Genomic DNA, 141,827 nt, shown 5'->3' on the forward strand with positions numbered 1-141,827 from the left:
GCATCCATTCTTCGGTGCTCAGCTTTCTTTATAGTCCAACTCTCACATCCATTCATGACTACTGGAAAAACCATAGCTTTGACTAGACGGACCTTTGTTGGTCAAGTAATGTCTCTGCTTTTTAATATACTGTCTAGGCTGGTCAATAGCTTTTCTTCCAAGGAGCAAGCATCTTTTAATTTCATGGCTGCAGTCACCATCTGCAGTGAGTTTGGCTTGACACATTTGTTTCTGATAAAATTAAATCACTTTTTCAAGCTGTCTTGGTGGGAGGAGCAAGGAAATCTGAATGTGGACTGGTCACTGATATTAAGGAATTATTCATTTCATTGTGTGGTAATGATATTTTGGTTGTATAGAAGATATTTTATTTTTCCTTCTGTTTAGTATATGTTCTGCCAAAGTGAGCACAAATTGTTTTTTCCTTAGAGATGCAAGCTAAGGAAGTGAGATCATGTCTGTAATTTACTTTAAAACTGACTTGGAAAATAGACATATAGACAGATTTTCACAACCTATTTTAAAAGCAAATATATATTATAAAATATGGTGCATTTCCTTATTTTAAAAGTACAGGTATTATACGTTCATGTTACCAAAGTTATTTTTTAAAAATATTGAGTATGGGCATGTACTATACTTTACACCTTTCTATATGATTGAAAATCTCATAACAATTTTTTTTCATGTGGACATTCTCTTTTGTGCAGAGAGTTCCCAGTTGCCCTATAACACAGCCAATTCATTGGTCAAATTTGGAAAAAAGGCTTCACTCACAACTGAAAAGTATTTTTCAGCAATATTTTTTTTCTGGAGCTAAACTAATCACAATGAGGTTTAAAATAATCATAAGGGATTCTTTATAATAAATCTTATGCCCCCCCCCCAAATAAATACAATTTTTAAAAAACCAAAACAATTTAGAGAAAAAAAGATAAAAAATAGTGTATGCACAAACTGTGTGAAATGATAACATCCACCTGCCCTGTCTAAGCATACAAAGGGTCTCAGATGACAACGAATAAAAGCAAGCTGGAAAACCAGGCCTTGTGGTACCATTTGTGTAGAAAGAAGCATTATATAACTTTTTAGAATATTTATGCATATAAACAAATATCCACATAAAAATTTGCTTATACATGCATAGAATATTCTGGAAAGGTAGCAGGCGACTGCTCAAAGTGGTTGCCTCCAGGGGGGAGGAGCTTGCTGACTGGTGGGAAGGAGAATATAGAGGTAAGATTATTACTTTTCTTCTTTTTACGTGATGTGTGTGCGTGCGCACTCAGTTGCTCTCTTTGCGACCCCGTGGACCGTAGCCCTCGAGGCCCCTGTGGCCATGGGGTTCTCCGAGCAGGACCGCTGGAGTGGGTTGCCATTTCATCCTCCAGGGGATCTTCCCGGGCCAGGAATGGAATCTGAGTCTCTTGTGTCTCCTGCAGTGGCAGGCGGGTTCTTTACCAGCTGAGCCACCGGGGAAGCCCTTATAAATCACAGACCGTATGAATTACTTAGAATAACTTTGTGGAGATCTTGACGTCTGATTAGACCTTGTGTGTGTGTTCGTCTCTGTCGAGTCGGACTCTTTGTGACCCCATAGACTGTAGCCCGCCAGGCTCCTCTGTCCGCGGAATTCTCCAGGCAAGAACACTGGAGCGGGTTGCCATTCTCTTCTCCAGGGGTCTTCCCAACCCAGGGATCGAACCCTGGTCTCCTAAACTAGACCGTGTACTCCTCCGTAATTCCTGGTAATGCAGGTGGTCTGCACTAGTGATTGGCATGTTTCACCCTTCCCTGTAGCCACACCATCGAGTCAGCCCTTCCGACACCGCCCCGGGCTCGGCTGTGGGGCCTGCTTTGACCGGTGGAACCAGAAGCAAGCTTGGTGCTATGCCCACGTCTCCCTACTCTCCTGAGTCCCAGCTCTGGCCTTGAGGGCTCACGCGGCAAGATGTGTCCGCTGAGCCGGTCTGGAGCACCAGCCCACAGCCGGCCACGGGAGCATAGCTGAGCCCTTCGCGGGTTACAGTGGGGCTGGAGTACGCCAAGAGTGGGGGTGCTGTGACTTACCCGCCTTCTCCCTTCACGGGCCGTGAACGGCCCTCTGTCCCCACGGCGCTCGGGCTTCTCCCCACACAGGCTTGGCGGCCTCTTGCTGGGAAGTGCAGTGACGGCGCTGACCGGCGCAGGCCTCTCGGTTCTGCCTGCGGCTGCGTCCGCCTCCCGGTCTCTGAAGCCTCCTGGCTCTCCTACTGATCAGTGCCGGCGCTCCCGGAGGTGTGAGCGCCTTTCCTCTTCACACCTCCCTCCCGGGGGCGCACACATCCTGTCCTGCTTCCTGCTTTTGTTTGGTTTTTGCCTGGGGTGTTGCAGTCCATGGGGTCAGTGTCAGACCTGACTTACTGACTGAACAATAAAAGCTACAAGTCTTGCAGTTATGTTACCTGAATGACCTGTGTTCCACTCCATGCCTTAAAGCAAAAAGAATTATTAAGTAATAAGTCCTTTTACCCTCCTGCTTCCTGTTACCCAGTTCCACTCTGAACAGGCATCATACATGCTCCGTGGACTAGCACCTTCTGTCCTCCTCCCAGGAAAAACCCATCCAGGCCTCGGCCGACGAGCTGTCCTTCTGTTGCCGTGAAGGCCTGTTCCTTTCACAGCACAAAACAGGATTAGGTGCCTTATGCTGCTTTGCTCCATTTCACCCAATAACCACACTTTAATTATAATTCCACACTTTCTAAGGATCTTTGGCCTGAAACCCACTCAGTGCTAACCAGTTTCTATACTGGTTTGTTTTCCCTGGTAGACAGCAAGAGAACTTAATCTTACTTTAAAATGAGAACACGATGCTGGTGGGGAACAACCGGGAACAAACATGAAACATTTTAGCTCCAGGAAGCAGAGCAGCGGGGACTCGGGAAGCATCTTAAGTCGTGGCCAAGAGATGATTCATATTCAGCTCCCTCCTGAGTCCCGAGGAGAGTGTCTGACTGGACTAACGTGAACTGTGTACCAGCTGGTGATGCAAAGAAAACCTCAGGGAATGACATCAGAACAGCTCAACCAACACGGCTCGGGGAAGGAGTCTGTGCTTGCGTGGTTTCTGTTTGCATTGCAGACAAACAGATTTCATGTTAGAGTTTGTGGACTTGTAACTCTGCCATCATGTTACAAAGTTACGAAAATTATTCTCAGTAAACTACAAGGCATGGTTTTGTGAGTATAGAGATGCACCTCATTGTGTTCAGTGAGTTTGTAATAACCTACCGAACTGATTTTCCAAAATTAACTAATCAATTTACTACTGCTGGATATTTAAGCTGTTCCAAGTTTTTAAAACTTTTGTGGTAAATGTACATCTGTATTTTTGTGCCTGTGTGTCTTGAGAAGATAAATCCCTAGAACTGCAGCAGTGATTAATTAATTACACTTTATATGTTGATATATAACACCATGATAGTGTTAGTGCGCCACTCACTCACTCATGTCTGACTTTGTGACCCCACAGACTGTAGCCCACCAGGCTCCTCTATCCATGGGATTCTCCAGGCAAGAACACTGGAGTGGGAGCCATTCCCATATTGCCTTCTAAAATGGCTTTCCACCTATTTACCCTCCCAACGTATAAAGATATGTCCCATCTGTAACAGTACTGCATGTTATCCATAATGTGTGTGCTGGTTTGTGCTGGTGGTGAGAACTTAAAAAATTTCCATTTATCTGATCATTAGTGCAATTAGGATTTTCCTTGACTTTTAATTTCTTCCTTTAGAGTTGCTGTCATACTGTGTATCTTATCTGACTTTGTCAGACTGTGTCTCTTACTTGCTGCTTTACAACAGCATTTTTTTAACTTTTTGTTTTGTGTTGGGGTTTAGCCGATTAACAATCTTATGATAGTTTTAGGCGGACAGCAGAGGGACTCAGCCATCCATATGCATGTATCCATTCTCCCCTGAACTCCCCTCCCATCCAGGCTGCCACATAAAGCAACAGCACTTTTTATAAGGACTATATCCTTTGTAACATATGTATAAAATATCTGTCATGTCTTTTCACTTTGCACACAGTGTCTTACACCACGGGAAAGTTAAAATTTTTCACATGGTCCCACCTAACACTGTCCCTCTTCATAACTTCTGGACTCTGTGTCCTGCTTATTAAAGCCTATCTGAACTCAAGGGGATAGAAATATTCTCCATTCTCTTCTAAGAAATTTAATATTGTGTTTCCTATTATATCTTTAATCTATATGGAATGAACTTCTCTGTAAGGGGTGAAATGTGGGTCTGACTTTATTTCCAGCTGGATAATTGTCAAGCACCATTTAAGTAATCTCTCCCACTGACACATGAAAAATAACTGCTTTTGCAATTAACTAAACTCATGGTAATACAGTCATTTTTCAGAAATTTCCTTGTGATGCTTCCCTATTTGCCATACTACACTGATTTTCAGAACAAAACTGTCAGCGGAAAATTATCCTAAAAGAACTGTGACTGGAGTTGACTCAATGTACAGACCTGTTTACAGTGCTAAAAGTTCCGTCTAGAAACATGCATCTCCATTTATGCATAACCTCTGTTCTCCTTAACAGAGGTCAGGAGTACTCCAAAATAATCCATTTCAATTATTTTTTTCTGACTCTAGAACAGCTTAATTATGATTCCTTGAAGGTTCAGCATTAATCCGTGAAACCAGGTGTCTTAAAAAAGGGTTAGACTATTCAAGTTCTCTGCTTCTTCCATTTTAAATATTAGGAATTTTTACTTTTTGCCTTTACTAAATATAGTCTTGCATTATTCCCAGTTATTTTCTAATTCTTTTGCTCCAGTCTTACCCAGAGTTCTAGATACTTCCTAAAACATACTCTATGTATTACATCATGTTGAATTTTCTCACCAACAAAGGAATACAGTCATATATGTGGTGGTATCAAGCTTTAAATGTGTTAATGTTTAAACTTTAACACATGCTAATCCTCATCATTGTTTCAGTTTCAAAAACTGTTATGATCTCCAAGTACATATACTGTCTTCCAGAGTTCACTGCTTAAAAACAGCTTTCAAGCAGACTCTGAAGGATACTAAGCTATCACTATAGAGCATTTAGTCTGGGTCAGGCACTATGCTAAGCACTTGGTATGCATCAAGAAGTTTAAATTTTCACACCAAAGGTTTTAAGAGAGTCATATAATTACATTTACATTTGAACAGACCACTGTGGAAGTAGTGTGAAGAATGAACTTGGAGGGGACAGAAGAGGATGCAGAGAGACTAGTGCTTAGACAATTGGAGTAGTCCAGGTGAGATGACTATGTTTTGGATTAGGGCAATGAGGATGGAAAGATGTGGATGAATTCCAAAAATACTCAGCAGACATACCCCCAGGACTTGGTGATGCAGGGGATGGGGAAGAGCTGAGGGCCTGAGATGACTCTGTAGCATGAATTTTATGATGATGAGCAAGGTGCGCACTTTGTCTGAAGACTTCTCCGCATTCTTTACATTTGTAAGATCTCTCTCCAGTGTGGATTCTTCTATGTAGATTAAGGTGTCCAATCTGGCAGAAGGCTTTCCTACATTCCTTACACTGATATGGTTTTTCTCCAGAATGAATTCTCTGATGAACAGTGAGTGACTGTCGATGGCTAAAGGCTTTACCGCACGCACTACATTCGTACGGTTTCTCCCCTGTATGACACCTTTGATGACAAGTAAGTGATGATTTTGTTCTGAATGCCTTCTCACATTCAACACATGCATAGGGCTTTTGGCCTGTGTGAAGTCTCAGATGCTGAGCACGGGATGAGCTGTCACTAAAAGCCTTCCCACATTCAGTACACTTGTAGGGTTTCTCTCCCGTGTGAACTCTCTGATGTTGGATAAGGCGGGTAACCTGGCTGAAGGCTTTACCACATTCAGAACAATCATAAGGTTTCTCTCCAGTATGAATTTTATGGTGCTGCGCGAGGTGTGCCCTCTGGTTGAAGGCTTTCCCACATTCCTTACATTCATAAGGTTTCTCTCCAGTATGAATTCTCTGATGAGTAGCCAGCTGTGAACCGATGCTAAAAGCTTTCCCACATTCCTTACATTCATAGGGTTTTTCTCCAGTATGGATCCTCAGATGGCTAGCAAGGTGTATGCTCTGCCTGAAGGCTTTTCCACATTCCCTGCATTGGTAAGGCTTCTCTCCAGAATGCACTCTTTGGTGCTGGGTGAGTGAGGCATGATGGCTAAAGGCTTTCCCACAGATGTCACATTCATATGGTTTCTCTCCTGTGTGAATTCTCTGATGGACAGTCAGGGATGAGCCGTAGCTGAAGGTTTTCCCACACACATTACATTTGTAGGGTTTCTCTCCAGTATGAATTCTCCTGTGCTGAATAAGTCCTATGTGATCGCTGAAGGCCTTCCCACAGTCGATGCAGTCAAAGGGTTTCTCCCCAGTGTGATAATATCTCCAGTGACGGATAAGCGATGTGTTCTGCCTGAAAGCTTTCCCACATTCAATACATTCATAGGGTCTCTTGCCGGTGTGACACCTCTGATGTCGGGCAAAGGACGAGCCGTCACTGAAGGCCTTGCCACATTCCTTACCTTTATAAGGCTTCTCCCCGGTATGAATTCTCTGATGCTGAGCAAGGTGTGCAGGCTGGCTGAAGGCTTTTCTACACTCCTTACATTTATATGGTTTTTCTCCAGTATGAATTCTTTGATGTTGAACAAGATGTACATTTTGGCTGAAGGCCTTCCTACATTCCTTACATTCAAAGAGTTTCTCTCCGGTGTGTATTCTGTGGTGCTGGACAAGGTGTTGACTCTGGTTGAAGGCCTTCCCACAGTCCTTACACTCATATGGTTTCTCTCCAGTATGGATTCTCTGATGAACAGTAAGAGATGAGCTCTGGGTGAAGGTTTTCTCACATTCATTACATTTAAAAAGTTTCTTTCCTGCATAGACTTTCTTGTGTTTTAATACCATGGAATTTTTGAAAAAGTTTTTTTTATCTGACTTGTCATTATTATAAATATTCTCTTCTATACTGTGTAGAGGAACAAATTTCTCAGGTTTGTTATATCTGTGGTCTGTTTCCACAGTGAGGGCTTCTTTAGGAGTGCTTCTTTCTTGCCTGATAAATGTCTCTTGGCTTAACAACTGCCTCTCAAAAAGATCTTCACATTTCCAATTTTCTCCAAAAGTAGGACACTCAAGTTCATAACTTGCAATTCTCTCCATTAACGTATCATCACACACAAACTGCTTCAGAGGTAATTCTTGTGTCTCATGTATAGATTCCCAATCTGAAAGATTCAGAAAACCAAATGTTTCCTTTATCATGGGCTATAACAAAGGAAACATTTAACACAGAAAAGGTGATTTGAAAATAATGAACTCCACAAAATATATTATGCACAGGCATTTCAACTTAAAAACATACGTAAGCAGACCCCAGAGAATGAGAGCTCATAGAAGAACATGGAAACAGTGATTTAGCAAATTAAATGTAGGATAACAGAGTCCTGAAGGTGTAGGTTGCAATGGTAGTAATATTTTATGCCTGTATTAACGTAACAGGCTATACATGAAATTCTCTTCCTCTGTTCTCTCCCTCTTCTAGGAGACTTGCATATACAGCCAGGCTAACTTTCTTAAAAAACCAATACTACCACATAACTCTGCCACTCAAAAATCTCTGTAGATTACCTGAAACCACAAACACCTTATGCTTTGTGACTTCTCTTGGAGTTTAGGCAAAATCCTAGAGTCATCTCTTCATAATCAGAAAATAGCATTCCCATAAGCCATTTCCATGTATTTTAATAAAGTAAATGCTCTTCATTTCTCCTAGATCCCTGAACTTAAGAGTGCATATTAAGGGTTTTTTGCATTCATCATCTTTCTTTCACCAGCCTAGGAAAACTATCCCATCTTAATAGGGTTCTGCCATGTATCTTTTTGTATAAACTAGTCTTACAGAGATATGTGGGTTGGTATCAGTATCATTAACTGAATGTTTATTTACTACCACATCACTACCTTTCTCACCCTGTGAGATAGAACATAAGCTTTCGGGAAGAAATAAATGAGCCTTATATACTACTACTAAGTCACCTAACGTATATCACAGGAACTCAGGCATAAGTAGGAAATTCTTGATAAATCTATAAAGAAGAAATGTGTATAGAAGAGGTGACACTAAGAGAAAACTTTAGGGAAGAAGTGATATCAAGAAATATAATGACAAATTATTGACTGATCCAATGCTCCCTAAAAAGTTTTCCACTACATGTCAAGCATGAGGAACACTGAAGTAAAGACAGCTGTTCTAGAGAAGTACAGAAACTTATGAGGAAGACAAGACCAACAAAGCAAGTAACTTGAGAAGAAAATATATCAAAAATGAATCCATGTGGTAAAAAAGTAAAACTAGTATAAAAGTTCAGAGATGGGAGGGATCAAATCTACCAAAGCAATTAAGAAACACTGAGGTATTAACATGCTTTCTCCCCAGGTCATTCATGGTATCAGGAACACCCAAACTTCAATAATTCTAGAACTGGGTCCATGAGAGCTCAAGAAACCAGTTCCGTATGGTTTTTCTTACGCAGATGGACTGAGGGGGGCAATCCTAGAAAGAGAAAAGCAGAAAGAGGACAGCGTCATCTGCTCCTCCCTCAGATTTACTTTGTTGTGTGAAGGCTGTCTTCACGTCCAGCCTCCCATGGAGAGCCGTGGTTGTCCCTTACCTTTTAGGCTTTTCTCAACATGGATGCTGAGCTACCTTAATCGCTAAATAACACTTAAAGCCACACTGTGACTCAATGTCCTATCAGATTCACAACAGGCTTCTTTATCCCCTTTCCCTCTTCCTGTATCTGTTCTTCACATGGACAGTTATTACCTCTTATCAGGAAAGTTCCTCTTTCTGTTTTCCTCTTTAAGGCAGATAGTAGCTTCCTACATAACCAAACTATAAAGCGTGTCTAAACCGAGCTTATTTCCCTCCTAATATTTGGAGGATCCTGGAAGTATAGGGTCCACATCATCCCCAAATGTAAAGATCAAGCACTGTTACAGAAGTGAAAGAATTTCATAAAGGCATAATTACCATGTGTGATTCCAACATTCCCTTGTCTTTGTAAAATTCAGGTTCAGCGCGGGGAGGCAAAAAATAAGCACACACCCCCAAAACAAGTTAATTACGGGCTCTCCTGAGTGTTACAAAGAAAATAAACAGTGGCTTCACAGACCGTACTTGGGCTGGAATAGGGAAATGTTCATTATATGAGGTGGTTAGGAAGGTCTCCAATGACATTATTTTTGAGCTCTGGCCTGAGCTCTGGCATAGACAGAAAGCCAAGAGAAGAGCATTCTAGGCAGAGAAAACAAGAAAAACAAAAGCCTGAGTGGGAAAGAGCTTGCGAGCTCAGAAAAGGCAACCTATGGGCTAGAGCAATGCTTTTCAACTGTACATCAGGCACTTGTTGAAAATGACAGTCCTAAGACACTGCCTATGATCCAGAGGGAATCAGACTTGGAACTCAGACTGCCTCTAACCTCATCTGGTCTCTCACAGCTTAGAGACTCAGGATGTGGGAACCTGTAACACATATGGAACATACCTTGATACCCTGCATCATGAAGAAAACTCTAGGCTAAAGTACAGTGAAAAAGCTAAAACATAATGGAGGATAAGGCTGGAAAATTAAGAAGGAGATGGTAGGATTTGGATTTTTCCTATTTGCAACAGGAAAGCAAAAAATGATTTAAAGTAACAGGGTATGTTATGATTTGCATGCAGCATCTAATTTTGGAGTTAAGATTTAAAAAACAGAGAAGCTTATGTTAAGTCAGTATGTCGAAAGGAAAGAGGGGATGGGAAGGAGCTGGATAAAGATTTTTGCAAAATGAGTTTTTAGAAGAGAGTGAAGATTGCTGGGAGAAATAATAATCTCAGGTATGCCACTGATACCACTGTAATGGCAGAAAACGAAAAGAAACTAAAGAGCCTCTTGATGAGGGTGAAAGAGGAGAGTGAAAAAGCTGGCTTGAAACTCAACTTTCAAAAAAGTATGATCATGACATCCAGTCCCATAATTTCATGGCAAATAGAAGGGGAAAAGGTGGAAACATGACAGATTTTATTTTCCTGGGCTCCAAAATCACTGCAGACTGTGACTGCAGCCATGAAATTAAAAGACACTTGCTCCTGGAAGGAAAGCTATGCTAAACCTAGACAGCATATTAAAAGACAGAGACATCACTTTGCTGATAAAGGTCCGTATAGTCCAAGCTATTGTTTTTCCAGTAGTCACGCATGGATGTGAGAGTTGGACCATAAAGAAAGCTGAGGGCGAAAGAATCGATGCTTTTGAACTGTGGTGTTGGAGAAGACTCTTGAGAGTCCGTTGGACTGCAAGATCCAACCAGTCCATCCTAAAGGAAATCAGTCCTGAATATTCATTGGAAGGACTGCTGCTGAAGCTGAAACTCCAATACTTTGGCCACCTGATGCAAAGAGCTGACTCATTGGAAAAGACCCTGATGCTGGGAAAGATTGAGGGCAGGAGGAGAATGGGGCAGGAGAGGATGAGATGGTTAGGTAACATCACCAACTCAATGGACATGAATGGGGCCAACTCTAGGAGACAGTGAAGGACAGGGGACCTGGCATGCTATAGTCCAGGGGTCAGAGTCAGAAAAGACTAAGCAACTGAAAAACAACAAGCAGAAGAGAAGATATCTGGGGAGCTCATGCTAAGAAGTCAACTTTCAGTTTTCTCCCAGGTTTGGAAGGCTTGACAAGAGTTTCTTTTTTCTTAATTAATTTAATTGGAGGATAATTACTTTACAATATTGTGATAGTTTTTTGCCATACATCAACATGAACTGGCCACAGGTATACATGTGTCCCCTCCTTCTACCCCCCTCCCACCTCCCTCCCCACCCTAGCCCTCTGGGTTGTCCCAGAGCACCAGCTTTGGGTGCCCTTCTTTGAGAAGAGTTTCTAAGAAGCGTAAGAGAGGAGGAAAGATGACCTGTACAAATGGCTGAGCCATTGCCTAGAAAGGATTCCCCTCTCTGGTTCTCCCACACTCACCTGGGAATGGGCTTCTCATCTCATTCTCCATCATCATCCAGGGCTCCTTCCCTTGCCCCAATAAGGAGATGACATATGGCTTAGAGATACAAAGTCCTGCACACAGAAAAGGATATGAAAACAGGCCATGGTTTGGACATTTCAGCTGGTCCCTTAATTCTGATGGAATGACATGATAGTAATGAATAGCTCAAGGAGTGACAGACTATATAAAGCTTCTGGGGTAGCTTAGTGGGGCTGCCAACAGTCAATCCTATAAAAGTGGAATCATTTTCTAAGAGACTGGAGGCAGAAATTCAGCCCAGCATTTTTAGAAGATCATTGGACAGCAGTAAGCGAGGTAATATAAAAGACCCCTAGAGACAGTTGGGAGTTTGAGTTAACTGTCTGATTAAAAAACAAAGTCAGGGGAACGTATAACAGAATCCTGAAACTCTATAATATATTATAGTGTCCAAGAAAAAAATCTAATTACTCCCTAAAAAGTGGAAAAAGTGAATCATACTCAGAAAAAAAGGCAATTAATGGAGACCCAACCTGTGATAACACAGATGCTGGAATCAGTAGACTAGGATTTTAAAACAGCTATTATATCTATATTTAAGAATATAAAGGAAAATATGCTTGTAATACTCTTGGCAGCAAAATAGAAATTATAAAAAAGAACCAAGTAAAAAGTCTAGAATTGAAAAATACAGTATCTGAAATTTAAAAATTCACTAGATAGGCTTAACAAGACATTGAAGAGGACAAAGAAAGCAGCAGTGAACTTGAAAATGAATCAAAAGAAATTATCTAAGCTGACAGAGAAAAAAGATTTTCTAAAGTGAACACATCCTTAGTTACCTAAGGCACAATATCCAAGGTTCTAATATGTGTGCAACTGGAATCCCAGAAGGAGAAGAGAGAGTAGAAAAAAATTAAATAATGATCAAACATTTCTCAAATTTGGTGAAAGACATACATTTAGTCTCACAACATTTAGTGAACCACAAGCAAGCAGGATAAAAGGGGCCTCTGGACAAGGGGGAGCTAAACTAGCCGATGAGGTGGCCCTAGGGCTGAGAAGGTTGTTCGTTTCCCGAAGAACATCTACAGCAATTTTCAGTGTGTGCCTCACTAGTTCACTTTCCGCAAGTTCATAAAAACATACAGATTTTAAAGCAATATTCTGAATTCATAACGATCCGGCTATATTCCTGGTGAACGCTGTTAGGCCGGTAACAATACTGTAGGACAGAGAAGAAGCCAGCACAGGAGACCAGGGAGGCTCACAGCACGCCCTGTGCTCAAACTGACTAACGGGCACGCTCACGAGTATCTGATACACACCAAAATCACTGACTCAGCCTGAAATGTTCATCAGTTCCTGAACATCCTCTTCATTTTCCAGATTCCATTCTGATCGACACACAGTAAATTAAAAAAAAAAGTAAAGAGTCCCTAAGGGTAATTCTGAATTATGCAGAGGGGGAAAAAATCCTCACCCAGTGACACCAGGCTCTGATAGTTCTCCAACATCATACTCCTGTATAAACCTCTCTGAGCAGGGCTCAGCCATTCCCATTCCTCCTGGGAGAAGTCCACTGCCACATCCTTGAATGTCAGCAGGTCCTGAAATGACACAAAGACCTTCTGGATCAAGCGATGCTCATGTCCACACGTGACTTCAAGCTTAAGCATTAAGTTGGCCCTGCATTATGTGAGAAATAGCCCTTAGAGGAGAAAAACCTTAAACATATAATATTAAATAGTTCTTACTGAAGTTGCTAAATTGCATTGTATACAATGGTGCTAATCCATTTCTCTTGTGTGTGCGAGTGTGTGTGCTCAGCTGTGTCTGACTCTTTGCCACTCCAGGGACTAGAGCCCGCCAGGCTCATCTGTGCATGGGATTTTTCAGGCCTGGGGAAAAACGGACAGATGGCCACAGGGCAGTAAACAAGGGCTTCAAGGAAGGATGTGTATCTGTGGTTGAACCTTCAAAAACAACAAAAAAGAATATTTAAGTTGATATTATGGAAATGATACTCTATGGGATCCTAGTGTTTTAAGGAGAAGAGGCATTGAACTGACATGGCTGGGGTTTTTTTGTTGACACAATAAAAAATAAAAAATTTAGAGTGCAGTTTTTTTTGGCAGCGGCAGGGGGACAGGCTTGCTGAGCCTCATGGCTTGTGGGATCTTAGTTTCCTAACCAGGGATCGAACCCAGTCCCAGTTCTGAAAGCACAGAGTCCTAACCACTGGAACGCCAGGGAATTCCGCTAGAATGCAACTGTTTTTTAATGCTGTACCATTAAAATTGATTAGCATGTCATGCCACGCCTCAACATGAGACATCACCCAGTGGAGGACCACAACACGTTCAACTTGGGTACTAAATGTGAGTACAACAAACCAGTATGTATTTAGACAATGTCGAAATGAAACCAAAAATAGTTATTTTCAGTTTCTTAAAGACAGTGCCCAGTTATAATCAACAGCAGATTGAGACAATTTTCTCTCTTTTTTTTTTTTGGTAAATTTTGAGAGGTTCGCAGGTTTTTTTTTGAATTGAGATATAGTTGACAAACAATATTATATAAGTTTCAGGTATAAAATATAGTGTTCACAATTTTTAAAGGTTATACTTCATTTACAGTTATAAAATATTGGCTATATTTACCTGTGTTCTATAACATATCCTTGTAGCTTATTTTACACATAATAGTTTATACCTCTCAATTCCCTAACCCTATCTTGTCTCCTCCTCCCCCCCAGTAACCACTACTTTGATTTCTATATCTGTGAGAGTTGTGAGAAATTTTTAAAAGTGTTACGGGCATTTTCATCTTCACATTTATTTCCAATGAAAATACTAAAAATCTTTGTAATGCTCAGTGTTGTCATTTACCACAACATGGATGGAACTAGAGGGTATTATCTAAGTGAAATAAGTCGTACAAAGACAGACAAGTACTGTATGATCTCACTTAACTGCACAATCTGAAAAAACAAAACAGAAACTGACTTTGGATAGATAGAGAGCTAAAACTGGTAGTTGCCAATGGAGAGGGGAGAACAGCATGGAAAAGTGGAACAAAAAGGAGTAATCTTACAGTGCAGAAACCTGATAATACTACCTCAACTAGGCACTCAAAGTATAATAAGTCACGTTGATAGTATGAACCCTTGATGTATAATACATGATGAAAATGGAACTCTGTGATCTTCCTTCTAAGTCTGATCAGAGAAAAAAACATCAGATTTGAGAGACGTTCTACAAAATACCTGAGAACCTCTCAAAACTGACAAGGTCTTCAAAAAGAAGGAAAGTATGAGAAACTGTCACGTACAAGGAGACAGAACTACTAAACATAATGTGGTACCCTGGATAGGACCCTGGAACAGAAAAAGGACATTAAGTGAAAACTAAGGAAATATGAACAAAGCATGGACTTAATAATAATCTATCAATGTTGGCTCATTAAGGGCTTCCCTGGTAGCTCTGCTGGTAAAGAATCCGCCTGCAGTGCAGGAGACCCCGGTTCGATTCCTGGGTTGGGAAGATTCCCCTGGAGAAGGGACAGGCTACCCACTCCAGTATTCTTGGGCTTCCCTGGTGGCTCAGCTGGTAAAGAATCCACCTGCAATGTGGGAGACCTGGGTTTGATCCCTGGGATGGAAAGATCTCCTGGAGGAGGGCATGGCAACCCACTCCAGTATTCTTGCCTGGAGAATCCCCATGGACAGAGAAGCCTGGTCGGCTACAGTCCACGGGGTCAAAAAGAGTCAGACATGACTGAGCGACTAAGCATAGCACACATGAAACTAATTTAAGATGTTAGAAACTGGGGAAGCAGAGTGTGATGCATATGCATACTCCCTGCTATCTGCAAATTTTCCATTATAAAAAAAAAGTTTATTTGTAAAAAATAAGTTAAGGGGAGTGCTCTCTGGGAGAGGTGGGAGCCAGGCCCTTAGATAAGACTGCTGTTGTTCAGTCGCTGTCATGTCCAACTCTTTGCGACTCCATGGACTGCAGCACACCAGGCTTCCCTGTCTTCACCGCCTCCTGGAGTTTTGCTCAAACTCATATCCGTTGAGTAGATGATGCTATTAACCCACTCATTCTCTGCTGCCCCCTTCTCCTTTTGCCTTCAATCTTTCCCAGCTTCAGGGTCTTTTCCAAAGACTATTAATCAGGGGATTTTCATAAGGAAACAGCTTTACTAAGTCCTAAACAGTAAGACTGTCTTTTGAGGAAGAGAAATGAAATAACTAACCTGGGGTATGGCTTTCACTAGTTCAACTGTCATTTTCACGTTTTCCTGGCTTCTCTCTTGGAAAACAGCACTGTCCTGGGAGGGTAAGGCTGGAGAAGAAAAAGGAGAGTGAGAAGATGAGGCCTTCTCTGCACTCCCAGGATCACCAGTGTAAAAATTCTGTCTTCCCCTTCCTCCTCCCAGCCTTCTTTGGTTTCACTGCCCACAGAAGCGGGAGATTACAGGCAACCAATGGTGATGAGGGGTCTAATTTTTAACTCTTTCTCTTAAGCTCGAGGTCCTAAATTTGATCTTTTCTAAAAGTTGCATTCCCGTTCTTTGGTCTTATTATGAATAAAACTAATGAGATATGCTAGATACTCTGCGTACATTATCTCCTCTCACTTTATTTTAAAAACTAATCCCATGAAATTGTTGTTTTCTCTATTTTATAGGTAAAGGTGGACTCTTTCCTTCCCACATCTCCGCTTCATGCTTTGATACAGTCTACAGTTTGAAAATCTGACTCCTGAATGCCATCAGAGGACAGGGTTATCCTCCTCCTCCTGCCAAACCTTTGCTTTCCTCCATGACAATGGATCCTTTAGCACCCAATTCTGCCACCTTCCCTCTCATCTTTATCCTCAACTCCTTGGTTTCCCCTCCTTTCTGTCACCCAGAACTGAGGGTGTCTCCTGCTCCAATCGGGAGCTCTAGGTACCCCACCTCTTGCTTCTCAGTGGAACTCTTGGGACTGGGAGCAGGGAATTCTACCCCAGGATTCTTATCCTGGCAATACACAATTCCATAAATCAACATGCACAAGGCGGCCAAAGTTGTCAACCTTTCAAGCAGTCTCCCCCCAAACACCAGTCACACAGGCGCTGTTACAATCACACAGGGTGATACACAGACACTGACAGAAGGTCTCACACACCCCTGATCACACGAAGGACAGAGTCACAAGCATCCAGTGGAAGGCACATCACTGCAGTCACACCACCGCCTCAGAGAGGTCGTGTACACGCACACATGGTGATCACAAACATGACACACACAAGCCCAGTCTCAATCTCTCTCACACCCACGGCTCACTGTCCCTTCACAGAGGCTGCATTTGCAAACCTCGGGGTGGCTCCTACTCACTCTGGTCTCACACGTTAGTTTTCCCCTCTCTCTCTCTCTCACACAGTCTCAGCGGTCTCTGTTTCTGAGACACGTGGATTCCTCGCGCACAGATACACAAACACTGCAACTGCTACCTCTAACGCGCGCACACACAATACACACCGGTCTCCCTCACACGCGGACACAGGCACTGTCACACAAGCTCACGCGCCGGACACACGCACTGCAGCCTCGCACGCTCACACCCACATGCTCTCGGTCTCACACACACACACACATCACCCCCCACGATCTCTCAGCCCCTCCCGGGGCCCCACGCGCTGGCTGACCTCTCTCACACACCCGTCTCGGACACTCACACCAGCACACCCCGGTCGCACGCTCTGGGCATTCACAGCCCAGTCCTGCCTCTCGCACCCACACACTCCGATCCAGCCGCCCCAAACGCCGATCCCGGTCCGAGCCGCAGCCTCGGCGCACCCGCACGGGCCCCTGGGAAATGTAGTCCGCCCGGCAGCGACGGCCCAGCGGCGCCCAGGCCGGGGCTCCACGGCCGGGCTCAGAGCGGCCCGCCTCGGCGGCCCTGCCTGGCCCTCGGGCTCAGACACTCGACCACCCTGACCAACCCACGAGCCTCCCCCCGGAAGCCAGCCGCCCTCACCCGAAGGACTTCGGCAGCTGACGCCCGGGAGACCAGTGCCCAGGCGCCGAACCTCCCCAGGTGGGCGAGCAGTCAGGCGCAAGGGGCGGAGATAGGGCGTGGCTTAGTTGAGGGGGCGTGTTCTTAGGCTGTTGAGAAGAAGAGGCGGAACCTTAGCGTCCGAGCATGAGGGCCTGCGCACGTACGTGACACCGCCTGAGGGGCGGGGCCCAGGATATCAGAGGCGGGACTACGCTCGAGGGGGCGGGACCCGAGGGTTCAGGGGCGTGGCGCGGCGGGGAGAGAGTGTACGCAGGCACCTAGAATGCGAACTCCCTCTCCCCTCTCCTGGAAACCAGAAGCGTCCGTAGTTACGGGAACGGACAGTCCTCTGTGAGCGCTGGTGTGCACCTGTGATGTCCCGCTGTCTGTGTCCGAATGACCGCGGTGTCGTTGTAAAGTGGTCCTCTGAGCCTGCTCGTGGGAGCGTGATTTTCTTTCTGTGTTAAGTTTTGGGACCGTAAGATCAGCGAGGGAACCCCTGCTGGGCTCTATCACTTGTTATTACACCAAATTAGTACATTTCTCACTTGCAGAATGGAAATGTCGTTATTATCACTCTTCAGAAAGTATCTTCTTTGGAACCTGCACTGGTGTTGAACCCCATTCTGCCCCTGATCAGAGTGGAAATGGCCCGTGGTATGAGATATTAAGAAAATAGTAGAATTAGTAGCTGATTTGGAAATTGTAGCAAATAAGGAAAAGCCTAAAGGAAACCAATTCTCAATATTCATTAGAAGGACTGATGTTGAAGCTCCAGTACTGTGGCCACTTGATGCAAAGAGCCAACTCATTAGAAAGGGCCCTGATGCTGGGAAAGATTGACAGCAGGAGGAGAAGGGGATGACAGCGGACGAGATGGTTGGATGTCATCACTGACTCAATGGACATGAGTTTGAGCAAGCTCCTGGAGATGGTGAAGGACAGAGAAGCATGGTGTGCTGCAGTCCATTGGGTCACAAAGAGTTGGACATGACTAAGCGACTGAACAACAACAAAGGAAAAGCCATTCAGGGGGATACAGCAGAGAAAAAACCCACAAAACTCCCCGCCCTCTAAGATCTTACTTTCAAGTGAATGGAAACAAGAGAATGAGTAAAATAGTGTACTGAATGGTGAGAAAGGCTGTGGAGAAATAGAAAACAGGGAAGAAAAATAGAGTAGAGAAAATGAGAATATTTACTGTTGAAAAATGAATAGTCAAGGCACCGAAGTCTTTAATCTTCATGCAGCTTTTCATCCTGAATTTCAACATTGGCTCATTTAGGAGTAATTCCTTACATGGACTCTACTGTTATATTCTCAGTGGTAAAGAATCCGCCTGCCTAAGGAGACGTTGGTTTGATCCCTGGGTTGGGAAGATCCCCTGGAGGAGGAAATGGCAACCCACTCCAGTATTCTTGCCTGGGAAATCCCACGGAAGGAGGAAGCTGGCGGGCTACCATCTGTGGGGTTGAAAAAGAATCGGACATGACTTAAGAGACTAAATGAGTATGCATTTTTCTTCTCTACACTGGTGCATGCATTTTATAAATGCTTTTATATATGCACTGAACAGAAAAAAGTGAGAAAAAAATCCTGTGTGCTCAGTTTAGGAATATCCCCTAACTTCTATTAATATGATAACCCTTATATCTGTCCTCGTGCTGTTCCTTTGTGTCAGCCTCTTGATTCTTGTTCAAAGGTGATAGGTGCAGTGATGAGATCACTAAAATACAGCAGCTGTAGGAGGAAGTGTGGGAGAAAATTCAGGAAAGCCCGCTGGTTGGGAAATTTGAAGCTAAACCTGTGACCAAATCCGGGCACCATTTTTCAGATGTAAAGTATTAAGTCATGGCTGTTTGTTTTTTCACACTTTGCAACATCCAAGCCCCTGCCCGCCCCTTGCTAATGCTGTGAACTTGGTGGCATATGTGTCTCTCCCATCAGGACAGAAGCAAAAGCCAGGAGGTGATCTCTTGGCCTCATCTTTGGCTGTCAGGACACCTGCATTGTAAACTTGGTTTCAGGGCATTAAATGTGAGGGCACCCAGACTCAGGGCCAGTAAAGTCACTTGTGCAGTGTTGCTGTTTATTAGCGATGGCAGCAGAGCAGGATGCAGGGAGGAGGAGGCCAGAGTTCTCCAGATGGCAGGACAATGGTTTCATGTTCTGCTTTTAACTTGCTTTGCTTCCTCCCTGTCTTCAGTTATTCCACCCAAAGAGCGCGTTAACAAATCGTTTTCATTGGAGCACAGCTGATCTACAATATCGTATTGGTGTCAGGTGTGCGGCAAGGTGATTCAGTTATGCACACACAAACATCCGCTCTTTTCCAGATTCAGTTCCCATTGTTGTTGTTCAGTCACCAAGTTGTGCTCCATTTTTTGAGACCCCATGGACTGCAGCACACCAGGCTCCTCTGCCCTTCACTGTCTCCAGGAGTCTGCTCAAATTCATGTCCCTATTTGCTCAAATAGTCAGTGATACTATTCAACCATCTCATCCTCTGCTGCCCCCTTCTCCTCCTGCCCTCAATCTTTCCAGGTATCAGGGTCTTTTCCAACGTATCAGCTTTTTGCATCAGGTGGCCAAAGTACTGGAGCTTCAGCATCAGTCCTTCCAGTGAATATCTGAGATTGATTTCCTGTAGGATTGACTGGTTTGATCTCCTTGCAGCCCTCTCGAGAGTCTTCTCCAACACCAGAATTAGAAAGCATCAATTCGTCAATGCTCAGGCTTCCCCGGTGGTTCAGACAGTAAAGAATCTGTGTGCAATGCAGGAAACCCAGGTTTGATCCCTGGGTTGGGAAGATCCCCTGGAGAAGGGAATAGCTACCCAATCCAGTATTCTTGCCTGGGGAAGACTACAGATCGAGGACAGAATTCCATGGGCAGCCTTCTTTGTGGTCCAAGTCTCACATCTGTACACAACTACTGGAAAAACCAGAGCTGTATTTCCTTTGTAGCTTATTACAAAACCTTGAGTATAGTTCCCTATGCTATACAGTAGGTCCTGGTTCATTATCTATTTTTCAGTGAGCTCCTGAGACCTTGAGAATAAGCTGCTTTTCTAAGAGTCAGAGTCAACTGAGGCTGCTTGTTTTCAAGATCTTGACTGACAGTTAGGTAACTGGAATAGTAACATTTTCAAGTCTGGTTGGCTTTGGTCAGTATTCTCCCGTATGAATTTGCTGATGTCGACTAAGGTGTGACCTGCACCTGAAGGACTTCCCACATTTGTGGCAACTGTAGGGCTTTTCCCCAGTATGAATCCTCTTATGTTGACAGAGCGAGGAGGATGTGCTGAAGGCCTTCCCACACGCATCGCATCTGAAGGGCTTCACTCCACTGTGAGTCCTGTCGTGCGTCACCAGGGAGGAGTGATTGTTGAAGGTTTTCCCGCACACCTGACATTCATAGGGTCTCTCTCCTGTGTGACTCCGCCTGTGGACAATGAAATGGGACCTGCAGGTGAAGGCCCGGCCACATTCCTGACACGTGTAGGGCTTCTCACCAGTGTGGGTTCTCTGGTGCTGAGTGAGCTGCACGAGGCGGCAGAAGGCCTTCGGGCAGTCCTCACACTGATAGGGCTTCTCTCCGGTGTGAGTCCTCTGGTGCTCCGTCAGGGAGGAGAGCCGGATGAAGGACTTGGTGCACTTGCTGCATCTGTAGGGCTTGTCTTCAGAGTGGATCTTCTGGTGTCTGAGGAGCTGGGCGCTCTGGGTGAAGGCTCTGCCACAGGCCTTGCACTTGAAGGGTTTTTCTCCGCTGTGGATTCTCTGGTGGTCTGCGAGGGCGGAGGGGCGGCTGAAGGCCTTCCCACACTCGCTGCAGCCATGGAACTTCTCTCCGGTGTGGACGATCTGGTGCTGGGTGAGGTGTGTCACCTGGCTGAAGGCCCGTGTGCACTGCCCGCAGGCATAGGGCTTCTCACCCGTGTGGGTGCGCTGGTGTTGGGCGAGGTGGGCCTTCTGGTTGAAGGCTTTGCCGCACTTGCTGCACTGATAGGGTCTCTCTCCTGTGTGGATCCTCTGATGCTGGATGAGAGTTGATCGACGACGGAAGGATTTCCCACACTCGAAGCACTGGTAGCATTTCTCTTCCTCCTTCATCTTCTGATGGATGATGAGGTATGCCCGGGTGCTGGAGGCTTTTTCATATTCTCTACCCATGCTGCTAGTTTTTTTCATCCCTCTTTCATAATGGTATGTTTCTCCTTTTATTCTCTTCCTTAAAGACAATTCCTTGCTTTTCTGTGTTGATTCACTCTCTGAAAAACGAACATATAAACACATTAATATAAATAAATGTACATATCCCCACTGCTGAGAATCTATCCTTTAAAAAAAGGTTCTAGTATTTAAGGATATATGTACAAGGACATTTATTGTCATACTCTACTAACAGAAAAAGCTAGGAACAAATACCCATTTATTCTTATTTTTAATTAAAAACATTTTTTTACTGTGGAAAAATACACAAAACGTAAAATTTACCATTTCAATCAATTTTAAGGATGCAATTCAGTGGCATTGAATACATTCCAATGTTGTGCAACCATCAACACCATATATTATCCTTATTTTTAATTTGAAATGCATTTTAAGTTTTAAATTTAAAAAATTGAAGTATAGTTGATTAACAAATATTCATTGAAATAAATTATTTAATCTAATATCTCATGAATGAATTAGTGCCCTTCTAAAAGGGACCCCTTCCACCACATGAGGGCACAGTGAGAAGATGGTCATCTGTGAACCAGGAACCGGCCCTGCCAGATACTGAATCTGCAGGCATCTTCATCTCCAGAACTGTGAGACATGAAGATCTGTTGTTTAAGCCACTTGGTCTGTGGTGTTTCTGTTATAGCAGCTCAGACAGACAAAGACACACATCAAGGGCTCACATGGCCCAGACTGCCCACAAGGTGGGGTACTGTCCACCCCACCAGTTCTCAGCTGGGGCATTTCCAGTGGCAATCCATTAGATGCAAGAGTTGCACCCAGGACTTGGCTTGAAAAGGTCTAGACGCTACAGGTGAGCTGCACACACTAGTGGCCAGATCCCTGCACCATCCCCCACAGATGTGTTTATCTCTGGCCACTCTGCTGTGTGTGCAGTAACCACTGTGTTTGAAATTATCCAATCTTGGTTCCTACTTTGCCAAGGTATCTAAGAACATCTCTTTTTTAAAAATGGAGCATAGTTGATTTACAATATTGTGTTAGTTTCAGGTGTATAGCAAAGTGACTAGATTATACATACATATGTATACATCTATATTCTTTGTAAATTTCCTTTTATATCCATTATAGGTTATTATAAGGTATTGAATACATATAGTTCCCCATGCTATGCAGTAAATCCTTGTTGCTTATTTTACACAGTCATTTGTATCTGATTTCCATACTCATTTATCCCTGCCCCCACCTTCCCCTTTGGTAACCATATGTTTGTTTATGTCTGTTAGTCCATTTCTGTTTTGTAAATAAGTTCTTTGTATCATTTTTTTTTTAGATTCCACATATAAGTGATATCATATAATATGTCTTTCTTTGTCTGATTTATTCCACTTAGTATGATCATCTTAGTATGATACTCTCAACCATCCATGTTGCTGTAAATGGCATTGTTTCATTCTTTTTAGGTCTGAGTGATATTCTGCTATATATGTGTACCACATCTTCTTTATCCATTCATCTGTCCATGGACATTAAGGCTGTTTCTATGTCTTCAATATTATAAATAGTGCTGCAGTGAACACTGAGGTGCATGTGCCTTTTCAAATTAGAAATCTCTCCAGCTATATGCCCAAGAATAGGATCACTGGATGATACAGCAACTTTATTTTTAGTTTTTTAAGGAATTTCTATACTGTTATCCATAGTGGCTAATCAGTTTACATTCCCACCAACAGTGTAGGAGGGTTCCCTTTTCTCCACATGCTCTCCAGCACGTTATTTGTAGGCTTTTTGATGATGGTCATTCTAACTGGTGTGAAGTAATATGTCATTGTAGTTTTGATTTACATTTCTCTAATAATTAGCAATGCTGAGCAGCTTTTCATGTGCCTGTTCTAAGAACATCTCTTACTTCCTCTTGTTAAATAGTAAATTCCGTGATGGGTTCTAGTCTGTAACAAAATCCCCTTTCATGGCCAGAACTAGAGATTGAATATGTTTGTTAACAGTTCTTGGATGGATATATTTATTCAATTTATCAGAGGTGAGAGTGAGAATTTTTTGGATACATAAAGAAAACAGAAGTTTTGAGATATCTTTCTGAGGAAAGTCTTACGAAATGAATGAAGGATAAAGTGGTAAAAAAACAATCCAGAGAGTAAAGGTTTAGGACAGCTGATCACAAACTTACATTTGGAGGCAATTATTTAAAAAGGTGGCTGAGTAGAATAGTGAATGAGGATGAGAGTTGGTGGGGACCTCAGACCAGAGGCCCCCTGAAGGAAGATGCCCAAACACCTTAAAACTGTGGTCATCTCAGAAGGCAGCTGGCTTTCTGCACATACATCCTTCCCTCAACTTGGTCCCAGACTCACCTGCCCCTGGAGCTTCTGCATCCTCCTCCCTCATCACCCAGGGCTGTGGGCCTCGCTCCAACAGGAAGGCTATGTTGGGATCAGCAACAGATATGCCTTTGGAAAGAGAAAGAAATGGCAGTTGATCATGCCATTATTACCCAAGAATTCAGCCTCTACCACAGGAATCAGGATCAAAGCCATTATAAGAATGGCCAGGGGGAAAAAAAATGGCCAGACGAAATTTGAAGGTTTTTGGAAGGACAGTAAAGAGAAAGTTGTCCATTTCTAACTATGCTCTTTATGGGACATAGAGCAAAAAGTAAAGGCCACTGTAGGTCCCCAGAGATTTCCAATAGGAGGAGGAAGATAAAGCGGAAGACAGATGTGAACTAAGGGCTGGGCGCACTTACCCAGCCAGACCAGGTTCTGGTAAGTCTCTGACATCACAGCTGTGTACAGCTCTCTCTGAGCAGGGTCCAGGAATCCCCACTCTTCTTGGGAGAAGTCGATGGCCACATCTCGGAATGTCAGTGACCGCTGAAAGGGCAAACACTTTCTTACCCACAAAGCCCAAGGGAAAAGGGCCTTGGCTGAAAAATAGCAGGTGCTGCATAGCACTGTGGTGTGCACTGGAGGATGCAGCGTTTCTGTTTTTCTTTTTTTGCCAAATACAGATACGTATTATAGATAGTGAAGATGAACTCTTTGGGTAAGAAAAATTATCCTGTATTATCAACCAAATTGTTAAAACTGGTCGTGGACCCTGTTTGAGGAAAGCATTCCGGGAACTTGTTTGGAAAACAAGGATTTCTGAGGAAAGCATGAACCACTGCACCTCCACACTGAGTCTGGAGCGTATGGTTCTAATCAACAGATCCTGACCTCAAGCTGCAACAGCTAACTGGATCTCCAGTCTCTAGCCAGCTGTGCTCATGTCAGACAGGCCACCACGTCCTCGGTGGTAGAAGACAATTCTTTAATCTGCTGCTTCTCCTGCTAAATAGGGATTTTGCACAAGTTGGTGGTGTTTGTGCACTGACAAACACTCCTGAGTTTGTCTAAAGTCTGAAGACAAGGGAAGACTGTCAGCAACCCAGGACCTCAGTTCAGTCCTGAATGGGTTTTTCCTCCAACTGTAGCCCAAAGCTTTACATATGTCTTCCTGTCCCTAGAGAGTTTACTAAATGTGTAAATGTACATAGATGGAATTTTATTTACCTCCTTCTAGATTCTCTAATTGTTTAATATATTCTATAATGTCTAATACATCACATCCTTAAAGCCAATTGTCCATTTTTTTCATTTGTCCATTTATCTTAACATTTTTTTAAAAATCTGAATACAGGGTCAGCATATACTTATGCTCAGTATTTAATGGTGAAATTTAAATGTAAGTACAATGAAATGTAAAACTGTATACTTAAGTTAAAAAAACTGGATTATAGAGTTCTCTTTTGATAAGTACATTTCATAATTTACTACAATCCTGGAAAACATACTTGTTTAAACGCGTGTTTGTGTGAAATGGAAATTGTTCTGCAACTAGGAAGGAAAAAAATCTCACTTCTTTAAAAATTTGTCCTTGGATGTGGGATTAAAGCTCAGGGCACTTGATAATTGCAGTATTTATGACAATTTCTGTTTTACTAGATGACTTTATTCTTTAAGGTTAGGGTTAATCTTTATTCTTTAGGGTCTCATTGCAAGAAAAAACAAAAACCAAAAAACCATAACTCACCTGTGATGTGCCTTCCAGAGGTCCAGTGGCCATGCTCCCCTTCATGAGGCCTCTCTCTTGAAGAACAGAGTCCTGTGAATGTGGAGCTGAGGAGATGGAAGGAAGTATCAAAAAAAACATCAAATTTGTGTTATTCTCTCTTATCTACCCCCCTGTAAAACATCAAAACAGAGCAGTGCCCAATCACAACACCTTTTTTTGGGATTTACTGGTTCTCCAAGTTGTGAGAGAGTCTAGTGCAATGTCTCCACATCTGTTCCTCAAAATGGTCATTGATTGAAAATGACTGTAACCATAGTTACTGTGCTGAGGGCTTTACGTGTATTTCCTTCACACTCCTTCATGGTTGAGGCAGCCATTTCTGCCTAATGTCCCTGGAAGTGCATGAGTGGGAAAACTGGTCAAATTAGAAAAAGTCCAACAGATGACTTCACAGTATCTTGATTTCTTAAAATGAAAGTATACTTGATTTACAACATTGTGTGAATTTCAAGTGTATAACACTGATTCAGTTTTAGTTTTATGTATTCGTTTTCTTTAGGTTTTCCCCCTTACTGTTGTTTAGTTGCTATAAAAATTGAAACGAATAGTTACACAGCCTTTCTAGAGCTCAGAAGAGTCCTCAACAAACACCACGGAAACCGTGAGCCAAATCCCATAATCACACGGAGAAACAACCGTGCAGGGGGACAGGACGCCAGACAAACCAAAGCGGACACCCCAGGTACACGCATCCGCAGGGACCACTCCCACCCCACCCTCTCACAAAGCCCCTCCCACTCGCCCTCCAAGGACGCCTTACCAACTCACCCACAGCGCTTCCGCCCCTCCAGAAATCGGCCGCGACCCTACGCGCCTGCGCAGCCTCCCCTCATCCGGCCCCCTCGGGCACGAAACCACGCCCCCACGGGCGACCGCGCAGCGGCGTGTCCGTTACTCTGGGGTACCTGGCCCCGCCTCCATGGGCGTCAGTACGCGTGCGCGCTGCGTTCCCAAAGCGCCTCCCAGTCCCATCCGTGGGTCAAGCCTTGGGAAGAGGGCACCCCCCTGCCAGATAAAAGCAGTGCAGCTCGTTGAGAAACCCAGACACTCCCAGTCCTGCACTCGGCCGTCGCTACCAAAATCCTACCCTCTAGCGGGCCAGGATCCCACTGCATTCTGCTCTCCGGGACTACGTCGGTGAGACCGCGCATGCGCACACTGGGGCTGCGCGAACTCCCAGGGGCCACCGCAGCGCGCGGGCGTTGTTTTGAGGCGGGCACTTCCGGTAGGGCCGGCACGTGGGGAACCTGGTTCGCGTTCGTGGATGTTTCTGAGTTCTCGGGACGTTTCCTCTTGCCGCAGCGGCTTGTGGTGCGTTCTGAGGTTAGGGTTCCGTGTTGGCAGGGGGGGCGGCGGCCGCTGTTCGCAACTGCTCGGGGGAGGGTGGCCCGGGCACTGGGCGCTGTGCTGGCCGGTCGTCTGGGTCTTTGGCTTGGGTTGCCGCCCGATTGGGCGAGTAGAGTGTAGTGCGGGCGTTATCAATATAGGTGTTTATGAAAGAAACTCGTGTGTGTGTGTGTGTACACATGCGTACGGGTTTGTATTATTAAAGTTATATTACTTGTATTTTTGTTGTTCAGTCGCTAAGTCATGTCCGACTCTTTGCGACCCCATGGACTGCAGCACGCCAGGCTCCCCTGTCCTTCACAGTCCCCCGGAGTTTGCTCAGGTTCATGTCCATTGAGTCGGCGATGCCATCCGACCATCTCATCCTCTGTTGCCCCCTTCTTCTCATGCCTTCAGTCTTTCCCAGCATCAGGATCTTGTTCAGTGAGTTCAGTTTCAATGAAACTGATTAATTTCATCCCCGAATAGGTGATTGAGGCATTGAGAAAAGCCCCGTTACATGCATTCCTCACTAAACAAAGTTGTATTTATTCATTTTGCCCACCCGGCACTGCTGCTTTGGGGATGGGATCTTAGTTCTCCAATCAGGGATTGAGCCCGTGCCTTCCACAGTGAAAGCCAGGAGTCCTAACCACTGGATCGCCAGGAAATTCCCACAAAGTTGTGTTTTGACAGTGAGATCTTTCCTGGCGTTTCTTCTGGCACATAGTCGAATGTGGGCGGCATTAGGTTCAAGATTATGGTCTCTTTAAGTATACTTTCTCCTCAGCTCTGCATTCATGGTGTAATGGGAGAGGGAAGTGTCCCATTCTCGGACCGTCAAGAATTCTTAGGCTTGAGTGCCAAATGAGGGTCCTTGGCTTCCTGCAGGAAAGAATTCAGAGCGAGCCAAAGACAAGCGAAAGCTTATAAGGATAAGGACATTTACTAGGGCACTAGCAAAAGATGAAGTGTATGATCGTGGGATGTAGTTTTGAGTTTTGATAGCTTAAGCAGGAGACAGGTTTCATCTGTGGAAATACCTCATCAGCTTTGTTTAAATGAGGAGCAAAACACTAATCTCCAAAGATTGGTGAGCAGGCTCTTTCCTGGAGGAGAGGCGTATGCAAGGTGGTTTCATGGGTCTGAATTTCTGTGTGGTGCAAACAGATTTGATTCTTTCCCCTCTGAATGTTGATAGCAAGTCATTTTCATTTTGCATAACAGACTTTTTTCTTGTCAAAGAGAAAACTCCTGTTTTCTTTTTTTTAGGGAAAGAAGCAGTATTTTCTCTACGTGTGCTATTAAGATGACTGATTTATTCATGAAGTTGCTAAAGTGTATATAAAAAGAAAAGTATAAAATATTTCAAGTCTTATACAGATGTATATATACATGCATACATACACACATACACAAAAAATTTTTTTAACCATTTTATTGTTTTCTGTGTTTTAACCACGTGAGGTATTTATGCCTAAGGCTCTTTTGACCACAGCACTTTATTCCATTCATTCTATGCAACTCTTACTCTCTTGATACTCTTGTATGTTATCATTGTAATTGAAATACAACTTACAAATAATAAAATACAGATTATTAACTATGCAGTTTTGCTGTTGATTACAGCCCAATAACCACCACTAAAATCAAGATAGATTTGTCACTCCTGAAACTTCCTTCACGCCTGATTTCCTACCCTCACTCAGAGGAAACCACTTTGTTTTTGTGACAGTAGATTTGTGTTGCCTGCTTTTTAAATTTTTCTTTCATTTGACTTCATATGAATGGAACCAAGCAGTGTGTAAATTTTAGTGTCTCCAGCTTTAGTCATTCAGCATGTTTTTTTGAGACTCACTGATGATGTCTATTAGTAATTTATTTTCTACTGAGTAGTGTTCTGTTGTGTTAATATAGTACAATCAGTTTATCCATGTTCTTCTTGATAACATTTGGGATGTTTCTGGATTTGGGGGCTATTATGAATAAAACTATGAATACTTTTATACATGTGTATTTGTAACACCTTGGAAGAGAAAATAGTTATGAAAAAATACTGGGGTTTAAAGAGTTTCATGAAAAGTCATTCATTAAAATAGTACAGTTTATTTAATCTATGGTGAGATGTTTTCTGTTGGAAAACATTAAGACTCAGTGCCTCTGGATTTTATTGGAGGCTAGTTGCGAGGTACCTTCTGCCTAGTGTATGCAGTGGTGGTGGTGGCTTAGTTGCCAAGTCGTATCCGACTCTTAAGACCCCAGGGACTGTAGCCTGCCAGGCTCCTTTGTCCGTGAGATTTCCCAGACAAGAACACTGGAGTTGCCATGTCCTTCTCCAGGGGATTTTCCCGACCCAGGGATGGAACCCATGTCTCTTCCATCTCATGTAGAAAAATGCCTGGCTTTTATAGGAACTTGAGTGGTTAGGACTTTGAGCTGTCCCTGCTGAGGGCCTTGGTTTAATCACTCGTCAGGGAACTAAGATCCCATGGGTGTGGTAAAATAAAACTTAGGCGGAAACCCTGTAAAATCTGTCCTCTGCTAGCATGTGGTCGACTCTGGAAACTTTCATTTTTCCTTTTTAGGAAGTGAAGTTCATCTAAAATTGGAAATTTTTATAAAAAATGTGAAGTGTTGAACTTTATTTTGAATGCCTTTTATGTGTGTTAATACATCCTCATTTTTAGTACTGTAGAATGCTTTTACAAAATTTTTAAGTGCTTATATTCTCTTTTGAAAGAAAAGGCTTCAAGGTTAATAAAACCTTCTGTTTAAATTTCAGTGAATTGTTTTCTTCTGTGTATTGGTGTGTTATCTTCATTTTCTAGCTTCTCAATAGGTCTCTGGTTCACTTACAGTTTTCTTGTCTATAAATGCATTTAAAGTAGTGACTTTTTGAGTGTGTTTATGGCCACACCCCACAGGTTTTGTTTCATACTGCTCTCATTCACTTCCCGTGCTCTTGTTTCACTGAAGGAGGAAATATTAGGTAGTAAGTGACATAAATATTATTTTGTGAATGTCTAATTTATTACATTTTATCTGAGCCACAGCCCTATATGACTTGTTTGAAACTTCTCCATACCTTCCTCAACTTGATAAATGTTTAACTGTTGTTTAAAATGCGTGGTGTTTTATTCAGCGTGCATTTTCTGATACCTAATAAATGACGAATGGGGATTTTAAATGTACAATACGTTCTTCAAATAAGAATTTTCTGATTAAGAGACTTACGACTAAAGAACTTCCCACACACCTAACAGTCACAGGATTATTTTCTTTTATGCTTTCTTTTATTTAAGTTAGGATTAGCTTAGGCTAAAGGGTTTCCAAGATTTCTCCACTTCTTTGGTTGCTAGCCAGCATGAATTTTCCAGTTGCTAATGATTGATAAGTAGTGTCCAGAAGCTTTTCTACATTATCATATTAATAGGGTCTTTAATGATGAATGTGATGGTGATGAATCTGCTGATAAATCTAACATGAGTTGAACCAAAAAGCATTTCCACATTTGACAAGGTTAGGAATGAGACAGGAGAAGTCTTTTCTTCTCTTATTCATAGGGGTTTTCTATGGTGTGAATTCCTTAAAGTTGAGAAGATGAGTGCCCGAAGTCCTTCCCATGTTTCTTTCATATATTGGGAATGAATTTTCTTGTGTTGAGTAGGCTGTGAGCACTGACTCAGTGCTTTCCCACATCCCTTGCATTCATAAGGCTTCTCACCAGTGTGATTTATCTGATGTAGTTTAAGCTGTGAGCCCTGCCTAAAGGCCGTCCCACATTCATTACATTTTTAGGGTTTCTCACCAGTATGGATCCTCTGATGTTGAGGAAGATGTGAACAACGGCCAAAGGCCTTTACATATTCATTACATTTATATGACTTCTCACCAGTGTGGATTCTTTGGTATTCATTAAGTTGTGTGGTACCGCTAAAGGCCTTTCCACATTCCTTACAGACATAGGGCTTTTCTCCAGTATGAATTCTCTGATGTTTAATAATCAACGATAAGTAACTAAAAGCCTTTCTGTGTTCAGTACATTGATAGTGTTTTTCACCAATATGAGTACTATATGTACATTGAGTTGTGAGAGCCAAACAGAAGTTTTTCCACATCCTCATATTCATAGTGTTTCTCACCAGTATGAATTCTCTGATGTCTTGTAAAGAGTGAAACTGAACCAAAGGCCTTTCCACATTCTTCACATTCATAGGATCTTTCCCCACTATGAGTTCTCTGATGTTGAGAAGGATTGGGACCGTGATGGAAAGCCTTCCCACACTGCTGACATTCATAAGATTTCTCACCAGTATGAATTTTCTGATGACTAAGAAGAGATTTCTTCTACCCAGAACCTTTTCTACATTCATTACACACGTAGGGTCTACTTCCAGGTGGAATTTTATGAAGCAGGTTATGGGATGTTTGCTCCCTCAAAGTGTGTATTTCTTCATGGGTGATTGTGGGGAGCGGCCTGAATCAAAAGGCTGGCTCTGGGAGCTGCCTTGATCCTCAAGGTTCTGTTCGCAGACATAGCTCTCTGTCCCGCCACCCCTCTGTGAATTATTATCCAAGTTAATCTTAAAGGAACATTTGTGAGCCTTGAATGCACACATGACGCAGACAGATGGCCTTTTTACGACTACCCCTAGGATAAACAGAATGCCATTCCTGTGCTCTGGCGCCTTGTGAGAGTTCTGGTGATTGTTATCTCAAAGTGATGTATATGGGAAAATGTTTTTTCTTCTGAAGATTTCCGTCTTAAGTTCAGTATATAGCCCTGAGAAATAAAGAATCATCGCTGACTACAGCGATCCTCTCAACCGCATCTGTTTTGTGTCTTTAATTCTTAGCTTACAGGAACGTGTCGTGCTTCTCGTTCGAAATCTTCCGGCTGGCCCGGCAGGTGATTATGACTTGATTGGAACTTCCTTTCTCATTCCCGTGATATATCTCAAATGTGCCTTTAAATTCCCAGTCATCTTGGAAACTGGAATTCTCAGGATCTTTGTAGTTTTCTGTTTTCTCCCATTCGGACACCTAATCTGAAAGATAATGAAAAAACGGAGATTCTTGTTTTAGTCCGAGGTCAGTTAGAGCTTCTTCAGTAGAAAGTTTGAAACTGAAAATAATGCTTATGAAGAAAGCACTCTTCCAAACAGGAATCCAGGAATTCCTGTTCTCCAGAATCCCCGGAGTACCTGCTTCGGCAGGAAGGATCCAGCCAGTCAGCGCTTCATGTCTGAAATATTGATGGGGACAGTAGGTGGGCTACTATCAAAAGGTGGTGGTAGTGATGGTGAGCCGGCCTTTTCTCTGGAATTCAGTGTCCAGGCATTTCTGGCAGCAGTGGTGGTGGTTTCCTCGTCTTAGTCTCTGAGCCCAGATCACGGCCGAGGCAGTGTGTACTTGGAGGCATGTCTCTGCCTTAGTGGAGCTGAGGAGGCACCGCTTCTGGTGACTTGCTGTTGCCACATTAGAGGAGGCATTTCTGGAGACCTGCCTTAAAGCCAGCTCCCGTAACCCTTCTAACAGTTTTATAAGAACCCATTTCCCATATATTTTTTAGTTTATTTTAATTGGAGGCTAATTACTTTACAATATTGTATTGCTTTTGCCATTCATTGACATGAATCCGCCATGGGTGTACATGTGTTCCCCATCTCGAACCGCCCCCCCACCTCCCTCCCCATCCTGTCCCTCTGGATCATCCTAGTGCACAAGCCCCGATCACCCTGTATCATGCATCAAACCTAGACTGGCAATTCATTTCACCTATGATAATCATTTCCCATATTTTGAGTCTTTAAATATAATCTTAATACTGACCTTAAGAAATTGGGGGGAAAAAAAAAACGCAACAACCCAGGATTTCAGGAGAAGATAAGCCAGGTTATTAGGAGCAACCTTTCCACTGAAAATGTGATTTAAAAAGAAAACTTACACCAAAAAGTCTTTGTCAAAGGTTTGGGGAAAAAAAAAATAGCCCAGAATTAACAGGCAAAAGTCTAAGGAAACTTGAGCTCCAAGGCTCAAAGAGTACTGAAGCTAGTTTGCCCTGAGTACCAGCCCTAATTTTGTTCAGATTATCTCCTGTGTATATGTGTGTATCTTTTTTTTCCCCAAACACGTCACCTGGTGTCTTGGTGCATTTGGGCTGCAAGAACAAAATATTAATACCACAGACTGGGTCGCTTATAAACAACAAATTTCTCACAGTTCTGGAAGATGGGAAGAATTCTGAGATCTGACACTCAAGTGTGCTGACACTCAAGTGTCCAGGAAATAAATTCTTACATTGAGCCACCATATTTTGGGGTCTGATAACAGCAGCTTAGCTTAAGCCCTAAGACAAAGTCAGTCTAAAGTCACATGTGAAAGGAGCCTCATTTTCTCTGTAAACGTTTTGAGAAAAAAGTTTAGAAGGAAAAACTCTGGAAGCCAACCAGGTGAGCTTCCCCCCGCCCCCCACAATGACTCAGCTCTTAGGGCTGCTGTCTCTTCACCACCAACAGTTAATTCCTTTTTTGCAACAACCAGTCACACTTGACTTAGAATTGTGAAACTTTCCATGTGAAAAATAAATGGAACCTAGTTGTGCAATTGCTAGCCAAATGCCCAGTCCCTTAAGGGGACACTGATAGAGGAAGGTAAAGAGCATGGCTAGACAAATCAGGAAGGTGCTGTTTCAGAAGTAACTCAGACCTGTTTCCAGCTTTACAAGGCTCAAACTTTGCTTCTGAAATCCAGTCAAACTCTTTAGTGGTTCCCTGGAAAGTCAAGTTGGTGGAATCATGATGCTTAGATGATAGGTAATGAGTTTTGAGAGTAAGATCTTAACCAACAGCTGAGACGCCTGTCCTCCAATTTGTACACACATCCCTCCCGGTGGATATGTGTGGGAGGAGAAGGAGGGAATTAGCCACCCGTACATACTCGGCTCCAGTGGACTTGATGGCTGCATCTTTGGGGCTATCCTGGTATGAAAAACTACGGTGTTTAGGCTTTGAGAGCTGAGTGACCACATGACCCTGAGGACAAGGGTAAATTTGCTACATAAAGGGAAAGGGCACTATAAAGAAAATTGCTCAGTGTTAACTGAGTTAAATTATGTAAAGTGCTTATTATGTTATGGTGCCTATATATATATAACATACACTCTTATGTTACAGTGCTATACACACACACATCTTCCTCAATTTACTATGGGGTTATATAGCCTGATAAACCCACTGTAAGTTAAAAATATTTAGTTGAAAAAGCATTTAATAATACACTTAACCTACTGAACGTCATAGCTTAGCTTCACCTTAAACATGCACAGACCACCTACATTAGCCTACAGTCAAGCACAGTCATTTAACACAAAGCCTATTTTATACTAAAGAATATCTCATGTAACTTACTGACTACTGTACTGAAAGTGGAGATCAGAATGGTTCTAAGTGTATCTGTTGCTTACCTTTCTGATCTCCTGGATGTCTGAGATAGCTTGCTGAAGCTGGAGCTTCTTGCTGTTGCCCAGCATCATGAGAGCCTCATACAGTATATCACTAGCTCAGAAAAGGGTCAAAATTTAAAACTTAAGAACAGTTACTACTGAATGAATATCACGTTCAGTTCCGTCGCTCAGTCGAGTCTGACTCAGGCCTCCGTGTCCATCACCAACTCCCAGAGTTTGCTCAAACTCATGTCCATTGAGTTGGTGATGCCATCCAAACATCTCATCCTCTGTTGTCCCCTTTTCCTCCTGCCTTCAATCTTTCCCAACATCAGAGTCTTTGGGTTTGCATCAGGTGGCCAAAGTATTAGAGTTTCAGCTTCAGCACCAGTCCTTCCAATGAATACTTAGGACTGATTTCCTTTAGGATGGACTGGTTGGATCTCCTTGCAGTCCAAGGGATGCTCAAGTCTTCTCCAACACCACAGTTCAAAAGCATCAATACTAAGGCGCTCAGCTTTCTTCGTAGTCCAACTCTCACATCCATACATGACTACTGGAAAAACCATAGCTTTGACTCGATGGACCTTTGTTGGCAAAGTAATGTCTCTACTTTTTAATATGCTGTCTAGGTTGGTCATAACTTTTTCAAGGAGCAAGCGTCTTTTAATTTCATGGCTGCAGTCACCATCTGCAGTGATTTTGGAGCCCCCCCCAAAATAAAGTCTGTCACTATTTACACTATTGCCCCATCTATTTGCCATGAAGTGTTGGGACCAGATGCCTTGAGGTACTCCTTTCCCAATTTGGAACCAGTCTGTTGTTCCATGTCAGGTTCTAACTGTTGCTTCCTGACCTGCATATAGATTTCTCAGGAGGCAGGTAAGGTGGTCTGGTATTCCCATCTCTTGAAGAGTATCACATTCAAGCCACTGTAAAGTGAAAAAATCCTAAATTGGACCACCCTAAGTTGGGGGCTATCTATACATACAGAGAGATAGAGATATCTGTATTGACATATAGCTCTATCAGATCTGTTTATCTTAATGTCAGTCAGTGACAGCCTTTCTCTAAACACACAGAGACTTTCTCCTTGAACTAACTAGATAAGGCTTCTCCAAGACCTCAAGGCTCCAATCTCGGGCTCTGTTCCTAACCCATTGAGTCCAGTTTTACAAGAATTCTGCTGGGTCAGTTTATCAAGACTCCCCACTCCTACCCCAATCCTTAACATCTTTTCAGCAAGAATCCTATTAAGTCCATTTAGCCAGATTCTCCTTTATCTTCGATGATTTGTCTTTGTTAACTGCACATCCAGTGATTCCCCACCTTGCTCCTTGACTATAAATCCCCACTTGTTATATTTGGAATGGAGCCCAGTTTGGGACAAAGACCTCTAGCCCTGTGGCAATAATTCCTGAGTAAAATTTGCCTTGAGAAGCTTTAGATTCTATCCAGTTCTGGTTTTCTTTGACAATGTTTTGGGGAAGGCTCAGATACCGTGGAGAATCCATACAATTAGAATCTTCCTAGGGAAAACGCAAATTTAAAAAAAAAAAGACAAAATTGCCCACAGCCGTAAGTGGTTTCTGGGGTTAAGAAATCTTCAAGAAGGCTGGGATCCGTTTGGGTCTGGACACGGCCCCGCTGCCACGGTTGCTGAGAAATGTAGTCGCGAGGCAGAAGAGCCAAGACTTGGTCACCCCTCACCTCCCCCGAACCGCCAAAGACGCTCCCCGCAACCCACAGAGAGCTCTGATACAGCCCCGGGCTGAGCAGGCACGTTGACTCGCACGCGCGGAAACAATCGCTCTGAGACAAAACCAAGCGAGGGTTCCTACTAAGTTACAACCCCCTTCGAAACTCCAAGGCATTCGGTCTTCTCTGGCTGGCAACACCGAGATTCCCGAAGAGCTGTCCAACCGCAGGGCCTTCTGGGAAATGTAGTCCGGGGCCGGGGGGAGGGGGGCGGTCGCCCGAAGAATGCTGGGAAGACGAAGCCGGACGATGATTGGGCCCCGGCCGCAGCGGCTTCTGGGAGTGCAGTTCGGGGTCTCGCTCTAGTTAGGCCGGAACACGGCTTAGCAGCTCCTCAACCTTGGCTTTGTCTGACAGCCCAGAACCAAACCTTCCTCGGTGAGTTGTGCCTGTGGGCCATGACCTGTTCGTGCGACCTGCTTTGCATGTGAGGTGTGGGGCGGTCTGTGTGACGTGACGCGGTCACCCCAGTGACTGGGTGGGAAGAGGCAGGTGACCTGCAGCTGTGTGAATGGACGGGTGGGATTCTGCGACGCGGTGCGTGACTGTGCGAGGAGGGTGTTGTATGTGAGGTGTTTTTGTGGGTGACCACAGGTCTTAGAATGTGTAGCCTTGGGTTATGTATGACTCAACCTTCAGTCTTACTGTATCAGTGTGACCGGAGTTGTTCAGAAACAGTGTTAGATTTAAGATAATGACATGAATGGGGGTTTCTATTTGGTTGCCTGTGGGATTGTGATAGTAAAGCCTTCCTTGGTGGCTCAGACGTTAAAGAATCTGCCTGCAGTGCAGGAGACCAGGGTTCGACCCTGGGTCGGGAAGATCCCCTGGAGAAGGGAATAGCTGTCCATTCCAGGATTGATAGCTGTTTTCCAGTTTTCTTTCCCCATTTATAAATAGGGTACTAATTTTACATCTCTTATTACCCTGAAATTCTGCAGCAAAGCACAAACAACATAAAACATGATAGAGACATGACTCTTACAGAAACTCAGAATTATTACAGAGAAAAATTCAAAATCAGCGTACAGTGTTCAAACATGAAGATGGGATTCAAAACAGTTCCTTATTATGGTGCAGCCCGTCTTGGCTTTGTCCCAAACATTACAGTTCGTCATTCATTTCCTTTTGCTGATTGGAATGTGGCTGCAGAAATTCAGGAGGCCTTGGGCTGCAGATTTAGTTTTACCATCCTGAAGCACGGATCTAAGGTATGCCTGACCTGCTCTGCCCACCCTCTGAGGAAGGACGCTTTCCCTCAGAAGGTCTCAAAGCTTGTCCAAGGCATCAGTTTTGCCCTGAACCAGACCCAGAACCCAGAGTTTCTATCCCTTAATATAGTATTGTTTTCATCTGGCCTCGTGGTTTCTGCATATCTTTTTACATCTTCAAGCTTTTCAATCATGAGGAAAATAATCCTTATTTGAAATAGTACACTTTAAAATAGAAATAAAAAATTGGGAGGTACTAATTTAGAAGAAAATTATCTTGGGCTTAAAAAAAAAACAAAAGACATGAGGTTATCTAAACACATCCCATTAAGTTCCTGAATTCTGCATATAGAAACTCTTGCCAAATACTGGGACGGAAGCAGTTACTGTGGTAGGCAGAATATGACCCTGCAAAGATGTCCGAAGTCCCACGAATCTGTGGGTATGTTGTTACATGGCAAGAGGGAATTGAGTTGCAGATAGAACGAACGTTACTCAGCTAACCTTAAGACAAGTTTTTGCTTCCCAGGTGGCTCAGTGGTCAAGAATCCGCCTGCAATGCAGGAGACACAGGTTTGATCCCTGGATGGAGATCCCCTGGAGAAGGAAATGGCAACCCACTCCAGTATTCTTGCCTGGGAAATCCCACGGACAGACGAGTCTGGCAGGCTATAGTCCATGGGGTTGCAAAAGAGTTGGACACAACTTAACGACCAAACAAGACAAGTTTATTCTGGGTTGTCCAGATAAGCTCAATATAATCAGAAAGCTCCTTTAAAGGTGAAAGAGGGAGGCAGAAGAGACAGTGTCAGAATGATGCATCGTGAGAAAGACTCCCTAGGCTGCTGCTAGCTATGAAGATGGTAAGAGGCCACACCAAGGAAGGTGGGCAGCCACCAGAATCTGAAAAGGCTAGGAAGTCGATTCGTCTAATGAGCCTCCAGAAGAGAACACAGCCCTGTCAGGACCTTGAATTTGGTCTGGGGAGACCTATTTCAGACTTTTGACTTTCAGGTAATAAATATGTGTTGTTTTAGGCCACCAAGTTTTGATCATTTGTTACAGCAGCAAAAGGAAATAAATACGTCCCCATAAGCTAAGAAAAACAGGCCAGAATTTGGGTTCCCCTTCTGGAAGATCAGAAGCCAGAATTAAGTGACATCTCTGTATTACTGAGAAAAAAAAAAAAAAACTGTAAGAACATTTCACCAAACAAAAATATAATTTGTGCAGGACATAGAAGGATTCAGAGAATACCAGCTATATAACATTTATTGAGATAAATACAATACTCAGTAAAATAGTCTAACCAAATTGCATCTGAAATAAAACCGTTACCTCAAGGCAGGAGAAAACAGTAATTAAAAAAGAAAACAAACAGTGGCTAGCAATGAATGTTACTTTGAATACTCTAAGTTTGAATGGAAATCATGAATGGCTCTGGTAATATAAGCATATAAGCATCAAATAAGAGTAAAACCAAAAGCTTTGGACTGTGGGTCTTCATTAGGTTAGTGCAATGCAGAGAATGTTAAAACAATAGGCTGTGAAGGAGGGGAAAGAGAAAGGATGGCCTCTTCTTGGAGGAAAGTAGCAAAGAAAACTAATAGTGGGTTAGAAAGTATAACAGTGCTCTCATTCTGCCCAACAATGATGAAGAATGGGGAAATAATTACTATGCTAAGCATAGTGGGAAGTTTCAATTTAGCAAGAGAAATAAGGAAAGGAAAAGACCAAGAAAACATAAATAGTACACACTGAGTAGAATGAAAGGAATATGATGGTTATTACACTAAATAAAAATATGAATTTCCTTATGGAAAAAGAAGAAATTTGTAAGTTTGAGTTATTTTTTAAATCCTTTTATTTTTTAATAACTAAAATGACAGAAGTTGAAAATAAATGGATGGACAAAAACATACCAGGTAAACAAGGTTATTAGTAGTATTACACAGAATGGAAACAAAATACCAAAAGGATTATACTAGGCCAAGGTTAGCAAACTTCTTATCTAGAGGGCCAAACACAAAATAAAAAGATATTGTGGCCATAGATCTTCTTGCAGCCACTATCACTGTTGTAGATAGCATATAAATGAGCATGTCTGTGTTCCAATAAAACTTTATGTATAAAACAGGCAGCAGGCTAGATTTGGTCTGTTGATCCCTATACTTGGCAGAGTAGGACAGTGATGAAAGTGTGATTCTTAAATAGGAATTAAGTTATATGTCTTTATAGGTCAAACAATTAAAAAGTAAAAAATCTCTGGAAATTCAAGACTGGCTAAAAAATTCAATTTTAGAAAATTCTAAACCAGAAAAATCTAATCTATACCAAATTATATTAGAATGTGGAGAACTTTTATCATTATAATCTACTGGCTTAAATAGAATCTTATATCTATAAAAGAATATATATTCTTTTTCAGTATAATGGAACATATACAAAAATCAGTCCTGTACTTAGCCACAAAGAAAAATGTCTAACTCAAAAAAGTAGATACTTGCAGGCCACCTTTACCAATCATAATAAAGTAAAATTTGAAGTTGATCATTTAGAATGCTTTCAGCTGCAAGTTTACAAAATATTCGACTAAAAGTAACTTAAGCAATAAAGATTTATTTTTCTTATATAACAAAGCATCAAAGAGACAGTTCCAAATTGGCCCTGTAACTCTGTGTTGTTAGGGGTTCTGGGTCAGCTTCTTTGAGGTCCTCTCTTTTCTGCTCTTGGTTCCAAGATGACTGCAGCAGCTCCAGGCATCAGATTCTCAGAAAAAAATGTTTAAAAGCAAGAAATGAAAGAAGAGGGAGTCTCCCTAATATATGTCTCTTCTGAATAAGGAAGATCTTTCTCTGAAGACCCTATAGATCCTTAGAATATACTGGCCATACACTGGAACGGATGGGCCATCTTGAGCTGCAGAGGAGGCTGAAAGTTGGCATCTGACATCTTCAGATTCTAAGACAAGACACATGCTGCCAATAGAATGGGAATTGAATATGGCTGCTAGGTAGGCAACCAACCTGTCCTGTCTGTGACAAGTTATACAAACAACCAACCTGAAAATTAAGGAACAGTCTCCTAAACTTAATTACCCTTGGATCAGAGAGAAATAAAAAATGAGATTATTGTAGGATGTGTGCTTAGTTGCTCAGTCGTGTCCGACTCTTTGTGACCCTATGGACTGTTAGCACATCAGGCTCCTCTGTCCATGGGATTATCCCGACAAGAATACTGGAGCCAGTTGCCATTTCTTCTTCCAGGGGATCTTCCCGACTCAGGGATGGAACCTGAGTCTCCTGCAGCTCCTGCATTGGCAGGTGGATTCTTTACCACTGAGCCACCTAGGAAGCCTTAGGAGAGAAAGTAGGATAGCTACTTTCTGTATCATCATTTTCTGCCTTTGTTTTCTATTTATCATCAGGGTGTTTGGTATTCTCTTTTCTGGCTTCTTAAGTAGTACATTTAATATGTTTGAGTTCTGTCTTTCAGGTTTTCATGTTTGCATGCACTTAAAGGCATAAAAAACTCCCAAGTAGCTTCAGCCGCAGCCCACATTTCTTGGCATGTCAAACTCTCCTCCTCATTGTCTTCATTACTATCAGTGGTAACTGCATGATTTAGTTTCTTGTTAACCCAGGAGTAATTTGGCATGTTTTGTTTTTGAATTTTCAAGAAAATTCACTTTTGGCTGTTGTTAAAATTATTACACTGTGGTGAGAAAATGTAACTTTGAAGTGTGTTAGAGACAAAATTTTCTCCAACCTTATATAATTTTTCTTCAATATGAATTTTATTCCTCAGGATAAAAGAAAGCTCTGAATAAAGGAATTCTCACTTACATGACATCCTTCAAGTCTTTCTTCAAGATATAAAGAGTAAGTTGTGATTAGCCTAAGCTAATGGACTCTTCCCATTATTTCCATTCATATGATTGCTTGCTAACATAAATTCTCTGATGATTAATAAAGGATAAGTGCTGATGGAAGGCTTTTCTACATTTATTAAATTCACTTGTGTTTGTCTGTTTTGCATTCTCTGATGTTGAATGGTAGCTGAATCATGATTTAAAGTCCTCCGATGTTCCTTATATTCATAGGGCTTTTCCTCAGTATGAATTACCTGATGTTGAATCAGTTGTGAGCAGTGGCTGAAGGCTTTCCCACATTCCCTACATGCATATGGCTTTTCACCTGTATGAATTCTGTAATGTACAGTAAGATGAGAGACCCGTTTGAAAGCCCTACCACATACCTTACATTGGTAGGGTTTCTCTCCTGTGTGAATCCTCTGATGTTGCTTAAGTTGTGAGCTCACCCTAAAGGCCTTCCCACATGCCTTACATTCATAGGGTTTCTCACCAGTGTGAATTCTCTGATGTCGAATAAGAGTTGAGCCTTGATTAAAGGCCTTCCCACATTCTTTACATTCATAGAGTTTCTTGCCGGTATGAATAGTCTGATGTTGAATCAGCTGAGAACGATGACTAAAGGTTTTCCCACATTCCTTGCATGCATAGGGTTTTTCACCAGTATGAATTCTATAATGCACTTTAAGATGTGAGATCCGATTGAAAGCCTTGCCACAGTCCTTACACTGATAGGGTTTCTCACCAGTATGAATTCGTTGATGTTCAATCAGCTGTGAGCTTCGACTAAAGGCCTTTGCACAGTCCTTACATTCATAAGGTTTCTCACCAGTATGAACACGCTGATGTTGTATGAAATTTGAACCAGAATTGAAGGCCTTTCCACATTCCTTACATTCATACGGTTTTTTGCCAGAATGAATATTCTCATGTTGAATTAGTCGTGAACCATATTTAAAGGCCTTCCCACATTCCTTGCATTTATAGGGTTTCTCATTAGTCTGAATCCCTTGATGATTAATAAAGAAGTCCTCTTGCCAGAAGTCTTTTGTACATTCATTATATCCATAGGGTTTTTCTCTGGTATGAATTTTCTGATAAAAAGTAAGGGGTGCTGGCTGGCCCAAAGTGGATATTTCTTCATTATCGATTATCATTTGACTCAGATGTCCATGTGGATTTTCCTTTTCCCTGTCAGAATGACTTCTGCATTCCCAATCATCTTGGAAACTTGAGCACTCAAGACCGTAACTTGTAAGGCTTTTCATTATCTTCCATGGGGGTGATTGTACTTCATAACTGTGCTGCTTTGGAGAGAATACTGTAGTATCATACCTGGACTTCAGTACTGAAAAAGAACAAAACAAGTAGGTGTTTGTTTTTTCCTTTTCCAGAAAAAGGAGCTTCTGTAGTAAACACTGCAAAGTTGAGACTCAAGATAATATCTGTATGCTCTTGAATGTGACTAAGAAATTTAAAAATGGACAAGTAGAACAGAGAAAGAGGAAATACCATAAATTGAGGTGAATGAGGTAATCAGAGAAATCATTAAGAGTCATTCTAAAATGTTAACGTGGAGCAGAATCACTGCTGAATGAACCATGGTTTTAAAAAATGAATGTTTCTGTGAAAGCCTAGAAAAGACAAATATGAGAGTAACAAAGCAAATCATTTGTTGCTTGTGGCTAGGGGGTATGAACAATTGTGTGGGAAGGAGCACAAGGGAACTTTTCAGGGTGATGAAAATTTATCTTGTCTGTGGTAGTGGTCATGTAAGTGTACACCTTTGTCAACAGTTATTAAAATATGCTTAAGATGCAGGCATTTAATTTACTATAAATTGTACCTCAATAAAGTGGATTTTTAAAAACGATAAAGAGGGTTGACTGGATACCTCTCTGGCCGGAGCAATGAGACGGTGCCTCTGCTTGAGGGGGTGTGGTGGTACAGCAGGGCTGTTTTCACGCGCCCACTGGAAGCTGTGATGACACGGCTGAGGCCTTCTGCTGTGGCGCTGTCTGTCTCTGATGTTTAGCTGAACACAATGGCTAGAGCTAATGTCAACTGGACCAGTCTCTCCTGGACTTCCCTGTTGCCTAAAAGTGACCTGGGAAAAAGGAGGGCCTTGTTCCTTGTTTGGAAGATTAGGCCCAAATTGAATGGAGGTGGCCTCTTCCAGAGCATATTCTTTGCTGGTTATTCAAACTGCAAGGAAGGGCTGAATGGTGTTGCTGAACTTGACTCATGTACCTGGTACATGATTTCTACCACAGTGGCCTGTTTTACTGCAGTCATGGAAATCAGTCCCGTTTGGCTAATAAAGAATTGGTTGCTGCTTCATGCAGGGAACTATGGGGAAAGTAAATGGGTGCTTTTGAACGTGTTCATAAAGTATATGAGAAGGCCAAAGAGGACTTTATAGGGGGCATGTCTACTTCTTATGGTAGCATATCAGAGACCACTATTCATTTGTTTTTTGTGTGAAATTATTAGGCAAAAACTACTGGAGTAACAAATTACTTTGACAATACAGATGAAAAGTCTGTAAAAGAAGTATCAATTTTGTGGGAATGATGCTGCTGTCACCTCAAAAACTTGTACCACAACCACAGGGTATGCATACACATGAAGTTGTAATCACAAGACTATGCGAAAAGATCATACACCGTGTTTCGTTGTTCAAGAGGGAAGCGCTCTTTATGGGTCTCTGTACTGTGGTCTCACAGCTGTGGGAAGGCAGATTCCAAACACTGCCATCGTAATGACCACCTGTGCATCCGTGGTCAGCAACATCTGGCTGCCATCGTATAAAGAAGGGCAACCAAAAGATTGCGGTGGGCCATGGAATATTAAAGCCAGCCAGGTGGACAGAAGAAAATGAGTTTGGGATCATGTAATATGCCCAAGTGGAAGTCTGGTTTTAGGAATTAAGGTGGTCACACATTATTGGTGTTTTGGGCAATGTGGGAAAAAACAAAAACAGACCAGCTGCCTCCAAGGATATGCCATTAAAAGCACGCCTCTCTCCAAACCGCTGCATATTCTGTCAAGACATCCGACAGTTTAGTTCTGTTGACTGATGACAGTCAGAGTACAGTGTTTATTCCATGAGCACTTTTGCACTCATCTGAATTAAGCCACCTCTAGTCATATATTGTGAAATAACTTTACAAAGGTAGTACTGATTTTCTAACTTTTAGCTTCTCTTCTCCTTGTAAAGTTGGAAAATAGCAAAAATAATAGTGAGCTCCTCTGTATTATTTTTACATTTTCCTGACAAGATCTGATAGAGTTTTTTAATTTAGCATTAGTAGATGCTGTTTTTGACAACCAATGAGGTAATGTCTAAAAATCTTATGGACAGTCGTAGCAGGTTTTGTTTTGGTTGGTTTTCTCATATGGAATCTTAAAGGATCCCAACTGGCCAAAACAATCTTGAAAAGGAAGAACAATGGAGGCCTCTCTCACTTGCGATTTCAAAACCTGTTAAAAGAGCTACAGTAATCAAAACTGTGGAACTACCATAAAGAAAAATATTTATCCAGTGGAACACAATAGGGACAGCAGAAATAAACTCTTATACATATGGTCAAATGATCTTCAACAAGGGTGCCAAGACCACACAGTGAGGAAAAGACAGGCTCTTCAACAAATGGGGCTGAGGAAGTTGGATATCCCCATGCAAAAGAAAGAAGGAGAACCCCAACCTTACATTAAATATAATAACTCAAATTGGATTAAAGACCTAAACCTAAGATATGAAGCCTGTAGAAGAAAACAAGGGAAAAGCTTCATGACACTGCATCTGACAGTGAGTTTTTGGATATGGTACCAAAAGTGCAGGCGCCAGAAGTAAAACTGGACAGATGGGATTACGTCAAACCTAAAAGCTTCTGTGCGTCAGAGGGAAAATCAACAGGGCGAAAAGACAACGCACGGAACGGGACAAAACATCTACAAATAAGTATCTGCTAAAGGGTTACTATACAGACAATAAAAAGAACTAAAACTCAACAAAAAAATAACCGGATTTCAAAATGGGCAAAGGACTTGAATAGACATTTTTCCAAAGAACACATACAGATGGCCAACAGGCATGAGATTCAGTATTCAGAGTTTGGTATTAGGAAATCTATTCATGTAATCCATATTTTATAGATTGAAAGAAAAAAACTTAATAAAATATGAAAAAGTAGATGCTTCTTTAAGTGAAGAAAACATCCCTATGTCATTCCTATGGCTGATATTATGCTTGATAAAAGTTACTAAAAATATTCCTGTTAAGGTCAAGAACAAGATTAGTATGTAAAACCCCTCTTAATACTGTTCTGGGGGTACTACATAATTAGCATCCTAGTCAGGCAAGACAAAAAACCTGTAAGATAGAAAAATGTAAAAACATCACCATTTGCAGATATATATATAATACGTATTATATATATATAATCAAACACTTGGAAAGCTCAAGAGAGTTACATAAAAAAACTGTCATAAACAATGAGAAAATTCAATAAATTGGGTCAGCTACAAAATTCATCTGAAGATGAGACTAGCTTTTGTCATATTAGAAAATAGCCAGTTGGAGTATAATATGGATGAATGCCGTATTAGTCCATATTATAGATTATGCCATTTCCAATAGCAATAAATATAAACTACCTAGGAATAAATGTAATAAGACATACAGAATCTTTATAAAGAAAATGTTAAAATCTTCATCAGGTATGATCATAAAGGAAGGGAAAAGCCTGCTGTGTTTTCAATAGGAGACTCCATGTGATAAAATCAGTTTTCTCTTAATCTATAAATTCATAGTGATTACAGTAAGAAAAAAAATGCATGATTTTTTTTTTTTTTTGAAAGCAAATATTCTAAGGTTTAGAAAGAAATGTAAATGAGAATAGCCAGAAAAATTCTGAAAAGAATGAAGAGGGACTAATACCAGATATATAAAACATTTAAACGCTTAATAAACAGTAATGCTATAGACACATGGTTGGAGATTAATGGGCTACAACAAAAAGTCCAAAAATAGATTCAGATACACAGATGATAAAGCAGATGACGAAGGTGGCTTTTATACATTAGTGATGAAGAGATAAACTGATAAATGCTGTTTGAATAACTGGATAATCTGGAAGGTAACATGAAATCACATCTTACACTAGGAAAAATTCCACATGGATCATAAATATCATCGTAAATAAGCTAGAAAAAAATCACAGGAGACTGACTCCTAACCTGAAAGGGTGAAGTTCTCTTGAAATATGACACAAACCCATAGGACAAAGGAGTAAAGAAACAGGACCTCAGACACACACTCTGTCAAATGACAAAAGCAAAGATCTGTCCTCTGATGTTCTTGGTGTGGTAGGTAGAATAACAGCCTCCCCGAGACGTCCGTGTCCTCATTCCCAGACCCGAACATGTTAGGTTACAGGGCCGCACACGCCGCCCCTCCCTGTGCTCACCCCACAGCTGACCTCACTCAGGCCCAGGGGTCATGCTTGCGTCTTAGTTTCCCATTTAAAACTCTCTCATGGTACACTGTATGTTGCAGAAACCGTCTATGGACATGATTTGGTCCTGTGCTACACTGTGGCCTTGAGTCTCATCAGGGAAGATTTTGCATGCACACACATGTGTACACACACACCCACACACACACATACACCCCCTCGGGAACATCTGGCAATGTCTGGAGACATTTTTGGCTTCACAACTGAGGGGAGGCCAGGGAGGCTGCTAAACATCCTGCCATGCATAGAATGACATCCCCACTTCCCGCCCCCACTAGCTCCTCGACAATGAATTATCCCACCCAAAATGTCAACACCACTGAGGTTGAGAAACCCCCATCCAGAGCAGGAGCACCCCAGGCAAAGGACAGCCTCAAAACGGGACAAAGCCTCAAAACAGGAATACACTTGATGTGCTGAAGCCGGCATGTGTGGACTCGCATTGTCTGCTCGCGTGCCCCTACAGCAGAGCTGAGGTAGCTGGCAAAGCCTGAAATACGTCCTGTCTGGACCTTGAAAGAAGACATCTGCCAAACTCTACGTGAATGGAGCAGCAAGAGAGGCTGGTGTGGCTGTAACCGAGCAAGCAACATGGGGTGGTGCGAGATGAAATCAGAGTGGAGGCAGGCGACAGATTACAGAGGCACCTCAGGCCAACAGAAGTTGCTGGGATACTGAAAGCGTTCTATTCTGCACTGCCCGCAAGGGCAGCCCCTGGCTACTCATGGCTACTCAGCATCTGAAGTGTGGCGTGGGCAGCTGTGACATGGGATTTTACTTTTACTTTTAGTTAAAAGTTTCAGTTAAAAGCCACAGCACGTGTGGCTGATGGCTACAGTACAGACATAGAGCCTTCTAGGCCATGGGATAGATTCGGGCTTTTCTCTTGAGTGAGACAGGAAGCTGTGGGCAAGTTGTGAGCAGAGATGTAATACACCCCCGCTGAAGACTGAGAAGGGCTTCCCAGGTGGCACAGCGGTAAAGAATCCGCACAAGAGTGGATGCAGAGTGGGGGGAGGCGGCCACTGCACTTCCGAGTGGTGGGGGGAATGTGGGAGGTCGCAGTGTTGCTTGTTAGTGAGAAGTGGTTAAATTCTGGATATATTTTGAGGTAGAGCTAACAGGATCTGCTGACAGACTGAATACGTGTGTGAGACGGAAAAGTCAGGGATGCTTCAGCAGTTTTTGACTTAAGCAAGTCAGGTAGAGTCGCCTCGTACTGATGTGCAGAAGAAGCGGGGCGGGAGTATACTTGTCAGGGACGTCCCTTTGGGACGTAAGTTCAAGGTGTCTGGTGAACATCCAAGTGGAGCTGATAGGATACAGGTATCAAGTTCAAGGGAGAAGCTGAAGCTGAAGGCGGTAATTGGTGATAAAGAACTCGATCCGGTGGTGGGAACATTCTCTATCTGCACTGTCCAGGACAGTAGCCACTAGCCACAAAATAGCTACTGAACATCTGGAATGGGTCAGGTGCAACTGAGGTACTGAGTTTTGAAATGGATATAATTGTAGGGAATTCCCTGGTGGCCCAGAGGTTAGGACTTCCGTGCTTTTACTGCCGAGGGCCTGGGTGCAATATCTAGTCGGGGCACGAAGATCCCACCAGCCTGGAGGCACAGCCCAAAAAAAGAAAAACGTATTTACTTATAGTGAGTTTAAATTTCCATGGCCACGTGTGGCCAGTAGTGGCTCCTCCTCAGCCAGCAAGGTGGGAAGGGCGTGTATCGCGCGGCCCTGGAGGAGGTCGCGGGGAGCAGACGTGCAGAGCAGAGGCCCAGGGCTGAGCCCGGGTCCTCCAGCTTGTGCTGAAGGTGAGCTCCGCCTCAAAGTGCCCGCCGCCTCCTCAGCCCGCTGGGCAGTCAGCCACACTGCGTTCCCTCTCCCCACGCACGCCTCACTCACCTGGGCACGGGCCTCCCGTCGCCACTTCCCCCACCGTCCAGGGCTCTTTGCCTTGCTCCAAGAAGGATATCACATCAGGTTTGGAAACGGCAAGACCTGGACGTAAGGAAAAAACATGCCACCCGGTTATGCTGCGGGGCCTCAGAGTTCAGATCCAGGGTTAACAAGCAGGACAGGCACGAAGGGCCAAGGGAACAGGAGAGTCACATGAGGGTTGGGGCAGACGCAGCTTCAGGCCAAAGAGCTGCCCTTTAACCACCCAAAAGACCCTCGACATTGACAAGGAACCCATGCGGCCCGGGGTAACCTCCAAAGTAACAGCCCGCACCGCCTTACCCAGTGAGACCAGGTTGCTATAGGTCTCCAACATCACGTCTCTGTACAGATCCCTCTGAGTGGGCGCCAGCTGTTCCCATTCTTCTTGGGAGAAGACTATGGCCACATCCCTGAATAAGTCTGACCCCTGGAACAACAGGCAGGTATGCTATAAGCATATTTCACGGAAACATTTTCCCATGGGATGAGAGGCGATGGAGGAGGTCTCTGCAGGAATGGGGTGTCCTGGTGGAGAAGGCTGGGGCTGGAGGCGCCTGACGTGACAGGTGAAGGAGAAGATGAGCACAGGTAAAAGAGCGGTTCGGGTATTCTCGCACAAACCACAGCTCGTGTGCTCGGGTCCAGGAGGAAGATTAAACCCGGACAAATCGAGTTTTCCCGGTTAGGACAGTGTCATCGAGCATACTGCCTCCCCTGTGCTTGGTACATGATAAATTCTCCGTGTGAGGCCTGTCATCTGGACTTCTAGGAGTAACAGCAACAAAACCCAACAGTTTTTGGGTAGTCTTTCCTCAAAATATTAAAAGATATACCTAATATCTTGTGCATGCTCAGTCGTGTCTGACTCTCTGTGACCCCGTGGACTGTAGCCCCCCAGGTTCCTCTGTCCGCGACTTTTTCAGGCATGGTTTGCCATTTCCTCCTCCAGGGGAATCTTCCTGACCCAGGGATGGAACCCGCGTCTCCTGCACTGGCAGGTGGATTCTTTACCACTGAGCACCTGGGGAGCCAGATGTTTTACCTTAGAGAATAGAATTTTCGTTTGTCAAGAACTGCTTGAAGACATAGGCTCATCATTATATGAAAACATATCACACAAATTTTTCCTATGGGGAAAATCTTGAATGATGATTACTTTTATTAGCTGCATAGTAGATTATCAAGTGAAATAACTGACTCAACCATTCTTTTATTTTGGATGCAGAGGTCTCCAAGGTCTTTCTGCTCTTTCAAAACTATGACTATCCAGATTTGGAACAATGCATCCATCTAACTGGTGGTCTTACAGTCCCAGCTCTGCACTGTGCTTGCTCTTAAGCTGAAGAAGCTGGTGGAGAATGACCAAGATTCCAATGCTCTGTTCAGCCTCAAACTGGACCTTAATGCAGGCATTTAATCTCCTAGATGCCCTGATAAACTTCAGTTACACACCCAACTGTCAATATAGGAGATGGTGACCCCACACTGAAATTGAGCCCAACCAATACCAACTCCCCTGATTTTGTGTGTGTGATCTCTCATCAGTATTCATCTCCATTTCATCAAATCTCAGTTCTTGTAAGGGATGTTCTCATTTTATATAAGGAAATGGATTTCTTCTCCCTCTGGCCTCCCAGAAGAATACCAAGCCATCAGAAGACACAGAATGCTATACAGAATGAATCCACATGGGCACTAGTCAGCGTGGATGGGGCCCAGGGGGAGGGAACCTCTGAGAAGCAGATTCTTGGATGGAACCCAGGGGGGAAACTTCAGGATAAGGAAAACAAATATTTACATGATTTGAAAACTCACGAGGGACATGACTGTCAGGATCTCATGGGCTGCTGCGTCCTCCTCTTGGTTTGTCTCTTGGGGAAGGGCAAAGTCCTGAGATGACAGACCTGAGTGGGGAAAGAGCAATCACATGAGAGGCCAGGCTTGCCTCACAGCTCCCAGAAAGTGCGCAGTGACAGTGCCCACTCTGCTCCCCACCACCCAGTTACAGGGCGCCTTCCCCAGTTCCACCTTGTTGCTGATGCAATCTGAGGGGGGGACGCATGGACCTGGGCCAGCGACTGAGAATTGGGTCCCTGGGACAAGGAAGGCTGTCCTCAGGCCAGGGAGCACAGCCTGCCTGATCTGCTCAGTGAAGCCTTCCCAGAACCAAACCGTCTAATACTCGCGTGCCCATACTGTAACACCCTCAGAGGTCTCCCTGGCTCTGAACCTAACTTTCTAATTCATAAAGAACCCTACAGCCCTACCTAAGGTCTGGCAGGCACCATTTTGCAGACCCTGCCTTGAGTCAACACGTTTGCAGTGGGCAAATTAGATGGGGCAGGCCCAGTACTCCATAAATAAGCCTCTGCACAGAGATGTAAGTGAGCGAAGCTTTGGGCACAGTATTTGATGAAAAACGGAATCAAGATTGGTACATAACAGTTCACAAGTAGGCGAGTGATTGAATTATATGGATGTCAAGCAACTATCAAAAGTCATGTGGGACAACATCAACCGACAAATACGTTCGCAACTGGATCCCTTCTACAACAAGGTAACATTCAGCAACAGAAGTCAAACCCACCCACCTACTGACAGGCAGGCTAACACTGTCCAAAAAAAACTAAGCTAAACTGTAATGGAAAACATCCAAGTATTAAGAATGATGCCATTTAACCACTTCCTGAGTTCAGTAAAACAGTATTTTATAAAAGAGCTTAGGACATTGCCCAACATGTAACAAATACTTAATTCTTAATGTGTAAACGGAATAATGATTTTGTTTAGTCGCTAAGTAGTGTACGACTCTTGCGACCCATGGACTGTAACCCACCAGGCCTCTCTGTCCATGGGATTCTCCAGGCAAGAATACTGGAGTGGGTTGCCATTTCCTTCTCCAGGGGAATCTTCCCCAACCAGGATCAAACCTGTGTCTCCCGCATTGCAGGTGAATTCTTTACCACTGAGCTATCGGGGAAGCCCACTGTTCCTTAATATCACGTAGAAGGCCGTATGCCTTACAACAACTTTCTTTAAAGCATTATTTGTATTCGCTGTAACTATTTCATTACAGGGGTGGCCCGTGACTTACTCAGCCATCTTCCCATGAATGTATCATGATAGTGAAAGTCGCTCAGTTGTGTCCAACTCTTTGGGACCTAGTCCATGGGATTCTCCAGGCCAGAATACTGGAAGGGGTTGCCTTTCCCTCCTCTGGGGATCTTCCCAACCCAGAGATCGAACCCAGGTCTCCCGCAGTGCAGGCGGATTCTTTACCAGCTGAGCCACAAGGGAAGCCCCAATGGTTGGACAAATTTTGAACAAGAACATAATATGTTTCTAAGTCGCTGCTTGTAAACTAGAGGTTCCAAATTTTCAGGGGTCTTCCAACTCTGAGAGTCTTATGAGACAAGACTTCACCCCAGATTTTTAAAAGGATGCATAAGAAAAATGCAAAACATCCATAAGCAAGCAGTTTCTGGGGGCCGCGACCCCCAACAGGCACACCCACCTAAGGGGTCCATGGACCCGGGCCAGGAGCCCTGGCGGCAACAGGCGGCGACAGCAGGGCGCGCCGCGGGGGCCGATGGGGAGTGTAGTCCGGAGCCCGGAAAGCCGCAGACGGACGGCGAAACGAGACGTTCCGGTTCTTTCCAGGCCCGTGACCCGCCCGGCCGCGGCGCCCAGTCCGGCGCAGACCCCGGGGCTCCTGGTAAGCTCCGGAGCCCCTCACCTGCCAACTCCTCTGGTCCAGGTGCCCCGCGGCCGCGCCCCCAGCAGCCCCGGGTGCGCTTCCTCGTCCGTACCAGTGGACTCAGGAGCCGGAAGATGGCGCAGACGCACAAAGCACTGCCGATGCTGCGTCGCGGTTGGACAGGCGCCGCAGTGTCTTCTGGGAAACGTAGTCTCCGGTCCTCAAGGCTGGACCCAAGGAGCAAGACTGCGTCTCGCGATGCTTCGAGTGGGCGGGGCTCCTGCGTAAATCGGTGCGTGGGAAACCGTCTGGGATACGAATGTACCTTGTGGGTTTCGTGGGTCGCCGGGTGAGTGCCTTGGCGTCGGGCGCGCTCTCCTCGCGTGGCTGTCTCCCTGATGCAGGTGAGTGTGGGCGTGGCCGTACCCAGGTGAGCTGTGTTCGGTTCTGACCCGGTCGTTAAGTGTGTGACTGGGACCGTTAAACGCCGGGTATATGTTTGTGTGTGTAAAATCGGTATGTGGAAAAAATCCCATTATTAAATCACCGTCGCCGTGGAACAGCCGTTTTACTGGAAGACTTGGAGGGAGGAAAAAGTCCGAGAGTTCGTTTGGTAACTAATTTTATTTATTTATTTTTTTGGTAACTAATTTTATTTTATTTATTTTTTTTTTAATTTTTTATTAGTTGGAGGCTAATTACTTCACAACATTTCAGTGGGTTTTGTCATACATTGATATGAATCAGCCATAGATTTACACGTATTCCCCATCCCGATCCCCCCTCCCACCTCCCTCTCCACCCGATTCCTCTGGGTCTTCCCAGTGCACCAGGCCCGAGCACTTGTCTCATGCATCCCACCTGGGCTGGTGATCTGTTTCACCATAGATAGTATACATGCTGTTCTTTTGAAATATCCCACCCTCACATTCTCCCACAGAGTTCAAAGTCTGTTCTGTATTTCTGTGTCTCTTTTTCTGTTTTGCATATAGGGTTATCGTTACCATCTTTCTAAATTCCATATATATGCGTTAGTATGCTGTAATGTCTTTATCTTTCTGGCTTACTTCACTCTGTATAATGGGCTCCAGTTTCATCCATCTCATTAGGACTGATTCAAATGAATTCTTTTTAACGGCTGAGTAATATTCCATGGTGTATATGTACCACAGCTTCCTTATCCATTCATCTGCTGATGGGCATCTAGGTTGCTTCCATGTCCTGGCTATTATAAACAGTGCTGCGATGAACATTGGGGTGCACGTGTCTCTTTCAGATCTGGTTTCCTCAGTGTGTATGCCCAGAAGTGGGATTGCTGGGTCATATGGCAGTTCTATTTCCAGTTTTTTAAGGAATCTCCACACTGTTTTCCATAGTGGCTGTACTAGTTTGCATTCCCACCAACAGTGTAAGAGGGTTCCCTTTTCTCCACACCCTCTCCAGCATTTATTGCTTGTAGACTTTTGGATAGCAGCCATCCTGACTGGCGTGTAATGGTACCTCATTGTGGTTTTGATTTGCATTTCTCTATAATGAGTGATGTTGAGCATCTTTTCATGTGTTTGTTAGCCATCTGTATGTCTTCTTTGGAGAAATGTCTGTTTAGTTCTTTGGCCCATTTTTTGATTGGGTCATTTATTTTTCTGGAATTGAGCTGCAGGAGTTGCTTGTATATTTTTGAGATTAATCCTTTGTCTGTTTCTTCATTTGCTATTATTTTCTCCCAATCTGAGGGCTGTCTTTTCACCTTACTTATAGTTTCCTTTGTAGTGCAAAAGCTTTTAAGTTTCATTAGGTCCCATTTGTTTAGTTTTGCTTTTATTTCCAGTATTCTGGGAGGTGGGTCATAGAGGATCTTGCTGTGATTTATGTCGGAGAGTGTTTTGCCTATGTTCTCCTCTAGGATTTTATAGTTTCTGGTCTTACATTTAGATCTTTAATCCATTTTGAACTAATTTTAAAACGTTGTTGCGTCGCTTAGTCGTGTTCGACTCTTTGCGACCCCAAACACTCCAGGCTTCCCTGTCCTTCAATATCTCTCGGACTTTGCTCAAATCCTGTCCATCGAGTCAATGATGCCATCCGACCATCTTGTCCAGTGTCGTCGCCTGTCCTGTCCTCAATCTTTCCCAGCATCCGGGTCTATTCCAGTGAATCGGCTCTTCACATCAGGTGGCCAAAGTATCGGCCAGGAGGCTCAGTGGTAAAGAATGGGCCTGCCGTACAGGAGACACAGATTCGATCCCTGTGTCGAGGAGATCCCCTGGAGAAGGAAATGGCAACCCGCTCAAGTATTCTTGCCTGGAGAATCCCATGGATGGAGAAACTTGGTGGGCTATACTCCATGTGGTCGCAGAGAGTCCGACACGACTTAGGGACTAAACAATTTTAAAACATTATGTCAAAAAAATGCTGAAATACTTGCAGATTATGAAGGAAAATACAGAATCAGCAAAAAGGTTTTGAAGGAGATGTCAAAGAGTTTTCTGTTATGAGATGATATTTCTCGGCTAAGACCTCTAGCTACAGGTAGTTCAACTTTGGTTTGTGAAAGCGTGAGAAGCCCTGAACTTTGCCCATCCCCGGACAGCGTGTTCTGATATGGTGGGAAGTCCAATGTTCTGGATCTGCTCAGACCCTGTTAAACCTGGCCTGTGAATGAGGAAAACATTTCGGTCCAGGGTGATACAATTGTCCGTGAGCCAGACCCAGTCCAGCGCCCTTGCCTCTTGAGTTGTCTTACAACACGTTCTCTTGCATCTGCCTTCTTGAAACGTTTTTTCTAAGATCTGTGCATATTCACGTTGCACATCTGAAGAATGCTTTTCTCTAGGTTAATTTCAAAATGTAATTTAAACCCAATAAAAATACCAGTACTGTTTCTCCATTGGAAATAGACAAGTTGATACTAAAGCTCAAAGTAAAAAGTAAACTTGCAAGAATGGCTAAGAATATTCTGAGAAAGGAAAGCTATAATGTATGCTAAAATGACCAGATATTAAACATTCTAAAAAGGGTCTATAATTGTAACTACTGCGTGGTATCAGCTCATGAATTGTTAGGTGGGAGAGACTAGATGGTCCAAAAATATCAAGTGCAGAGGGAAGTCTACTGTGTGTAAATGTGGCAAATCATTGGGATAAAAATGGATTTTTTTAATAAAAAAGCTTGTGGAATAACTGGATAGTCAGTTGGGAAAAAATAAAATTATATTAATAGCTCACATAATGCAAAAGAATAAACTCCAAATTGACTTGAGTTCTAATTTAAACCATACAAATAGCAGACATGTACAGAGGTGAATTCCATTATGACCTGAATGTGTGGAAAGACTTTCTGACTTAAAAATCCAGATGTAATAAAAGACCGCTGCACTTGAGAACATAAAACTAAAGCACTTATGTAAAGCAAAATACACCATAAGCAAAGGCGAAACACAAATGACAAAATTTTTACAACTTTATGAATCTCAGATAAGGAGCTAACATTCCTGATAAGTAAAAACCAAAAGCCAAAAAATGCAGCCTCTGCATTCAATTTAGTAGATTGTTTTTCATAATAGCTTTGGTATCGTGATTTGGAAACTATTTTATGTGCATTATTGTTGTTCCTCAGTTGCCAAGTCATGTCTGACTTTGTGACCCTGTGGACCGCAGCACGCCAGGCTTCCCTGTCCTTCACTGTCTCCCGGAGCTTGCTCAAACTCATGTCCGTGAGTCGGTGATGCCATCCAGCCATCTCATCCTCTGTCGTCCCCTTCTCCTCCTGCCCTCCATAGTTCCCAGCATTGGCGTTTTTAGAACTGAGCAACTGAATAAAGGTATTGATTTGTTGGTGGCCAGTGTTTACTGTGGGAAAAGAGAGATATAAATAAAGGATAATAGAAGATAAAGAACCACCCCATGATGTGGAGTTGGTGTGAACTCATGATTAAAAATATGTTTGTGCAGCTCACTGAGATGAGTGTTAACACCCATAGTGATGGCATGCTAAGATCAGGTACTAGTGATAAGATGTGGTGGAAATGGCACTTGACCTTTATGATCTCCCCGCCCAAAACACAGAGCCTCATTTTAATGACAGCATGGCAGACAAATGGCAGTCCTTGGACATTCGACAAAATATCTGCCCTGAACTCCACAAAAGTGGAGTGATGGTCATTGTAAACAAGGAAAGTCTTTGAGAAACCATCACAACTAAAAGGAGCCTATTGAAACACAGCTACTAAAAATAACGTATCCTGAGTGAGATCCTGGAAAAACCAAAGGACATTAGATAAAAAGTGGGAAAGATAAAGTGTGGACTTTAACAATAATGCATCAGTGTTGGTTCATTAATTGTTAAATTAACCAAAACTGGGTGCAGAGTGTGTGGGAACCTTCTGTATTCTCTTTGCAGTTTTTTCTGTAAACTAAAAACTTCTAAAATAAAAGTTCATTTGAATTAGTCTTTCTTTTTTAAAGTGTGTGTTTGTATAATTTTCTTTATTTGGTGAAGGAGTGTGGAAGCAATGATGCCTCAGTAGCAACAAGCAGACCTTGGTCTCTAAGTACCATTCTCTAATGAAAAGGAACCAAAGCTTACTGGGGTGATGTCTGATTCCAGGATGATGGCAGGGAAAATACAAAATGAGAATGTAGTATATACTTAGGCCCAAAAGTAAGGGGTGTGCACAAATATCCCAGAGGAGCCCCTGCCCACAGTGCAGTGGTATAAGAGCACAAAACTTGCATCCCACTTTATATGCAAATAGAAAACTAGATAATATGTAGGAAACAAGTCTTTTCAGATATTGGACACCTGGTAGTGTGAGACTTTGGTCCCTGAGAGAGGGGAGAATAAATGACTCCCTCCTGCAGCAACGGCTCTCTCTCTGGAGGCATATTGCAGACAACACAGGAAGGAGGGACGCAAGCAGAGCACACCAGATTTCCTAAAGTGAGACAGCAGAGCTGGGGAAACTCAAGTGACTGGAATTAGCTGAGTGGAGTGTGGAAGAGGAAGGAAGGGATGGGAGGGAGGTACTCAGAGAAAGAGCTCCAGAAATATGCACAGGAGTCTCTGTGCATGTATCTATTTAAAGGGAAATTCTAGAATGTGCAAAACTGTAGGGACAGAAAGATCAGTGGTTGCTCTGGCCCACAGGTTCAGGGAAAGTTGGAAAAGGAATGGAAGGGGAGTTTGGGGGATGATGGAAATCTTGCATATCTTGATTGAGGTGATGATCACATGGATGTAGATATTTGTCAAAGCTCTTTGAAGCGTATCCTCCAGGATTCAGTTTGAGGAGGGCTTTTGTGGGCATAACTGGGACAATCTGAGCATCAGTATAATTAGAGTAACAGTATACATCAACATATCTCATATATTCATTCTAAAATAAATGATGACTGAATGAGAAGAGAAAGAACTTACAGAATTCTGACTAGTAAATATAGAAGGAATGATAGAGGTATCTTTCAGCCATCATGGACGTAATTGATTCCAGCAGAAATACTGATTCTAAAGCTGTTGCTGAAGATTGATAATGAACAGGATGTCTTTGTAGTCTCAAATGTATCTGCTCACAGATAACTGGCTACAAAAGCAAAAATGGCCACTTCAGAGTGATCACCACTAATCAGATGCTTCGAATTTGCAACTGTCTTCGGGACTATAGGTTCTCAAGGTGGGAAATTCAGTCTTGCTGTGCTCAGTCACTTGTTGGTTTAATAAGTAGCCAGATCTTGTCTCTAAGATTTTAATGTTTTGTTCATAATGAACTTTTTTTTTTTTTTTCATAATGAACTTTTTACATTGATCTTTATTTTTAGAAACATTTCGTTGATGTACCATGTGTTTTGGTTTCTGGTTTGGTTTTGTTTTTTGGTGCCCCCTTAAATGTTGTGTATGAAGGAGTGCTTCACTCCGGGAGCTCTAGTTCCCACGTTTAAATGAGGAGGGGGCGGAGCAGAGGAGGAATGAGAGCAGATGCACTGCTGGAGCTGATGAAATTCTACCTTGCTCTCGGGGTCTGCTCCCTTCGGTTCTTCAGTGGTTAAGGTGTTCCCATGGATTGTAGCCCCCCAGTCTCTCTCCATGGGATTCTCCAGGCAAGAACACTGGAGCGGATCAGCATTTCCTTCTCCGGGGAATATTCCTGACGCGGGGATCGAACCTGAGTCTCCCACAGTGCGGACAGGTTCTGTAGTGTCTGAGCCGCCAGGGAAGCTCTTCTTCTTTGGAGGTATTTGAGCGTATTCCCAGGGTTGTATAGTTGTCAGCACAATCTAAACTTGAAACATTTTCATCACCACAGGAAGAAAGCCTGATGTCAGTGCTCATTCTTCATTTCCTCCCCTCAGCCCAAACAACCACTGAGTTACTTTCTCTGAAGTTTTTGCCTATTCCGGATATTTCATGTCAAATGGGCTCATACAATACGTAGTCTTTTGTGACTGGCTTTCCACATAGTGTAATGTTTTCAAGGCCCATCCTTGGAGCTTGGTATCAGCATGTCATTCCTTTTATTAGTTGATGACTGAATGATTGGGCATTTGGGTGGTTTCCACTCTGGCCATCGTGAATAATGCTGTTATGGACCATTTGTGTACTAGTTTTTGCATGGATGTGTGTTTTCATTTTTCTTGGTATATATACATCCATGACTGCAATTGCTGGGTCATGTAGTAACTCTAGCTGTTTAAGAAATGTGTGGAATGTTTCTCCAAGGCAGCGACTTCATTTTAAATTCCCACTGGCAACGTATGCGGGTTCAGTGTCTCCACATCCTCACCAACACTTTGTTGTCTGACTTTTTGATTCTAGCCATTTTTGTGGGTGTGAAATGGCAAGTCATTATGGTTTTGATTTACATTTCCCTAAGGACTGATGATTTGAGCATCTTTTCAACTGCTTTTGGACTTGCCGTTCATATTCTTTGGAGAGAGGTCTCCCGTATCCTTTGCCCGTTTTAGAATTGTGTTTGGGAGCAAAAGCAGTTTATTGGAGGAAGAGGAGCATCTTCAGCAAATGACGCTGGCACCATCGGACATGCACCGCAACAAAAGAACTTCAGCCTCACACCTGTTATAAAATTTAACTCAAAATAGAGTACAGACTTAAATTTGCTCCAGTATCAATCCATGGAAAAAATAAATATATCTTCATTGTGACAATGAGAGCAAAGTAAATGGGTCCTTTTGTCTCGGATTCTGTACTCTTAATACTCAAGATCATGTACTTAGATTACTCCATTAAATTTAATATGCTAGGCAGACATCTGTTTGCTGATTATTGATTTGAAAATGATAAATTTGTCTTTTATGCAGGTCACAGTAAATTTTGATGCAAGCTTTGTAGAGGGTTCTGCCAACAGAAGCTTAAAAGGTAATGGTTGAAAACAAAAAATGTTATCACCTATCTTCTTCAGGGTAAAGATGCTCATACATCTTTATGGGCATTCAAGATTCTTCATACATCTGTGAAATGTGGAAAAGGCTGCAAAAACCTGCACATTTACTGATACGTCTTAACTTGCATGTTTGCACTGTTTCAGAAAGTCAGAGGTTAGGTACAGTTGGAATTTCAACATTAAAACACAAAACCAACCAGTTTTTGTGGATTGTGTTCCTTTTACTTTTTTATATATAGGAACAGTTTTCCAATAGTGCAATCTTAATGTAGTTGTAACAGATCAATTCCGCCTTTAACAAAAACAAAACCCCAGAAATACAGGTTGCTTCAGTATCACACAAGTAGTTTTATAAGTTGTATAATATCAAACGTATTTATTTCTCTACTTTTAACCATGTTGTTTATATTCAACATGTTATTACTATATACAGTGTTTCAATATCTTTGTAAATATAACATTTGCATTTTTTACATTTCCTCCATATAAACATTTCCAGCTTTTTGTCATTGGTTCCTTTAATGAGAAGTTAATCTGAAGCTCCACATCCTATAAGGCAATTTCAGAAAAGGTGAGGCATGAATGTGAGGACTAGAGGTAGGAGATTATTAAACATTTTCAGACACATACTGAATAGGAACAAGAGGGTGTAAAATGAACGAAGTGCCGAAAGAACAGCCTTATGCTCTGCTTTTCTTTATAACGTGTATCAATCCCCAGTATTTATCAGTATCTTTTTTTTTTTTCCTACTAAATTTCTCCCACACTGGAACCTCAGCTCCGCAGATGGGGATTTTGGCACGTTCCTAGTTGCGTCCCCAGCGCCTACAACAGTGCTTGGCGAACTGTGCTTTCCTTGGTCGCTCAGTCCTGTCAGACTCTAGCCTGCTAGGCTCCTCTGTCCATGGGATTCTCCAGGCAACAACACTGGAGTGGGTTGCCACGTCCTCCTCCAGGGAACCTTCCGGACCCAGGGATGGAACCCAGGTCTCCCGCGTTGGCAGGCGGATTCTTTACCACTGAGCCATGTGGGAAGCCCTGCTTGGCACACGGTAGGCCCTCAGTAAGTGGCAAATGAAAGGATCGGGAGGATAGAGGGGATACAGGAGAAGCCCCGAGCCCCGGCGCTCTCCGTGGCCCGCACACCCAGCCCCACCGTCTGCGTTCCCCCAGCGCCGGCCCGGAGCGCCACCTGCGGCGCCCGCGCGGCCGCGGCCACTGCGCGTGCGCCCCGCAGCCCGGCCGCCACGCGAGGCCAGCGGTTCTGGACACCTGGACGACGCGAGCGCGGTGCGCCTGCGCAGCTCACGCCGCCCATCCAGGTCTCGGCGGACTCGGCAGCCGGGCGATGGGTACGCCGGCCTGAGGGCTGGGCCGGGCCGGCTCTGGGTCGGAAGGCCGGGGCTGCGGGAGCGCGGTAGAGCGACGCGAGGGGACGAGGCCGGAAGCCGCCGGCTGCCGCGGCCGGCAGTCCCGGCATGCTCCGCGCCGCCCCGGGCCAGGCGCCGGACTCCAGCTCCCGGCGGCCCCCGCGGCCGGCGCCGGCTGCCCGCCCGGGCGCCGCGGCCCCTTTGTGAGGCCGCCGCTCGCGGCGAGATCGAGTCCCCGCCCCGGCCGCGGGCCGCTCGGCCGCCGAGCGAGGAGAGGTGAGGCGTCCCGCGCGGCGCGTGGGCGGGCAGGCCTGCCGGCGGGCGGGCGGGTGAGGGCGTCCGGGATGGTGGGAGCCGGGGTCAGGGTGTGCATGACTGTGTGAGCCGAGTCTGGCCGTGACAACGCGTGACAGCGCCACTGTGTGCGTGACCTTGCGCGTGGGAGCGCGCGCGGCCGTGTGTGAGGAGAGTTTGAGGACGCGGGTGACAGCGTCGTGACCATGCGCCCGCGGCTGTGCCCGTGCGTCCCCGCAGGCTGCGTCCGGGGAGCCGCCAGCCCGGGGGGAGGTGGGGCGGGGGTGTGTGAGTGTGTGTGTGTGCGCGCCGCGGGGGTGGAGGCCGTGCGCCCCAGGCCTGGGGGCTCTGTGTAGTGGGGGAGACGCGAGATGGAGGAGACGGAGTTCACAGAGGGAAGGGACGGAGGGAAGAGAGCTGGGGAGGACACGGCCTCGGCCCGGCGGGCAGAGCCCTGAGCGCCGGCCTTGACCGCCTCCGGCACCGAAGGTCCTTCCCCCGCCGCTGTACTGGCCAAGGCAGGGAGTTCCGTGGACAGTAACTCGTCACTTAGGGAGTTCCGGTGACAGTTTCTGCATGTCCCTGCACCTGCACACCCTCCCCACCCCCGTCGAGGAAATTTGTTAGAAAAGTTGAGCGAATGGTTTTCTGGTGTGCTTTATAATAAGCCAGGGCTAGAAGCAGGAAGTCCTCTTTGGTCCAGGGTCCTCCAGACCACACGACCCCTGTGCGGGCTGCCCTGTGTAAAGATGCTTTCTCTGAGGCATTCACTTTGTAGCTTTTTAATCTCATCTTTGTAGAAACGGTGGGGACACGTTTCCTTTCAATGTCATCCTCTAGTGAAGAGACTAAGGAGGCAGATACGGATCCCAGTTGGGCTCAGCTGCTTAATTACCATGAAGCCTTGGATAATTTCACTGATGTGAATTTCACGTGTGAAGGGGGACACACCCCTTACCTAGCAGTGCCACTCTGAAGGGTACTGTTATTCTTATAAACGAGGAGCTATTTTATGCACAGAGAGTTTATGTCGCATATTGAGATCTAAAGCACGTGGGAGATTTAAATGGAGTATGAGCGTGCTAAATCGCTTCAGTCGTGTCCGACTCTTTGGGACCCCATGGACTGTAGCCCACCAGGCTCCTCTGTCCGTGGGATTCTCCAGGCAAGAATGGGTTGCCATTTCCTTCTCCAGGGATCTTCCTGACCCAGGGATCAAAGTGTCTCCTATGTCTCCTGCATTGTTACCCGAGTTCTTTACCACTCAAACCACCTGGGAAGCCCTTAAGTGAAGTATGACCTCTAAAGATACTGAGTCACTGTGTTGAACACTTGAAACTAATATAACACTATAAATCAACTGTACTTAAAGCAGGTAGGTGAAAGAACTTAGATAGCAAACACCAATTGAGTGTCAGCTCTTATGTTCTGTGGTGGGGAGAAGGGCAGCGAGAAGGAAAGGAGACTTTCTTAGCTGACGGTGCTGAGAGCTGAGGGCAGTCCTGGCATTTTATGTTTTCTTCTTCCCTCTCCAGCTGTGTTTTCTCTGAACGCTGCTCAGAGAGGAGCGGGAAGGAGGAGGGCAGAAGAGCTGTCGTAATTTCTTAAAGCCATGTCCGAGGTAAGGAAATATTTCTTCTCTTCTCTGAAATGCCTTGTGTTTTCAGATTTAACATGGACATTTTGCTTTTCTTCTGAAATTCCCCACTCTACTGAAGTTCCATTCATTCAGTGATCTGGTCCTTATGTTCTCCAATCTAGTGAAAGATTTCCCCACCACCACCACCCTCAAAGCGCAGTGAGCTTCTTTTTTTTTTTTTCCCTCAGCCAGAATTTTCATCTTCTATTCAAGAAACAGTTTAGCACTTGCTGTGGGTGAGGTGTTCAGTTGAGAGGTCTTAAGAGGCCAAAATACACTCCTTGGTGGAAGATGAAAATCTTCGCCGGAGGGACTTGATTCACTGAGGTCAAAGTGGCTGTTGAGATGCGAGCAGCAGTCTCGAGCTTTCCCACAGACCTGAGCTCGAGAGCCGACAGGGACTGCGGGGGGAGGCTTAGCTGTGGCACAGGGCAGGGGCTCTTGCTCAGGGAGGTTTTGAGGAGTGGGGTTTGCTGGTCTTGAGTATTAAAGGGTGGGTCAGCTAGGAGAGGAGTTTTCTTCAGGCACTGGGTGAGCAGGAGGAGTGGGAGTGGCTGAACCCCACGCAGAGGAGTCTGTACAGGAAGGTGATGCATTAATGAGAAGGACTCCACGGGAGTAATGAGATACCCTGAGTTAGCATCAGGCCACAGACCGAATATTCTGCATCATTCACTGAAGATGAATGATGAGTTAATATGGAAAACTGCAGGACATTTTTTGAAAAAGAGACTGATAGGACGGAATATTGAATATACATTAAAAAGTGGCTGCTTACCTCTGTAATAACAAAACCAGTAAATAATATAGAATGGGAACCAGAGAAAGAAAAAGATCAGCATATAACATCCAGAAACAAATACAAGTAAGAACGGAAAATACTTATTCACTCACCGAACATATAGTTATTAAAGACTTCAGTTCAGTTCAGTTCAGTCGCTCAGTCGTGTCGGACTCATTGCGACCCCATGAACCGCAGCACACCAGGCCCCCCGTCCATCACCAACTCCCAGAGTTTACTCAGACTTATGCCCGTCGAGTTGGTGATGCCATCCAGCCATCTCATCCTCTGTCGTCCCCTTCTCCTCCTGCCCTCAATCCCTCCCAGCATCAGGGTCTTTTCCAATTAGTCAACTCTTCACATGAGGTGGCCAAAGTACTGGAGTTGCAGTTTTAGCATCAGTCCTTCCAATGAACACCCAGAACCAATCTCCTTTAGGATGGACTGGTTGGATCTCCTTGCAGTCCAAGGGACTCTCAAGAGTCTTCTCCAACACCACAGTTCAAAAGCATCAATTTTTTGGCACTCAGCTTTCTTCACAGTCCAACTCTCACATCCATACATGACCACTGGAAAAACCATAGCCTTGACTAGACGGACCTTTGTTGGCAAAGTAATGTCTCTGCTTTTTAATATGCTGTCTAGGTTGGTCATAACTTTCCTTCCAAGGAGTAAGCGTCTTTTAATTTCATGGCTGCAATCACCATCTGCAGTGATTTTGGAGCCCAGAAAAATAAAGTCTGACACTGTTTCCACTGTTTCCCCATCTATTTCCCATGAAGTGATGGGACCAGATGCCATGATCTTACTTTTCTGAATCCTGAGCTTTAAGACAACTTTTTCACTCTCCTCTTTCACTTTCATCAAGAGGCTTTTTAGTTCCTCTTCACTTTCTGCCATAAGGGTGATGTCATCTGCATATCCGAGGTTATTGATATTTCTCCCGGCAATCTTGATTCCAGCTTGTGCTTCTTCCAGCCCAGCGTTTCTCATGATGTACTCTGCATATAAGTTAAATAAGCAGGGTGACAATATACAGCCTTGACATACTCCTTTTCCTATTTGGAACCAGTCTGTTGTTCCATGTCCAGTTCTAACTGTTGCTTCCTGACCTGCATACAGGTTTCTCAAGAGGCAGGTCAGGTGGTCTGGTATGCCCATCTCTTTCAGGATTTTCCACAGTTTATTGTGATCCACACAGTCAAAGGCTTTGGCATAGTCAACAAAGCAGAAATATATGGGCTGCTGTCCGTGGGGTCGCACAGAGTTGGACACGGCTGAAGCGACTTAGCAGCAGCAGCAGGACTGTAGCCCACCAGGCTCCTCTGTCCATGGGGTTCTCCAGGCAAGAACACTGGAGCAGGCTGCCATTTCCTTCTCCAGGGGTCTTTCTGACACAGGGATGGAACCAGAGTCTCCTGCACTCCAGGCGGATTCTTTACCGTCAGAGCCACCAGGGAAGCCCATTTTTACTTCTATGAACGCCCCTGTGACTCTAAGTTACCTTACCTTGTTTCTGTCATAGTATTTAATATTACCGGACGTTGTGTGACCTTACATTGAATGTCTTTCTCCTCTGTCAGAATTTTAATTCCACAAGGGGAGGGACTATATTCTGTCCACCTTTGTATTCCCAGTATAGGTAGTAGGGAATTACAACAATGTAGGTAGTAAGCATCCACTAAATATTTGCCAAATTAATATATAAATCAACAAAAGAATGAATTTTTGAGACCAGGGCAGCAAGAGCCAGCAAGCAGCCTCTCTTCTGCTGTCCGTGAGCTGGTGACGGAAGGCGGCAGAGGGTATGTTATGTGGGGGACACATAGCCCATCGACCCAAAGGCCCTGAGTGCGTCACAGTCTCTTGTGATGGGGCCCAGGAAACTGCATTTTTACTGAGTCCACTGATGATTTTAATGCACAGTTTTTGAGAACCTCTGCCTCTAAAGATTATTTAAAGTATGCCTCTTGTTATTGTGCTCAGTCACTACGTCATATCCGACTCTGTGACCCCATGGACTATATGTAGCCCACCAGGCTCCTCTGTCCATGAGATTTCCCAGGCAAGGATACTGGAGTGGGTTGCCTTTTCCTTCTCCAGGGGATCTTCCCAGACCAGGGATCAAACCCATGTCTCCTGTATTGGCCAACTGGGAAGGCTCTTATAAAACAGTATATGTTTTATATTTTCTCTATTCTCACAGCAGGCTATTATTCTTTTAGTGGCCACTTTGGGATAATATGTATCCGTTACTTCTTACTGTAACAATCATCTTTCTTCCCTCTGTAATCTTCCGTCTATAGTTAGTACTTTTGTTACTTTCTCAACAAGGTAACTCCCCTATGTTATTATTTGTAGATGTTATATTTAGTTATTGTTTCGGGGCTCTGAATTTCTTCCTGTGCTTCAATGCTTCCATTTTCCTTTTATTTTTCATTTCATTCCATTTTCCTTCTACCTGAAAACTTTTATTAGTATTTCTTTGACTACAGGTCAAAACTTCAGTCCCAACCTGATTTTTTTTTTTCATTATGTCCTTATCTGACTAGGCCAGAATAGTGTAAATTAAACTTTTTTCTGATGTTAAGTAAGTTGGGAAATCCTAATCTTAATGGAGAGAAGAACTTTTAGGAGTATATTTTAAGACAATAACTAGAGACCTTTGTAACATCATAGTGAAAAATTAAGACTGACATAATTGAAAATAAGCAAGGGGTTAATAAATCAGATATGGCTGATTTACATTATGTATTGATAATAATATGCATCTAACAAGAGTGATGTTATCAGTAAATGAATACGTAATCATAGACATGTCTGTGTAAGGAAATGTGAACAAATACATACTAACTGTGCATTTTGACTGCTTATAGGAGGTAGGTAGATGTTGGGGGTTAGGACTTCCGAGTTTTTAACTTAGAAAGGGAAAAAAAAAAATCACTGTGGGTAGAAATACCAGGCACTATTTTCTTTCTTTTAAAACATTTTCTTTCTTCTATTCTAAATAATCTTGCGGTAAGAGTAGCCTAGGCTGCAGGTTTTCCCCTTTCAAGTCTTTGACTATATCTTGTCAGTCCCTTCTGTCCTGCAGTGTTTCTGTAGAGGCTCACCTGACAGCTGCTGGAGGGGGGGGCCTTGTAATTAACGCTCTGTTCTTCTCTTGCTGCTGTGAGAATCCTGTCTTTCACTTTTCTGTTTGTGGGAGAAGGTAGGCTTCATATCTTGCTGCTCTGCCATCATGATGGCTCTCTCCAGACATTTCCTAAGCTTCTTTAATAAGGTGACAAAATGGTATAAGATTCCTGTCTTATAAAATCAAAATAAATATAAAAACATTTGAAAGGTATTCAGATCTCATTGGCTAAGAGGAAAATGTCAATCAGACCATCAAAACCCAGAATACCTTTGTTTGTGCGTGCAAGTAAAAAAAACATCTTGTAAGAACTTTACCTGGCAACACCTGCCTGGCCTCTACTACAGAAAACATGATGTGTGTGGAACACTCTTTTTGCACACAGTTTTAAAGAGTGTATTGAAGTGATTGAGTTTTAATAGAATTTATGATTGATGGTGCCCAGCCCTATCTTGCACAAGTTTCATCTTTTAAACCCAACTGGTGTTCCCTTCCTTGAAGCCTTCACCTCACTTCCCAGATTTCCTTTATTAAGTTGTTTTTGAGATGGAAGCACGTAAGATAGAAGCTGATGTTCCGTGGTGTCTTTTCACTTCACTTGTGGTTTCCTTAACGTTTTTGTCCATTACTCAGTTATTCATATACTGACTCATTTTTTTTTTCCCATTGAAAATGTTTCTGTGTAGCATCACTGATAGGCTTAAATGCATCTTCAGTAAGGGTATTACTCTGTCAGGAGGCACGTTAATAGGAGTGATGTTCATATTTGACAACCCCTCCGGCCAGGACACATCCAGAACTTGCCCCGATGGGATCCTGGATGCTGATGCGGGGCGGGCGGTCCCCTCCTTATCGGACTGTGGTGAGGATGGCCGCCAGCGGGGCTCCCTGCCGCCACTGCTCACCAGGCAGCGTGGGAGCATTTCAGGATCTGACAGGTCAGCTCGGCTGTTTGGGTGTGTGCCATTGAGGGCAGCTGCGTGTCAGCTCAGCTTAAGGGTAGGTTTTGCTCTGTGATGTGCCAAACCCGAAAAGCACATACCAGATCATACAGCCAGAAAAAAAATCTGGAGCAGACTTACCACATGAGGAAGAATGCCCATGTTTTTAATTTTCGGGAAGCAGACTAGGTCTCATTTCATGTTACAGAGATCCTTAATTTAACATACCGTGGTGTTTGAGAGCTCTGTGGTAACATTTCAGAAACTCTTGTTCACTAGGTGTTCACAACTGGGTGTGTTTCTCTCGTGAGAGCTGTAGGTGTTTTGTGATTTCACTGCATTATCACATTTGAGATGTTCCCTATCTAACTTAATGGTGGTTAAAATTACTATTACTTTGTCTTTTAGGGGGTATGATAAGTTAACAACTGTCTTTCAAACTTAGTGACACTATCAAGGGCTGTCATGTAATCTTTTGTTGTTCCTGATTGTTCTCTGTAATCGCATACACTTAAGTTATATTTTTGCAAAATCACCATAAAACTTCTGTACTGCTTTTATTACCTTTGTATGTAATTTTAGAGTACCAATACAGTGAGCATCAAATATATGTTTATATATACCTAATTGATATAGCTGGAACACTGATCATTCAATTGCATAATTTGGAAAAAATGCATATAAAAATTGAGCATGTTTCTGCCTCCTCCTTGAGGCCTTTTTTTTACTGCTCCCATCTGTCCTGATTTTCCACGCTGAGAAATGCTCCAGCATGTAGTGTGAGTACTGAATTATCTCACATTTGATTGTTTACATGTTCTGTTCTTGGCAGTTTTCACTTGCACCTTTTCCTCATCAGTGGAGACCTTCTGAAATGGTGTGCTCTCCGTGACAGAACGTCAAGACCAAGCACAGCGAGGGCGCGTTGCCCGGACCGAGATGCTGACCGCAAACTGCACCGCACGCAGGGTTTCTAATAAACCGTGCTCATGTGAGGGTAGGAACGCCGGCTGAGCAGGAGCGGGTCTGTGTCGTTTCAGGGTCTGGTGACGTTTGGGGACGTGGCCGTGGACTTCTCGCAGGAGGAGTGGGAGTGGCTGAACCCCGCGCAGAGGAGTCTGTACAGGAAGGTGATGCTGGACAACTACCGGAGCCTGGTGTCGCTGGGTGAGGAGGTCTCCCTGCAGGCGGCATCCGAGGAGGCTGCTCCCCAGTGCCGCGCCTCACGGGTCTCCCCAGATGAGTGTAGCTCTGCAGTCGCAGCTGGGTTGGGTGTTGGTGCAGCTCCCTTCCCGCCCCCAGACACGTCACCTCTCCCCTGCTCCCTCCCCTTCCCAGTGCCCAAGCAGCTCCATCTGACTGACGGGCCTGGCTAACTCCCCTTTTTATTTCTTGGGAGCAGGAGTTTCGGTTTCTAAGCCAGATGTGATCTCATTACTGGAGCAAGGAAAGGAGCCCTGGCTGGTGAAGGAGGAGGGGCCAAGGGGAGCACGCTCTGGTGAGTGAGCGAGACCCAGGGCTGGAGGGGCCCCTGCCAGGAAAAGCTCAGCTAGCCTGAAAAGTTCAGCTCCTAACTGATGCTTCCTGGGTAGCGTCAAAGGGCTCCAGGCCTGGGAGGAGACAGAGGTGTCTCTGGCCTGAGCTCCCCAACTAAACTCTCCCCGATTCACTCTCACACAGTACTGCCCTCTCAGATAACCTTTTTCTGTTCTCTGGATCCAAATGTCACAGCGTCTTCTTGTCTTTGCCTTTCCGTTTGACACAAGTTGCTCCAATCCTGTGTTTAAACATCTAGATGCAGCAATGCATTTTTTTTTCCCTTTTCACTCATTCATTCCTTTTAGACTGAAGGACTGATTCATTTATTCACTTAATCTCTTACCAAGATTCAGGTTTCTACTTTGAGAAAATCATCCTATTAAATTTTTAGGATTATTCTGACGTTTATAAACCACCAAAGGAAAAATACTTCTGATGGTATTTTCTTCAAATCTGGGTAACTGGAAGGTGATAGCATTTAACAGAAACAAGTCAAAAGGAAGAATAGGTTTGTAGAAGAAAACATGAATTTGACTTAGGACAGTAAGACTTATCTGATGGGAAGATTTCCTAGTAAAGAAATGCAGCATACCACTGGAGGGAAGTGAAGGCTAGGAAAAAAGTCTGATTACATGTTAGTGTGAAGGAATGAGGTCAGGAGTCTTAGAGTTTGAAAGAAAAACTCTGGTACCAGGGCTTCTGTGGGGAAGTAGACCTTTGATAGCTTTCTCAGTGTCCTCTGGTAAGTGGCCTCCCGATAACTTCCTCCTTGAGTTAAATTATATAAATTTTAATTTTTCTAGATAGTTATCAGGTTTATTTCCATGAACCTGAGCATAGTAATCGCTTACAATTCTTTTTGTTTTGTACTGTAGTATAAAATATCCCATTTTATTTTATATAGCTAGTTGTTTTAGTTAGGTTGCTAGTGATTCATCAATTTTGCTTATTTATTTTTAAATTCCAGCTTTTGGCTATATCTGTTAAATATAAAATATAGCTTCATCATTCTCCCCTTTTCTAATTCTCTATTTTCTGTTTTTCTCTTTACTAATTATTTATTTCCTTAGATTTACTTTGTTTCCATTTTTTGGAAACATGCTAAAAAACTGAAAACTTAAACTATTATTTCATTGTTTCTTAATTCACTAATGAAATTATTAGAGGTTTTATAGTTTCAGGTGTATTTGATATTTAGTGGTTTTATTTCCATTTCCTAGACAAGTTTTAATTCCCTACACAACAGTTGTTTAACAGAAAGTTTTCTGGTTTTACTGTATTTTGATCAAATTGCTTTATTATATTTGATCAGGATAGCAATTACTACTAATTCTATTTTCTAATGAATTGAGGATTTTATGTGACCTAATACATAGCTTTTTTTTTAAACTATTCTATAGGTTCCAAGTTAAGAGTATTTTCAGTGTAAAGAGCTTGTTACATGAGTTTTACTTCATGTTACTAAAGTCAGTCTTTGCTTAGCCTTTGTTTCCATCTGTAATTTTTCTTAACTTTACATACAGTAAATTGCATTAATGTAAATTACAGTGGGATGAGTTCTGACAGCTGTATACATCCCTGAAACCATCACTACAATGAAGACCATCACCCCAGAAGATTGCTTGTGCCTTTTTGCAGTCCATTCTTCTCCACTCTGGCTCCAAACTAACCTTTGTCGTTTTAGATTAGTTTGCATTTAAACTAAATGGAATCATACTATTATGTTTGGTTTACTTCACCATCAAAATTTACTTTGAAAATCACACTGTTGCATATGTGAGTAATTTACTGCTTTTGTTGCTGAGTGTCAGTCTGCTGTGCAGACATTCCACATTTTCGTTTTTCCACTTACCTACTGATGCACCTTTGGGTCGTTTCCAGCGTGGGCAGTATGAAGTGGGCACGTACAGGACTTTGTATGGACGTACATTTTCATTTCTCTTAGGTAAATACCTAAAAGTGGAAAAACAGGGGTGGGGGTTGTGGGAGGAAGGCTCAAGAGGGAGGGGATATGCGAACACACGTAGTTGTACTTTGCTGCGCAGAGAAGCTGACACACATGGTAAGGCAATTATATGTCGATAAAAAATGCTTTTAATACCAGCTTAAAAAAAGTGGAAAAATGGAGTCATATGACAGGAATGTGTGTAACTTTAGTTTTCCAAGGGGATGGTATTTTCATTCCCATCAGCACTGTAGCAGAGTTCCAGGTGTGCTCCATATCCTCACCATACCTTTTGAGGGTTTTTTATTTAGAATGGTTTTATTGAAGTAAAGCTGACATACAGTGCTCTGTTAATTTCTGCTGTAGAGAACGGCTCAGGTACACGCGTCTACAGCAGAACAGCTCAGGTACACGCGTCTACAGCAGAACGGCTCAGGTACACGCGTATATAGCTCCCCGTGCTCTACAGTGGGGCCTGCCATGTGTCCATCCTATACGACAGTTTGCAGCCGCTAGTCCCAAACTCCTGATCCCTCCCTCCCCCACTGCTCCTCCCCCTCGGCAGCCACAGGGTGTTCTCTGTATGAGCCTGTTGCTGTTTTTCAGATACACAGTTGCTCTAGTACCCTTTTTTAAAAGACTTTCCCTTACCCATTATGTTGTCTTTTTGGTATCTTTATTAAAAATCAGTTGACCATATATGTATGGGCTAAGTTCTGAACTGTTCTTTTCCAGTGATCTATATATGTCTGTCCCTTCACCAGTACCACACTGTCCTGATTACTGTAGCTTTATAGTAAACTTTGACATCAGTTGAATTTGTAAAATCACTTTGACTATTTTAATAGATCATTTGCATTTCCATATAAATTCTAGAATGAAGTTGAGCATGTCTACCTAAAAATCCTTCTGGGGTTTTGTTTGGGACTGCGTTGAATCTATGTATCAATTAAGAGAGAACTGACATCCTAGTATTGTTTTCCAATTCATGAAATTTAGCCATTTTTTACAGTCTTAATTTCTATAAGCAGTGTTTTGTCATATCCAGTGTAGTGGCTTCTTATAAGTATTATATTTATATATCTATATAGAAAGTCATATAGTTTTATGGATATAAGATACATAATTTTTCAGATATAAGTTTTTTCCAATAATGTGTGCATGTGTGATCAGTTGTGTCCGACTCTTTGTGACCCCATGGACTATACAGTCCATGGAATTCTCCAGGCCAGAATACTGGAGTGGGTAGGTGTTCACTTCTCCAGGGGATCTTCCCAACCCAGGGATCGAATCCAGGTCTCCTGCATTGCAGGCAGATTCTTTACCAGCTGAGCCACCAGGGAAGCCCAGGAATATTGGAGTGGGAGCCTATCCCTTCTCCAACAGATCTTCCCAACCCAGGAATCGATCCAGGGTCTCCTGCATTGCAGGCAGATTCTTTACCAACTGAGCTACCAGGGAAGCCATGAAAAGTAATGTTATCTGCAAATACAACTTTCTTTCTTATTGACATAGCTAGGATCTCTTGTAATGTTGAATAGCATTGCTTAAAAGCAAATATACTTGCATTGTTCTCAATCTTAAGGGGAAATGTATTCACTCTTTCACTATTAAGTTGTTACAGATATTTCTTAGATGCCCTTTATCAGCTTGAGGAAGTTCCTTTCTGTTCTTGCTTTGCTGAGGATTTTTATAACAAACAGATGTTAAATTTAGTAAAATACTTTTACACTGATTGAAACAATGTGATTTGCATCTTTAATCTGTTCATGTGGTGAGTTACACTGATTTTCATATATGAAACTAACCTTGCATTCGTGGGATGAACTCCACTTGATCAGGATTATGCTTTCATATTTTCCTGGATTTTATTTGCTATAATTTTGTATAATTTTACATTTATGTTTCTGTGCTACATTGCTTTTGTAAATCATAATAGAAAGTCTGGTTTTACTATAAACAAGGTGAGAAACCATTGGAAAGTCTTGAACAGAGTAATAGGTGATTTGATTTAGGAATGGAAAAGATAAGGTAAATAAAGGCCTATGGCAGATTAATAAAACCAACAATTTGATACAAACTTACTTCAATATGAAGGCATCTTAGCTTGAGTATCAGCTGAAAATTTACATTTGGTTGGAACATATCACACAGAAAATGATACTCAGGAAGACTATTTTCAGACTGCTAAAGTTTAACCATAGTTTTATATATAGCCTATAGCAATTAATAGGGTTCCCTGGTGGCTCAAGACAGTAAAGAATCCTCCTGCAATGCAGGAGACGCAGGTTCAGTCCCTGGGTCAGGAAGATCACCTGGAAAAGTAAATGGCAACCCACTCCAGTATTCTTGCCTGGAGAACCTCATGGACAGAGGAGCCTGGCGGCCTGCAAGTCCATGGGGTAGCGAAGAGTCAGACACAACTGAGTGACTAACACTTTCATGGCAATTAATGACACCTGGTGTGTTTTAGTATGTGGGGATCTAATAGATTTTTTTTAGCCACATTGACATGAAGGTTTTTTTCTTTTTTTTTTTAAAGCTGACGAACTTACCTTGAATGCAGGCTAACCTGAGGCAAGAAAGGAAGGTGTTTGCAGACTTAATATAGATATATATATATAAAATGATTGTGTATATATAATGATTGTGATATTCTGATGGTTACCTTAATAGTTATGCATGAGGTATTTTCTTAATAAATTTTCCACATTTTCATTCTTTATAATCTCATCGTTAGACTGCATTTAACAGCTATTACATTCTTGAACTTACATATGTAGTTCATTCACCAGTTTGTGTTTTAGAAGTTTTTTCTAATGTATAAATACAAAAGATGTTTGTTTTCTTGATATCTTTTAGATTGGGAGTATGCATTTAGAAACAAGGAATTTCCATCAAAGCAAGTTATTTATGAAGAATCATCCAAAATAATGATGATGGGAAGAAGCCATCTTAGTTATAACCTCAACTGCTCCAGTTGGAGAGGAGACCCTAAAAGTAAGGACTGGTTTAAGAACCAGTTGGGAACTCAGGAGGTACATGCTAGTCAGCTGATCGTCACTCACAGAGAAATCCTAACTGAGGATCACAGTAATGAATATACTAAGTCCTGGCAAACTTTCCATCAGGATACAATCTTTGATATAAAGCAGAAACGTAATAAGCATGAGCCACAAAAGAGAAGTTACCGGAAAAAACCTGTGGAAATGAAACGTAAGAAAGTCTATGTAGAAAAGAAACTTTTGAAATGTAATGAATGTGAGAAGGTGTTCAACCAGAGCTCATCTCTCACTCTTCATCAGAGAATTCATACTGGAGAGAAGCCCTACGCGTGTGTCGAGTGTGGGAAAACCTTCAGTCAGAGTGCAAACCTAGCTCAACATAAGAGAATCCACACTGGAGAGAAACCCTATGAATGTAAGGAATGCAGGAAAGCCTTCAGCCAGAATGCCCACCTTGCTCAACACCAGAGAGTTCATACTGGAGAGAAACCTTATCAGTGTAAAGAGTGCAAAAAAGCCTTCAGCCAGATTGCACACCTGACTCAACACCAGAGAGTTCATACTGGAGAGAGACCTTTTGAATGTATCGAGTGTGGAAAGGCCTTTAGTAATGGTTCATTTCTTGCTCAGCATCAGAGAATTCACACTGGAGAGAAACCTTATGTATGTCATGTGTGTGCGAAAGCCTTTAGCCATCGTGGATACCTAATTGTACATCAGAGAATACATACAGGAGAGAGACCCTATGAATGTAAGGAGTGTAGGAAAACCTTCAGCCAGTATGCACACCTTGCTCAGCACCAGAGGGTTCATACTGGAGAGAAACCGTATGAATGTAAAGTATGTAGGAAAGCCTTCAGCCAGATCGCGTACCTTGATCAACATCAGAGGGTTCACACTGGGGAGAAACCCTATGAATGTATCGAATGTGGGAAGGCCTTTAGCAACAGTTCGTCACTTGCACAACATCAGAGAAGTCATACCGGAGAGAAGCCTTACATGTGTAAGGAATGTAGGAAAACGTTCAGCCAGAATGCAGGCCTTGCTCAGCATCAGCGAATTCATACTGGAGAGAAACCTTATGAATGTAACATTTGTGGGAAAGCCTTTAGCTACAGTGGGTCTCTAACTCTACATCAGAGAATTCATACTGGAGAAAGACCCTATGAGTGTAAGGACTGCAGGAAATCTTTCAGGCAGCGAGCACACCTCGCTCATCATGAGAGAATCCACACTATGGAGTCATTCTTGACTCTTTCCTCTCCCTCAGCCTCTGTGTCCAGTCCGCTGCCAAGACCTGTAGGCTTTATCTCCTAAATATGCCTTGAATCTGACTCCGTTAATCCATTTCCATTCTATCAATGTTTGTCCAATACATGATAATCTATTTGACACAGACTATGGGAATAGCTTTTTAATCCATCCCCCTGTATTTACCATTTCCTGTTAGTAATCCATATTGCAGTCAAACTTGTATTTAAAAAGTCTGACCATATCACTTCTCCCTCGTTAAAACCCTTCACTGGCATCCCAGGTGCACATTGCTCAAAATAGCCTAAAAGACCCCTGCCCCCCAATACCTTGTTCCCGTTTACATTTCAGAGTCCCATTTCATGTGACCATCTCATTCCTGGGCTACTTATCAAAATTCAGAATTTCATATTGCAGCAACAACTAGATTGGGGTTCCAGTTCTTACTGTTCCATTTTCTAGCCCTCTAGTTCTGGAGGAACATTTTGTCCCTTGTAAGCATCTTGTCTTTTTATTTCTATTATAGAAATAATAATGGTACTACCTCAAAAGTTAATGGGAGGATTAAATGAGATAATGCATGTAAATTGCTCAGCACAGTGCCTAGCATAATCAATAAACATTAATGTAAAATAAAAGGATAACTATGTATACAAAGAAGATCTGATCATCTTAGCAGTGATTATCGGTGAAATAACAAAACAGCTCAAGACCCAGGAGACTAAAGATTTTTTAGTAGAAAGAGCTTCCTTGTTCTGAAGCTGAGTGAAAAGGGTATCCAACACAGTAGAGTTAATGTTGGAGTTCATGATGATAGAGTTAAGATGGTGGCTTCTGTTTCAGTACAAACATGGAAATACGATTTTGTTGATAAGAAAAACTAACTTCATTATATATTCAACAGTTTTAAGAAACCAGGTGTTAAACATCAATTGTAATAAGTAAAATTTACTGAGATGTATTCATCATTTACATTTAAACAAAGGCAATATAGTCCTCAAAAGACAGGAAACTTTAAAAGATCAATAACCAAAAAAAAAAAAAGATCAATAACCAAAGATGATTAGAAAACAAAATTTAACCCACCGCTCCTAATTCCACGTTGATGAATCGTGTTAAATCCATGTCATTTAAATAGAAAAAGTGTTAGGTTGTAATCTGTAATTCCAAGACCAGAGGGAAAAGAAATCAAAACTATAGGTCAAAACTCATAAACATGTTTGTGTGAAATTTAAAATGAATACCTTTAGATGGGCATTTGTTTTCCACTTTTCCACAGTTCAAACCACTACCTGTTGACTTACATCTGACTTGTTTTACACTTTATTATTTCCTGACTCCTGAAGACTTTGTGCAATCAGTGCTGGAACCAATTCTCATGTGACTATTAAGTACAAAGAAAATGACTAAAGTTTAATGGAGGATGAGAAGAACAGACATTTTATCCTTCTGTAAGGGAAGATTCAGTATTACACAGATGTTAGTAAGCCCCAAATTAATCTATTGATTCTTTGTACCTAACAAAATCCTAAGAATTTAAGGCCTGAAACACCGTGTTTGTCAACACACACACATAAACATTCACAATAGATATACACATAAAGGAAATATATAATAAAGGTGATAGTTCACTGTCAGTAGCTTAACAGTATTGGTATTTGAGATTCTGCTCAAAATTATTTCTGTACAAAACAACTGTCCCATTCTTTTATCCAAATGCAAAACAGAGTCATTAGAGGATACCATACATAATCATGGAAAACAATCTCCCTAAATACAACATGAGATCCAGAAACCACACACATGTATTCTAGGTTTGACTATATAAAAACTTTAATGAGCTTTTTATAGTCAAAGATAGTACAAAAGGTTTTTAAACAGAATTTTTAAAAATTAGTAAAATATGTTTAAGCTATGAGATTCATATCCTTAACAAAGTACTCTTACAAATCATTTAGAAAATGACACCTCCTTCCCTTATGGGTAAGGGGTATAAAGAGGTAACTGATAAAAATGATAAGTACTGACTCTTACAAGGATCGTTAAGTGAACTACCATCTTTCAATATCAGATTGATAAAATGTGCACTCAAAAAGCATAGGAGAGGAGGTACTTCTGTGTACTGATGTAAAGGTGACGTCAATATCAGAATTTTCCCTGAAATTTCACTGTCAATATCAGAATTTTCAAGGCTTGCTTTTGCAATTAAATATACAAGTTTATCCTTCCATATCCTACAACAGATAAAACAATTTAAAAGGTATCAGAAAATAATCAAATTTTGTTAAAGACAAAAGGGAAAAAATTGCTTATTCGTGAAATGTAGCAGAAACAGCTGTGACCTGAAGCGTCTGCCTGACAGGGATTTCAGTAATGGGAAGTCAGTCTGTCCAAAGGTCCCAAGAGAGACTCATGCTGTAAGCTGGCTTGTGTAGAGGCTGGGGGGAACAGTGACAAGCCAGCTCATGATTTTTCATGTGAAAGTTATGTTAGTATCCTTACCAAAGCTTTCCCATTATACTCTTCTGTAAGTAAAGTAAATTGGATCCTTTTTTCACACCATTCAGAAAGATCAGTTCTAGTTGAATAAAATCCTAAATGTTAAATAGTAAAGTATTGGAAGAAAACATAATAGGATATGCTTACGACTTTGCTGTTGGACATATCTTCCTAAACTAGACAAAAACGAAAGCCACAAAGTAAAGATTAATGAAGTTGATTTTATCTAAAGTAGTTGTTCTGTCACTAAGTCTTGTCCAACTGCAATCCCATGGACTGCAGCCTGCTTCTAAAAAGACAAACAGAATGGGAAAAGGCTGTAATAAAATACAAAAGGAAAGATGTAAATAAGAATACCTATAAATAGGTAAAGGACAACCAATTGAGAATAAAGATGAACAAAGGATAATAATGGACAAATCAGAAGAAATGCAGAATGCCAACACTGAGTCCCCACTTAACCTTGCTAGTAGTAAGAGATGCAAATTTAAATAATCTAATTTTAAAAACCTGGCAGTTGTATAGAGAAATAACTACTCATCAGTGCCGCTCTGGAGGCACTGAAGTTGTTAAAAACATTAACTAACCTCTTCAGAGGGCAGTATGGTTAGTACATGAAACTGAGAACTATCTAAATTTTCATCAGTAGAGAAATAGACCAGTTTAAAAGAATGGACTGGTAATATTGATAAGGATTTGACAAAAGGGCACTGATTAAAAACTTGCAGAGTAATAGAGGTTATATGTTTAAAATACATTTCTAATACATTTCTATAACTATGCAAATACACAGAAATAGTAAGTCCTGAACAGACACGTCAAATTTATAAGTGTTTTGCAGAGGGACCTGGAATTGGACATTCCAGTCAAGAGGGTAGATTTATCATTATCTGTAATGTTTTAAATAAGAATGTTATCATTAAAACAAATTGAAAAAATTCAATGAACTTATGGGGAACTAGAGCAACTAGAATGAGAGTTGGTAGCCTAAGTTGAAACCTTTCCTGGAATTTGGAGAATCTCATCATCTCTCCAGCCCTTCCCAGGCACACCGAAATCCCAGTAAATCGCTTCATTCAGCGAAACAGATCTATAGTGAGAATAACCAAAGACCTGCTGTCTACCTAGGAGAATCAAACAGTATCATTCTCAAATGTGAACAGACAGCTGAGGATCATCACAGATGATGAAGAGTTATCAGCATGATGAGGATCAAGTGACAGACTAAACCTGGAGTAGGTGAAGTTATATAATGAGAATAAAGCTAAAAATGTACATTTGAGATTGGAATAGATGTTACACTTTTAAAGCAAATATGAGAAGCTACCAAAAAGAAATAACTCCTAAGAATAAAAAAAATTACTGTTATAATAGAAGATTTCAAAGAAAGTTGTGGAAATTCTTCAATTTCATAAATGTGGAAGAAAATGAGAAAAGAAACTTGGAAGTCTAATAGAAGGCCTGTCTAGTTAATATGAGTTCCACAACACATACACACACACAAAAATAATAATAATAGAGAAAATAAAATAGGACTGTGTCAAAGGATTAAGAATCTTTCTAAACTGAAGAAAGTTATGAATGCTCAGCTAGGAATAGCTCACTTGAATGTTGGGCAGGCTGAACTGGCAAAAACCATATTAGAAAAAATTTTAAAAAGACACCCAGAAATATGCTTGTGGAATTCTGTAACACTAAAGAGGACACTATCCTAAAAGCTTTCAAAAAACATGAATTTCTCCTAATAAAAATGATCGAGAGAATTAGCCTTCCCTCCAATGAGCAATGTTAGATTGTAGAATACAGGACAGCAGCTCCCAACTTGGGGCTTGGAACTGCTTTGAACCTAGAAGTTTATACCAGACGGTAGTGAGACATGCGGCCAAATACTGATATTCTGTGTGTACACTTTGCTTCAGTTTACTCCCACTTGTCTTTCAGTAGGGGAGTGAATGATTCACTTTAGCAAAATCTGGATGGAAAAGGAAAAAAACAGAAAAGGCTTTAAACAGTGGATCTAACCTAGTAAAGTGGTGTTGAGGGTGACTAGGATAATCACTGTAAAAATCAGACCAAATTACTGGTAGGCTAGATATCCAGGGAGTCAGTGAAGAGAAACCAGGGAGAAAGGAAGGAATGGGTTACATTAAATAGTATTAACACAGAATTTGAGGATTTCTGTAATATGGTGAAAACAAACATTCATCAGAAGGAAAGACAGACAATTATTGGCTTGGGAAAAAACAAAGGAGAAGCCATACCAGATATCATGGTCCTAACATAAACCAAGCCCCAGAAAATGTGACATGACTTTGGAAACAGAATATGGGGGGAAAAAATTTTAAGTGAGTACTGGGATCATAACACTGGACTTATAGAGGAGGAAATGTAATCCTCACCAATGCTTGGCTCTGCCTCTTAAGAGAATAATATTTATACAGTGATAATGATCTAATGCTGTTTTACTTCCAACTTTAAAATAGACAAATCCCTGAAGTCTCTGTATGTATGTATATGTATGTGTATAACAGACCCCATGGACTGTACTGTATAGTCCACAGAAATCTCCAGGCCAGAATACTGGGGTGGGTAGCCTTTACCTTCTCCAGGGCATCTTCCCAACCCAGGGATCAAACCCAGGTCTCCTGCATTGCAGTGGATTCTTTACCAGCCTAGCCACAAGGGAAGCCCCTTATTTCCAGCTTTAAGATAGACAAATCACTGAAGTCTCTGTCTGTGTGTATATGTATACACACATACATACACACAGTGTCTAATATCTATTTAATAACATAAAGGCAAAATACAGCTGATAGACTGGATGGTGGGAGGCTGACAGGGAAATAACAGCTTGAAGCAAGGACAAGGGGCAATATGGTCATGGTACGTGGAGAGGATTCAGGAGATCTGTCTAAAGTCGATAGAAGAAATGTAGGTCAGTTGTATTTGAAGTTAAAACACATCAGAGGAGCTATTATAACCCACTTGGTGGGATGAATTAAATCCTTTCATGAAGACTCAGGGAGCATATAAAGTTAGTAAATTTACAAATAAAACTAAAGCAACTGTAATCAGGACTCTGATAGAAACCCAATTCAAATCAGCTTAGGAAAAATGTATTTATTAGCTCTTAGAAGTGAAAGATGCAGAGCATGTACGTCACAGCCTCAGGTACGCTGGACTTGGTGCTCAGGCTCATCAGATTAGCAGCTCACAGCTGTGCTTTCACTCGTTTCATCTCTGGCGGGCAGAAATCAGTAAGATAGTTGGAGAACTCTTAAATATTTGAATCTTAATAGCGCAAGTTTTAGTAACCCATGGGTTAAAAGGCAAAATAGAAAGCATTTTGGATTGAAACTTGTAACACAACAATCAAAACGCATGGAAAGCAGCTGACAGATTACTTAGAAGGAAACATCACTAAATTGTAAAATAAAGCTCTCAATGGCTTCAGTCTCGCCTTTATCAGACTAGAAGATGAAGCACAATGAAACCCAGAGGTAGCATAATAATGGAAATGAAGAATAGAAATCAACAGGAAACAAATATAAAAGCAGGTCAGTAAACCCAATATATCTTCACTCAGACAACATGAAAGAAAATATTCCAGTTACAAATACCTGGAATGACAGAGATGACATCACTACAGTTATTAAGCAGAATACTGTGAGCCTCAGGCCAAAAAGTTTGACCACTTAGATAAAATGGAAAAACTTTCCTGACAGATTCAAACTGCCAATCTTACTCAGCCTCTTTAAACTTACTGTTTTATCCCTTGTCAGGTGCTTTTTATAAAGGAATAAATGTTTGATTTCTTGATCTATCTGCCACAGCAGTAGATCCAGTTTCCTACAGCAAATTTTATAACTTTCATGAAATAAATCCAAGGTTAAACTCACCTTTTAGGATCTTATTATAAATAATGAAGCATGCAAGGTACATGAGCTTTTGTCTATTAGCAAAGATCACTAAAATCACAGTCAAAACGTGTCAACAGAAGAATTAACTGTTTTGGAAAATTAACTTGTAATCCTGGTATCTTGCAAACACATTTGAAGAAATATAGGATTGGGGGCTTCCCTGGTGGCTCAGTAGTAAAGAACCCACCTTCAAATGCAGGAGACACGGGTCTGGTCCCTGATCCAGGGAGATCCCACATGATGTGGAACAACTGAACCCATGCGCCACAACTGAGCCCGGGCTCGAAAGCCTGGGAGCCGCAGCTATCAACTCACGCCCTAGAGCCCTTGCTCCACAGCGAGAGAAGCCGCCCCAGTGAGAGACCCCACGCCCCACGAGAGACTAACCCCGCTCGCCGCATCAGAGGGAAGTCCTGCAGCAGCAAAGACTCAGCACAGTCACAGATAAAATTATATGAAAATATAAGATTATTTTTTAAAGTGCAGGACTCATCTTATTTGAGAGTCCCTTAGACTGAAAGGAGATCAAACTAGTCAACCCTAAAGGAAATCAGTCCTGAAATTCATTGGAAGGACGGATGCTGAAGCTGAAGCTCCACTACTTTGGCCACCTGATGTGAAGAGCTGACTCACTGGGAAAGACCCTGATGCTGGGAAAGACTGAAGGCAGGAGCAGAAGGGGACGACAGAGGATGAGATGGCTGGATGGCATCACCGACTCGATGGACAGGAGTTTGAACAAACTCTGGGAGCTGGTGATGGACAGGGAGGCCTGGCGTGCTGCAGTCCATGGATTGGCAAAGAGTCAGAGAGGACTGAGTGACAGAACCGAACTGATAGGAAACAATTAAAAATGAGTGCACAATCTGCTTTGACGTTTCCCAAAGAGCTCCTCAGTTTCTTCTAAATGATTTAAAATTCATTCCATTTTTTGGCAATGTGGCAGAAGTACTGAGAATCAAACATAATGGGGCAGCAAGAGGTCAACTTGGCACAAGATGTCAAGCCAATGTCAAAGGAAGTAGGTTCTGCTTCGTGTGGAGTCGGCAGCTGAGGGGAAGGTGGCTTGGTCCTCGAGGTGGGGTGGCCTGAGGTTGGGGGGAGACTGAGATGCAGGATCAGTGGAGGCATCTGCACTTTAAGAAGTTAAATGACACAAAATTCCTGAATTTAAAATCAGTTGGTGAATTTGGGGACATTCTCATTTCTGATCTGTTACCTCTGGCCCAGATTGCCTGAATTTTTTTACATATGAGCCTGAGAAAGGAAAAACTGCCTATTCTTTGGTTTTTGTTCTTTTTCTGCCTTCTATTGGGTTAACTAAGGATTTTTTATTATTCCATTTTATTTGATTAATTGCTTACATCTCTTTAAAAAATGTCTTAGTGGTTACTCTTATGGTTACAATGTACATCTCTAATTAACCGGAATATATCCCCAAGTAACATTAACAAGATATTACACGATGTTTCCTAATCTCTCCCATCCTTTGTGTTTGTCATCTATTTACACTTATACTGCTATAGCATACTGCTGTTGACAGCTATCTTCCAGACGGTTAGATAAGTCTACAGTTAAGAAAAATTATCTTACCTTCATTTATTCCATTTGTAGATCTTCATGCATATCCGAGTATATGCTATGTTTCACATCCCTTCTGCTTAAAGAACTTCATATAACATTTCTTTTAAAGTAGGGTCTTCTGGCAAGGTGTTTTGTTTTTCTTTCTTTGAGAAAGTCTTCATTTCTCTAACAATTCTGAAAGACATTTTCATGAAAAATTTCATAGAGACAGTCCCCCCTCCCCATTTTGTTCCTGTATAATGTCTTAACAAAATCTTTCCTGATATTAAGCTTTATAGATTTATGCTCTGTTGTCATTATCCATTATTTATTCAGATATTTCTTTTTCATTTTTTTTCAGATATTTCTCATCAGTCATTTTCTCTGTTTCTTCTGGGATTCCATTATGTTATGTGTTGGGACAACAGATCTTTCCCCGCAGCTCTTGGGTGATCTATTCTTTGCTGTCACCTCTACCCTCCTCAGTGTTCCAGTTTGGCTACTTTTTATTGACTTACCTTCAAGTTCAATTATTCTTTCCTTGGCTGCATCAAGTATACCTATGAGCCTGTTGAAGGTTTTGTTCATCTCTACTGTGTTCATTTCTTATTATTTCCATGTGATTCTCACAGTTCCATCTCTCTGATCAAATGACCCATCTAATTTGCCTGTTAAATACCTTTTTCATTAGAGCCTTTAACGTATTACTCACAGTTATTTAAAATTCTGTGTCAGGGAGTCTGGTTCCAGTTCTTGATTGCTTTTGTCTCTTGGTGGTGGGTATTGATTTTTCTTGTAGCTTTGTAAAAATTACTTTTGACCAAATTCCATGTATCTTGTGTTGGGCAGTAGAAACAGAAGTAAATAGATTTTAATTCTTAGAAATGGTCATGCCATTTCTTCTGTTAAGCCTTTCATGTTTTCATTAATATAGTTAAAAACTGGATGAGGTTTAAGGTTGCTTGTTGCTATGATTACCCTAAGTTCATCACAGCCTTCAAAATTCACTAGTGATTCCTTAAAGTGAGGGCTTGTCTTTCACAGATTTATCTCAGTGTCTGGGTAACCTTCAAAATTAGGTGTTCCCTTTTGACTATGCCTTAAGAGAAAATTTGGCTAAACTGAGGTTATTTTCATTCATTCAATATTACTGTTTACCACTTCCTTTGCGCCAGTCACTGTACTAAATGCCAGAGCTTGTAACTCCCCTAATACCTCACAACCCTCTGCCATTAGTCTGTACATCTGTGCTTTCTCTGTTGCCTTCAATAGCCTCCCAACATTTGTGTGCCTAGTAAATACCTATTCTGCTGTTAATACGATCAGTCTCCAAAAGTGATCCATCACCATGGAGTTCACTATCCTCGACATTTGTTGTGTACCTTACATGCTTCCATATTTAAGTAGTCTGTATTTCCTAAACTGCAAGTGCCTGCAGGCAGGAACAGTGTCTTATTAGTACACATGACGTGTTTCAGGTGTGTGACCACTGCTTTGGAACCAGCGTCTAGGGCAGATTGGCAGAGGACTTAACGAAGCAGGGGGCTGTGTGTACAGAACGGCTGGGAGGAAAGACGCGGCCCCCCACGAGCTTTCTGTGTCGTCTGCTCATCCGTTTGCCTGAAGTGCTGATTTTTATGCTGATCTTGCAGACTGATGTGACAAGTTTAAATGGAAAATTAATTGTTCTATTATACTGCATGCATGCTCCCTTCATAAATCCAGTTGTTATTTTTCAGCTGTGGTCAAAGTTAGAGTGACCCAACCATGTGGTCAAACAATCCACATAGTTGTCTTAACAAGATATGGGTATTTTCAAAAATAGCTTTTGCAATAGGAAAACACACAGAAGAGTCCAACTGTATATAACTCAGTTCCAAAAAAGAACTCTGATTTTATTTCTCACATATTTTGCACAAACCGGAAAGAGGGACTGAACACTATTGTATACATGGTGAACAGCTGACAAGAAAAGAGCCTGGCACAGAAATGCAGGGTTTTTCTCATGTATTAAGTTTAGTTTGCCATAACGAAACACCATAAACTGAGTGACGTAAATTCATTTCTCATGGTTTTGGAGGCTGGAAGTCTGAGGTCCGGATGACACAGGCTGGAAACTGGTGAGGGCTAGTTTGTCTCCTTGTGTCCTCGCACGGCAGAGGTCTCTGGCGTCTCTTCTTTTAAAAACACCATTCCTATTATGAGGACCACATCCTCGAGACCTCATCTAACCCTTACTGTATCCCAAAAGGCCTCAACTCAAGTACAGTCACATTGGGGGTTAGTTTTTTAACATGAATTCAGTCCACGACATCCCATTCTCCACCAATCACTTGCACACCAGTGTTCTTACATAAAAATACCAATGTTTATTCATATAAATATAAATTCATATACAAAGAAAATAAGTTCTCCCCATTCTGAAGTTCCTCATTCTTCAGTACATCCTGTTTTTTTCCCCATTAGCTTGTCCCAGGCTTGTTAGATTTTTCATACCATGAAGATCATATATCTTCATATCGATAGAGACAGTATGGTAATGATTCTATTGCTCCACACAATTATGAGTGCTATTATCTCTTTACTCAGTCTTCTTTATTGTCACCCACAAGTTGCTGTTAGCTGAAAATGGCACCCTGGTGCCACAGAGAAAATCCCTTCTGTGATACTTCTAAGGGACAAACTCAAACTCTTTTTTCACGTGACCTTAAGTCAGGCTCACAGCTCCATCCAGAAAAATGATTTACAATTTACTTTGTTGTATATAACCAATGAAATAGCTTTAAAGTTACAATGAAAATAAAGTATCAGTTATTTTTATCAAATGAAGAATGCTCTTCATTAAAAATGACTGACCCAATCATCTGAGCTTGTTATTTTGAAACTAAGATGTATGATAAAGTCACTGCTTCATTGGATTTCAAATCTTCTGGTCAAATCATCAATTACTTTTGTTCTTTGGCTTTCAAAGTGGGACACATCATCAAACTGCCCCATTTTTACACAGTTTGTGTTACAGACATGCGTTTTCCCATACCTCTGTCTCTGCTACTTTGCTGGCCTCCCTCTCTGCTTTTACATATTTAAAACAATCTTAAGCCTTTTCCTCAGAATGTGTATTCTGATGTCGAATCAAGGATGAGCTCCGACTGTATGCCTTTCCACATTTACTACATTCATAGGGTTTCTCTGAGGAATGACTTCTCTGATGCCGAATAAGATCGGAGCCGCTGCTAAATGCCTTCCCGCATTCATTACATTCATAGGGTTTCTCTCCAGTGTGACTTCTTTCATGGAGGATGAGGGATGTCCGCTGGCTAAAGGCCTTCCCACATGTCTTACATGTGTACGGTTTCTCTCCAGTGTGAATTCTTTCATGTTGGGCAAGGTGTGCACTCTGACTGAAGGCCTTCCCACACTGATCACATTCATAGGGTCTGTCTTCACTATGAATTCTCTTATGTCTCGTAAGAGAGATGCGGTGACTGAAGGCTTTCCCACACTCCTCACACTGATAGGGTTTTTCTCCAGTATGAATTCTCTGGTGTTCAATAAGAAATGACTGGCGGCCAAAAACTTTACTACACTTATTGCATTTGAAGGGTTTCTCTTCAGAATGAATGTTCTGATGTATTTTAAGGTTGGCAGTTCCAGAAAACATCTTCCCACACTCTTTACATTCAAACAGTTTCTTTTTCTTTGTATGAACTTTCTGGTGTTGGATAAGGGATGAATGCCGATTGCAGACCTTCTCACATTTATTACACTGGTATAGTTTCTCTTTATTATGAATTCTTAGATGTAGAATAAGGGTTGAAAGCCGCCTGAAGATCTTCTCACATTTATTGCATTTGTAGGGTTTCTTTGAATTGTGAATTCTCTGATGAAGCATAATGGATGAAATTCTATTAAAGGATTTCCCACAATTTCTGCATTTATAAGGATTCTCTAAATGGTGACTTCTCTGCTGTAGACTGTGACTTAAGGCTTTTTCACAAGTTTTCTCTCCAGTATGAATTCTTTTATGTATAATAAGGACTGATTTCTTACTGAAGGCTCTCCCACATTTATTGCATTTGTGTATTTTCTTTCCACTGTGAATTTTCTTATGAAGTAAAAAAGATGACATGCGAATGAAGTCTTTCTTACATTTTCTGCACTGGTAGACATTTTCAACAAAGTGGCTTTTCTGATGTATACTGAGAGATGAGCACTGATTCAAGGCCTTCCCACAGTCAAAGACTTCCTTTTCACCATGAATTTTCCCATGTAGGAGCAGGGATGTCCTCTGAATGAAGATTTCCCCGCATTTATCACATTCAAAGCTTCTCCTTCCATTGTGAATTTTCTGGTGAAGAATGAGGGATGAGATCTGTCTGAAAGCTTTTCTACAACTACCGCATTCATAAGGCTTCTCCCCAGCATGAGAATTCTGATGAAATTTAAGAGATAAGCTTTGGCCAAAGAACTTCCCACAGTCATTACATTTTAAAGATTTCTTCTCTGAGTGTACTTTCTTGGGTTTTATTAGGACTGAATTTTTCCTGCAGCCTTTCTTTCCTGTGGGAACTTTTTGTGGCGTGGAAACGGGTTTCTGATAGATGCTTTGCCCAGATTTGTTGCACTGATTTGGAGGTAACTTCTTGGTCTCACCTTTAGACCCTAAGTCTGAAAGACATCAAGAAATTCAGTTTGTTTTCCTGTGCTAAAAAATGAAGCTGTTTGCAATAATTATCGACCAAAGTAATAACAATGATGATAATCAGAGTAATAACTCTTTGAGTGTTTTATTATGGTTTTAACATAGTAAGGACTTTATAGAAATATTTAATAGCAGAAATTCACAGAAGTGCAACTTGAAATGAATAGTTTTATTATTTAATAAATATATACCATATACTTTTGAAGAAAAGCTATGACAAACCTAAACAGTGTATTAAAAAGCAGAGACATCACTTTGCTGACAAAGGTTCATATAGTCAAAGCTATGCTTTTTCTAGTAGTCATATATGGATGTGAGAGTTGGACCATGAAGAAGGCTGAGTGCTGAAGAATTGATGCTTTTGAACTGTGGTGCTGGAGAAGACTCTTGAGAGTCCCCTGGACCACAAGGAGATCAAACCAGTCAATCCTAAAGAAAATGCTGAAGTTGAAGCCCCGGTACTTTGGCTATCTGACACGAACAGCTGACTCATTGGAAAAGACCCTGATGCTGGGAAAGATTGAGGGTAAGAGGAGAAGCGGGTGACAGAGGATAAGATAGTTGGATGGCATCACTGACTCAATGGACAAGAGACTGAGCAAACTCCAGGAAATGGTGAAGGACAGGGAGGCCTGGCATGCTGCAGTCTATGGGTCACAGAGCTGGACAAGACTTAGCAACTGAACAACAACAACATATACCACATTAAACTCCATAAACTGTTCAATAGATAAATGTAGTTTTTACTATAGGAAAGGTCCAGGAAAGGCAGAAGGTAAACTATAGACAGACACAATTTGCCAAAACTCAAAACATAAGAAAAAGATGATCTGAATAGGTACATATCTATTTAAAACACTGAATCAGTAATTAATAACCTTCCAAAACAGAAAGTACCAGGCCCATATGTGTTTGGGCTAGTGAAATCTATGAAACATTTAAGGAAGACATCATTCCAATTCTGCATGATCTCTTACAGAGGACAAAAGCAGAGGGAATACTTGCTACCTCATTGTATGAGGTCATCATTACCTTAACACCAAAACAAGACACACTATAAAAAAAGCAAAGTACAAACCAATATCTCCATTAAATACTTATGCAAAAATCCTAAACAAAATACTAGCAAGCCAAATTCAACAGTACACTAAAAGGATCATACACATGAGTGAGTCAGATTTATACCAGAAATGCAAGGATAGTTCAACATAGGAAAATAAATGTAATATATCACAATCACCAAATTAAAGGACAAAAACCACATGATCATCTCAACTGATGCAAAAAAAAAGCTTCTGACAAAATTCATCACTCTTTCATGATAAAAAAACACTCAATGAGCTAGGAACAGAAGGAACTACCTTAATTTCACACCAAAAACAGTCTGAACATTTATTAATTTGAATTAATAAGTTAATTAATTCAGTGAAGTGGCAGGATATAAAATCAACACTCAAAAATCAGTTTTGTTTCTATATACTACCAATGACCACTCCATAAAGAAAATTGAGAAAACAATCCCATTTACTATAACATCAAAAAGGATAAAATACTTAGGAGTAAGTTTAACCAAAGAGATGAAAGACTTGTACACTGAAAACTACAAACATTGCTAAAAGAAATCAGAGATATAAATAAATGGAAAGACATCCTGTGCTTGTGGATTGAAAGACTTAAAAACTGTCCATACCACTCAAAGTTATCTGCAGATTCAATGCAATCCCTATCAAAATCCTAGTAACATTTTTTGCCAAAGTAGAAAAAAGTCTTAAAGTTCATATGGAATTGCAAGGGACCCTGAATAACCAAAACACTCTTGCAAGAGAGAAATGAAAAAGGATGCTTCAGACTTCCTAGTAATTAAGATGGTGTGGCAGTGGCATAAAGGTACACACACAGACCCGTGGGAGAGAACAGACAGCCCAGAAACAAACTCATACACATCTGGTCAGATGATTTTCAACAAGGCTGCCAAGACTGGCACAAAGGGGAAAGAACAGTTTCTTCCACAAATGATGTTGGGAAAACCGGGTACCTACTTGCAAAAGAATGAACATGGACCCCTTATTTACACTATATACAAAAACCAACTCAAAAATAGACTAAAGACCTAAAATGTAAGACCAAAAATTATTACACTCCTAGGAAGAGAACACAGGAGGAAAAGCTTCAGGACATTGGATTTGGCACTGAATTTCTTTGATATGGCACCAAAAGCACAGGCAGCAAAATGAAAGAAGAGAATGAGAGTACATCAAACTTAACTTTTGTGTTCCAAAGAAAACAACAGGAAAAAGACAACCTATGGATATTGCAGATTGCATATATGATAAAGGATTAACATGCAGAATATATAAAGAACTTCTACAACTTAAAGACAAATGACCTTATTAAAAAATGGGCAAAGAACTTGAATAGATATTTCTCCCAGGAAGACAGACAAATGGCCAATAAACACATTAAAAGATGCTCAACATCATTAATCATTAGAGAAATTTAAATCCACAAAATCTCCTCACAACATAAAAACAGCCAATATATATATTAAAAAAAAAAAATCAACAACAGAAAACAAGTGCTGGTAAGCATGAGCAGAATCTGGAACCCTTGTGTGCTACTGGTGGAAATGAAAAATGGTGTAGCCACTGTGGAAAATGGTATGGTGGTTCCTTAGAAAATAAAAAAAAACTACCATATGATTCAACAATCCTAACACTGGGTACATATCCAAAGGAACTAAACCAAGATCTTGAAGAGATTTATCTGTACATCCATATTCACTGCAGCATGAATCACAGTAGCTAAGAGATGGAAGCAACCCATATGTCCACTAACAGATGAATGGATAAAGAAAATGTGGTATATATATATATACAATGGAATATTATGTAACCTTAAAAAAGAAAATCCTGTCATGTACTACAACATGGATGAACCTTGATGACATTATGCTAAGTGGAAAAAAGCTAGTCACAGAAGGTCAAATACTGCATGATTCCGTTCATATGATGTATCCATAGTAGTCAGAATCATACCAAGGGCTGACTGGAGAGATGGAAAGAATTAATATTTAGTGGACATGGGGTTTCAGTATTGCAATATTTAAAAAGTTCTAGGTACCTCTTGGGAGAAGGCAATGGCAACCCACTCCAGTACTCTTGCCTGGAAAATCCCATGGACAGAGGAGCCTGGTAGGCTGCAGTCCCTGGGGTCGCTGCAAGTCAGACACGACCGAGAGGCTTCCCTTTCACTTTTCACTTTCATGCATTGGAGAAGGAAATGGCAACCCACTCCAGTGTTCTTGCCTGGAGAATCCCAGGGTTGGGGGAGCCTGGTGGGCTGCTGTCTATGGGGTCGCACAGAGTCGGACACGACTGAAGCGACTTAGCAGCAGCAGCAACAGATACCTCTTGTTCAACAATGCAAATATACTTAACTGTACATTTAAAAATGGTTAAGATGGGAATTCCCTGGCAATCCAGTAGTTAGGACTCTGTGCTCTCACTCCTGAGGGCACAGGTTCAATTCCTGGTCAGGCAACTAAGATCCCACAAACCAAACAGCACAGCCAAAAAATAAATAAACAAAAACTAAATTAAAATGGTTAAGATGGTAAATTTAATGTTATGTGTTTTTTTTACAATTAAAAAATTAAACTCATAACTGTAAAAATGAACTAAAAACACAACAAAATTAAAAAGCCCATAACTTGACCAATCAAAGAGGAATCTATTAATACTAGAGAAGGAAATGAGTTCTCGAAAAGCAGTCAAAATAAACACTTACGGGAAAGATTTTTAATTTTTTTTTTAAGGAATGACAACACTGCAAGTAACATCCTTATAAATACAATCACTAGAGAAGTCAGAATACACACACTTTCTCTGAAGGGAAATATGAAAACCAAAGCAGGATGGGGATGGGGCTATTAAAACCTGAGCTTCTGAGACCAGAAGCTCGGTTCAAACCCCACCTTTGCTGCTACTTCCCAGCTAGATGACCTTGGGCAAGTCACTGAACTTCTTTGGCCCTCAGTTTCCTCATCTATAAAATAGGAATAATCAGAGGACCTACCTTACAGAGCTGTTGGGAGGAACCTGTACTTAAAAAAGAGTATCAAGGACTTCCCTGGTGGTCCAGTGGTTATGAATTCACCTTGTCATGCAGGATATGCAGGTTCAACCCACAGTCAGGGAACTAAGACTCCACATGCCAGGGAGCAAATAAGCCTGCGAGCTCTGGAGCCCATGTGTCATAACTCGGGAGTCTGTTTGGCAATCCAGCATGACGAAACTAAGACCAGATGCAGCCAAGTAAGTAATTTTTTTTTTTTTTAAAGAGTATCAGATACCTAGTGAGAGGCTTGTTGAATATTAATTATTCTCCCTCTGAGGACACATACTGAAGAGACTTGAGTTTTCTGCCCAACTTTGGGGTCTTTGAGGTGGAGAAAGTGGCTCTCAACTATTATCTTAAAGATGTTGCCCTTTATTGATGAAAGGCACTCACCCAAGCCCCGGCGTCTTTTCACTGGGTCCACCATCCAGGGTGCTTTCCCTTTCTCCAATAAGGTGATCACATTTGGTCTCCGAAAGCAAAGTCCTACAACACAGGAAAAACATTAAAACTGAGCATGATGTGGGCACCACAGCTATTAGAATCAGGCTTGGTCTCAAGAGAAATGGGGTTTATTCATGCAAAAGCAGCACAGAGGATGTGAAGGGTAGGTGGAGAAAAAGGATGAAAGGTCAGTCATAGACAGCAGAGCTATTCACTCCTAACTCTACAAAACCAGCTACTTTGGGGAAGAGTTGGAGCAGAGACTCCTGAGACTAGTCCTTCAGTTACAGTCTTTCCACATCCCCGCCTGCGGTCCTCTGGTCTGCTGTAGCCCACACTCCCACAACAACTGCTCCCTGTCAGCGTCCACCAGTAGCAGAACAGGTGGTTTCCACTGCTGCTTTGCTTTCTTCCCCTGCGACTCCCAGAACGAGCCCCAAGCTGCCCCCTCAGGAGGATAAACAAAACAGGCCGTGCTCCCCTCCCGTTGTGAAGTCTGAGTCCCATCCCCAAAGTCCTAAAAACTCCAAACTCTTCCCTCTGTCCCCCCAGCCCTAGGATGGAGGATGTGTCCTGTAGTTACCATCTCTATTACCTCAGCGTCCAATATTCACCTTTCAGTAGTACCTGTTAAGTCAATTCTTTATTTCTCTCAAAAACAACCCAAGTCCTCAAAGGTTATATTTTATATAGTTACTATTGATATATGACCAGTACCTACAACTCCTAGACATATACCCAAGAGAGATGAAAATATGCATCCACACAAAAATTTGTACATGAACATTCATAGCAGCAGATTCGTAACAGCCATACAGTGGAAACAGCCTAAATGCCTATCAACTGGTGAATGGAAAAAACAAAAGGTGGAATATTATTTGGCCAAGAAGAGGAAATGAGATACTCATATATGCTACAATGCAGATGAACTTCAAAAATATTACTTTAAATGAAAGAAGTCAGACACAAAGGACAACATATTTGATTTCATTTTTATTGAACACCAAGAATAGAGAGATTCATAGACAGAAAGTAAATAATGGTTTAGTGTTTGCCTAATCTGGGGACATTAGTTGGCACAGGTAAATAAAAAAGTGATTGATGACAGTTACAGGTTTTCTTTGGCGGGGGGCGCGGTAATGAAGATGTTCTAAAATTGACTACGGTGATGGGTGCTCAAGTCTGTAAATACACTTGAAAATCCAACTGAACTGTATACTTCCATGGGTGAATTGTATAATATGTGAATTATACCTCAATAAAGTTTTTGTTTTTTTTTTTAAAAAAGCCAAACTGGAGTGGCTTCTGTTTCCCTGACTAACTGATTCATCGCCCTCAACAGTCCAGTTGTGGATCATGGGCGCAGGAGAGCCTTACCAAGAGAAACCAGGTTCTGGTAGTTTTCCAACATGACGTCTTCATACAGATCCTTCTGTATGGGGCTCAGCCATTCCCACTCTTCCTGGGAGAAGTAGATGGCCAAATCCCCAAACGTCACTGGCGCCTGAAATGGAAACGCAGACGTCCTTTCACTGTGGGCTTGTGCTTCCACCCGGCGGGAGAAGACAGTGGACTTCCAAACAGGGAAGACACATGGTACCAGGGTTCTACTAAGGAAACACTTGAGGTTCTGAGATCAAAAGGGGCAGTTGTAATAAATAAAACACAATGCAATATGATACAGGTGGTATTAAAGGTTTTGTTCCATAAAAAGCATATCAACTTGGACTTACACGGCACTGACAAAGACAAGGCATTCTGCTAGGTACCCTGCACCCCTAGCTCATGCTGGGCAGTGACCGGGGCACTGCCAGAGGACCACAGCAATGTCACAGATGTGGGAACTGAGGTAACTTACTGGAGGTCTAACAGCTTGTAAACGGAGAAGCTGGGGTTCAGTCTGGGCAGTCTTGCTTCTGATTCATGTGCCTAACCACATAGGAGTGCATTATACATGGCAAAATTTTTGCAGATGTTATCAAGGCTACTAATCAGTTGACCTTGAAACTAGAGGAAGTAGCCTGGATTATCTAGGTCGGCTCGGTGTCATCACAGGAGCCCCCAAGAGCAAAGGATTTTCTCCAGCTGGTGGAAGAGGAAAGCGGAAAGGGAAGTTGGGGAGTGGTACTGGTATTGGTATGAGTGGTACTGGACCTGTTGATGCTGGTTTGAAGATGGGATGAAGGGAGCCACATGGGAAGCGGAAGGCGAAGGAATGAAATTTTGCCAGCAACCACTGAGTTCAAAGAGGACCCTGAGCATCAGATGGGACCACAGCTGGCAGACACCTTGGTTTCAGTCTTATGAGACCCAAAACAGAGGACCCAGCTAACCCAAGCTGGGTCTGAACCCCAACCCACAAACTTGTGAAAATAAATGTATGCTGTCTTGAATGGCCACTTTTGTGGCAATAGGAAACAAATACACACAACTTGAAGAGCAGAAGTGTCTATTATGAGAAACTGCATTCAGGAGGCTTACTGTAGAAAATCACTTGATCGCTAAAATCTTGAAACATGCCTATTATAGGAGGCTGCCTCACTGGCCTGGCTCAACTAACTCTATCTGAACACCTACAGGGTCAGAAATCTCTCAAAGTTAGAGAAATTTCCTCCTCATAAATATGGGCTGTACAAGTAGAAACAAAGCAACATGAGAGATTAACTCCGGAGGACAACATCCAGCCCTCTGCCCCAGCAGGTCCCACCTGGGCACTCATGTCCACCTTGAGAAATCACGGTGTCTCTGGTCTTCTCTCTGGGGAGGGAAGACAGGCAGAGCCCCTGGAGATGCTGAATGAATAGGTGAAAGGTCAGGCGCACAATGAGAAAAAAGGAGAGGGGGGCCCTGCTCATGCTCCCACCCTCTGAGGTGATGGAAGGAAACCAGGGACCAGGTCTTGGCTGGGTCTCCATGGGGCAGGAAGGAAAGAAATGGTTTCCTACAAGGCAGAAGAACTTTCCTGAAGGAAGAGCAGTCACCACTTACCTTGGACTTGGACTTCCCCCGAGCTGCAGGCATCCTCTCCTCCCTCTTGCGGGCTCACAGCTGGAGGAGGGCAGAGCACTGAGAAGGTGGGCCTGGGGGAGAAGAGAAGCCTTGAGACTGCCGGGGCCACTGGGAGGGCCCACAGCCTCCGGGCCCACACCTTGGTCACACACACTGGGGAAGTCAAGAGCATCATCTGAAACATTCCTGCCCCTTCTCAGCATCAGGGAGGAGCTGCAGCCAACACCATCTATTCCCAAGATCACAGGAGGCGCCAGGTCAGGAGACACTGAAAGGGGCAGACGCCTGCTCTTCCAGCTGACAAGGAGCTGTGGAGTGCCCGCCACGTGCCAGGAGCTGTCCCAGGGGCTGGCGGGGGAGCAGAGTGGATAAGCACCCGCTCCCGGGTCTCTTACGTTCCAGCAGGGAGGACAGGCCCACACAGAGCCCAGTGTGAACTGAGACCCCTGCTGTGAAGGAACCAGGACATGAGCAGGGAAGGAGGGGCAAGTTGGGGGGCAGGGGGAGGCGGGGGAAGGCCTCTCCGAAGAGGCGCCGGAGCTGCGGCACTCACAGTGCAGTGCACCTGTGAGTCACCTGGGCGCGGGGAGAAAGGCATTCTGGGTAGGGGTACAGCAGGTGCAAGAGCCCTGCTCAGACCCACGCCGGGCGCGGGGAGAAAGGCATTCTGGGTAGGAGTACAGCAGGTGCAAGAGCCCTGCTCAGGCCCACGCTGGGCGCGGGGAGAAAGGCATTTTTGGGCAGAGGTACAGCAGGTGCAAGAGCCCTGCTCAGACCCACGCTGGGCGCGGGGAGAAAGGCATTCTGGGTAGGGGTACAGCAGGTGCAAGAGCCCTGCTCAGACCCACGCCGGGCGCGGGGAGAAAGGCATTCTGGGTAGGAGTACAGCAGGTGCAAGAGCCTGCTCAGACCCACGCCGGGCGCGGGGAGAAAGGCATTCTGGGTAGGAGTACAGCAGGTGCAAGAGCCCTGCTCAGGCCCACGCTGGGCGCGGGGAGAAAGGCATTTTTGGGCAGAGGTACAGCAGGTGCAAGAGCCCTGCTCAGACCCACGCTGGGCGCGGGGAGAAAGGCATTCTGGGTAGGGGTACAGCAGGTGCAAGAGCCCTGCTCAGACCCACGCTGGGCGCAGGGAGAAAGGCATTCTGGGTAGGAGTACAGCAGGTGCAAGAGCCTTGCTCAGACCCACGCCGGGCGCGGGGAGAAAGGCATTCTGGGTAGGAGTACAGCAGGTGCAAGAGCCCTGCTCAGACCCACGCCGGGCGCGGGGAGAAAGGCATTCTGGGTAGGGGTACAGCAGGTGCAAGAGCCCTGCTCAGACCCACGCCAGGCGCGGGGAGAAAGGCATTCTGGGTAGGGGTACAGCAGGTGCAAGAGCCCTGCTCAGACCCACGCCAGGCGCGGGGAGAAAGGCATTCTGGGTAGGGGTACAGCAGGTGCAAGAGCCCTGCTCAGACCCACGCCAGGCGCGGGGAGAAAGGCATTCTGGGTAGGGGTACAGCAGGTGCAAGAGCCCTGCTCAGACCCACGCCAGGCGCGGGGAGAAAGGCATTCTGGGTAGGGGTACAGCAGGTGCAAGAGCCCTGCTCAGACCCACGCCAGGCGCGGGGAGAAAGGCATTCTGGGTAGGGGTACAGCAGGTGCAAGAGCCCTGCTCAGACCCACGCCAGGCGCGGGGAGAAAGGCATTCTGGGTAGGGGTACAGCAGGTGCAAGAGCCCTGCTCAGACCCACGCCAGGCGCGGGGAGAAAGGCATTCTGGGTAGGGGTACAGCAGGTGCAAGAGCCCTGCTCAGACCCACGCCAGGCGCGGGGAGAAAGGCATTCTGGGTAGGGGTACAGCAGGTGCAAGAGCCCTGCTCAGGCCCACGCTGGGTGTGTGGAGGGGAGAGAGTGCAGGTGAGCGGGAGCAGCGTGAGGGAGCAGGGAAATGGTGGGCCTGAGGTGACTGGGGGCAGCAGGGGCTGGGTCATGAAGCGAGTGATAAGCAGTTTGGAACTGATCTAAGCATGATAAGGTGTGGGGAGGGGTGGTAGCTGAACAGAGGAATGATGCCTGACTTAACATTTAACAAAAATTTTTCTCGGTGGCTATGTGGCGAATACTATGGATGTGTGTTGGTGGGGTAGGAAGCAGGAAGCAAGAGCTGCAGAAGGGGCTCATTAGACAGGTGTGCAGAAATCTCAAAGAGATACCTCAGTGGTGTGCACCAGGGTGAGAGAGTAAGAGGTGAGATGCCAAGAATCGCCTCCGAGGGAGGCCCTCTGTCGCCCCGTCACTCTAAACCTGTGCTGTCCAACATGAATACCAGCAGACACCGAGTTCTGGAAATAAGAAACTGTTTCATTTTATTTCAATTCATTTATTATTAAAACCATAAAAATGATAAATACTAGAATCATCGAATTAAAATTTATCACTAATGTAAGACTAAAAACTGACCCTTAGTTCAGTTACTATAAAACTTTTAAGTATGTCTGGAACAATTTGGGTTTGTTTGTTTTGGCCATGCCATGTGGCTGGTGGAGTTTCTCAGCTCCCCAACCAGGGATGGAACCCAGGCCACAGCAGTGGAAGCCCAGAATCCAAACTACTAGGCCACCAATAATAATAAATATTACAAAATTTAAATATAGATCAAATATCTCCAATAAAAATTAAGTGTCTGGATTGAGGTGAATTCTAACCATAAAATACATACCTGATTTTAAAGACCTAGAATGAAAAAAAAAAGTAAAAAATCTCATGGGTAATTGTTTATATTGATTACAAGTTGAAAAGGTAGTATGTCAGATATACCATATTGAGTTTTAAAAGGTATTATTAAGACTATACAATGTTGGAAAGACAGTCTCTTCAATAAATGGTGCTGGGAAAACTAGATAGTCACATGTAAAAAAAAAGAAAAAAAGAAAGAAAGAAGATCATTCTTTAACTCCATACACAAAAATAAGCTTAAAATGGATTAAAGATCTAAACATGAGACCGAATACTATAAACCTCCTGTAAGAAAACATAAGCAGAACACTCTCTCATATAATCACTGCAATATCTTTTTCAATCCATCTCGCAAAATAATGAAAATAAAAACAAACAAAAACAAATGGGATGGGACCTACTCAAACTCAAAAGCTTTTGCATAGCAAAGGAAACAGTAAACAAAGCAAAAAGTCAACTCACAGATTGGGAGAGAATATCTGCACCGATGTGACTGGTAAGGGATTAGTTTCCAAAACTTATAAATAGCTTATGACACTTAGCAGCATCGAAACAAACAACCCACTCAAAAAGTGGGCAGAAGACCTAAGTAGGTCTTCTCCAATGATGACACACAGATGGCCAGTTGGCACATGAAAAGAAGTTCAACATTTCTAATTATTAGAGAAATGCAAATCAAAACTACAATGAGGTATCACCTCACTCCAGTCAGAATGGCCATCACCAAAATCCTAAAACAATAAATGCTAAAGACAGTGTGGAGAGAAGAGAACCCTCCTACATTATGGGTGGGAATGTAAATTGGTGCAGCCCCTATGGAGAACAGTATAGAGGTTCTTTAAAAAACTAAAAAGAGAGCTACCAGATGACCCTGCAACCACAGGCCTGGGCATGGATCTGGAGAAAAACATGACCTGAAAGAATACATATGCACCCAACGTTCACTGCAGCACTGCTTACAGTACCCAAGACATGTAAGCAACCTAAATGCACATTGACAGAGGAATGGATAAAGATGTGGACATATATACAATAGAATATACTCAGCCATTAAAAAAATGAGACAATGCCATCTGCAGCAACACAGATGGACCTACAGTGTTTTACTGAGTGAAGTCAGACAGAGAAGGAGAAATACTGTTTGACATCCCTTATATGTGGAATCTAAAAAGAAAGGATACGAAAGAAGTTACAAAACAGAAAGAGATTCAGACTTAGAGAACGACCTTATGGTTGCTGTAGGAAGGTCATGTACACACTGCTGTATTTAAAATGGATGCTGGGTAGTCTGCAATGTCTGCCAATTTCCATGGTGCAAATACTGCCATCAGAGTGCACTATGAGATATCAAACTGATGCCCCTCAACCTGAGGCTGCGGAGATGTGTGCACTATGGGCCTGCGTGAGCCGGGGCAGGCCAGCTCCAGCACTTCACTGCCACGTGGCCTCTAAGCTCTTCTGACTAATGTCCCTGCACAGCAGAGGAGAGCTAATGTCTAGCTCAGCAGCCTGAGAACACCCCAAGGCAGCTGCCCCACCGCATAAAACTCCTGAAGTCTTCTGTTTGTTTTCTGCAACAACCATATGACTTTTGCATTCCACGTCATGATAAATCTGTGTTAATATAAAAACTGTGTTTAAAATCATACCAGATTCTTCCTTTCTGATTCTTCAAGTCAAGTGGACTGCTTTAGGAAGTGGCACAGCATCCATCCTATGGTTTCTCATAGCCGCTTGTGCTCGTCACACACCCTGAAATTGAAGGTGCGTGATTCTTGTCCACGAAGTAATTTCCTCCAAGGAACTCAGCACGGCTGGGAGGAAAGAATAGCAGTTTGTCATCAGATAATTCTGGATGCAAAGTTTGCCTCTGCCGATTACTGGCTGTGGGAGAGCTACACAAAGCCTCAGTCTGCTCATCTGTACAATGGGGTAAACGCAAATCTGCTGTGCCCTTAGCTGGTAGAAGTTTACCTGAGTTACCCTCAACAACAGGCACACGGTTATTTCTCGCCTTCCTTTTCCTTTTTAATTTGGTATACACCAAGCATCACCAAGGATGCCTGACACCCACCAAGAGGGCTGCAGTAAGAATTCTCACACAGTGCTGGTTAGAGAGAGACTGGTGACTTGGCAATACTGCCTAAGACTGAGGGTGCACATACTATTTGACCCAGGTATTTCTGGTACGTCTTTGGACATTCCTGCATGTGTGTAAAATGACAGGGTTTGCAGGAGGAGGCAGGACAGTCCTACAGTGAAGGGCATCCACCTGGAGCCAGGCGGTCTGGGTTTAGCTTCCGACTTCGCCACCCACTTCCTGTGTGACTCAGACACCCTCCCTGTCCTCTCTGGGCCTCAGCTTCCTCAACAGCCAAATGAGGAAAATTACCAGGACAACTCCACAGGGCTGCTGTGGAAACTAAATGAAAGAAAATACTCAATAAACTCAGGGGAGTGCCAGTGCTAAACAAGTGTTAGTTTTTACATTATCATTACCTTACTAAGTCCAAGCTCACAGAGCCCAGCATATGACAGACCAATAAACCGAGAGATGATGGAACAAGGAACAGCGACTTTATCTGGAAAGCCAGGAGACTGAGGAGGTGGCGGACTCATGTCCCGAAGAACCACCTTGCCTAAGTTAGAATTCAGGCTTCTTTTATGTGAAAAGGGGAGTAAAGGCAAAGTAAAGACAAACACTTCCTGGTTCCAATAAGCCTCTGAAAGCAATGTGTTCATTTCTTCCTTCTTAAAGTCATTCACAGGTGGCCCTGGTCAGGAGGATTCTGGAGACCTAAACAAAGATATTTTACCTCCATGCTCATTACCTGGCAGACAGAGTTCCCAGAGGTGGGCCACTATGTATAATTTAAGCTTACAGGCATGGCCCTTTAGTGATTAATTTGTAACAGAATACAAAGGTTCTCCCCATTGCAATTAACTACCTGTCAAGAGCCTGGAAACAACTGCCTATCAGTAACAAAAGGAGTGACTGAACGCTACATGCACATACAGGGCACCAGGTAGCTTTAAAAGGAATAAGGCAGCACTATACCAGTGGGTCTTTCCTGGGGGTAAGTTTGCTCCCAGGAGATGCAATGTCTGGGACATCTGCAGTTGTCCCAGCTTGAGGGGCGAGGTGCTCTAGGCCTCTAATGGGCAGAGACAAGAGACACTGCTAAACATCCTACAAGGTACAGGACAGTGCCCAGAGCATAGAACAAACAATCAGGCCCACGATGTCAGCTCTACTGAGGTTAAGAAATCTACTGTGCCTGTCGTGTGTGAAACGATTTCCAAGACATGGTGTAATGATGGGAAATAGGTGTAGAGGAAAATGCTTAGGGGAAAAAAAAAACAAAACAGGATATGAATACTTGAGTGAAAAGGCACAGACAAGTTCTGGAAACAGAATAAAGAAGTTGCTAGCAATGACTGTCCCTGAAGAATGGAATTGGGTCACTAGGTTTCAAAGCTCCCTTTTCCCTGTCTATGCTTTGGCAAACGCACAATCACCTCTTCAAAACAACACCACAAAATAAAGAGGCTGGATCCCACTACACCTCAGGGCAGGGCTCTAAACCGGGTCCATATTCTGAGTCCCAGACCACAGGGTGGGAAAGGGCTGTGCAATTTTAGCACAACGCTAAAGTCTTGCTCCTAAGATGAGGATGGCTAGAACCTGCATGAGTACGAGCTTCAGAAATTCCTGGAGAGCTCCACCCGCACTGCTGCCAGTGTTGCCAGCTCCTGGCTCGATACCGCGGGCCAGAGCCTCAGCCCTGACTGCCACCCCAGGCCCGGGGTGAAGGAGCCGAAGGGCGTGGGCGTGGGCAATGGGGGCCGTGGGAGATGTCGCTGCTTCCCCGAGCGCTATGCCCCATCCATTCAACAAGGACACGGCCAGCATGACTACAGGCGGCAAGGAGGTGACCAGGACCCCCATGACACTGCTAGGCAGGAAGACTGCGACGGCTGCAGGCCCTGTCCCACCAGAACACCCGCCTCGGGCCCACCTGCCAGGGTGTCACAAACCCCACCAGCTATGGCAACGTTCTCACTGAGGGCTTCCCTGAGGTCATACATCTCTGCGTGGGGTCCCCATGGTGCTCACTGGCCGCAAGACAGAGCTGAGGAAGGACGCGGAGCGGCTGCACAAGTTTCAGGAGGCCCAGCTGGAGCCTGGCACCTGCACGCAGAGCCAGCATGCCCCCTACTACCTGGAATGTTCTGCCGTTTTGGGAGAACGAGGAGGACATCTGAGAGGCAGCCAAGACTGCCCTGAGCACTCTGCAGAAGGCACAGAGGCAGAGCAAAGCTGCGCACAGATTGCCCCCCCGATCCAACCCCCTCCCCAGGTCTCAAAGGGCACCTGGAGTCGGGCGTCTCCAGGACCTCGTGTCTGGGGCCTGGGGTCAGGCTCTTGACACATTCTGGAACTCTCTCCTTTCCCAGCTGGGGCGCAGACCACAAGCTCCCCTCCAGCCGACGTGATAGTGGTGGGGAGGGTGGATTCTGTCCCTCTGTACCCGGAAGCTGGCATTTGGCACCAGGACTCAGGAGTGCCCTCATCACAACCAGCCCCCAGCTGTGTCCCCCCATGCACAACAGGTCATCAAGGCCTACGCCTGAAATGCGAAATGACGTCCGGTACGTGGACCAACATGGACTTGGCGGCCTTCCACAGCTCCCAGGTCTGTTCTCCCAGGTCACCCCTCCCCAGGCTCCTGAAAAGGCATGGCTGCATCCTCCAGATTCCAGCTTTCTCCCCCCAGGAACTTGGGCAACACGGTGGGGCTGGGGCCCATCAAGGGACACAGGCCCCAGCCCGGGGCGTGGGGGCTGCAGCAGCCCCCTCCCACCTCCTCATGCAGAGGACTTCAGTCTCAGCCCTCAGCCCAGCCACCATCTTTCCAGAGCTGGACGCACAGCGGGCAGAGAAGAACTTCTCTCAAAAAGCATTCCCTGGACCATCTATCTGACTCCTGCTCAGCGACTCCTCACCTGCAACCTTCCCCCAACCACTACCTGCCAGAAACCCAAGATGAAAAGTGACATCAGCTCCAAGTGACCTTAGGCAAGTCGGGTGTCTCTACAGACTGTTGCCTCACCTGCAGAAAGACAGCACTGGCTCATTAAACCGTCATCACACTCCCCTCTGTCCCTCACAAGCCCCACTTCCGCTGAGAGGTGGAACCCAGGCCATCCTGGCCGCCCAGGAGAACAGACTCGATGAACACCCAGCACAGATTCACTGAACCTCCTGGGAGGTCTGGGGTCAGGGGCCCCCGAGTTTTTAAACAAGTGCCCCGGGTGACTCTGATGTCCCACAGATTGGGAGCTGGTGGCTCCCGAGTCAGCCCGGGAATCAGCATTACCTAAGATGAGCTCATAGCAGCAGGTGGTTCCTGCCCACCCCAGTTATCTCCCACATCAGCCCTCTCCCTGGCCCAGTGCTTCGGCCTCCAGTGGGCCAAAGAAAGAGAATTCTGAAGTCCACTCTACCCCACCTAGGTTCCCCAAGGCCCAGCCATGGCCTGGGGAATCAACAGAGCATTCAGTCCAAGACCTCATGGAAAAATCATAGTCTAGGGCAGAGGCCCATAACATACAGTGTGTGTGCCAAATCTGGCCACTATCTTTGTAAAGTTTTGCTGAAACACACAAAAAAGTTACTGGACAGTGGGACTTCCCTGATGGCACAGGGGATAAGAATCTGCCCACCAGTGTAGGGGACACAGGTTCGATCCCTGGTATAGGAAGACTCCACATGACATGGAGCAGCTAAGCCTGTGCGCCACAATTAATGAGCCCACGAACCACAACTACTGGGCCCACATTCTGCAACTACTGAAGCCTGCACACTCAGAGCCTGCGCTTCGCAACAAGAGAAGCCAAGGCAATAAGCCCGCTGCTCACCGCAACTCGAGACAGCCTGCGCAAAGCAACAAAAACCAAGCACGGCCAAAAATAAGAAATAATTTTTTTTTAAGTTACTGGACAGTGGCCAGGCCTCCCCTCTGGGCACAGCACACCCGTGATCCGGGGGGCTCTGCTGGGTGTTGAGCTGGGGACGGGTCCTGACATACCTGAAAGGCACACAGACTTGCCGCCTCTGTTCAGCCAGCTTCTTCCTGCCGCACCACCTGTCTGGTATTTTAAGCTCACTCTTACCCTGAACCTGAAAGCCCCAGATGCCAAGGATAGAGGATGGTACTTTCATCAAAGACGCAAGCGCAGCTGTAACAGAAAACAGGCTTTGCACCTGAATGTCAGCCCTGCCATTTTCTCTGCTGGGCATGGGAACAGATTTGACTTCCTCACTTAAAATGGGATGGGGCTAGGAATGTCCCTACTGCAGGGAAGTGCAGCGGTCAGGACTACCTTTAATAAGATATTGAAAGCACTGGTATCTCCTCTTCCCTCCCCACCATCAAATTAATTTCTCTGATTCTGAGAAGCCCCAGAGGAGCCCCCAAACTCTCACAGCTGTAGCTCTCAATCCTGTTTGTACACAGTAATCTCTCAGGAGTTTTTTAATTAAAAACTGATGCCGGGGTCTGATGCCAGAATATCAAGTCAATCTCTGGGTCTCTGGGACCTGAGTCCAAGCAAGTCTTACTCCTATCTTCAAAGATTTCTGCTCTATGCAAAGGCACAGTTTAGAACTACTGCCCCAGTCTCGGAGCCCCAGGCTGGAGATCTCCCTGTTGAAGCCCAGACCTGATGAGCACTGGGGAGGACAAAGTCTTTGATAAACTCAAACTCTTATATTCCCTGATCAAAGAATTCCAAGGAGGGACTTCTCTGGTGGTCCAGTGGTTAAGAATCCGCCTGCCAATGCACGAGACACAGGTTCAATCCCTGGTCTGGGAAGATCCCACAGGCCTCGAGGCAACCAAGCCCACGTGTGCCACAACTGCTGAGCCCGTGCTCTAGAGCCTGGGATGCTCTGCTACGAGAAGCCACCAAAATGAGAGGCCCGCGCACTGCAACTAGAGTAGCCCCTGCGCCCCACAACCGGAGAAAGCCCGAGAGCAGCCACGAAGGCCCCGTGCAGCCAAAAAGAAGTCAATAAATCAATAATCTTTTAAAAAAAGAATCCCAAGGAGTCACTCCTGGCTTTGGAGTTAACTGAGATGTCCACAGGAAGCCTTGGTGTTAATACTGAAAGTGCATCCACTGTCACTGTATAATCCCTTCACCCTGCTTTACTTTTTAAGATACTTATTGCCACCTGTTATAAATTTAACTTCATCTCTCTACTACATGCAAGCACCAGATGAGTAGAAACCCAGTCTGTCTTGTCAGCCTGGCCCACGGCAGGTATCTGAATGCTGAGTGAGGGACTGCCTCTCAGAGCCTACCCAGGCTGCAGGCCACAGATACTGTTTTTTTCTTTCTCATCTCCGGAACAATATCCCTTTATCCCCTCTCTCGTTGAGCGCCCCCCCGCCCCGGCCCACCCTCACGCCCTGAGAATGTTCATGGTGTGCCCTCATCATGGTCCTGTACACTAGTAGTTCTTAACTAGGAGGACTGTATCCTCCACAGGACACCAGGCTGTGTCCACAGACATGTCTGCTTGTCAACATTGGGGAAGCGGGGTGTGCTACTGGCTTCTAGTGAGTAGAAAGCAGAGATAATGCTAAATATCCTACAATATACAGGATGGCCCTCCCCTGTACCCCACTCCAATGAAAAACTATCTGACCTTAACTATCCAAAGTGCCAAAGCTGAGAAGCCCTGGAGAGACTGACAGAGGTCTCCAGATCTCTGTGTTACTAGGAATACTTCTCCCCAGTCCCTGCCACTTCCCATTTGGGATGGCAACCCCATACGCTCCCTTGGGACAGCTCCATCCAGGAAGACCCTCTGCTCCCGCCCTCCCAGGACCCTGACCAGAAACTTCTGAATGTAAGCTTGACCTAGACTTTAAGGTTATTCTACCTCTCGACCGGAAACCCTTTCCCTGGGGCTCCGCTTTTTGCTTTTCTTCCTGTGTGGATTTTATTCTCTGTGAAATCTCTGCAGTTATTACACTAATAATAAAGCAATTATCACTTATATATTGCTTACTTGTGTCAGGTACTTTTCGATTGGGTTGATCAAAAAGTTCATTCCATTTTTTCTATAACATTTTACAGAAAAACCCAAACAAACTTTTTGGCCAACCCAGTACCTGACATTCACCACAAGCATAAGATCAGTACTATTATCTCCATTTTGCAGTGGCAATATAAGTGACCTCCCCCCAAATCACACAACTGAGTGATGGAACCATAAGTCCCAGAGTCACCCAAGCTACACTGGTAGGAAGCAAACACACAATCACATGCAGTCACAGGTCCCAGAGACCAGGGAAGACTGCATGTGTGTGTGCGCTCACGTGTGTGTGTGTGTGTGTGTATGCAAACACACAACCATATGCAGTCACAGGTCCCAGAGACCAGGGAAGACTGCGTGCGTATGCGTATGCATGTGTGTGCGCGCACGTGCTCAGTCTTGTCCAACTCTTCTCTGACTCTGTGAACTGCAGCCCCCCAGGCTCCTCCGTCCATGGGATTTTCCAGGCAAGAATAATGGAGTGGGTTGACATTTCCTCCTCCAGGGGATCTTCCCAACCCAGGATAGAACCTGCGTCGACAGCATTGGCAGGCAGGTTCTTTACCCCTGTGCCACCTGGAAAACCACGGCTGACTCTGCCCGCCCTCCAGACGCATTAATGCAATAACAGGCAAAAAGGAGCAACTGGGCCCGAAGAGTTCCGCTCCTCAGCTTCAAGGATGACCGCCCAACCTCAAGTTCAGAGATGGAGATTCCGCCAGCATTCCCCACTGTGCTCCCACCTCAGGGCGGGGACAAGGACACACGGCCACCAGCACGACAGCGAACACCCGGAGCCCACACCGCGCTGTGACAGCCACGCTCCGTCCTGGGAATTTGGATTTCACGACGTTACCCCAGGTAACCGTCCCAGCGCTGACGCGGGTGCTGTCATCACCCGATTTTACCCAGAAGCCCGCACGCCTGTGAAGCGGCGCAGCGTCCTCCCCACGGGGACCCTCCTCCCGCGGCTGCAGGGAAAGACACGGCACGACGGCGCCGTGACAGCGCCACCCATGCACAACCGCAGAGCCGCTGACGTCGGACAGCCACCGGGTCAAACCACGCAGCCACGCCAGACAGCGCCACACACACACACACACACACACACACACGAACGCGCTCCAGCGGCACGAATCCTCACAGCCACACTCACACGCCCGCCCCCGGCGCCTCCCCTCAGGCGCAGTCGCTTATTCCTCACACGACCACCACAGACCTCGCGTGGAAACACGAACGCGGGCCCGAGGCACGTCCCCGTCCCCACACGGCCGGCTCCGTCACAGACCCGCAGAAACGCCACCATACGCCCTCCTCCCCTCACAGCACGGCGGCGCCACCTCACGCTTCACACACAGTTCTTCATCTCACACTCCGTCACCACACGACCAGACACGGCCCCCCGAGCGGTCGCGAGCGCCCAGACAGACAAGCTCAGCCAGACACATATCCACACTCACCCGGTCCTCCCGGGTCGCGTCCCGGCGGCGACCACAGCAGCTGCGCTGGCACCTCGCGCAGGCCCCGCTCCCGGGTCGCTTCCCACGCAAGCGCACTCCCCGGCGAGACCCCCGGGCCCCCGCTGCCGGCCCCGCCCCGTCACGCTCGGGACACGTCGACGGGCCGCGGCCCCGCCCTCAGGGCGGCCCCAAGAGCGCGAGGCCCCGCCCCTAAACAAAGCCACGCGGCGCGCAGGCGCTCACTCACCTCGCCCACGGGCTCGGGCCTGAAGCCCCGCCCCCTCACACGCCGGCCGCGGCATGCAAGCTCGCGCATTCCGAGCCGCTCTTGGGGGCGGGGCCCCGCCCCAGGCCCCGCCCCCCTGCGCCGAAGCGCGCAGGTGCAGGGTGCGCTTTGCGCTCCCGGAGGCGCCACCTGTAGAGGTCCTTAGGACGTCCCGTAGACGGATTCAGATGCTGAGGCCCTTCCTTGGGCCCTTTAGCCAGACCCAGTCTCCCCAGTTCTCTGCCCTCCTGGACATCCATACCTACACGCTCCCGTCCGGGGGCGTTCCATCCCAACACCCCTTCCTCTGCCCCCAGGGCTTAAAGGGACGTGGAGCCGGGCTCACCCGCGGCCTGGAACGCGCGCGCTGGCGCCTGCGCACTGCGAGCTCAGGCTGCTCCTCCCAGAAGCCTCCGGGACGTGGCGCGGCTCTCGACGGGCAAGCCCGGGTCGTGACGTGAGGTTGAGGGATCCCGGCTCACGGTGGCTCCGATCTCTCTGGCCCAGAGTCGAGTGGACCCAGGAGAGGGGCGAAAGGATGGTCCTCCAGAACAAGGATGGAATCTCGTTTGCGACTTGGCTGAACGAACTGCCCCAGAGTCCTTTGCGTGGCGCCTTTCGAGACTCGGACTACACCTCCCAGGAGCCCCTGCGGCCTGTTTTCACGCCTTGTGATGTGTGTGGGCCCGGTGGGGACGCGGGCGCCCTCTGGTGGCGGCGCGTGAGGTGATCGCGAGACTGAGACGACGGGACGTGTGAGCTCGCTCCCGTGATCTGGGCATGCGGGTGCCGGCTTGCGATTGTGCGTTGTGTGTACGTAACCCACCATTTGTGGTTGTGTACTGAGGAGAGTGAAAAAGTTGGCTTAAAGCTCAGCATTCAGGAAACTAATACCATGGCATCTGGTCCCATCACTTCATGGGAAATAGGTGGGGAAACAGTGGCTGACTTTATTTTGGGGGGCTCCAAAATCACTGCAGACTTACTCCTTGGAAGGAAAGTTATGACCAACCTAGACAGCATATTAAAAAGCAGAGACATAGCTTTACCAACAAAGGTCCGTCTAGTCACGGCTGTGGTTTTTCCAGTGGTCATGTAGGGATGTGAAAGTTGGACTATAAAGAAAGCTGAGTGCCAAATAATTGATGCTTTTGTACTGTGGTGTTGGAGAAGACTCTTGAGATTCCCTTGGACTGCAAGGAGATCCAACCAGTCCATCCTAGAGGAGTTCAGTCCTGGGTGTTCATTGGAAGGACTGATGCTGAAGCTGAAACTCCAATACTTTGGCCACCTCATGAGAAGAGTTGACTCATTGGAAAAGACCCTGATGCTGGGAGGGATTGGGGGCAGGAGGAGAAGGGGACGACAGAGGATGAGATGGCTGGATGGCATCACTGACTTGATGGACATGAGTTTGGGTGAACTCTGGGAGTTGGTGATGGACAGGGAGGCCTGGCGTGCTGCGATTCATGGGGTCGCAAAGAGTCAGACACGACTGAGCGACTGAACTGAATTGCTTCCCTGGTGGCTCAGTGGTGAAGAATCCGCCTGCTGATGCAGGGTACTGTGGTTGGATCCCTGGAGGAGGGCAAGGCACCCCACTCCAGTATTCTTGCTGGAGAATCCCATGGACAGAGGAGCCTGCAAGCTACAGTCCATGGGGTCGCAGAGAGTCGGACACGACTAGGTGACTAAAACAACCTGTGTGGAAACGTGACTTCCCTGGTGGCTGAGACAATAAAGCGTCTGCCTGCAATGCGGGAGACCGGGGTTCAATCTCTGGGTGGGGAAGATCCCCTGGAGAAGGAAATGGCAACCCACTCCAGTATTCTTGCCTGGAAAATCCCATGGACGGAGGAACCTGGTGGGCTACAGTCCATGGGGGTCGCAACGAGTCGGACACCACTGAGCGACTTCACTTTCACGTTTCACTTTCTATTTTTGGAAACTAATTTTGAATATGTGTGCCTGTGCACCCCCACCTGTCATGTGTGGCTGCCTTTGGACAATGCAGAGCTGAGTAGCAGCCACAGACATTGGCCCACAGAGGTTAAAATACTGACTCTGTACATCCCGGTTTTTGTGGTTGTGAGTTTGTGTGTCAGGGAGAACCCACAGATAGTGTGTGTGGTTTCTGGAAGTGTAACCAAGCAGGACCCCATGATGGAGGGGCAGGCCTTCCCCCACGGCCTCCGCTGCAGCTCCCCTCTGAAGTAGCAGATGGTAGCTGATGCACATTTGCTGAGTTGTTTTGCAGCTGTGAACCCCTCTCTCCCACCAAATGGACAAGCTATTATACTTCACGACGGTGAGCACATAGCCCCAGGGCTCCTGCAACCTAAGGCCTGATAATATTGACCTGTGTGACACAGCCCTGCTCTGTCACCGTCAGCCAATCAGAGAACTGTGCACAAGCTGATCATCATGATCCCCGCCTGCCAAGTACACACACTAGTGCTTTAGAAGTGCTTCACCGAGCTCCAGAGTGTGGGCTCAGTAGGTGTGTGTGGCGCACAGGCTTTGTTGCCCCAGGGCATGTGGAATCATCCCCCATCAAGGACCCAACCCACGTTCCCTGCATTGGCAGGCCCATTCTTACCCACTAGACCACCTGGAAGCCTTTTACTTTTATTTCTTAACAAATCAGAACTCACATGAATTTTTAAATACTGGGTTTTTTTCCTCTTATTCTGTGTGTTTGAAATATCATGTAACTTTTTGAAGCAGCAGTAGGTTACAGTTAATAAGGAACATGGTTTTCTTTTTTTGTGTATGCATGTGTAGTGGGTGTGTATTTAACGTGTATATATTACATTAAAATTTCATTTCTGGCACTGAACCTTTAGTTTTATATGACTTCCACCTAGTATGAAATAGTATTCTTGGAACACAGTTATTTTCAATGAAGTGTGTAACTGAACTGTAGGATTAAAGTTTGCTTCCTATGAGCATGCTTGAACACCAGAACATCAGGATATTCAGCATTTACACCTAATCCAGGGATATGAGGCCATCATTCCCATGGGAATAGGGCTTGAGGAAGCCCAGCCATCTTCTCTTGGTAAATTTTATCAAAGGCTTCACTCCGGGCCACTGTGAACAGACTTTTCCAGTCCCCATTTGTATTTGTATTCCTGACACAATCATTTGTATTTGATTCTTGACAAATACAAAACAGTAAGTCCAGATCTACCGCACAATTGCACTCGTCTCACACACTAGTAAAGTAATGCTCAAGATTCTCCAAGCCAGGCTTCAGCAATACATGAACTGTGAACTTCCAGATGTTCAAGCTGGTTTTAGAAAAGGCAGAGGAACCAGAGATCAAATTGCCAACATCCGCTGGATCATCAAAAAAGCAAGAGAGCTCCAGAAAAACATCTATTTCTGCTTTGTTGACTATGCCAAAGCCTTTGACTGTGTGGATCACAATATGCTGTGGAAAATCCTGAAAGAGGTGGGGATACCAGACCACCTGACCTGCCTCTTGAGAAACCTGTATGCAGGTCAGGAAGCAACAGTTAGAGCTGGACATGGAACAACAGACTGGTTCCAAATAGGAAAAGAAGTACGTCAAGGCTGTATGTTGTCACCCTGCTTATTTAACTAATATGCAGAGTACATCCTGAGAAACGCTGGACTGGATGAAGCACAAGCTGGAATCAAGATTGCTGGGAGAAATATCAGTAACCTCAGATATGCAGATGACACTACCCTTATTGCAGAAAGTGAAGAAGAACTAAGAGCCTCTTGATGAAAGTGAAAGAGGACAGTGAAAAGTTTGGCTTAAAACTCAACATTCAGAAAACTAAGATCATGGCATCCGGTCCCATCACTTCATGGCAAATAGATGGGGAAACGGTAGAAAGAGTAGCAGACTTTATTTTGGGGGGCTCCAAAATCACTGCAGATGGTGACTGCAGCCATGAAATTAAAAGACACTTACTCCTTGGAAGGAAAGTTATGACCAACCTAGACAGCATATTAAAAAGCAGAGACATTACTTTTCCAATAGAGGTCCGTCTAATCAAGGCTGTGGTTTTTCCAGCAGTCATGTATGGATGTGAGAGTTGGGCTACAAAGAAAGCTGAGCGCTGAAGAATTGATGCTTTTGAACTGTGGTGTTGGAGAAGACTCTTGAGAGTCCCTTGGACTGCAAGGAGATCCAACCAGTCCATCCTAAAGGAGATCCGTCCTGGGTGTTCATTGGAAGGACTGATGCTGAAGCTGAACTCCAATACTTTGGCCACCTTATGCGAAGAGCTGACTCATTTGAAAAGACCCTGATGCTGGGAAAGATTGAAAGTGGGAAGAGAAGGGGATGACAGAGGATGAGATGGTTGGATGGCATCACCGACTCAATGGACATGAGTTTGGGTAAACTCTGGGAGTTGGTGATGGACAGGGAGGCCTGGCACGCTGCAATTCATGGGGTCGCAGAGTCAGACACGACTGAGCAACTGAACTGACTGAAGTCCAGATCAGATTTATAAATATGGCCTCAAGACATCATTTGAACTTCTGTGTCTGTTACTACTGCCAGTCTGTCACAAATACTGAACTGGAAATGGTAGGTGATGTAACCAAGAGGTTAAAACTTTCTTGTCTGGAGACTGTCAGTTCAGTTCAGTTCAGTCACTGAACTGGGCGATTCTGAGCTTCCCGCCTGGTGTTGGCGAAGCTCTGTTATTGAAACAATCAGTAATAAATAACCGTGCCTGGGTGCCTGCTTCCTAGTAAGTCCTCAGACACTTTGCTGGATTCATTCACTCTTTTTTGTTTATTTACTATTATTTTTTGCTCCCAGTTTGGTGAGAAACACAAGACTTCCCACTTCAGGCCTGTCTTCTTGAGAGCTAGGCCACTGAAGGGTCTCAGGAGCACCCCCGCCTACCCTAGGCATCCCTGGGCATTCGTTTATTCATCTAGCGGTTCTTTATTAAATGCCCGTTGTTAAGCGCCATTTGCCATGGAGACAGCAGGGATCGAACAGGGGGAATGGATGGTTTGAGCGAGGGGTCTTGGAAAGTGGACCCACGTTTCTCAGCCTCAGCATCATTGGCATTTGTGTCTGGAGGCCGTCCTGTCCACTGTAGGGGGTGGAGCGTCTTCCCTGGCTTCCACCTGCCTCACATTGCTGTGTAAGAGTGTTTGCTCCCCATTTAAGGAGCAGACTGGAACATATAGGTCCTTAGACCCAAACTAAAGAAAAAAGTGTTAGTCACTCAGTCACGTCTGATTCTTTGCGACCCCATGGACTGTAGCCCACCAGGCTCGTCTGCCCATGGGATGCTCCAGGCAGGAACAGGGGAGTCGGGAGCCGTTCCCTTCTCCATAGGCCCAAACTAAAAACAAAATGAAACCTCTGGTGCTATAGGAAAGCATTGGCAAATGTGTGTACAGTTACAGATTTCAGAGTATTTTTCATTGTGCTTTTTATTTTTTTTTTTTTAATAAAAAGTTTTCTGGTTGCGCTGGGTCTTCGTTGCTTTCTGAGGGCTTTCTCTAGTTGTGACATGCAGGGGCTCCTCTTCCTCATGGTCCACGGGCTTCTCAGTGCGATGGCTTTTCTTGATTCCAAGCGCAGGTTCTAGGTGAGCGGGCCTCAGTAGTTGCAGGACGCTGGCTCTAGAGCTTGAGCTCAGTAGTTGTTGGCGCACCAGCTTAGTTACCCCATAGCATGTGGAATCTCCCCGGACCAGGGATGGAACCCGTGTCCCTAGCATTGGCAGGCAGATTCTTATCCACTGCGCCACCAGGGATGCCCCTCATTGCCCGTTTTAACCAACTTCTTGGTGAACGAAACAACTGGTCCTCATCAAGGTGGTTAGGCACTATTAATATCCCACTTTTATAGAGAGTAAAAGGCGGCAGTGAAAAAACAATAACCTCTGCAGAGTTGCCGTCCAGTGAAGGGCGGAGCTGGGATATGGAAAGGAGTCTTCTGTATTCTCCACTTACAAGGCAGGCAGCACGGTAGAACCTCCTTCAAGGGTTGCCGCTAGAATTACGCGATAGATAGGGTTCTTCGCTTCCCTGGTGGCTCAGACGGTAAAGAATCTGCCTGCGATGCAGGAACCCGGGTTCGATCCCTGGGTCAGGAAGATCTCCTGGAGAAAGGAAATGGCAACCCATTCCCGTATCCTTGCCTGGAAATCCCATGGACATAGGAGCCTGGCGGGCTCCAATCCACGGGGTCACAAAGAGTCAGACACGACTGAGCGACTTCCACCGCCACCCCACACAGCTAAGTCTCGATGAAGAAGCAGGCATTCAGTCATTCAGCACGTGTACCTTTTATTACAGAAACATTGGGGAAGGGTTGAAAAAGGCTAAAGAGGAGTTGTGGAGGAGACCACTGCGGACGCTCACTCAGCTTCTCTCAGTGCTTCTGCTCACAGAGACCTTCTGGCCATGCCTCTGGGCAGACAGACACTATCCCTCAAAGGACTTGACGCATTACCCTCCAAATCGGCAGTCTAGGAACACGGAGGTTTCCCCAGAGGCCAGACCGACTAGCTGGGAGATGGAGGACTCGTGAGGGTTGAGCTGAGATGGAGAAGGGCAATTAGAAGGCACAGCAGGGATTGTTTCTAAGGAAGGGAAGAAAGAAGAGAGAAATGTATTTGAGCATCGGTTTACATCCTGGACGGCTGTCTGCTCTATGGACTCTGCCCACCTTGCCCCTCCGACCCACCGGACACGCTTCCCTAAATCTCAGCCGGCTGCTCCTCGCCATCTCACCATGCGAATATCTTCTCTTCAGAGAGAGGTTCTTCTGAACACTCAGTGGAAAAACCTACCCCCTCCAGTTCCTGTCTGTCACAGCATCTTCGAGGAAGCTCAGATGACTTATTCCCTGCCCTCCCACTAGGGGGCGTGCCTCAAGAGCACAAGGACCCTCCCTGCTGCACCCCTAGCCTAGCCCACTGGGGTCACCTAGGGTTGGTGCAGGGGGTGAATATGTAAGGCTTGCTCTGGGCTCTGGGGGATAGGTCGAGCATCTCATTGCTCCAGAAGGGGGTCACAGTCTGCTGCAGGGGGTCTGAAAACTACAGCCCCAGGGGGTGACTCCAGCTCACACCTGTTTTTACTTTTTATAGTTTTTAAAAATCGAGGTAAAATTCACATGACATAAAATTCACCATTTAACCGTTTTCAGTGAATCCAGAATTCATCATAGTGCAGTTACTTGATAAAAATGTACTGACTGCATTTCTCAATACGTTAATCATAGAATTATCACATGACCCAGACTTTCTACGCCTAGGTGTGTACTCCCAAGGAACTGGAAACAGGTGTTCAAGGAAAAATTTTGTGTGTCAGTGTTCTTAGCAGCGTATCAATAGCCAAAAGGTGGAGACAGCTCAAATGTCCTTCAACTGAAGAATGAATAAACAGGCACATATCCGTGCAAAGGAATACTATTCAGTCCTGAAAAATAATGAAGTCCTGATACATGCTATAGCCCTGATGGCCTTTGAAAACATGCTGAGTGAATGAAGCCAGACATAAAAGGTCACATAGTATATGAGTCCGTGTATACGAAATGTCCAGAATAGGTAAATCCAGAGATGGAGAGAGAGAGATGATTAGTGGCTGCCAGGGGCTGGGAGGAGACACTGCTTATGGTTGCAGAGGTTCCTTTAGGGATGATGAAAAGTTTTTGGAGCTAGATTGCCATGAGGGCTGCACAACATGGTGAGTGTACGAAACGTCACTCATGGTAAATTTTATGTTATGTATATTCTGCCACACCTTTAAAAAAAAAAAATCCCACATAACCTTTGAGGGAATTCACAAATGAATCCTTTCTGCTCTCCACGTCCTTATCATTGGTAAGCTGTGGCTTGAGATTAGGGAGATGAACTTGAAACTTTCCATTCAACTCTGTGATTCTACAGTTGGCATTTCCAAACTCACCTGGGGAATTTGAACCAAGCCCCCACCCCCACCTGGCAGTGGACAAACCCTCTCCCCCGTGGGACATACCTGTTGTCCACCTCCGGGTTACAGTAATGGCAGTAACACTTGGGAGGTTGAAGAAGAGGGGGAACCGGAAGCAGAAAGAAACGGTATTGGTGAGGCAACTCTACCACTCCCCCTCCATCCCTCCCCACGCCTCCTTTCTTCTTTCCTGCCTGTCTCCCTTTCCCCGCCCCGGCGGTGGTGGGCGGTGACATCCGTGATCTGGCTGATCTATCCAGCCTCCCCTCTTACTGCCCCATCCTCCAGCCAGTTCATTCATCCCAGTAAACAACACGGTGCTCTAACCTGGGGTTTCTCAACCTCAGCAGCCCTGCCACTTTGACCCGGCTCAGCCTTAGCTGTGGGCACCATCCTATGGGAGCCACGTGCCCGGCCTCCACCCACCAGATGCCAGCGGCATCTCCTCCCCCAGACGTGACCACCAGAAATGTCTGCAGGCGCTGCTGAGTGTCCCCTGGGTGGCAAAGTCAGCCTCATCGAAGAACCACTCATCTAAGCAAGGGTGCAAGGCTGGGGCTCATCATCTCGGCCCTCCCATATTCCCCGTCTCTCACCCCAAATCCCTTAGCACTGCTCCTTCTACAAGTGCAGCAAGGCGCTCCCCATCTTCACTGCCTTCCCCGACATCCTGCCCACCCCTTGGATACCCAGCTCCTCCTCCCCTTCCTCTGCACTCCCCCCCACCCCCTCCTCCCTCCATCTGTTCACCCCCCTCCTCCCCCACGAGGTACCCAGCTCCTCCCTCCCTTCCTCCGTGCTCCCACGCTCTCCTCCTCCCTCCATCTGTTCACCCCCCTCCTCCCCCACGAGGTACCCAGCTCCTCCCTCCCTTCCTCCGTGCTCCCACGCTCTCCTCCTCCCTCCATCTGTTCACCCCCCTCCTCCCCCACGAGGTACCCAGCTCCTCCCTCCCTTCCTCCGTGCTCCCACGCTCTCCTCCTCCCTCCATCTGTTCACCCCCTCCTCCCCCACGAGGTACCCAGCTCCTCCCTCCCTTCCTCCGTGCTCCCACGCTCTCCTCCTCCCTCCATCTGTTCACCCCCCTCCTCCCCCACGAGGTACCCAGCTCCTCCCTCCCTTCCTCCGTGCTCCCACGCTCTCCTCCTCCCTCTCCACCTTTAGGAACCCGGCTCCTCCTACCCAATCTCCTTTGTTGTAGGACACGAACAAGAAGGTGACCATCATGTAGGCACATCTCAGCCCATTCCATCTGGTTTTCTGCTTCAGCGGCTTCTTGGGGGTGGTGGCCGTTGGGAGGAACTTTACTGGGGAGATCCAAGTGGACACGACCAACATGAAGGCGTGCTGCCCCCTGTGTGGACATCCTGCCTTCCCCGCGACTCTGTCCACACAGATATCCCTCTGAACCCCACACCCTCAATCCACCTGCTTCTGGGATTGAAATGTGGTCCATTGCTACTGGGTGCCCTCACCTCCCCTCTCCATCTGCAAGGCACCAGTCTCACATCTCCTTCTGATTGCCATTGCACCAGCCTTCTACTCCACACTCCTCTTCCCCAGACCAGCTCCCACTGGGGGCCACAGGGATCTAACACCAGATATGACCCTGTCACCTCCTCATTCCAGACCCCATCTGGGGCACAAGCCCAGTTTTACTTGCTCAATATTCTTTCCCTCTTCTTTTCACATTTTAAATTTTAAAGAAAGTGTTACATTTTAATATTACATACAAAAAAACCCTAATACTAATAAGATATTTTTCAAAAAGGAGATGGCACTTGAAAATTCCCGGAGTGGAGGAAGCCACGTGAGTCATGGATGTTAAATTAAATCTTGCTTCTTTCAGGAACATAAGCAAAATTTAAATCATTTCTTTTAAATGTCTCTGATAATCATGAGAGGAACTTAAGTCATCTTCCCCAAAATGGCTGAAGATAGTCCCCTTTGAACCAACCATTGTGCCCTCAGGAAACCCCACTGTAATAACCATCATTTTAAAATATAAACAATTTCCTCAATTTCACGTTATAAGCTACCCTGTGAGGAACACCCTGCTCCTGCATCTCATATCAGTTTTGAATTTGAAAGCTCCCAGGTTAAGAACTATTCTTTGCACGATAAACTCTCCCTTAGTACTATTTTACTGATCTTGTGGTTTTAGCTTTGCTATTTCTGCATTTTTGACACATATAACTCACCTCACTAAACAGGACCTCCAGTCAAAAACCAGAACATTACCAGTGTAAAGGGGAAAATGAGAAAAAAAAAAAAAGCTCCTTGTTGAAATTTCAGGAAGGCAGACCCCCTCCCCTTTTCTTAGAGAATTTACTTTGTGGTTGTAATGCCTTTCTCTGTCCCTTCATTGTTGTTGTTCAGTTGCTAAGTTGTGTCCAACTCTTTGTGACCCCATGGTCTGCAGCACACCAGGCTTCCTTGTCCTACACTATCTCCCAGAATTTGCTCAAACTCTTGTCCATTGAGTCAGTGATGCCATCCAACCATCTCATCCTGTGCCTCCCACTTCTCCTCCTGCCCTCAATCTTTCCCAGCATCAAGGTCTTTTCCAATGAGTCTTCGCATCAGGTGGCCAGAGTATTGGAGCTTCAGCTTCAGCATCAGTCCTTCCGATGAACATTCAGGATTGATCTCCTTTAGGATTGACTTGTTTGATCTCCTTGCAACCCAAGGGACTCAAGAATCTTCTCCAGCACAATTTGAAAGGATCAATCATTTGGCGTCTTTAGCTGTCCCTTTGAAATGTATGCAAATCTTTTTTTAAAGAATTACTTATTTATTTGGCAGTGCTGGGATCAGTTTCAATGTCCTTCTTCACCTCGAGTAACCCTTTTGGACCTCAGCGATCAACAAAAGAAGTGACCGAAGAAAAACCAAGACGTTTCCCAATCACACCTCATTGTGCTCGGCCTCCTTGGTACCCATGGGCAGTACAGGGGGTGGGGTGGTCTGTAGGCTTTGGCTGCCCCTCAGGAGGACATCCTCTCAGGTTCTGAAGCCCTGACCTTGGCCACCTGAAATTGTGTCTCCTTAAGGCTTTGTCTTAACACAGACCAAGGGAACTCGCAGGCCTGTCGATGGGAACAGGCGTGATGCCATGCACCTACCTTCTTCCTTGCAGTCGCTTGATTCTTCTAAAAAGAGGAAGGGAAAGAGGCAAAGAAGGAAGGGAAGGAAGGAAGGAAGGGGGGGGGAAGGAAGAAAAGAAATCATCAACTAATTCTGAAATGAATACAAACCGTCAAGAGTGGTCTGCGCGCCCCAGATAAGGAGCGCCGAGAACGCACCCAGCCCCCCGCAGTCCCTGGCCTCAGGCACTGCGCGGCCTCGTGGCCCGTCCACCCGCTGTCCCCTCTGCCACGAACACCCTCCACCCACAAGTGCTCGTGACTGGCTCCCTCACCTCCTCCAAGTCTTTGTCAAAGTCACTTTCCCTGATCACCTTTTAAAAACGCATCCCTCTTTCCTACCCTGCCTTCCCATCTCCCTTCCTCTGTGATCTGCACAGGGCTTAGCATCCAACAGACTTCTAACCCACTATTTCTCTATGATTTGGGTTCTTCCTCTTCTCATCAGCTCTATTTGGACGCAGATTTCTGAACTGTTCCCTACTGTATCCCTAACGTCTAGAACAGGACTGATCATAGAGCGGCTAATATTAATTAGTATCTGTCGTTGGATGAACGAAAAAAAAGACACTTATCATGTTCAAATGATGATGATAAGGAGTGTAAGATTTCAATTAAAAATTGAAAAAGAAATTTAAAGCAAAACCCAAGAGTGTAAGGTTTGATGCCATTTAAAGACTCTTCCAACATTAAAAAAGAAAAGCAGATAAGTCTATATTTTTGTGTCCAGGAGCAAAAGCAAATGGTGGAGCCAATTAGCATGGTCATTACTTACCATTCAGTACCTGGAGGCTCAGCAAACCTGTGGAGACAATATAGAGATAGAATTGCCAAAGGCAGCCTGCTAAGTGCCCTTAGACCAACAACATGCAACTGACTCACGCCGAGCTGCCTCTCCTATCTTCTCATCGCTTCCTCAGGACGTTCATATTGCCTTAAGACTATCTGCCTGTCCCCTCATCAGTCTGTGTGGGGTTTATCTAGAGGTACAAGCGTGTGAGGTTCATCTTTGAGTTTCCACTGCCCTGCACAGTCCTATCCCGTACGGAGAGTTAAAAAGAATATTCTTCCCGGGCTTCCTTGGTGGCTCAGTGGTAAAGAATCCGCCTGCCAATGTGGGAGAGACCCGAGATCCCCGGTCCAGGAAGACCCCACATGCCTCGGAGCACCTAAGCACCACCACTGTGGAGCCTGTGTGTTCGGAAGCCTGGGAACCACAGCTACTGAGCCTCACCCTGGAGTTCCTGCTCCACAACACGAGAAGACCACCGCAAGCAGAAGCCCAAGACCACCTCTAGAGAGTCGCCTCCACTCCCCTCAACTAGAGGAAGCCATTCACAGCCGCGAAGACCCAGCACGGCTACAAATAAATCTTTTTTTAAAAAAGAATTTTCTTTTCCCAAACAAACTTCCCATGCCAAAATCTCGGGGCACGCATGGAGTGAGATTATTTACCGAGGATCTCTGATGTCATCCATCCAGAAGAAGATGTGGTCCGGGAGGTAGGACGGTGTTCAGGGTTGCAGACAAAGTCCAGAGCGTTGAGTCCAAGGGGCCATGAGAGATGAGACCATAGAAGGAAAAAAAAAAAAATAAGTCATAAGATCAGAAGATGCGGACACTGGGAGCAAATGAGAACAGAGCCCAGGCAGACGGTGCGGAGCCGCGAAGGGGAGATGGTTGGAAGCCCCGCCATGTGGGTTAGAGCAGAAATGTAGTGGCTGAAGCCATTCCTGGTGGCTCAGCCGTAAAGAATCCGCCTGCCAGTGCAGGAGACGCGGGTTCTATCCCTGAGTCAGGAAGATCCCCTGGGGAAGGGAATGGCAACCCCCTCCAGTGCTCTTGCCTGGAGGATGCCATGAACAGAGGGACCTGGCGGGCTACAGTCCATGGGGTCTCAAAGAGTCAGACGCGACTGAACGACTAAACAACAGCCAGTGGCTTAAGGAACTGGCGCTGGATCAGAGTCAGGCTGGAAAGGCAGCCCCCACGCCTGCCCCACATATTTGCCGTCCCCATGTCGTAGGCACCTTAGACACTTCAGATGAATAATGCCTACCTGGACCGGGAAACGCAACAAAATATATTAAACGTGCCCGGTGCCCAGGAAACCCTGAAATAATTTTCCTTATAGTCATCACCATTGTCGTAAGAACGTTGCCCATATCCCTGATTTGACCAGGGCCTTGGTTCCCATAAGACATCCCCCCTTCAGAAAGTGAAAATCATGCAGCCATTTTTTCCAGTCCCCGGATTAATAAAAAAAAAAAAAGAAAGATTCTGTGATCGGTGAGGCTGTGTCTGGGAAGGGACCTCATCACAGAGATAAGAAAGGGAACAAGACAGACGCGGGGACAATGTGAAAAAAGAAACTCACGTTTCAGGACTGCCGAGGTGCAGGCGGTGGGGAGGAGAAATTCCAGCGGGAGCCATTGGGCATCAACAGAAAAGGGAGAGGATGAGAAGTGTGACTGGCTTCTTCCCGGTTCATCCCACCCTGCTGGTCCTCCAGAGAGACCCTCCCATTGCAGTGGGATGCAGGTGCCCCCAGATCTCACGGGGTGGCCAGGGGCCAGGGTGGGGACTCTGCCTGCTTCCACTACACTTGTCTCCTTTGGAGCCCTGTTTATCCCGGTGGACAGACTCCCCAGACACCCGTTTCCCTCGAGCGTTGGTCCCCCAGAGATGAGGAAGCTCCTCAGAAGAAGATGCCCCGACCCACTTTTATCTCCTTTCTCTCCCTTTCTATCTCAGGAGGGAGGAGCAAAGAGGGAGCCGTGGCTCCGAGCTCCTCCTCATTGAACTGTCCTCTCAGCAAATACACGCAACTCAGTACATCCCTGCGTGCTGGGGCTGTGGTCCTCGGCTTCTGATGAAATCTGGAGGCCTTGATGGCCGTGCGCTCACACACCCAGTCATACATACAGCCTCAGACCCACCCCAGCAAACCACAAACTCTGGGGCTTATGCGTGCAGTCTCAGGGAGCTTGTGGACCCCGGCGGGTCAGTCTGAGCCCCCTTCAGAGTCCAGAGTGACAGATGGAGACCCTGTTAGCAGAAGGTCTCTCTCAACCCGGGTCCCCAGGTGAGAACAATCCAAAGATTCCCTTCTCTTTCCTGTTTACTTTTTTGGTCTCAGCGTCTGAGAACACCCGAATTACCAGAGAAAAGGAAGAATAACTCACTTTTTACTGGAAGGTGCAGCAGGACCAGAAATGAGGGGGTCAACATGGAAAAAAGTGAGCAAGAGAGTAGGATCAAATACACACCACCCCCCACCAGCACATCCTTTGTTCACCCATTAAACATTCTTAAAGTTATTTGTAAGCTTTTATTGTGAGCTAATTATAGACTCACAAAAACACTGCAAAACTAGCACCAGAGGGGGTTGCCCTTTCCTCCTCCAGGGGATCTTCCCAACCCAGGCACTGAACCCGCATCTCCTGCATTGGCAGGCGGTTTCTTTGCCACTGAGCCACCTGGGAAGCCTCAGTTTGGGGAGCCATGCCTTAAAACTCGGGTTCCATCTGGCACAGAGTGCCACGTGAGGATTCAGCAGTATCATAGAGGTGGATGCTCCAATGTTGGTTCTCTTCCACCCCTTCCCATTAGCAAAAATTGCATCCATCAGCCATAGAAGGGAGCTCTCTTTTGCTTCAGGAGTAGTGGTGCGGCCCGTGTGTGTTAGACATGCTTCAAGGTCATGGGTGTGACAGGTGGACAAGAGTCTGCCTTGGAGGCGCAATAGAGATGGGAGACAGAGGTGCTTTGCCAGCTCGCCTGACCTGGGGGCATACGTCCGTCTTCCTTAGAATGTGTCCCCCGCTCTCTAGCCAGAGAATGGCCCACTTTCTCTCCCAAGAACCAGCAAACTGTTTCTTCTGGAAGGTAGGCCCTTTTTTGTGGGAGCAATTTATACACCAAACGAAAGTAATATCCCTGAGACCCGGGGCTGTGCCGGAGCTGGCTTGCAAGAGATGGTTGTTAAATCTGCAAAACTTTCGCAAGCCACTGCCAAGCCTAATTAGTGGCTTCAGATCAGCCCAGAGATAAAGCATTTACACCACAGAAATTGGCAGTCCGTGCAAACCAGGGCTCCCCTGCAGACCCTCTCCCCACAGAAATGGTTGTGAAATGTTACAAGCACAGCCCGGCTGCAGCCTATTTCTAACAGTTTTGCTTTTGACCTCAAGACAATATCTAAATGCCAGGGCCTGCACCAACACTTCCCCCCGTTGTTTTTTTCCACTGCAGCTTGTTTTGTTTGGTTTTTGGCTGCACTGGGGGACATGCAGGATCTTAGTTCCCCAAGCAGGGCTGAAACCCAATGCAGAGTCCTAACCCCTGGAGCACCAGGGAATTCCCCTCCCCTGAATTTTTAATGAGGAAATCCCGGGGACAGAGGAGCCTGGCGGGCTGCAGTCCACAGGGGTCACAAAAGAGTCTTGACATGATGGAGCAGCTGAACAAGCTATGATCCCGGAGAGGGTTACGGGAATGTCATCTCAAGGACACAGACTCGGGATTGAAAAAGCACTTACTTTCTTCCTCTGTCCTGTCTGGAGGCGAGGGTGCAAGCAGCCAGGTTCCCACGGAGGTGCAGAGGGAAGACAGAGATAAGCGTCAAGACACCGGGAAATAAGGACAGGCAAAACGAGACTCCCTGACCAGTCAGAGGAGACAGAGGCAACGCGCCATTGGACACGAGGCGGGTGGAGGCGCGGTCCTTCCCTCTCTCTCTCTAACTAGTACTGGTGGGGCCTCTGGTGTGTGCAAGGCGTGCAGGCTACACAGAAAGCGAGCCGGACAAGCGTCTCACTCTCGGGGAACGCGAGCACGCGGAGGCCAGAGAGGCGGCCGCGCGAATCAGAAACCCATCCGGGGCAGGGCGAGGGCTTCTGGGTGCGGCCGGAACCTGCTCGGGGGGGCGGCGTTTGCTGACCTGGTGGGGATGCCAGAGAAGGCGTCTTGGAGGAACTGTCACTGAGTCTGACACCTGAAAGATGAGGAGGGATTAGCCGGTGAAGACCTTTGGAGGGGAGAGAGAGAGAGAGACGCGCTCCCGGCGGTGGGACAGTCCTGGGTGGGAAGGAGTCTGGAGCTTTGGAAGAATGGAGAGAGACCCGCCGAGGGGACACGGCAGGAGAAGATGACCGGGGGGACAAGAACGTCCAGAGTTAGATGATGCCCGGCCCTGTGGGTCATTTTAAAGACCTCGGGCTTCATCCTAAGTGAAAGGTCACGCTGACCAGAGGCGGGAAAGCACCAGCTGGAAAATGCTGACAGAGAAGCCCCCGCCAGGAAGTCCCCCATAAGTCCCAGGGACAGACATCCACCAATCAACAGCCCGTTGCCAGGCAGACTGATGGACGCGAAGGCGCCAAGACTCCGGCCAATCAAAAACTGACATGAGACCGAAAAGTCCAATCAGCACCCTAGAGCCCGATTCTAACCATATATGGAAAGGTCCCGCCACTTCCGCATCCGCCAGGGTATATAAGTGTCGCCCCCTTCCCACAGGTTGCAGACTCCCGCTTTTCACCTGCTCGCGCCTGGGAGCGATTGCCCAGTAAAGCCTCTTAATACTCCGGCACTCTCTTTGTCTTGCCGCGGTGTTCTTACACTAAGAGCGATGGGCAATCAGGGAAAGACTTGGACCCAGCTCTTGGGCAACTTACCCATCTCTCTAGGGCTTGGTTTTCTCATAAAAGTGCAATTATAATGGGATGGCCGATCGTCCTGGTTGGCCCAGGACTTGAAGGGGTTCACTGGGTGAGTGAGTTTTAAAGCTAAAACTAGGCATGTCCTGGGCGCACAGAGTCACTCTGGATTATAATGGGATCCACCCGTCTCAGAGGGGTTATGAGGCTTAAAAGAAATTGAAGCAGAGCCCTGAAACATACTGGCTTTTTCCAAGATGCTCCATGAAATTTTCTTAAAGAATTTTTTTTTTTTTTTTTTGGATGTGGATCATTTTTAAAATCTGTGGAATTTGTTACAATATTGTCTTTTATGTTTTGGCTTTTTGGCCTGGAGGCCTTTGAGACCTTAGGTCCTTGACCAGGGATGGAACCCACGCCCCCTGCATTGGAAGGCAACATCTTGCTACTGGACCACCAGGGAAGTCCCACATGAAATTTTTGTTAGTTACCACTTTGCCTCTGATGCTCTTCCTCTTTCTGGCTCTCAGTTTTCGTGTCTGTACAGACGGTTTCCGGCCTGTGAGCCGCGACTATGGCCTCTGTAGCCGCTGTTTAGTTGCTAAGTCGTGTCCGAGTCTTTTGCGACCCCATGGACTGCGGCCCGCCAGGCTCCTCTGTCCGTGGGATTCTCCAGGCAGGAATTCTGGAGCGGGTTGCCGTGCCCTCCTCCAGGGGGTCTTCCTGACCCAGAGATCGAAGCTGGGTCTCCTGCATTGGCAGGCGGATTCTTTACCACTGAGCCACCAGGGAAGCCCTGACTATGTGGCTTTATCCACACTCAACTCTGGATCTGAGGTTATTTTGCCTCGTAATGTCTATCCGACGTTGATCTTTGCCTTATAGCTGTGTTGTGTGTTGACTAAGAAGCGCATTTCACTGTTTATGAAGTCTGGCTGTTTTCCAAGGAGGGAGGTCGTGGCCCATAAAGCTCTGATATTTCTGGATGGAGAGGATTCTTCGAGGGTAGGTGTTAGGGAGTCCTGTATTATTCAGCTTGTGAGAAGGAGAAGGTCTCGGAACTCCACAGGCAGGGTGGGAAGAAGGGAAACAGGAGATGAGAAGAGAGAGAGGGAGCAGAGATGGGAGAAGGCCATCCGTTCAGGGCTCTGGCTGCTCTGCACGCTCTCGTTACTTGTAGGTCTCAGCCGATTTCTCACAGAAACCAGGGAAGGAGGGTTCTGCTTCTAGGTTGATGGGGACATAGAGAAAGCACAGAGCTCTTCAGGAACCCAAGGGGACAGAAGTGAGAAACTTGTCTTTGAAGGAGCAGAAGCAGTGATGAGGGCTATGGACTCCAGAACCCCTTGACAAATGGGGTGCAGGGACCTGGGCCCACTTTAACCAGCTCCCTAGTACCTGAGTTTTTCATAGATTTTATTATAACATCATATATTTTTTATAACATATAGGATGTTATATTTTATTATAACATTAAGAAGCACCCCTTATAGCGTGGATTACTAGCCCTACTCTATGGGAGAAGAGCACAGCCTTGCCCCAGGGTCCCATATGCTGGTAAAGAACAGAGCTGGCTTGAAAGGCCAGGCGTATCCACCCTGGAAGTCCAGTTCACGTTTCCGTCTGCCTGGAGATCCAGATCCAGGCGTGTCCTCTGCACTGGGACAGGAACCCCCAGGGATGGCTGGAAAGGTCTCAGGTGAACACAGATTCACTGTCACTCCTTTGGAGTCACATGGTGGGAATATGTAAGCTAATATCGAGTTCACTTTACAATTCTCTTTCTTCTAAAAAGTCTCAAAACGAAGCTAACTTGTCCAGAACCTCTCTCTAATGCTCTCTGGTCTTCCTTTCCGCTGAAGAGAGAACTGTCTTCAGACTAAGACCCTCAGCAGTCATCAATATCGTTATAATTAATGCTTATTTCCATTGTTTCATTATGTCTATTTTTGAAGTTATCGTCTTAGAACTTACTTTGGCATTGCCCTTCTTTGGGATTGGAATGAAAACTGACCTTTTCCAGTCCTATGGCCACTGCTGAATTTTTCAAATTTTCTGGCACATTGAGTGCAGCACTTTAACAGCATCATCTTTTATTACTTTAAATAGCTCGGCTGGAATTCCAACATCTCCACTAGCTTTTTTCATAGTAATGCTTCCTAAGACCCACTTGACTTCACACTCCAGGATGTCTGGCTCTAGGTGAGTGATCACACCGTCGTGGTTATCCGGGTCATTAAGACATTTTTTTTTGTACAGTTCTGTGTTTTCTTGCCACCTCTTCTTAATCTCATCTGCTTTCTGTTAGGTCCTTGACATTTCTGTCCTTTATTGTGCCCATCCTTGCAAGAAATGCTCCCTTGGTATCTTCAATTTTCTTGAAGAGATCTCTGTGGCTTAGTCGCTAAGTCGTGTCCGACTCTTGCAACCCCATGGACTGTAGCCCACCAGGTTCCTCTGTCCATGGAACATGGAACATGGAATTTTCTAGGCAAGAATACTGGAGTGGTTTGCCATTTCCTTCTCCTCTAGTCTTTCCCATTCTGTTGTTTTTCTCTATTTCTCTGCATTGCATCTTCTTAGAACAAATGTTACTGACTTTTCACTGACTAAAGGAAGGTAAGGCTTTCTTTGCAAGTTTATCTATTTAAGCTTTTAAATACAGGAAGTCCTTTTAAAGTGGAGTCCTTTACAGGAAAATATAAACGATAGCATTGGACTGGATAGTAGTAGATATAGCAGGAACTTCTGTTGGGGTTCAGCCTCTCTACCTGTGAACGTGGGGACAAGTTTTTTCAGCCATCCCATTTTGAAAAACCAGAAAGCTAGATGCTTCCCCATGTTGCTGAAGGGGTGGGAAAATTAGCATTCTGTAGGTGGTTTATGGAACTGTAAGTTTGTTAAACTTCCGTCCAAATTTAAAAGGCCTCTGCTCTTTGACCCAGTCATTTGGGTCTTGACCTCAAAAAGTTGAAGATCTACGTGTCTAAGCGTATTTCTTGTAAGAATACACAGGAGACTAGTCGCAGTGGCTGTTCCAAGACAGTAGAACTGGGAATAGGATAGAGGGGAAGATTTTGACTCTCATTTTATGTTCCTACAACTTTTCTCATGTGCATATATCTTTTATAACTTAAAAAAAAAATCTACCACATGATATTTCTCATGCAAAATTCTAGTGCTCTCATTCCACACTAATAAAAATTTCCATTACCTTAAAACTCTAAGAGACAAAATGTGATCAGATACTGTCTGAACGGTTCTTCCGAAATAAACAAAGAAAACATAAATAAACAAAACACTGTATTTAAATAAATAACTAAAAACACAAAACTCCATAAATCTGCATTACCTTATAGACAGGAGAAGAGAAAGACAAGAAAAGACAGAATTCTCACACTTACCATCTGCCGACAGCCTGCTCATCATACCTGGAGAAGACACAACGAAAGATGTGCAAATGCAACAGGAGGAAATATACCTAATTAGTGGATTTCCCCAGTTCAACGGATTTAATAAGCTCTCTTCTTTGGAAAGTATGGCTATGAGAGCTTGGGTGTGACTCAGGGCTTCCCCATTACTCCCATCATCCCTTTTTTCAGCCCCATCACCACTAGCAGACATCAGTGTCTCTAATCTAATTTCTGGGTTTTGTGTGTGTGTGTGTTTTCCATCAGTCTCTGAGTTCCTTAAGAGTGAGCATACATGACTCATCTTTGGGTTTCCGTCACCCAAGCATGGCTCCAGACATACGTCAAATGCCCAGAAAATCTTGCTCAGAGTTTCCCCTCAAAGTTCACAGTCTGAGGGCATCTTGAATGTGGTGAGGTATTTACCTACGATTCCTGAGAGCAGTCGATCCAGAGTCGGCATGGTGGTGGAGGATACAGACGTGGTACAGAGCGGTGGGACCAGGGATCACGGAGAGGAAGCCATGAGGAGAAAACCAAAAGTGAGATCAGATGCTGGGAGCTGGGACAGGCTTGGAAACAGAGTCCACCGTGGGCGCAGGGAGCAGCTAGGTGAGATTATTGAGAATGGCTTTGTGTTTGATTTCAGGGAGATTTAAGTGAGCGGGGGTAGGGGGGAAACATTCATGGGCCATTCTTCAGCCAGGTAGGAAAGAGAGAAATAAACTATTCTTCACTGACTCTGGAAAAAAACCAAATGCTCTTTCCTTCTACTGATTTCACACCAACCCTCTAAGGTTAGAGAACTGTCTTCATGTTGTCAATGAGAATAGCTGAAGCTCTGAGATATTGTATTAATTTTTGAAGCCCCACACAATGGATGAATGAAAGCACAAAAATTCAAACTCAAGTCTCTCCAACCTCCTCTATAAAGTTCTATTTCCTCACCCACAAGGTGAGTATATTAATATCCATTGCAGGGTTGGGGTTAAGTTGTCTATATACTGATAATAATAATAATAACAAGCTTACACAGAGATGATTGCATGTATGTTCATGGCGAGGGGCATGGAGACAGAAGAAGGAAGAATTATGTGTGCTAAGTCACTTCAGTTGTGTCCAACTCTTGGTGACCCCATGGACTGTAGCCCACCATGCTCCTCTGTCCATGGGATTCTCCAGACAAGAATACTGGAGTGGGTTGCCGTGCCCTCCTCCACAGATCTCAGATAGACCTGAATTTAGCTCTACAACCAAATGGCTTTCCTTTAGTCACAAGAGGACCACAGAAATGTACTCAATTCTGATCAACTAGTTTTTACAGGGGAAGGAGAGAGAGATGCACTATTTTCTTTTCATCAAGGTATCCAGTCTCGACTTTTAATGTCTCTAGATTAGAAGCTGGGCTATGGACAGTCACAAGAAGAAAGATCCTTGAAAGGCAGGCAAAAATTACCCCGTCGGCCAAGGGCTATCAGAGCCCAAAGGGAGAGAGAGGGAACAAAAATGTTACCTTTCAGCACTGTTGTCCATGCAAACAGCAGGAAGGAGAGGATCAAAGGCAGCCGGTGGGGATCAGAGAGAAGGTGAAATGTGTTAATTCGTCCCTTATACCCCATTGCATCCCCTGGGTCTCAGGACAGGATGGGGCCCCAGAATGAGAAGCTGTGCCTTGTTCTAAGAACCATAGACCTCTTTGTGTGTGCTCAGTCATTCAGTCATGTCCGACTCTGCGACCCCATGGACTGTAGCCTGCCAGGCCCCTCTGTGCATGAGATTCCCTAGGCAAGAAGACTGGAGTGGGTTGCCATTTCCTTCTCCAGGGGATCTTCCCGACCCAGGGATCGAACCCAAGTCTTTCTTTACCCCTGAGCCATCAGGGAAGCCCATAGGCCTCTTTGCTGCTGCTGCTGCTAAGTCACTTCAGTCGTGTCCAACTCTGTGCGACCCCATAGACGGCAGCCCACTAGACTCCGCCATCCCTGGGATTCTCCAGGCAAGAACACTGGAGTGGGTTGCCATTTCCTTCTCCAATGCGTGAAAGTGAAAAGTGAAAGTGAAGTCGCTCAGTCGTGTCCGACTCTTAGCGACCCCAAGGACTGCAGCCTACCAGGCTCCTCCGTCCATGGGCTTTTCCAGGCAAGAGTAGTGGAGTCGGGTGCCATTGCCTTCTCGAGACACATTTATCCTAGAGGTCAAGAAACCCTGAGACACCATGGTCTGGGGCATCCAACCACCCACCCCCTTACACCTGAGTCTCCGGAGGGTGGCAGATGAGGGTCTCCATAACAACCAGTAGTCAGAGACCAGGATGGTTAATACTTGGCAAGGAGGGAGCCGTGGCCAGTCTGCACCCACTTTCTCTCATCTACAGCCCACCAATGAATCCGCACAACGCAGTCCAGTCCGGTTGTACGTGTTAGTGCCCAAGGTCCTACTGAAAATCTGATCGCAGCTATAAAGTCCATATTCCCAGGAAACCACCGAGATTCTCACACCCAGTTTTGCACAAGATTACAGAGGCTGGTTTACCTCCCCGAAGTCCATCTGGTTGGCCCCAGAGATCTGCAGGCTCTGAGTTTGGAGCCATGCTGAGATTGAGAGCATCCTGTGAGCGGCCCAGGGTGAAGATGACAGACAGCCATCTCCCTGTCCCCTGTACCCTTCCTCCTCCGGTTGAAGGGCTCCCTAGTTACATAGTCAGAAGGAGATCAGACTTACATTTGACTGGAAAAGGACAACAGGACCAGGAGTCAGGGGATCAACATGGAAGATAAAAGCAAGAGAGAAGTTTGAATTAACAGTAATTTATCCACCTCAGATGATTTCCGCATGCACGCCTTTCTTCCTTCAGTTGAAAGTGAAAGTCGCTCAGTCATGTCCGACTCTTTGCAACCCCCTGGACTATACAGCTCATGGGATTCTCCAGGCCAGAATACTGGAGTAGGTAGCCTTTCCCTTCTCCAGGGGATCTTGCCAACCCAGGGATCGAACCCAGGTCTCCTGCATTGCAGGCGGATTCTTTACCAGCTTAGGCACCAGGGAAGCCCAAGATAGGATGGGGCCCCAGAATGAGAAGCTGTGTCTTGTTCTAAGAGCCACTCTGTGTGTGCTCAGCCTTCCTTCGTTTACCCTGGCCTGTTCTCACAGGGTGAGGGGTTTCACGAGAGGCTGTTTGTGCGTAGTTTGTCATGTATCATTAGACAAAGATCAAACGGCCTGGTTACACTCTTGGTAAGGATGTTGAGAGCTCTACTTCTTTTTTTTAAACTTTTACTTTTGTATTGGGGTATAGCCAGTTAACCATGTAGTGATAGTTTCAGGTAACAGTGAAGGGGCTCAGGCATGCATACATGTGCGTCCACTCTCTCCCAAGCCCTGCTCCCGTCCAGGCTGCACATGACACTGAGCAGACTTCCCCGTGCTCCGCAATAGGTCCTTGTTGGTCATGCATTTTAAATATAGCCGTGTGTCCATGTTCATCCAAACTCCCTAACTGTCCCTCCCCTTATTCTTCCCCCAGCAACCATAAGTTCCGAGGACCCATCTCTAGCATTACAGTTTTATAAATGAATCCTACAGATAGATTTTATTTATATATGTGTGTGTGTGTCAGAATATAACTCTAGTGAAAATATTCCAACCATTCTTTCTTTCTGATGAGAGCTCTCCATTCGTGCACTGAGCCTGTCTTCCCCAGACAAAAGGATGGATGAACAGCCCTTTGGGCAGCAGGCGTCACTAGAAGACAGAGATGTCGATGGCTTGCTTTTACTAGTGATGCCCTGGCCCCCAAGACGAAGCCCACTTTGCCCTAGAATCCCCAGAGGGGTCTTAAAATCTACATGAATCTGAAAGGAACTGGCTATGGGAGTACAGACTTGGGATGTTCACAGTTCTTACTTTTTTCTTCAGTTGCAACTGGAGGTGAAAGTGTTAGGCCATCCGGATCCCAGCAGGAACAGGAAGGAGGGAGCAGGGCGCAGGGAGAGAATTCAGCATTAGACTCAGATCAATGCAGTGCCCAAGGAGCCCAGAGCTGAAAGTGTCACTGGAGACACACTAACCCATCCAGTCTATCGGTAAAGCTACTTAAGTTGACTCATCCTTCTAGCCATCCATTATCCATCTATCTGTCCATTTACTTGTTCACCATCCATTGATTTATCCATCTAACCATCATCCGTTCATCGTCCATCCATACTGCCATTCATTCATCATCCATCCATCCTTCCTTCCATCCATCCACCCATTCACCATCCATCCATCCACCCACTCATGCATTCACCCATTCACCATCCATCCATCCATCCTTCCATCTACCCATTCACCATCCATCCATCCTTCCATCCACCCACCCATTCACCCATTCACCATCCCTCCATCCTTCTATCCATCCATCGACCTATTCACCATCCATCCTTCCATCCATTCACCCATTCGCCATCCATCTTTCCTTCCATCCATCCACCCATTCACCATCCATCCATCCACCCATTCACCATCCATCCATCCACCCACCCATTCATGCATTCACCCATTCACCATCCATCCATCCTTCCATCCACCAATTCACCATCCATCCTTCCATCCATCCACCAATTCACCATCCATCCTTCCATCCATCCATCCATTCACCCACTCACCATCCATCCATCCATCCATCCACCCATTCACCCATTCACCATCCATCCATCCTTCCATCCATCCATCCACCAATTCACCATCCATCCTTCCATCCATCCACCCATTCACCATCCCTCCATCCTTCCATCTGTCCATCGACCTATTCACCATCCATCCTTCCATCCATCCACCCATTCACCATCCATCCTTCCATCCATCCACCCATTCACCATCCATCCTTCCATCCATCCACCCATTCACCCATTCACCATCCCTCCATCTTTCCATCCATCCACCCATTCACCATCCCTCCATCCTTCCATCCGTCGATCGACCTATTCACCATCCATCCTTCCATCCATCCACCCATTCACCATCCATCCATCCTTTCACCCATCCATCCACCCATTCACCATCCATCCATCCTTTCATGCACCCATCCAACCATTCACCATCCATCTATCCTTCCTTTCATCCATCCATCCATTCACTATCCATCTATTCTTTTATCCACCCATCCAACCATTCATCATCCATCAATTTATCCATCTCGCCATCATCCACCTGTCATCCATCCATTATCCATGCATCATCCATCCATCCAACATTCACCAGCCACATATACTGGCCACTGGTCTGTGCTCGATGCTGGGGGCACAGGTGAATTAGACTCAATTCCTGCTCTGTAGGTATCTGTGACACTGGTGGGGAGAGAGATGCTGGTACAGGAGAAAAAAAGACATCACAAACCCTGCTCTCATGGAACCTGTGACCCATGGCGGTCTTGCACATCTTACAGGCCCTTCACACTTAGCATCCAAAAGAGAACTTGTGGCCATCACCCTTCTACCCATCAAAAGATAAGCTGTTACTTTTTGTTGATAAAATAAATATCCATGCATTCATATTGATGTAATTACTTGAATACATAAATAGAGCAGAAGCATTGAGTCTTCCTTACAGAAGCGTTCCAACTGATACATGTAGCAGGAATAAGAGAAATAGAAAATCACGATCATGCAAAACTACAACAATCAGTTTGGCAGATGAGATCCACAGATGGATGCTGCAATTCGTGGGGGGAAAGTTTGAGGAGGACTAGGATATCTGTGAAGTTCCCAGTGATCTCAGCCAGATTATCTATTAATTACAAAGGGGAAAATAGCAGCTGGTCAGTGATCAAACTTAACATCACAGGTAATAAGGCACTTCGCCAACACATCATCTCTGATAAAGCGTGTAGAGGACAGGTTAGCACCACTTCTGCGGGGCAATCACTCCCACCCCGGTGTCACAGATTGTTGTGAGTGCTCAGTCGTGTCCCGCTCATTGTGACGCCATGGACTGTAGCCCACCAGGCTCCTCTGTCCATGTGATTTCCCAGGCAAGAATACTGGAGTGGGTTGCTGTTTCCTCCTCCAGGGGAGTCTTCTCGACCCAGGGTTTGAACCCGGGTTTCTGGCGTCTCCAGTCTTGGGTGGATTCTTTTTACTACCTTGCCACCTAAGGAGTTGGTGATTTAACCAGCGTTCAGATACAAGTCTATGTGTCTCCAAGGGCAGGAGCCATGATTCCCAGGACTCGCCCACCCCTCCATCTCCACCAAGGGAAAGGGGAAATGGGAATTTCTAAACAGGGAGCGGGAAGGAACCTGGACTTGGACCCGAGGAGGCTCACTGAGGCCAGCCACCGGGCCCCTGCCCGTGGTAAGAAGAAACGGAGGAGCGGGAGACGGCAGGAGGAGCTGGGCTTACCTTCCCGGGGGATGCAGGCATCTGCCAGTCCCAGGAAAAGTAGAATCAGCAGGAACATCTTCAGAGAGGGCCCTGACTTGTGGACAGCGGGCTTGGGGGTTGGGGTGGACGAGCTCCTTCCAGGACCAATGGGACTCTGGTCACTCGCTGTTCTCCCAGATTCCAAGGGCAAAGCCAACTGCCCACACACACCCTCCAGCCACCCGGAGGCTGCAAGCGTCCACTCCGTGCCCACGACACCAGGGGCTGACACACAGACTGCTTCTTCCCACCGGCGTCTGCTTATTCATCTTTTTTTTCTTTTTTTAGGTACCCGAAAAAGAGTTAAATGCATCAGATACTTTTCAAAAATTTTTATTTATTTATTTAGCAAGCTCTGGGAGTTGGTGATGGACAGGGAAGCCTGGTGTGCTGCAGTCCATGGGGGTCGCAAAGAGTCGGACAGGACCGAGTTAACTGAACTGAACTGATTTAGCTATCCGGGGTCTTAGTTGTGGCATGTGGGATCCCCGAGCAGGGATCGAACTTGAGTCCCCGACATTGGGAGCTCGGAGTCTTAGCCACTGGACCACCAAGGAAGTCCCTGCTTATCTACCCTAAAACAACATTTTAGAATAATTTTACGCTGAGCCTGATCCTTGTCATCCTATGGTTCCCATCTCCTGTTTGTATAGGACTCGTGACCTATAAGTGGCTTTAAAAAATATTCTGAGGGCTTCCTTGGTGGCTCACTGGTGAAAAATATGCCTGCCAATGCAGGAGACACAGGTTCAATCCCCATGTCGGGAAGATCCCCTGGAGAAGGAAATGGCAACCCACTCCAGTATTCTTGCCTGGAAAATCCATGGACAGAGGAGCCTGGTGGGCTACCGTCCATGGAGTCTCAAAAAGTCAGACACAACTTAGCGATTGAATAACAACAACGAATGAATGATCTGTTACCTGTACATCTCTTAAGAAGTGATTTTGGGGGATTCCCTGGCAATCCAGTGGGTTAGGACTCTACACTTTCACTGCCGAGACCAGGGGTTGGATCTCTGGTTAGGAACTAAGATCTCACAGGCCACACGGCAGGAAAAAAAAAAGTCAAAAAAAGAAAAAAAAGATTATTTCGTGCATGAAGTATTCAAAGTCCTTTACTTTTACGCACAGTATACTGATCATGTCTCCAAGCCTTCAACTATTTAACAACCACTGCTTTGTAAGCATAAGTTTTTTAAAAATTGTGTTTTGGCCAAAGGGCTTTCAGCATGAAGCTGGAGATTGTCATCCTGAGTGAAGTAATTCAGACAGAGAAAGACAAATATCACAGAATATCACTTACATATGGAATCTTAAAAAAATGGTACAAATGAATTTATCTACAAAACAGAAACGGAATCACAGTTGTAAAAAATAAACTTATGGTTACCAGACAGGAAGGGAGGAGGAATAAATTCAGAGATTGGGACTGACATATACACAAAAGTGTCAGTCACTGAGTCGTGACCAACTCTGCAACCCTAGGGACTTCAGCCCACCAGCCTCCTCTGTCCATGGGATTCTCCAGGCAAGAACACTGGAGAAAAAAAAAAAAAGAGAGAGAGAGAGAGAAAGAAAAAAACACTGGAGTGGGTAGCCATTCCCTTCTCCAGGGGGGTCTTCCCAACCCAGGCCTCCCACATTGCAGGCAAATTCTTTACCATCTGAGCCACCAGGGAAGAGTCCTCATAATATCTCTTACTTCTGCAAAACCACAAATCAAGTACAAAAAAAAACTAGAAAAAGGTATTCTGAACATTTATTTTTGTTTACTTATAGTTGCTTACTTAACTTCTAGTAGAAATGACTTCTAATAGAAAAGGAGGGGTCGACTGCCCCAAACTGCACCCCCGTGCCTCCCTAAGGGTGGCAGAGTTCTCCAAACGTGCCAGAGGCTCGCAGAGTCCCCCACATTTAGGAAGATGTGGCTGTGGTGGGCGGAAAGATCCAGGGTGGAAGACGGCCAGGTCTCCAGGCGTCTGAGGCCAGTGGGCGTCTGGTTTCTGCACGTCTTTGATCTGGAGGCACTGGAGGGACTCTGAAGCTCACGTCCCAGGAGCAAGTGTTCCGTAACCTCCCCGTAAATTCTCTTGAGGACATGGGGGTCAGCCCCAGCTGACCCGCTGGCCCCGATGAGTCACCCCTTGCTGGAGTCACCACCTCACTGCCCCTGAATGTCTCCTTGCTGCCCCCGTCCTCCACCCCTGCCCTGATTGCCGTGGCCTCCGGCAGTATCCTGGGTCCCCTCCTCTGCTTAGTCCTTCCTGCGGACCTCACCCAGATACGGGGCCCTCTCCCCCCTACCCTCTCCACTACCTGGGGCTCATGAGCCCCCCTGCAGACAGTGGTCTAGCCCGCTGTCTACTCCAGACCCCAAAACTGAGCTACCCATGGGCTCCCCCGGGTGTCTCCCTGGACGTCCGTCCTACCAGCCTGCTCACTGACCACTGAAAATGGGCAGTCTTTGCTTGCCTTTTTTCAGTTGTGAAAATAAGATAACAGGTTTACAGGAGACTTGGGAAATACAAAACAAAGTCACATATTGTCCCGTTACATAATTTTTTTGCTTTTCGTCTTTATTTTCTCTTTTTAAAATTATGAGAATATGATAATACAGTTACACGAGATTTGGAAAATACAGAACAAAGTTACATACAGTTCCACTACTTGTTACAATTGTTTGTTTTAAGTAGATTAATTAAGATTTTTTTTTAAGTCAGAGTTTCAATGTCAAACTCTCAGAAATTAATAGAATGAATGTACAGAGAGGTGGACTATAGTGGACTTGAAAAGCATTATGAACCAATTTGACATGTTTAAGATTTATGCAATTTTCACACAGCAGGAAGATACAAATTCTATTCCAGTTAGACTGTAAGCCAGGAGACACTGGCTCATATCCAGGGACACAAGAGCAGGTGCAGAAATTTCATGGTCTAAAGATATTGAAATCATACGTAGTGTGTTCTCTTATTACTGTGGAATTATGTTAGAAGTCAATATCAAGATATTTGGAAAAAACCCACTTATTTCCCAGCGAATTGTGCCATTTACCAAGATAGATCTTTGACTTCACCATCGAAAGCCTCGATAAAGTTAGGAGACTGGAAAGCGGCAGAGGGCAGTTGCAGAGGAGAAAGCACTGAAATGAGAAATTAATATCAAAATGAGAAGTTAATATCAAAGATACTTTAAAAATCCCATGCATTTGGGAATTAAATGTCAGCTTTTAAATGAGGGGTATGTCGAAGAAGCCGTAACAAGGAAAATTGGAAAATACTGGTAATAGAATAAAAACAAAAAAAGAATAAAAATGGGCACTTAATATTCCTCCTTCAGACCTGCCCTTCAACTCCAGTTTGCCTTCAGGGAGAGCCCCTTGGGCCCCTGGCTTGCTTTTCTTTTTTTTAATTATTTTTCTTTTCTTTTTTTCTTTTCTAGACTTGCTTTTCTTTATCACCAACTGCAACAGAGGCCCTCGAGACACGTATTTGAATGCTGCTCAGACTTCTGTCTTCACCCCTGCGTGCTCATCGCAAGGAGGGACCGCCTTGGTCATGGCAGTGGGCTCCCCACTGGTCCAGGCCTCCAGGGCCATCTGTCCCCACAGAAACTGCTATTTTGAATTTTTAAAGGAAAGCATGATCGTGTCACTCTTGTGTTTAAGTCTCTTTGCTGTTCCTCCTAATTGTCCTGCATTTAAAAAATACATGTGTGTAATGTGTGTGTCTGTGTATATATGTATTTGCATATATAATGCATGTATTATATACATAATATATATACATTGTATATATACATATAAAACATATATTGTGTGTATATATACAGTATATATAACACTGTATATATAATATATACTGTATATATATATAAATGCATATATTATGTGTATAAACATATGTATGTTACATATATACACACACATAGGAAACATAAAGACATACTAAGTATTAAGACTGCTTGTCTCAATGAATGGATAAAGAAGACGTGAGACACACGCACACAATGGAATACTACTCAGCCCTGCAAAGGACAGAATAATGCATGTGCGGCAACGTGGATGGACCCAGAGATGATCACAAAACAGTGACGTAAGTCAGACCGAGAAAGACAAATACCCTACGACGTCACTTACTGCGCGGAGCCTAAAATAGGATATATTGTTGTTGTTGTTCGGGGGCTAAGCTGGGTCTGACTCTTGGACTCTGACACGCATGCGACCCCACGGATTGCAGCATGTCAGGCTCCTCTGTCCTCCACTGTGTCCCGGAGTTTGTTCAAACTCACGTCCATCGAGTCAGTGTTGCTATTTTACCATCTCATCCTCTGTCGTCCCCTTCTCCTGTCCTCAATCTTTCCCAGCATCAGGGTCTTTTCCAGTGAGTCGGCTCTTCCAATCAGGTGGCCAAAGTGTTGGAGCTTCAGCATCAGTCCTTCCAATGAATACTCAGCATTGATTTCCTTTAAGGTTGGGGCTTCACGATCAGAAACAGGCAATGATGATAGTTTTGTTTTTTTAATAAGCATTGAACCAAGCAGCCCAGCCTGGCAGCTCACAATTGGCAAGTCATGTTTTCCAGATCTTCAGAGTGAACTTTTTGATGCCAGTTTGGCATCTCAACAGGCAGAAGTTGAGCATCACACTCTGGGACTCATTAAAATTGCCTTAACAACCCTCAGAGGGACCCTGGAAGTAGGTGAGGCTGTTTTCTTCATCTTTCCTGCCAGGCTGCGTAATTATGATCAATTATTCAACCCATCTCCGGGAGGGTCAAGAATAACAGCTTCATTTTTGAGGCCACAGGGACAGAGAGAACCCCAAAGGAAAAAAGGAACTTTGCCCTCCGAGCAAGAGAGCTATGGGAACAAACAAATTTGAACATATTAGAGGGAATTAAAACTTTGAAATTGCGAGAGCAGAGTGACTTCTGGGCTGTAATTAGGCAGCATCCACCTGTGAGCGCTGACGCTGTTTCTTTCGTTTTCCTTTTTGTTTTGTTTACCACCCATTTGCCTCCCGTTGGGAGCTCCTGGTTGAATGACTTACTCTCTGTGGGCAGAATTTCCCTCTGGCTGTCCAATCACCCACTCCTCTTCCCCACTTGCTGCTGCCCCAGTTCCTCAGCTGGCGTCTGACTCCACTTAGGCTCAAGTTTGACACTCATGGAATCATAGGTTAGACACAACTCAGTGCAGTTTTTTTTTTACTACTAAATAGTCATCAAAAACTTTTCAACCTATAGCGAGGTGTCTTTACTGCTGCTGACAATAGCAGCTTGAAAACTGCAGAGAAACGTGCACTTCACTTCTTTGTTCTTTTCGCGGTAACCCTTTTGGTGTGGTGTGGGTTTCACACGCATGCCCAGGTGCGCACACCTGCACGCACACCCCTGCCTGCACCTGTACCGAATATGCAAACAGAGCCCCATCCTGCCTACGGCTAGGTAACCTGCTTTTTCTTCCAGCTATCAGTTCGTCGCAGGCGTTTTGCCAGTGTAGTGGATAAAGCTCTATTTACCACACACTCTTCTATCCTGTGGATGCACCATAACTTTATACATTCACTCTTTCAGTGAATATTTATGGGGCTCATGACATGGGCTGGGTATGGGGCTGACGATGTGGTTGTAAATAAAAAGTAAATAGACGCAAAGGGAACTAGACAAACTAAAAAAAGACATGTTCCAATGGGATTTTTTAAAATAGAATTTACTAAGTAGGTTCTGAGGTTCACATTCAAAGAGAAAGTGCACATACACACAAGAAACTAGAACAAGGACTTCCTTGGCAGTCCAGTGGTTAAGACTTCACCTTCCAGTGCAAGGGGTACGGGTTCGATCCCTGGTCAGATCCCACATGGGGTGGGGTGGCCAAAAAAAAAGATTGTCATTATGGTAATCAGAATTTTACCTCTATATTATACTTTGGGCTAATAGTGATTTATATAATAATAAAATATTTCATGATAAAATTTAAACATAGCATTCTAGTAAAAGAAAAGAATGGCAGATCATGTGCAGTATCATATGAAGGATCAAATTCCTTCCTGCACGAACAGCAGAAGGGTTTATTTACTTTAAACAGGTACTCATTCCTTGGGGCATCAGTTAGCAAAACATTTCCGCATTTGAAGCACTGGTTATTTTATTTTTTAATTTTATTTTTTACTGAAGGATAGTTGGCTTATAATCTAACATGAGTTTCAGATGTACAAAGCAGTACTTTGATATTTGTCTCAAGGGCACAGCTCAGGATATCCACACTCCGCGCTCACTTGTCCACTGGGTCACTTGTCCACTGGGTCGCTTGTCCACTGGCTCAGGTCTTGGTGCTGCATCCAGAGTGCTCAATCTCTGGTCTCTGTCTGTCTTTAAAATGATGGTTTCATTAGCTGACTTTGTGTTCACTTTTGGCCTGTGGCTTCTCCTGCTGCGGGCATGGGCTCCAGGCTCAGTAGCTGTGGCATGGCACCGGGGCTTAGCTGCTCCATGGCATGTGGGATCTTTCTGGACCCTGGCTCGAACCAGTGTCCCCTGCATTGACAGGCGGATTCCTATCCACTGCGCCACCAGGGAAGTCCAACAACTAGAGAGAGCCCGTGCACAGCAATGAAGACCCACCACAACCAAAATAAATAAATCTTTAAAAAAAAAAAATTATGGCCTTATATTTGTGCCTCTGGAGGCAAAAAGTACAATATCCAGTTTGGCAAGAACGTACAGAAATGATACCCCTGCCCTCTGCTGGCTGGATGATTTTAAGAGAAACGTTCCAAACTTGCAAAGAAGGGTTAATTGTCACTTATTGATAGTTCAGTTGGTAAAGAATCTGCTTGCAATGTAGGAGACCCCGGTTCAATTCCTGGGTCGGGAAGATCTACTGGAGAAGGGATAGACTACCCACTCCAG

General features: G+C 44.7%; 7 protein-coding genes and 2 pseudogenes across 27 annotated transcripts; 2 read left to right on the top strand and 7 right to left on the bottom strand.

Moving 5' to 3' along the window:
- Nucleotides 1–3,861: 3,861 nt before the first annotated feature.
- On the bottom strand, nt 3,862–19,774 carry ZNF471 (zinc finger protein 471). Of its 5 annotated transcripts, XM_043434709.1 has the most exons (6): nt 18,371–19,774; nt 17,149–17,276; nt 15,381–15,469; nt 12,601–12,727; nt 11,114–11,209; nt 3,862–7,313 (listed from the first exon to the last, which is right to left on the bottom strand). In XM_043434709.1, the coding sequence occupies exons 3-6, from the start codon at nt 15,411–15,413 to the stop codon at nt 5,290–5,292; spliced, it is 2,280 nt and encodes a 759-aa protein (XP_043290644.1). In that variant the 5' UTR covers nt 15,414–15,469; nt 17,149–17,276; nt 18,371–19,774; the 3' UTR covers nt 3,862–5,289. The 5 variants fall into 5 exon arrangements, with proteins under 5 accessions (XP_043290644.1, XP_043290647.1, XP_043290645.1 ...); XM_043434712.1 differs by lacking the exon at nt 18,371–19,774 and having other exon boundaries at nt 12,652–12,727; nt 17,149–17,979; XM_043434710.1 differs by lacking the exon at nt 18,371–19,774 and having other exon boundaries at nt 16,847–17,211.
- Nucleotides 19,775–19,997: 223 nt separating this feature from the next.
- Nucleotides 19,998–26,633, bottom strand: LOC122420037 (zinc finger protein OZF-like). Of its 7 annotated transcripts, none has more exons than XM_043434756.1 (6): nt 26,575–26,633; nt 25,638–25,819; nt 25,446–25,531; nt 24,118–24,244; nt 23,726–23,821; nt 19,998–21,439 (listed from the first exon to the last, which is right to left on the bottom strand). In XM_043434756.1, exons 3-6 carry the CDS (start codon nt 25,488–25,490, stop codon nt 20,337–20,339), a joined length of 1,371 nt encoding a protein of 456 aa, XP_043290691.1. In that variant the 5' UTR covers nt 25,491–25,531; nt 25,638–25,819; nt 26,575–26,633; the 3' UTR covers nt 19,998–20,336. The 7 variants fall into 7 exon arrangements, with proteins under 7 accessions (XP_043290691.1, XP_043290686.1, XP_043290692.1 ...); XM_043434751.1 differs by having other exon boundaries at nt 26,256–26,621; XM_043434757.1 differs by lacking the exon at nt 26,575–26,633 and adding an exon at nt 26,040–26,057.
- Nucleotides 26,634–29,660: 3,027 nt separating this feature from the next.
- On the bottom strand, nt 29,661–31,798 carry LOC122420527 (annotated as a pseudogene).
- Nucleotides 31,157–61,889, bottom strand: LOC122421215 (translation initiation factor IF-2-like). The gene is made up of 7 exons (XM_043437085.1): nt 61,861–61,889; nt 60,794–61,659; nt 52,072–52,701; nt 50,373–50,461; nt 48,858–48,984; nt 48,522–48,617; nt 31,157–31,861 (listed from the first exon to the last, which is right to left on the bottom strand). The coding sequence occupies exons 1-7, from the start codon at nt 61,887–61,889 to the stop codon at nt 31,857–31,859; spliced, it is 1,842 nt and encodes a 613-aa protein (XP_043293020.1). The 3' UTR covers nt 31,157–31,856.
- On the bottom strand, nt 41,004–43,194 carry LOC122420047 (zinc finger protein 582). The gene is made up of 2 exons (XM_043434776.1): nt 42,992–43,194; nt 41,004–42,445 (listed from the first exon to the last, which is right to left on the bottom strand). The coding sequence occupies exon 2, from the start codon at nt 42,363–42,365 to the stop codon at nt 41,124–41,126; it is 1,242 nt and encodes a 413-aa protein (XP_043290711.1). The 5' UTR covers nt 42,366–42,445; nt 42,992–43,194; the 3' UTR covers nt 41,004–41,123.
- On the top strand, nt 42,625–43,769 carry LOC122420402 (annotated as a pseudogene).
- On the top strand, nt 61,152–76,509 carry ZNF583 (zinc finger protein 583). 7 transcript variants are annotated; one of them, XM_043434716.1, is made up of 5 exons: nt 61,152–61,293; nt 62,847–62,932; nt 68,849–68,975; nt 69,211–69,306; nt 74,155–76,509. In XM_043434716.1, the coding sequence occupies exons 2-5, from the start codon at nt 62,924–62,926 to the stop codon at nt 75,612–75,614; spliced, it is 1,692 nt and encodes a 563-aa protein (XP_043290651.1). In that variant the 5' UTR covers nt 61,152–61,293; nt 62,847–62,923; the 3' UTR covers nt 75,615–76,509. The 7 variants fall into 7 exon arrangements, with proteins under 7 accessions (XP_043290651.1, XP_043290652.1, XP_043290655.1 ...); XM_043434720.1 differs by lacking the exons at nt 61,152–61,293; nt 62,847–62,932 and adding exons at nt 65,666–67,866; nt 71,229–71,292 and having other exon boundaries at nt 74,155–74,237; XM_043434717.1 differs by lacking the exon at nt 61,152–61,293 and having other exon boundaries at nt 62,888–62,932; nt 68,849–68,938.
- Nucleotides 76,510–82,699: 6,190 nt separating this feature from the next.
- Nucleotides 82,700–108,829, bottom strand: ZNF667 (zinc finger protein 667). Of its 5 annotated transcripts, none has more exons than XM_043434726.1 (6): nt 108,088–108,261; nt 100,167–100,331; nt 95,781–95,872; nt 94,170–94,296; nt 92,742–92,834; nt 82,700–83,725 (listed from the first exon to the last, which is right to left on the bottom strand). In XM_043434726.1, the coding sequence occupies exons 3-6, from the start codon at nt 95,811–95,813 to the stop codon at nt 83,709–83,711; spliced, it is 270 nt and encodes an 89-aa protein (XP_043290661.1). In that variant the 5' UTR covers nt 95,814–95,872; nt 100,167–100,331; nt 108,088–108,261; the 3' UTR covers nt 82,700–83,708. The 5 variants fall into 5 exon arrangements, with proteins under 5 accessions (XP_043290661.1, XP_043290658.1, XP_043290659.1 ...); XM_043434723.1 differs by lacking the exons at nt 82,700–83,725; nt 108,088–108,261 and adding exons at nt 85,391–88,198; nt 108,699–108,829; XM_043434724.1 differs by lacking the exons at nt 82,700–83,725; nt 108,088–108,261 and adding exons at nt 85,391–88,198; nt 108,615–108,721.
- Nucleotides 108,830–114,636: 5,807 nt separating this feature from the next.
- Nucleotides 114,637–135,845, bottom strand: EDDM13 (epididymal protein 13). The gene is made up of 13 exons (XM_043437086.1): nt 135,838–135,845; nt 134,896–135,011; nt 132,419–132,436; nt 124,388–124,546; nt 123,987–124,004; nt 122,631–122,636; nt 121,823–121,831; nt 120,901–120,909; nt 120,221–120,247; nt 119,425–119,451; nt 117,482–117,606; nt 116,345–116,382; nt 114,637–114,945 (listed from the first exon to the last, which is right to left on the bottom strand). Exons 1-13 carry the CDS (start codon nt 135,843–135,845, stop codon nt 114,921–114,923), a joined length of 585 nt encoding a protein of 194 aa, XP_043293021.1. The 3' UTR covers nt 114,637–114,920.
- Between the last annotated feature and the right edge of the window lie 5,982 nt (nt 135,846–141,827).

Source organism: Cervus canadensis, chromosome 18 (genome assembly GCF_019320065.1).
Source record: "Cervus canadensis isolate Bull #8, Minnesota chromosome 18, ASM1932006v1, whole genome shotgun sequence".
In the NCBI taxonomy this organism is placed as follows: Eukaryota; Metazoa; Chordata; class Mammalia; order Artiodactyla; family Cervidae; genus Cervus; species Cervus canadensis.

Bases quoted from the DNA above. Each gene is read 5' to 3' on its own strand.
- ZNF471 (XM_043434709.1), bottom strand. From the start codon at position 15,413: ATGACAGTTGAACTAGTGAAAGCCATACCCCAG. The intron at 12,728-15,380 runs GTTAGTTATTTC...GTGTCATTTCAG, and splicing joins TAGTGAAAGCCATACCCCAG to GACCTGCTGACATTCAAGGA. The intron at 11,210-12,600 runs GTGAGGATTTTT...TTCTGTGTGCAG, and splicing joins TCAGAGCCTGGTGTCACTGG to GACTTTGTATCTCTAAGCCA.
- LOC122421215 (XM_043437085.1), bottom strand. From the start codon at position 61,889: ATGCAGAAACTGTCACCGGAACTCCCTAA. The intron at 50,462-52,071 runs GTGGGTGTGCCT...TTCCCCACTCAG, and splicing joins CGGGTCCATGGACCCCTTAG to GTCTGTCATCTCAGGACTTT. The intron at 48,985-50,372 runs GTGAGTTTTCAA...CTGTTGTTCCAG, and splicing joins TCCTGACAGTCATGTCCCTC to GGGTCAGACTTATTCAGGGA.
- ZNF583 (XM_043434715.1), top strand. From the start codon at position 67,540: ATGTTTCTGTGTAGCATCACTGATAGGCTTAAATGCATCTTCAGTAAG. The intron at 68,976-69,210 runs GTGAGGAGGTCT...TCTTGGGAGCAG, and splicing joins CCGGAGCCTGGTGTCGCTGG to GAGTTTCGGTTTCTAAGCCA. The intron at 69,307-74,154 runs GTGAGTGAGCGA...GATATCTTTTAG, and splicing joins GCCAAGGGGAGCACGCTCTG to ATTGGGAGTATGCATTTAGA.
- ZNF667 (XM_043434723.1), bottom strand. From the start codon at position 95,813: ATGCCTGCAGCTCGGGGGAAGTCCAAGTCCAAG. The intron at 92,835-94,169 runs GTAAGGCTCTCC...CCTGTGTTGTAG, and splicing joins CCAGAACCTGGTTTCTCTTG to GACTTTGCTTTCGGAGACCA. The intron at 88,199-92,741 runs GTGAGTGCCTTT...GATGTCTTTCAG, and splicing joins GAAAAGACGCCGGGGCTTGG to ACTTAGGGTCTAAAGGTGAG.
- EDDM13 (XM_043437086.1), bottom strand. The intron at 117,607-119,424 runs GTAGGTGCATGG...GGATCTCCCCAG, and splicing joins AAGCGACTGCAAGGAAGAAG to TAAAGTTCCTCCCAACGGCC. The intron at 114,946-116,344 runs GTATGTCCCACG...TCCCTTCCTTAG, and splicing joins AACCCGGAGGTGGACAACAG to AAACAATCCCTGCTGTGCCT.
- LOC122420047 (XM_043434776.1), bottom strand. From the start codon at position 42,365: ATGAAAAGCCTTACAAGTTACGGTCTTGAGTGCTCAAGTTTCCAAGAT.
- LOC122420037 (XM_043434750.1), bottom strand. From the start codon at position 26,459: ATGGGACTGGGAGGCGCTTTGGGAACGCAGCGCGCACGCGTACTGACG. The intron at 25,532-26,392 runs GTACCCCAGAGT...CCATCTCCTCAG, and splicing joins GCCCATGGAGGCGGGGCCAG to CTCCACATTCACAGGACTCT. The intron at 24,245-25,445 runs GTGAGTTATGGT...TTGCCCTTTCAG, and splicing joins CTCTGGAAGGCACATCACAG to CGGTCACTGACATTCCGAGA.